The 138,040-nt window shown below is 37.5% G+C and overlaps 1 protein-coding gene and 2 long non-coding RNA genes across 3 annotated transcripts; 2 read left to right on the top strand and 1 right to left on the bottom strand.

Annotated features, from left to right (window-relative positions):
* The first annotated feature begins 34,059 nt into the window (after positions 1–34,059).
* LOC149797174 (uncharacterized) lies at positions 34,060–44,616 on the top strand. Its single transcript, XR_016421779.1, has 2 exons — positions 34,060–34,164; positions 44,222–44,616. It is a non-coding gene; the product is annotated as an uncharacterized LOC149797174 (long non-coding RNA).
* Positions 44,617–49,674: 5,058 nt separating this feature from the next.
* Positions 49,675–107,215, bottom strand: LOC149797173 (uncharacterized). Its single transcript, XR_016421778.1, has 4 exons — positions 106,958–107,215; positions 101,963–102,005; positions 96,189–96,307; positions 49,675–50,831 (listed from the first exon to the last, which is right to left on the bottom strand). It is a non-coding gene; the product is annotated as an uncharacterized LOC149797173 (long non-coding RNA).
* Positions 96,303–113,586, top strand: LOC149797172 (uncharacterized). The gene is made up of 2 exons (XM_089961858.1): positions 96,303–101,022; positions 111,889–113,586. Exons 1-2 carry the CDS (start codon positions 100,907–100,909, stop codon positions 112,604–112,606), a joined length of 834 nt encoding a protein of 277 aa, XP_089817984.1. The 5' UTR covers positions 96,303–100,906; the 3' UTR covers positions 112,607–113,586.
* Positions 113,587–138,040: the final 24,454 nt, after the last annotated feature.

The raw sequence follows: 138,040 nt of genomic DNA, 5'->3' as shown, positions 1-138,040 counted from the left end.
GATATACGCAGTAAGATAGTAATATAGTAATATAATTTAAGCATGCGGGCACATGCATTCTCTGTGCAGTTTTGAAGTATTTAAACTGATTACTGTTAACACTACCCTTATCCAACCATAAAATATCACAACTCCAGTCAGCATTTAGACTTAGATGAGGTAAAATTAGGCGACAAAACACCCTTTCAAAACAATTAGCAAGCTGTAGCCCACAAACTCAAAAATGCACACAGGGAATAGCTAGCCCCCCACCCCAACTACCATTAGTAGGATCACAAATTGTGAATCACAAACCCAACAGCAAGTAATTAAAACTACACTCAAATGTACAATCAGGACCACCCCCACCCACTCCCAAACAATACAAGCAAAATATCCGATTGCCATGAAACTGAAATCTTTTTTCAAAGACCCAAACAATCCTTACAAATCTGAAACATTAGATGACACAATACCAATGTCACCCAAATATGATACACCACTAACAAGCTCCCCCCTACCTGGACATAACCTAAATAAGGGAAAAACTCTACGAACACTAACAAGCCCGAGAGTGAATAGGCCCCAGGTAGACACGCACAAAGACAAAACTCAGTCCGAAAAGACAACACCAACCTCAGCCCCTCCCATACCTAGAGAAACACTAAACCAAGGACAAACCCCACTCCAACATAAAAACCAGATTGAAAAAAACCCCCACCAAACAACGAACAAACTACATAAAAAATTACGAAAGAAACCTTACATTGTAGCCAACAACCCGGTTCCTCTGGAACTAATGAAAACAACCGAATAACTGACTCAAAAAACCCAATACATATAAACAATGAGTCAATCATAACAAACTTAAAAACCAAACCACATAACAACCCAGATACGCCTACCTACCTAGGTAAAGGAAAAGGACCGATGAAAACTAAATCAACCCCATCCCCACCACAAACATCCATAAAAAGGGATCAATCAAGCAAAATAGGACAAAAAAAAAAAAACAACAAACAACCACAAGTACCATTCAAATGACCACACAATCTATCTCAGCAGTAAAAATAAACAAATACTCAGTACATCTACCATAATGTCAACTCTCATCAGAACACACCAGGGTCAATGTAGAATAATGAGACCCAAAACAAACTACATAGTAATCCAATGTAGCACTCTGCCACAAACACAAAAATATTTCGAAATTGAAAACATTGGACCACTCAAAGTCAAAATGGACAGACATTATCAAACCCTAAACAGGAACAAAAAATCAACCCCACCAAAGGTAGAAACAATAAAAAAAAACACAATTAGGCACAAATGCTGGACAACCAATAATAAACTCAACTACAACATACAAAAAAAGTTTTAACACTCAAGGGACATAATAAAGATATCCCAAATGAAACCTTATTGCAAAACATCCAGGCAAACGGCACCCAAATCACCAAAACGTATAGAATTAAAAACTATAAAGGACAGGAAACAACCAAAGCTGTTATTGAATCAACGGAGCCACTGCCCACTTTAATCAAACTTGGTCGATCAGGATCTAGACACCGTTCAGAACCCTTCAGAAACAAACCTCGTTTCTGCACGAAATGCCAAAACTGGGGACACTTCGCCCTCAGATGTAGATTTGACCATTGATGCCACCGATGTGGTGGTAAACATCAGGGCAAGTGCCACGCACATAAACAAAAATGCCCAAATTGCAGGGAAGAACACCACCCAAGATCACCAGAATGCAGATGTACCATCAAAGAAAAACTAGCCATTGAGATCATGGACACAAAACACCTACCCTACCGAGACGCAAAAACAATTGCAAATAAAAAAAATCAACCACCCAAACAAACTAATGTAAATTTATAAAAACAAACAAACAAACAAACAAACGACAAAGTCAACCAACCGAAACCCACTAACTCTATTTAAATAAACACCTCAGTTAAGAAATCAATAGCCATACAAACAGAAGTCACGCAAAGAAATATCCTAAACCCTATACCACCCGAGGGGGAAGAAAAATCAAACCATACAACTCAAGTAAATACCCAATTATTAAATAACCCTTTAGAAGGGAACAACAGCTACATGACATATACACTAAATGACATCATTAGGTCACTCAAGGACAGTCTAACCCACATAGAACAATGGGCAACCACTTTCTCTGAAAGGTTTAACAAAAACCATGGATAATACAACTAAAGACAAACTAACCATCTGGCAATGGAATAGTAGAGGACTATTCAAAAACCGCCCCGAATTACAACAAAAAGTCAACCAGGCAACCAATAAAACAGTTATAATATATATCCAGGAAACACGCCTTACCAGCAAACAAAACAAATTACCCAAAATGATAGGATACACACCTGGAATTTTTAAACACCGACACAATGGACAAAAGGGAGAAGGTCGAGCAGTCTTTACTATCGATACAATAACATATGTCGAAACATTACCAACTCCAATTACCACAAACAATATAAACAGTATCGAACATCAAACAATAATGGTTAGCACAGGTAACACCGATATCCAAATTATTAATCTATATGACCCAGGGGGCAATAATCCTACAATTAGCCCAAAAAGCTACCATCAAATTACCAAATCCAAAACCAGCAGCTTAATCATCTGTGTGGACTTTAATGCCCATAATGAACTATGGGGAGAGAATAAGAATGATATAAGGGGGAAAAACATGGAAGAGTGGATAACCAATCACAATCTAGTCATCCTCAACGATGGATCCAAAACTAGACTAAATCCTGAGAATGGGTCCCTCTCGGCCATAGATCTTACCATAAGCACCCCCAAATTAGCGCAAATCACTGACTTGGGTGTAGATCAAAAATATTCACTAGGAAGCGATTACTTCTTGATCATTATCACTATTCAGACTAAAACCCAACACATACCTATTGAAACCCCACCCAGATGGCAGTATAGTCAAGCTAACTGGAATCAATTCCAAATCCTGTTAGAGCGAATAGATACTGACAGCCTAGAACATCCACATATTGACAACCATCATGACAATATAATAACTACCATTTTAAAAGCAGCTAATCAGAGTATCCCAAAAGTAGCAAACAACAACCAACGAAAGCCAAAAGTACCATGGTGGGATGAACTATGTACAACAGCGCATAAGGCCAAAAAGAAAGCTCTAAATAAGTTCCAAAAAACTAAAACCACATTAGACTACCTTAACTATAAAGAAAAAGAAATGTTACTAAAGAATGCAATCAAAACAGCAACAAATAACACATGGCAAGCCTTCTGCTCTAAGCTCAACCTAAATACTAATTCAAAGCAAGTCTGGACAAAATTAAAGCAATTAGAGGAAAAACAACATATACAACCCCCAAACTTAAGGGCTCTAATAGCAATAAAGACAAGGCAAACATACTATCAAAACATTTCTCAGAAATGAGTAGCAATATCAACTATTCCCAAAATTTCCAAGACCATAGGCAAGAGATAGAGCTAACACATACTCATATTTTCCAAGACCTAGGAAATCCCGATTCGGACTTAAGCTGTGAGATTACATTGAGTGAATGGAACAAGGCACTTGCTTCCAAAAAAGAAACATCCCCAGGCAAGGATCAAATAGGTTATATAATATACAAAACTTTACCCAATAATATTACCAAAGCAATCCTCAAATTACTAAATAGAATCTGGGACACAGGACAACTACCACAAACTTGGAAGCAAGCCATAGTAATACCCATCCCCAAACCAGGCAAAGACCCCAATGACAAAAACTCATACAGACCATTATCCCTCACAAACAATGTATGTAAACTAATGGAAACCATCATATCAAACAGACTGAGACACCACCTCGAAAGTAATTCATTACTATCTGAAAAGCAATGTGGCTTTCGAAACAAACGTTCCGCCATTGACCAATTATTCCGACTAGAAGCGGATATAACAATAGCATTCAACTCAACAAGGAAAACAGATAGAAACCTTATAGCAGTTTTTCTCGACTTTGAGAAAACCTTTGACATGATCTCGGCCAAAGGTCTGATTGCTAAACTTAACCGATTCGGAATAACCGGGTGACTTTTTAACTGGATAAATAACTTCCTAACAGGTCGCAAAATTATAGTAAGAGTAGGAAACACCCTCTCATATGAATTTGCCCTAGAAAACGGCACCCCTCAAGGGAGTGTACTCAGCCCAATACTCTTCAACTTAATGATAAACGACCTAGTCCATAACCTGGCCTCCAACAAAATCAATCTATCTCAATTTGCCGACGATAGCGGCATCTGGAGAGCCGGAAACCGCGCTAGTAAACCAGTTATAAAAGAATTACAACTTAGCCTAGAGAACATAGGAAAATTGGCTGACAATTGGGGGTTCAAAATCTCGCATAAAAAAACAGTAGCAATAATATTTTCCCCAAAACGCAACTATAAACTAGTATACCCACACTTATATATCCAGGGAAAATCAATCAAATATGTTAAAGTGGCCAAATTCCTAGGCATGTATTTTGATAATCACCTAACTTGGAAACAACACATAGAATACATAATTAAAAACTGTAATAATGATCTAAATGTATTACGAAACCTAAAAGGAACATCTTGGGGAACAAACCATGACACTCTACTCAAGGTATATAAGTTATTAATCAGATCAAAACTGGACTTGGCTGCCAAGTCTATAACTCTGCTAAACTAACATGGTTAAAAAGCTAAACGCAATACAACGCAAAGCACTACTTGTGTGCACCGGAGCCCTCCCGTCAACTTCCCTTGACGAGCTCCAGATCCTAACCGGGGAATTACCATTATATCTGAGAAGGCAAGAAATGACACTCAGGTACACCATTAGGCTAAATAACCACCCCAACACTCATCATACCAAAATCGCAATTAATAAATGTAACATCACTTTTAAAAACAAACTAGTACCAAATATCCCAGGCGGAAAACTCGTCCTGGAGCTAAGGGAGAAATGACCTATCCTTAAGCAACAAGACGAATACGTACAACCACCCAACCAAACCACCTGGATGCAAACTACCACGAGGGTTAACACCATGGCCACTGAATACGGGAACAAACACGAACAAGAAAACAAACTTAAAACAATAATAGCAAATGACATCCGACAGTTATATTAAGGATTCACTAAAGTCTATACAGACGGATCCAAAACAGGTGAACCACCAAGAACGGCGGCTGCAATAGTTAACCCAGAATACAACATTCAAATGGAATCCGGGTTGCCAGATTATTGCTCAATCTTCACCACTGAATTCTGGGCAATCAGTGAAGCGCTCAAATGGATAAAAGATAATAACATACGAAACACGTTCGTAATAAACGATTTTCTTAGTGTAATCACATCAATCAAAAATCGCCACACTAGGACCAGAGAGCATTTCCTTGACAGGGCCTTCTGTATGCTCAAAGAACTATCCACAAGAAATCAGATAGTTGACTTCATGTGGATACCATCGCATATAGAAATCCCTGGAAACGAACAAGCCGACAAAATCGCAAAAACCAAATTAGGAGACCCCAACCCTATCCCATTAAAATATAGCACAACCGAAGCACAGAGCTTCGCTGTAAACTATATAAACCAAAAATGGCAGGAGCATTGGAATACCTCTACCAAAGGTAGGAAAATATACACTCTCCTTCCAGAAGTTGACCGATCCATCACACCACCCAAGGGCACCAGTGTAGACCAAAAACTCATTAACATAATTATGACAGGAAAAACTAGGTTAGCAGGAAGCTTTGGCATATTTATCGGACCCAAACCAGCTAACATAAACTGTTATATCTGTCACACTAGAAAGCCTAAACCATATATTCAATGAATGCACAAAATACAGGAAAGCAAGGAACAACTTCCAGAAAGCTCAAAAGGAAATCAGATTACCCTATAAATACCCAGACTTTCTATATACATCCAATCCAAATACGCACTTAACTACTCAAAATATATTAGGATTTCTAAGAATGACAGGACTCAGAAATAAGATATAATCAATAAACAACAGCTTAATTAAATAATCATTAAAACCCATATCAAACTCAGGTAAATAATTATGACGGCCGACTAGGTCTCGTGGGTTCACAAACCAACACCGCCGTTCACATCACACGGACAATGCTCTTCACATGGGTTTAATGACGAGCACTCCACTTCAAATGGGATCATTGAAATCGCCCACTCAAAACAATCTAGTGAAGAAAAAAAATCAAATTTAGGAAGAAGAAAATAAATAAATAAATAAATAAATAAAAATAAATAATTAAAAAAATAAAATAAAAAACCCCCCCAACAAATATTCTCTAATTCACACTCTCTTAACCCGATTATATACGTCTCCTAATTATTAATAAAAAAGCACAGGATATTATCCTTTCCATCTCTGGCAACAATAATTATCTAAATTCAAAATCTGACGCAATCATCAACCTGGAGGATCCAGTGGACACCGCCAAGGACAGCAGATGATAGCCTCCCTGCGCTTTTCCTTCCTTGCCACGTCCGGACACCAAAAATTAATTTCCGATATATTAACATAAAACTGAGTGATTGCAGGTAAATTCCCACTCAACCAAACAGGTAAGCAGAAATATTTTAGTAGTATCATGAGTGCGTGGGTCCATTCCCTCTCATGAATTAGCCTTCCAGTCAGACCTCAATGGGTCCAAACAAAGGTTCCGCGGCTGAACGCTAAACTTATCAGTGCACCTTGTGCACATAAACGCCTGGGGGATGAGGCTCTCATTCCTTCTCCCAGGAACAATTATCAGGTCGCCGTGGAAGAATGCAGCAGCAGAGGGAGCGTAATACATATATGCAGACCCAGCCAGCTAGCACCCAACCCACTAAAGTCACTAAAATGAAAAAACTACAGCAGCCGGATAGACCATCACTACCAGCAACTACCAGCAACAAGGGATAACTGCCCAGGCGAAGAAGGACCATGCTCCAGCCCCGCAAAAAATAAATAAAAATAAAATGAAAAGAGACATTTGCCAACATTGTCTCTAGACCTCCACCACCACAACCACAATCACCTCCGCCAGTGAAGAGCAGGACCACTCCTAGAACAAGCACTCCAATTGCAGTTTCTAGAATGCAACAGGTGCTAGAAGAACAAATTCTAAATCTAGTTGATATCAGAGAAATCCTGCTATCATCTCAGATCACATTTGACCCACCACCGGACAAAACCTTCAAAGTCACTGTACAGGAAGCAGAGGTAGCAACAACACAGGATGAAAGCGACACAAACATAAAGCGACTAAATAAATGCACTGGGACTTCAAATGGCTCCAGCTGACATCAGGTTAGCGCACGATTTTATGAAAGCATCTATATTTATAGGCTGGAGGTCAATTAAGGACAGAAAACCCACGTCGCAGCAACGGCACACAGAACGTCACATCCTCAAGAAAAGGTTCAACGTTGCCTACACTCAACATCCCGTGAATACACTGATAGAAGCAGCCGAAGGTTTAAGCGGGTTCCATAGATTCGAAGGTTTTCGAGCCAGAAATGAAGGGAAACACGGACAGCGGAAGCAATATGCGAGGAAGAAGTTAGCCAAGCACCTTCCCGCCTGGGGAGAAATAACAACCCTTCTTAGGGCTACAAATTGCCATTTATCTTAGGGGTCCAGTTTGGCTTGGTTTCCCATTTCGATAAAACCACACAAAACTGACTTGATCGTTTCGGTTGCCTGAACCAAATTTAAACCTAATTACCTAACAGTGACTAAACTTTTCTTTGTCGCTTAGACAATTAGAAAAGCAAAATTGTTAGGGCATCTCACTATGTACACTATGTACTAGTACTATCTCAATTATTAGGAGTTAGGAACATTATCAGACTCATTTGAATTTGACTGAATTGCACAGGTGGCTCACACAATATTGTTGTTAGGGTCCATTTACAAACAACTGGATATAATTTGGCTAAGTACGGGCGGGTTGTCTGATGCCCGAACTCCTCTACACTTCCCATGTTCGGACATTCGTACAAAGGGCGGAGACGTAAAACGATTTCCACCCGCCTAAAATTGGTGTCCCAGTATGACGTCATTGTCGCCAACCAGTCGCGACTGACGTTACAACTGCATTGGTCGACACCCCAGTGATTGGTAAACAGAAAATTTATTTTAGTATCATGAGTGCGTGGGTCCATTCCCACTCATGAAACAGCCCTCCAATCAGACCGCAATAGGAACCAAAAGAACCCGCGGTTGAAGGCTATAATTACCAGTGTACCTTGTACACACAAACGCCTGGGGGACGAGGCTCTTTTCCCTTACCCCAGGATCAATTATCAGGGCGCTGTGCGACCATTAACAGTGGTACATGCACAACGTGCGCACACCACTATAATCCAACTAATCAGTCAATCAACTTGATATAGGGATTGAAGTTTTCTGTGTTAGTCCTAAATCTCTCTCTAGTAATTCCTCTTTAGAGTGCGCATTTATGATGGCATACATATCAAGAGAGATATATTCTTTTGCTAGTTACAATTATGATTTAGCAAAGTTGTATAATTTTCTGGTGTATGTTTCAAGTCATTTCATAGTTACTTTTGAAATACCTTAGCATCCCAAAACGGATCGAAAATCTCTATCACACGGACGTGATAGAAAACATGTAGGTTGTATGTTTAAGTCTTTATTTCTGTTGTGGAAATACCTAAGCACTTCTGTAGGGATTGAAAATCAACATCACGCGAACTTGATTAAAACATCATATTTTATTCCAATTTGTATCATTGTTTTTTTGTCATTGAATAATATCATATCTATGTAAGAGGTTATATAAAGAGGGTTATTCATTCTAGTAAGGATGTTCTTTTTAAATTATTTGGAAGCTGAGCTTCATTCAATGCTGTTATGTGCAGAGTTTGGATACTATTTGTTTCGGCAAACTGAAAGTTATACATCGCTATAGTGAATTGAAAGTAAGTGTTGTTCTTTTAAGCAAACTACTAATTTCAAAATCTTGTATTCTTTAGATCAAGAAAAGGATTTGTTGGTATAGTTTCGGCAAATTGAAAACTACACCACAATATATATTTCTTTGTTTTGGTTTAAGTGTTGTAGTGTTATAGCATCATAATGCTTATAAAGTACCGAGCTTGAAAGAAAAACGGAACGAAATTTGTAAAGGAGCGGACGTGATTAAAAACATCATAATATTGGAAGTTTCAATATTGAGGTACCTTATCACCTCTTATATGTTTGTGATTTCAAACATGATGGAAAACATGTCTATTCAGTCACGCGCCTTTTTCTTGTTCTTATTATTAATAATTTTTAAGGAAAGGTTTTCTTTTATTGTGTTTCGGATTTTGTGTTGTACTTGTTGGATGCTTCAGATAAGTTTTCAAATACAATTACAAGGCTCTTTCTGTAATCTCCTTTTAAAGTGCACATCTTATCAATGGCTTAATCACCTAAAGAGCCCGGCTTCTGTTTCTTCTTTGTGATCATTTCCATGTTGGATGACTTAAATCTGGAATAGAGTACATTAGGAAAGTTCTATTACAGTAGAGTGTTATTTGAAGTTAAGGTGGCAAAGGTGTTTACTCATGGGTCCTTTTTAGATAGCCTAAGCTTTCCCATGAGTAAGGCTATAAAATTTCAGTTCTGGATTCTTTTTAGATAGCTCGTTTTTCAACGGCTTTCCCGTATTCTAGTTTTGAATATACAGTTATGGGTTCATATATATATATATATATATATATATATATATATATATATATATATATATATATATATATATATATATATATATATATATATATGATTCGAAGTTTGTCCACATCTTGTGACGAGAACAGGTGAAGGGAATGCAGTGAACTGCAGTTATTTATAGTGTAAGCGCGAATCTAAACGGATTGAGTTTATTCACCAATTCAAACACACGTTACCAAATTCAGTCACAACACGGAGTAGGTCTTCCAATCCGAAGAGAGCGGACTGAGACGTCACATTCCCTATACAGATGCGCTAGCGTCTGTGCGCAGTCAATCCATGCGACACACTTTTCAAACATGACGGAAACTAAGTGGATAAAAGAAAAGCATTCAGAAATTATGACCCTAAAAAGACCTCTAACAGAGTCAGAAAAAACAATAACCAAATAATGGGAGGAGATGGAAAAGGAAATCACACACGGGATTAAACTAAGGGCGGGGAAATACGAAAACCTATACAAAAAGGGAGGGGAATATATAGAAGATTAGAAATTAAAAGGGGAGAAAACAAAAAAAAAAAGATTCAATAGTAATTAATGATAAAATGTATAAAACTAAAACTGACCTATTAGAATGTATAAGACAGTACTTTGTTGAAATATATAAATCTCATTATATAAAGAGATAATAAACAATTACATAGGGAAAACAATGTATAAGCAGATATCACTAGATGACAAGAAGTTATGTGAAAATTGTATTACTAATAAAGAAATATTAGAGACAATTAATAGTCTACACAAAGGTAATTTGCCAGGCTCAGATGGCATAACCGCGGAATTTTATGAGGAATTTAAATATGAGTTAATAGATTTTTTTAGAACAATTATATAATAATATACTTTTTAAAGGGGAGATGCCCAAAACACTAAGGGAAGGAATTATTCCTCTAATATATAAAGAGAAGGGAGACAAAAAGATTTTTAAAAAAACTAGAGACCAATAACTTGGCTAAACAATGATTACAAAATCCTAAACAAAATAATAACTAATAGAATAAAGAAATGTATAAATAAAATTATTGACATAAATCAAAGCTGGGGGGGAGGGGAAATTATGAATAATGCTCTATCTATAAGTGCTATAATTGAATTATTAAACATTAAAGGAGAAAAAGGAGTCATGTATCTATTCGATCAAGAAAAAGCTTTTGATCGAATAGAACATGACTTCATTATTAAAACATTAGAAAAGTGCGGCTTTGGACCTAATTTGATAAACTGGGTAAAAGCCATGTACAATAATGTAAGTTCTAAAATAATAGTAAATGGATACCTCTCAAAAGAAATAAGTATACAAAGGTCAGTTAGGCAGGGCTGTCCCCTGTTTATGCTGCTATGTGTAATAGCTATAGAATCCATGAACATAAATATCAACCAAAAACATTCAGGGGATAAAACTACCAAATATGAAAAGAGATTTCAAAACTATATTACATGCAGATGACTGCACTTACTTCACTAGAGATGGATCGTCCTTCAAACATTTACAACACGAATTCACAAAGTTTGGAAAAGCCTCTGGTTCATCTATTAATCACGACAAGACAGATATTTTACTAATAGGCAACTAGAGGGGCAATCACCCAGGTGTCCCACCACCCCCCAACCTGATTAAGAAACAAGTAAAAGTACTAGGAATTACATATGGAATGAACTCTACTAAAATAATGACGGTGAGTTATTAATCAAGATTGAAACACAAATAGAAAGTTGGATGCATACGAAAATAAACCTCATGGACCGCATACAGGTAACTAAAACCTACATGTATAGCCAACTGAGCTATAAAATGAGCTCGATACAACTAACAGAAGCAATGATTAAGAACATTGAAAGGAAAATACTGAGCTTTAGTTGGGACAAGAAAATCCACCACCTAAAGAAACACAATATATGCAGACCTAAGGAGAAAGGAGGATTAGCCCTACCTATGCCGTTTTAATAACACAATATAACAAAACAATCTACTAACTAAACTATTAAAAAACCCTGGGAGATGTAAAAGAATAGGTGAAATATTATATAAATATAGAGATAACAAAAATATATGAGACAAACATAAGAAATATACAATATATTAAATGAGATAGCAAGTCAAGATAAACATCCAGTAGAATTCAAACATCCGAACCTAAACTGGCCAATAATATGAAAAACTACGCGGAAATTAAATCACCAGCTATACAAGGTAGAATATTTATATACCTACATGGAAGCTGGATGACCGATAAGACTGCTTTTAATAGACATATAATTAACATAATACCACGCTGCACGCTATGTAAGAACCATACTGACTCATAAGAGCATCTAATATTAAGATGCCCAAAGACGGATACAGGGAGACAATTATAAAAAAAAAACATAATTATAAGTAAATATGGAACTTTTAATGCTTTGCAGTTATTATTTACAAATAATATTGAGGAAAAGAATGTATACAATGACCAAATAGGGTATATTAACACTATTATGAAAATAAGAAGGGACGATTTTAAATCCTAATTCTAATTTCTAAAATATAATCAAACATGAATAAGAGATAAATGCATTGAAACTGTTTTTTTTTAAATAATTTTTTTCTCACCATAATAAGACAGATTTTTTTCTGTAAAATAGAGGTCCTTGTAAGACTGCACTATCTTTGAAAACAACTACACATACAGCACATACATAAACACATGCAACTGCTTCTAACCACACTATATTTCTAAAATACAATAAATACGACTAGCCTACATCCTATTACTTACCCACACTAAAATGCTTCTATACTATGAAAAAAAAAAATAAGAGCAACTCGAAAAGATTCGATTTAGTAAAGCCAGTCCGAACACAAACACAAGAATAAAAACAATCAAACAATATAGCACCATACGTATGGCATACACCGGACAATATCGATCCACTGGCCTGGATCACTTATGTAAATAACTCCAAAACCAGCCAGGGCAATGGAGCTTTGAGACACTAGAGTAGGGCGGTGTGTAAACCCTATCAAAATGTATCCAAATGAAATTTGAAAATAAAAATATATAAACAACATTCTTATTAAAAAAACAAAAACAAAAAATATAAGAAAAAAAAAAGAAAAAAATCCCAACTAATAACGGAAACTAAGAAATGTTGGCAATTACGCTCTTGGGATTACAAACTTGTGAGTGTTATTCAGACGTTCTCGGATTACCTGATATCAGCTCACGAATAGTGAATATTTATTCTGTTTCTTTGTAAATTTCTTACAAAGACCTCAGGTATAGCTTAATTTTTATTTCTTTTCTCTACTATACTTTAGATTGGATTCGTAGTGTACGGTTTGCTGCGTTTTTACATTTGTGTAAAATATTCGTTTTTATTTTGGAAATGGTAGGGTTTGAATCCCTACTAAAACCGTAGGTAGTTTGTCCCTAAGTCCAACATGGCGGAGTCAGTACACGCAAAACTAATTAAGATAAAGGACTATTTCCCGACAGACATGAGAAACACCGAAAACGGAAGGTTGCGACTGGCATACAGACCACCAGGATGTCAGGTTTTGGACTGCACACATTTTAGTGAACAGGAAAGGCCAAGGCCAGCCGAAGTATTACAGTATCTGGTGGCAAAGGGAATGAAAACGAGAGACATAAATGGACTGCAAAACGGAGGTAGGTTTATCTTCTTCTTGTTTGCCAAGGGAGACGTACCGCTATACAAGAATGGCCAAACAATGGAATTTAGGGGAAAAGTGGTAAAGATCTACGCCCCTCCGCCCCTGATCAAAAATATCGGAGAGAAAGCAGTGAAAGTGCAATTCTCAGGACTGCCAATAGATATACCAACTATAGAGCTGCACACTAAAATACAGAAGAAATATGGACTTAAGCCGATAAGATCATATATGGCTATCTACTGGGGATTCTCATCACTGTACACAGGAGTCAAAGTAATAAGACTTTCTCTAGAAGACGAAAAGAAGATGCCATCCTTCTTTTACCTCATGTTTTTTTTAAAATCAAAACCTGGTACAGGGGTTGCAAATACCATATGCAATGTTATAAATGCAGAACCACCGTCCAGCTTGGCAGTGAACGCCAACAAGCACCGCAACAGGCCACACATGAAGCGCCATCCAATACAAATACAAAATCTTATGCAGCAGTTGTAACAAATACAGCGCCCAAGATAATATCAATAGGGACTGAGAGCATGCTGTAAACCTTTCCCGAATCGGAACAGGAAATACAAACCACAAATTGCGAAACTAAATGGGAATCAGTTGACAAAACCAGCTCAACTGAGAGAAAAAGGGCAAAGGCAAGAGCACTGCCATCTCAACTCTGTCTGCGCTGGTTCGAGTCTCGGATTCAGCTAATGTGGGCATGTGAGAAAGCTTGCCAGTAGTTTCTTGTGGGTCGGTGGTTATTTCCGGGGTTTTCCCGGGTTCTTCCTCCACCATTAATACTGTACGCCATGTATAGCCTTTCGTGTGCTGCAAAATGGCGTTAAACCCCACAACTACAACAATACCGATCCACTGGCGATGGATCACTCATGTAAACAACTCCAAAACCAGCCATGGCAATGGAGATTTTGAAACTCTAGAATAGGGTGGTGTTGCAAATTCTATCAAAATTATATCCAAACGAAATTTCTAAAATAAAATACACATACAACACACCTATTGAAAATATTAAAAAAAACATACATTAAATCCTTTACTGTTTAGGAACTAGGGGTTCGCCAATAAAGAAACTAAGAAGACAATGAATTGGGGTTCATGGGCCGTGGAGACGAGAAGCGATGGTATAGAAGCGGCTACCAAAGTCAACGCCTTCCTACTTCCAGAAGAGGTCGATTTTAATTGGGATTTAGTCGACTTTATTTCTTCTTCTCAAGAATTCGTTCCGGTACCAGTACCATCGCCACCTTCTTCTTATTTGCCACACGTCGAGGTTTTTAAACAGAGACACAAAGAAGAATCGGAGAATTTTTTACAGCAGTAGAAAGAAGAACAAGCTTTTCTTCTTCAACAGCAACAGCAAGAAGAAGAGGCATGAAGGACACGACAAGAAGAAGAATCAGCAGAGAAGAAACAAGGTCTAGGAGAGAAGAATATTGAAACCCAAACGGTAACGGTACTCTTATACATTTTAGCAGAGTTAAGGAGTCTGAAACAAATGTATATGTAAAGGGTGTGTGTCATTCGTTCTAATATTCATGTCACTCTCACACTGAGCAGAACGATGGAGGAGCCCACACAGATCGAACTTCTGATCAGATCTGATCAAATGTATCAGACTTCTTTATTACGACCCAAGAGAAAATGACCTTCCCGAGCCAAACAACCCAGCCTTGTTATTACGCCTTTGATTCCACCCCTAGTGATTTCTACTAAATCATCATTGACAGGCGCCAATCCTGAAGTAGACATTGGCCGTGATTACGCCCCGTTCCTGAGCTTTTTATATATAAAATTATAAACAAATACCCAACGGTACTCTTCTGGTCCACCCACGTTTCTCGAAAAGAGATAGTATTTCAATTGCCAAAATCAATTAAAACTCAAAACCCCGTTTTACCCATGATGTACGTGTGTGAGAGAGCGCGTGAGTGTATGTTCATAATAAAAAACACGAAAACCAAGAGACAATTACGTTTTCTGCCTGGTCTATTCTGGAACAAATTTTACACTCTATTTCACAACACAACACAACACTTTAAAAAGCTCATAGACTTCTTCTGTATCTTTATTCACTCTCACTTTGTTTTATGAATGTTTTCATATTCACAGGTTTTTCCTCCTCTTCTTCCTCACTTTCTCCTCGTCTTCTTTTCTTCTCTCTTTTCTCTTTCTGTACGTGTCTGGATTCTTCCTTTGGGGAGGATACCTCTTCTACCTGTTCCGAACCCTTCTCTTATTCTTGCTCCTGTTGTTTCTTAGGGCATTGAGAAGACCAATGTCTTTTTTCTTGACAGTGATAACAGGTATCTTGACTTTTGTCTCTTCTGACACCTGTTTTACATTTTTGACGGTCTGGACACTCTGTAGTCCAATGCTCTTTCTTTTTACTGATGTAGAAAGTATCTTGACTTTTATCTCGAAAGGGGGGGGTGAATAGTCCGTCGGCTTGTCTGAAGAAAAGTTCCTTCTGACACCTAGCAAAGCTCTGATCAGAAGTTCGATCTGTGTGAGCTCCTCCATCGTTCTGTTCAGTGTGAGAGTGAAATGAATATTAGAAGGGAAGACACACACCCTTTATATATATGCTGGTCTGACATTACTATAAAGTGACCGATAGCGTTTAAGATGTAGTCATTTGACTTTTTGAAACGATCGCATCATGTCGTGGAAAAAGGAGAAGAAAGTAAGAGGCAGAAACGTGATTTATCGCCTCATACAGTAACTAAAGTCTTATCATGCCAGTGATTTTGAAGATGACATGAGTGAGCCAGAATCCAGACCCAGAGATTCTACACACAGCCAAAGTTCACCACCATTAAAGTACTGAAAAGTACTACCATATTCGAGAGACGGAAAAGCACTCCTCTAGAGAATTTAGAAAGACGGCTTACACTTACACGGTGAAGTTTAAAGATTTCAAGTCCGACCTACCGCTGGAGAAAGCAGAGGGCTTCGTCACTGAGGTGTGGGATTCTTTGGTAACCACTCTGAAACGACAATATCAAGCCAAAGAAGACGATAGTGTGAGACTTTCCATTCATCACGACAGTTTGAAGTCCCCCGTTTGGATTGAGTTTAGCAGCCGAGATGTGGGAACACGAGTACGATCACTGTTTGAAAACCGATCCTGAGTTTAAACGCAACTTGGAAAGTTACAATTTGGTGGACCCACTGAAACCGCGAGACAGTTTGTACGGAGGACGGACAAATGCCACCTGTTTGCTGTTCCAAGCCGACGAGGAGAAGAAATCAAATAGTTGGACGTGTGTTCGCTGTATCCTTATGTGTGCAAATATTCTCTCTTTTCTGCAGGACACCCGCAATTGCTGTCAGAACACATCGACCTGGACAACATTCGACAATACGAAGGATTGATCATGTGCAAAGTCCTGCCTCCCACGGACTTGTACCATCCCGTTTTACCTCACCATTGCCAAGGAAATTTGATGTTTCCCTTGTGCCAATCTTGTGCCGAAACACGAAACCAAGATCATCCTTGTCAGCACACCCAGGAAGAACGCGCCTTGAGTGGAACGTGGATCAGCGTGGAATTGTTCAAAGCTCTTGGCCTGGGAAACCAACTGTTAAAAGTGTACGTAATTTATCACTTTCTCAAAATGGAAAAATACCACAAGGGCGACAAGACTCTGAAAGGTATTTTCGCGGACTACATGGCTGCCTTTTTGAAACTAAAACAAGAAGCCAGCGGCTATCCTTCCTGGTGCCACACTCCTGAAGACCAAATGAAAATCAAAGACAAATAGTGGGAGCAGAAAGTCACCACTTTAGACCACGTGGAGAAAAACGAAGGCAGGCGATCGTTTGCCAAAGTGATGATAAATTTCTTGTGGGGAAAAATGGCACAACGACCGTGTTTCCCCAAGACAGAGTATTTGTCAGAACCTTCCCGGTACTTTCAGATGATTGACGACAAAACCAAGTACATGAAACACGTGGACATCGTTAGTGAGGACTTGATCTTAGTCAATTACGAAGAAGAACTGGACTTTGTACAATCTGACGAATTTAGAAATGTCATCATTGCGGCTTACGTGACAGCTCATGCTCGCTTAAAATTGTACGAAGCTTTAGAACAGTTAGATGATCGCGTCCTATACTTCGACACGGATGTTTGCATCTACATCAATCGCCCGGGTCAACGTCACCCTGACATTGAAGGAGACCGTTTAGGAGTCTAGAAAGACGAACACTCCGACGAGAAGATTTTAAATTATTTCTAATGTGGCGGTCCTAAAAATTACGGCTACGAATACCGGGACAAACAAGGAAAAGTGTACACCGAGTGTAAAGTGAAAGGATTGACTCCCGTATATCGCACCAGTCGAGTGGTGAACTTTGGGGTATTGAAAGAATCCATGCAGTCTGGACAGGATAGAAATTTTAGAGTGTCCACCTACGAACCCCACAAGATTGTACGTTTATCCACACACCAAATCGTTACTCGGCCTTTGGAAAAAGTGTATCAAATCGTGTACTAGAAGCGAGTGCAGCTTCCCAACCACTTCACTTTACCGTACGGTCACGTGGATATTGGTCAGCAATATAAAAAGGACAACGTTGAAGATCGATAGTTCATTGTCACTACCAAGACCTAGAGAGAAAAAAGCATCATTTTTAACAGACATCATTCAAGTTTTGGCATTCTCAAGTGGATTGCGATGCTGTGCCTTGCGATGTGAGCGATGCCGTACGCTGTGACCTTAGCGATGCAGTAAATCATCATGGGAACTTTGCTATAACTTTTACTACTATTACCACTACACCTGCCATGGGAAGGGATGCTGTCCGTGTCAAACGTGACGGATGAGAAAGCGATGCCACTCGTTATCGTAGGCTCTTTACTAGTTTTCATGGTCAATGTTATCCTCCACGTGAAACCATGCAGCTACCACCCTACTGATGTCATCCAAAACTGAGCAAACTCCTGCGGATTTCACCCTACCCTCATCGAAATTAACCTGTGAAATACGAATATTCCTTCCCTGTGCGTTTGCCTGAATACTGCAGCTTTGAAAGTAGATTCCAAACTTTCCAAGGAAGATGACCTAAATATATAGGAGGACCAACCCCCGAAGAATTAGCCAGAGCCGGATTTTTCTACTTGGGCGAATGCGATGAAGTCAAGTGCTCCAAATTTGGTGTGTCACTACACTAGTCGGAGCAGAAAGATTCGGCTTACCTGGAATATGCTCGATGGTCTCCGGATTGTCACTGCCTACATATAGTGGGGCTGAGTCATTGAAGTGGCATACCATGTCGCTTAAGAAACCAGCTTGGCTAGGAGTCAAACGTTGAACAACTCCTAGACAAGTATTTAAACCTCATTTAAAAAGTAATATTCAACGATTACCAAACTAACTGCAAGAGATCTACAAGGAAGTTTGGCAGGGACTTACCAGAGCAAAATCTCAACTGGTGACTGTAGAACTTTTGTGTCGTGAAATTCACAAAAGGAAAGTGAAAAAAGTCTACAAACGCATCAGATATTTTGGATCAAGTGTGCGTTCATCCGATTATTCTGCTTTAGACCGTTTACATTAGAAGGTTTTATTAACATTCATTACCGTTACCCTGAATGGCAGTGGTCTGAAAGTATTCACTATGTTCATTACTTTCGCTCTACGAGAAGATTTTAAATAAAATAATGCTGACTAACATGATCACGGACACTTTACAAGAGAACATTCGTGGTTTGCCTGTGGAGTTGAGAGAACGCATTTACCGAGAGCTGGTCAAAACACAAGTGAAACGCAAAGAACAATTGCATCTGTTACGTAACCGGTGTTTAAACCACTGGTACCTGAATGGTATAAGAGGACTGGTTCAGATGAAAGTGTTATAGCTGTCGGACGTTGATCAACTACCCATTGGCACGAAGGATTGGTTTGTTACTGCTGATTCTATTTGAATCAAGGTAGACGTACTGCAACGAATTCAATAAGAAGAGATAGAGGGTTACCAAAATCTTTCACACAATTGCATTCGTTACATCACCGGTGTTTAAACCACTGGTACCTGAATGCTATAAGAAGACTGATTCAGATGAAAGAGTTCCAGTTGTCAGTCATTGTTCAACTAGACACAAACCAGAAGACTTTGGTGTATACTCATCCTACTTGTTAGATGTTGGCCATACTACAACGAGTATCAGAGGAAGAGTTAGTGGATTACCAAAATCTTTTACGCTATAAAGTTTTGTCTCTAGAGGAAAATTCTGTGCGATGTGTAGTGTGTGAACTAGTGGCTAAACAATTTGGTTTCGCTATTGGAGTACGATCAGTTTTGGATCTGTCTCACACAGCGTCAATTACTGCAAGGCATCATTCACATTCCTCATCAAACCAAACACTTTTTTTGAGAGAATCAAAGCGTTGACACAACTGGTCGATCCCCTCATCGACACTGAAACCAAAAAGCAAATCATTTTGAAACCTGGAGGGAGCATTTCTCTAGGAGGTGTCATCATTCAGATTCTTGATAAACCATGTTGAAATAACAACACTAGTTGCTGTGGTAAATTGCATGTGAAAATCAGCATAAATGTTCCATTTGTGCTAATTCACATAATCTCAAACTCAGAAAATCCCAATTCGCAAACTAATCTTACACAGAAAAATATGTTAATAGTTTTTGAAATGTGTTCATAAGACGTACCGAAGTGGTAATGATTTTGTGCATCCAATCAAGGTCCGGAACCAGACCCGGATTTGTTTTTTATAGTCCAATGTTGAATATGTTAGAGGCACAGTCTGGAACCGGATGTTAATAATGTGTCGCGTTTTTTGGCTGAGACTCAGTTTGTCGTTTTGAGCGACACAGTCTGGAACCGGATGTCAGTAGTGTGTCGCGTGGGTTGGTTGCGACACAGTTTGTCGTTTGAGCGACACAGTCTTGAAACGGATTCAATAGTGTGTCGCTTGAGTTAAACTGAATGAAAACTGGATGAAGGTGCAGGAGAAATTTAGATCAATGGGACATCCTGACTGGATTCCAGAGGCGGAAAACAAGAAGGAATCATTGAAAAAGTGAGGAAATGGTTGAAGAACTTGAGAAAAAAGAAGAATCCAGAGGTCCTTTTCAGAGCCACTCATATGTCGCGAAAAGATTTGCTTTCTTCCCTACATTTTTTTTGTTCGGTTGTATAGTTGTTTATATGATGTCTGTTGTGTGTGTTATCTCTGTCTCTGTCCCGTTCCCGCCAAGCGTTCAAGGTTTTTTCCCGCTCTTTGGTCCCGATTTAGGTAAACCCTTTGCTACATTTTTACCCATCTTCAGTCCTGTGACGTTACCTTACCTGCAATGTATTTTCCCATTGTCCCTAGACAGACCCAATTCTTTTGACTCTCTATGGACCCACCCATGTTAAAATTCCCTGTATTAAATTCCCATTGTCCCTAGACTGGCCCACAATGATAAATTTCCCATTGTCCCCATAGTGCCGGGACCCTGGTTTTAATGGTAAGTCCAACTTTTTCCTTGAGTGCCCTACTATAATACTCCCGTACAGCATCCCATTACAACCCCCAACACAATTCAAATATGTTTGCGAGAGAGTGTCCGTGAACGTGTGTCGGATTGTATATTAATGCAGCTTACATACTATCAGAAACATGAACAGAGAAATCTATGGCTTGTACGCAAAATATAGCACACACACACCTACCCCCTACTCTTTCTCCCCTCCCCCCCCCAAGAAAAAGGACATACACATGTTTACCACACAGGGATTTCGTCCTGACCCACAAAAGCCCTCCTTTTAGATTGGTTTAATTTCCTACTCGAGATATTTTGACACCCAAATTAAGATATAAAAAAATAAATAAATCGAGAGCCTATTTAAGCCTACACAATTTGACGAACTTTTCGGAAACTGTAGGAACTGCACAGTATATGAAATCAAAGAACTAACACAAGATAGGAAAATTACCAACTCGCGAATACCGGACTCGAATATGACCATCACATGTTTGGCAATATGATAGGAACAGCCCGATAAAAATAGGAAACTGGGCATCGATTTGAAACATGTTACTCATAGGATAGGTCCCAAAAATTTGGATAGTTTCTATCAAAGGTAATATGACACCAGGGTTCCAAGGGTTGCTATCGCCGGGGGCGGATGTGGTAGATAAGCACCCACTTCCCTTAGAAATCCCCCAATGTCTTGCGTCTGATAAATCCTCTGACAACTACATTCAGCTCCAGGACCTCACAAGTGGCGGAACCTGTTTAAACGGACTGGAGACGGGATGACAAGCGAGTTCCGGGCGCCTCAAAACCAGATGCATAGGGCATATGGAGCTCATTAACCTTGGGTGGTCGCCCATTTAGGAGATTGTAAACTCCGATTTCAAACCTTCGCTGCCTTGCGACTATACCCTCTCATGGGAAAGGTTAAGATAAAATAAAAACAGAAAATCCGGAGACGGACTTCCTAAGGCGACCTAGCATTGCTTTCAGTGTCATCGCGGCGACTCCTGCTACGTAGCTGGTGCCATGACGTATCGGCTTGTCCTTTCCCTGGGGTCCATCAGCTGCATGAAGAGGGGGAGTCAGTTGTATGGGCAAGAGCTGATTCACCATATCACCCTGCCCAGGCTTGCGCATTGGAGAGGACACTCCAGCTTCGCTCAACAGCGTGGACACAACACAGAATTCAGCAGTTTACCGGTTGTAAGTCACCTCTCGATTGGCGTAGAGTCAGACGCCAAGGGTTGCTTCCGACGGTGAGAGAGACCAACATGTCTCACTGGACAGCTTCCGCCCGCCTCAAGCTGGGCAGAAACGAGACAATAATGTGCCGTCCCGCCACAGTTTGCCTACCTTGCTGGGTGGGTAAGGTTTAAGGTACGCGAATACCTAACAAGCGAACTGCAACTGCTGCACCTAGAAATAACAAAAGAAAACCAACAAGGAAACCTTCAATCCCCAAGCTAGGTACCTGGAATGTCCGGACCATTCTGTTTGGGCTCTCAGATGATCTCCAGACGATCAGCGATGTTCGAAAGACTTCAGTCATCAACGGCGAACTTGCGAGATTCCAGGTCGACATCGCCTCAATACAGGAGACACGGCTACCAGATTCCAGGTCCCTCAGAGAAAAGAACTACACGTTATTCTGACAAGGACAGAGCGCCGACGAAGCCAGATAGTTTAATCATGGATTCGCCGTTAGCAACACTCTGTTGGGGATGACAGAACCCTGCCAACAAGGAAACGGAAGACTGCTATCCCTCAGCCTCCACACTACAACCAGGTCTGTCAACCTAATCAGGGTTTACGTTCCCATACTAAGCGCCACGGCAGATACCAAGGATGAGTTCTACGAAGAGTTATGCTCTCTCATTGACACAATTCCCAAGGAAGAGAACTTGATACTACTGGGCGACTTCAACGCTAGAGTGGGTGCCGACCATGACTCTTGGCCTCCCTGTCTTGACAAGTTTGGCGTTGGGAAGATGAATGAGAACGGGCAGCGTCTCCAAGACCTCAGCATCACCAATTCATTCTTTCAGACAAAGCCATATCATAAAGTGTCTTGCAGGCATTCCCTGTCCAAACACTGGCACAATCTAGACTTGATCATTACGTGACGGCCTGCCATGAAGGGTGTGCTTCTTACCCGTACCTTCAACAGCGCTGACTGGTGTGATGCAAAATAAAGCTTCAGCCAAAGACGATCCACCACTCTAGCCAAGAGAGTAAACCACACATTGATGTGAGCATAACGTCATATTCAGACATGGATGAAGAATTCACCTATGCACTCTCCAAGACGTTTGATTCAGAACCTCCCAACTGCAGCATCAAAGAGAGACGGGATCTCATCAGAGAAACTGTGTACAGCACAGCTACATGGATCATTGGTAAGAAGCAGCAAAGAACAACGAATGGTTTGAGGCTAATTCCGTCACACTCATGCCAGCCATAGAAAAGCACCGCAGTGCTCACCAGGAATACAAATAATCCACCTGCCAGAAGACACTACAGGCATACAGGTCTACCAAAAGTAAGGTGCGGAGGTTAGCACGGCAGTGCGCCAACGAATACTTCTGTCAGCTCTGTCAGAGCAGCCAGTCAGTATCAGATATCGTAAAATCAGAAGCATGTACTATGGCATAAAGAAAGTAATTGGTCCCACGAAGAAAGCGACAGCATCACTAAAGTCTGCCACAGGCGATATCATTCACAACAAGGGCAAGCATATGGAGCGTTGTGTGGAGTACTACTCTGAACTATACTCCAGAGAGAACCACATGACCAACGATACCCTCAACGCTATTGGAAACCTCCCTCTCATGGCCGAACTTGACTAGAAACCTACTGCAGCCGAACTAAAGAAGGCCTTAGATAAACTGTCCTTAGGTAAATCCCCTGGGAAGGATGGCATCTCAACAGATGTCATCAAGTGCTGCTCACGCATCTGCGCAACCTCCTCTGCCAGTACTGGGATGTGGTTACAGTGCCTCAGAACATGAGAGACGCCAACATTATAACACTGCACAAGAACAATGGCGACAGAAGCGACTGCAACAACTACAGGGGCATATCCCTTCTCAGAATCGTGGGTAAAGTCTTCGCACGCGTCACCCTGAACAGGCTGCAGACATTTGCTGACAGAGTGTATCTAAGGTCGCAGTGCGGGTTCTGCGCAGAGAAGTCCAATTGACATGATTTCCTCCGTCAGGCAACTGCAGGAGAAATGCAGAGAAAAACACGAACCCCTCTCCCTGGCCTTCATAGACCTCACCAATGCGTTCGATCTGGTCAGCGGAGACGGACTCTTCACAATCCTGGCGAAGATTGGATGCCTCCAAAGCTGCTAAGCATGATTCAGTCCTTCCACGATGACAGGAAAGGCACATTGCAGTACGATGGCTCAACGTCCGACTCCTTAGACATCAGCAGCGGAGTGAAACAGGACTGCGTCTTTGCCCTCACGCTCTTCGGCATGTTCTTTACAGTCCTGCTTAAGCACGCCTTGGGACGTCCACGGAAGAGATCTACATGCACACGCGATCAGATAGCAGACAGTTCAACCTGGCACGACTGAAGGCAAAGAGCTAAGTGCGTGAAGCAGCCATCAGGAACATGCTCTTCTCAGACGATGCTGCTCTAGCCACTCATGCAGAAGCTGAGCTACAGCGCCTGACGAACCGCCTTGTTAAAGCATGCGATGGGTTTGGGCTGACCATCAACCTAAAGAAAACAAACCTGATGGCTCAGGACGTGGACACCCCAAGCATTATCAACAGCTACGAACTTGAGGTAGTCAGTCAGTTCAAGTACCTCGGCTGTACCGTCACCAACAACCTCTCGCTCGATGCTGAACTCAACAAGCAAACTGGAAAGGCATCAACAACTCTCTTCAGGTTGTCGCAGAGAGTGTGGAATAACAGCATGCTGACCCTGAACACTAAGGTCTCCATGTACCGTGCCTGCGTTCTTAGCACTCTACTGTACGCAAGTAAAATATGGACCCTATAGGCCTCACAAGAGAAAAGACTGAGCGCCTATCACATGCGATGCCTCCGACGCATACTCGGGATCACATGGAGCGATCGAGTAACAAACACCGAGGTGCTTGAACATGTAAAGATTCTCAGCATGGTCACACTCCTCCGCCAACGTCGCATCAGATGGCTAGTCCATGTCCGTCGGATGGATGACTGACGGATCCCCAAAGACATTCTTTATTCGAAACTTGCCTCTGGCAAAAGGTCTATCGGACGGCCACATCTCCACTTCAAGGATGTCTGCAAATGCGACATGTAAGCCCTTGAAATCGATGTCAACACCTGGGAAGAGCTAGCTCTATACAGGTCCAGCTGGCATCATGCTCTGATCACTGGTCCGAAAGCCGGTGAGGACAAGCTACGCTTGCTAGCTGATGAAAATCGATCGCAGAGGAAGAAAAAGCAGCTCCAACCCAAACCAGACTCAACCTTCAAGTGCAGCAAGGACCGCCACTCTCGTGTAGGGCTAAATAGCAACAGCAGACGCTGCACAACCACCAACCGGGACATCTCTCATGGGCGCACTTCCATCATCTCTCGAGACTAACGCATGCCAGCAACAATATTACATCCCAGCTCAATGTCCTTAGACTGTGAGCCTGATGAGATCTTCCAGGATGATGTGCATCATTGTATCCACCCGGTTATTAGTCTACAGAACGACTAAACATGCAATTGATGCAGTTGTTTGTGGCATAATAACGTGTATCGTTTGATATGCAGTTCAGTCTACTATAAAGGCCTATTACTTCATGATTTATTTTCCAGCCGCATATGAAAATTTTAATTAGTTTTATGAATAGTCCATATATATATATATTGTTACATCCCACATTGTAATTTGCCGGCCTCAAAGAATGAGGCATCTGCATTTTTTAAAAAAAATTCAGTGATTGTGAATTTTAAAATAAAAAACAAAATCACATAAAATTTTTAAAAATTCTAAAATGGTATACGCGTGAATTTATGGAAATAAAAAACATTTGCTAGGCCACCAATTTTACACATGACTTTCCTATACTGGAACACTCTTGTACCACATATGATTAACATGTTTTGTAGACTGAACTGAAAATTTAAAAAATCCGATGAGCGAACTTGAAATTTATTTTCCATGTGATGGTATCTAAATGAAACAAATTTTCAAAATGTTCATAAACATTAAATTTCGTACATATTGAAATCCAAATCACACTCCAATTAGACTCACTACACACACACACACACACACACACACAGATATATATATATATATATATATATATATATATATATATATATATATATATATATATATATATATATATATATATATATATATATATATATATATATATATATATATATATAAAGTTTATGTTGGCCAAGGAATGAGATCGCACATCACATGAGATTTCTTGCAATACCACTTTCCAGTATATGTAACATTTACTGTATATAGCTATTTGCAGGGCCATTCCAGGCTCCCCCCCCCCAAACGCGCGCGCGCGCGCACACACACACACACACACACACACATACAAACAGACACAGACACACTCACACATACAAACACAGACACATATACACACACATACACATGAGTAGGTAGCCATCATTAGGGCGACATATGTCACAGAACAGCATTAGGATGACGGAATGACTTCATGTTGTCGTAACTGTAGCACATATCTGTATATGAATTCCTCAGAATAAAATATATTTCTTATTATCAAACAGCGATATTCATGATTGAAGCAACCAACCTTATTTTTAAACGAAAACACTTTTTGTCGCCCTTGATACTGCGCCTCCATAATGGTTACATACAATTGTGACAGTCATAACATCCCTATGGCGACCAAATCGTCACATATATTCAGTCTAATCCAGTATTAAAGTGTCAATGTTTATAAGGCTCTTATTGCCATGTCAAACAAAACAGGAAAATCAAAGTATATATTTTAAGATGATGAGAATCATAAATATATATCTTTTTAAAATTGCGTTACAACGTCTGCACATCGATTGGCAAAAGTCTATATGTTTAACGGTTTTTAAGTGCCATAGGGAGCCGTGTAGATGGAAGACATAAGCTGCTCTCAGAGTTTTAAGCCATAATAATTATTTATCTCCTTCAGGAGACGTGTCATCATAGTATATTTATGAATAGATATATTAAATTTTGCCCTATTCCATTCCCCTTATTGAAGTGACCTAAATGTGATATTTGCTTGAAACGGGTGAATAACGGGTAAATGAAAATACTTAAGCGAAATGTATTCATTATTCTCTCTGCGCTAGCAAAATTTAATTTTATATTATGCTCAAACGAATTGTAAGCATTATGGATCACAGACTGAAATAGCAGGATTCTTACTGTATCCTGCACGATATTGACATGTTTACCGTTTAAATCCTGGTGTTTTTTCTTGGTGGAGGGGTGCTGTTTTTTATTTTTATATTCGCACAGAAAATATAAATGTAGCATGCTAATAAAGTAATCGAAGTTTATAAGATCCTGAAAATTTCATTAATCTAATTTAATTTTAATCAAAGTTATAATAAATGTTAGGCTTCTGATTTTGAGTTTGAGTTTAATTTTTCCTTAAACTACGGAGCCAGGAACTTAGGTGTGTAATACCTGCAATCATCCGTTAGCAAGGTAGTACTAGAGTAATCTCTAATATTTCCAGTTCAAAAGGTTATAAAACTGAGTTTGTTGATCAGTCTTATCATATTATTCCAATACAGATCAATTAACTATGTTTGATACTTTCCTCCTGTAACACCAAATCGGCAGTTGTAAGCGTAAGTGCAAGCCAAATAATTCATTTCAGTGCTCTGTCTGAAACTAAATTATGGCTGAGTCATATAGGCTGTACTATTTTCTCTACTAGTTCTACAGATTAATATGCGGAATATTCGTCTGTTCCACTAAATAAAGCTTCTTGCGGTGCAAGTTATAACATTATACATTACTGTGACCATATACATTAACAATTAAATATACAAATAACATTTAAGGTAAAGTCACGTATTCTTTCTTTTCTTTCATTTTTATTGTGCGAGCACCTTTATATACTAGGAACGATTTGCGTTGCACAAAGATCGACAGGAAGAGATAACATTGCTTCATGAACAAGTCACGCAGATTAGTAAATAGATAATTAGGTATTTTCATGATACCGATTTTAAAACTATACATGTGTTCAAAGGCTTAGGTTGTGTGTGTGTGTGTGTGTGTGTTGCCACGAAATTAAGGAATTAATATAATTAATTTCCACGTAGAGGACGAACACCAATATTTTCGACAATAGGAGACTTCAGAAGCCTCCGAGCTTCGTAATAAATCATATCAGCCATCAATACTATACAAAGTTTCAAGAGCACACAGTTTTTGATGTTACCAATGACTTTCTAATTTTTACAATGAAAGTCAACACAGTTGCATGTTGACTTCTTTGATTCATGCACCATATGTTACTCGTGTTTATTTCTTGTCTCTTTTTAACAGACAGAAACTTTGTTTGGTGCAACTTTATACCAGAAAAAGAATCAAAATAAATAATGTATTTGAAATTTAGTGAATAGTTTATGACGAGACAACATTAATGACAAATACATGGGAAAGAAGGAAAAACATCTATATCTTTTTTGATATTTAGAAAGAAGGAAAAACGTGTATATCTTCTTTGATATGTTCTAAACACACAGTTTCCATGGCAACACGCAAGTGAACACAAAACTTTATGTCAGATAATAAATCAATCCACCTCATACATTTAACACCCATTTTGGGGTGGGGGTAGAAAATGGCCTTTATTATATATAGTCCTTTCCACCTGTCAGAAAGTTGTCATTTCCCTATGAAGCCTCATCTCGTTGGCAGCCTCAGCAATATGGCTCCTTTGTCTTACTCACGCGACAGAGAAACCTAGCTGTGTTGCCATCCCCACTTTTCTTATCTCATTCTGGATGTCTTAGGTCGTATCAGTCACGATATTCTCGCGCTTGTATCTACTTCTTGAAAGAAGAAACCCTTGTTTTCTCCTGCTGTCTGGCGGAGTTGTTACAAAATCAAACAACACATATATAACAAAAATAAATTAAATTATAGAGCAACTTAAGGTCTCTCCAACTTTGATAACACACCATACAAGTCGAGAATATGTTCTTCTCGGATGTGATGCACAATGTTCCAATGTTCATCATTTTAAGTTGAAAATCAATCACTAGTATCTTTAATAACACTTTCTTAGCTGAGATAATCTGATATAGTTCCTAACTTTAACATTAGTGTGATTGTCACTATCATCAACCATAATTTGTCGAAAGAAATGTAAATCTATTTATGAACTACGTTTAGAATCAGCCAATTGTTCCAATTGTTTCGTGTTAAAGGTAGTCTGTATTTTAAACATGCATTATTAAAACTTCGTCGATGCGAGATTCAAACTACGACAGTACGGGTGTTCCAAGGCCCAATGTGCGAAATATATTTAATTTAGTAAATATTCATATCAAGACAAAGAATCCAGATGTGCAAAGAATTACTTGCCTTAAACAAAACCCAGATGTGCAAAGAATTACTTGCCTTAAACAAAACCCAGATGCCCCGACATGTACTACTATACCTCTGCAGGACTGATGTCGCGACTAACAATTTGAGAAATAAGAGTTAAATAAAAATTGTATACTACACAGAGTACTTTTTTACAAGCGCGAGTTTAAATTTGGGTGGTCTTTGTGAATTATTGTTCTCAAAGTGAACAAATTCGTAAAAATTTTGCCCGATTCCCGCATTTACGTCACCGATTAGTACACGTAGCATGTAAAGAACTACTACCCAGTCTCGTACTACTGGCGACAATGAATATCACAGAGAATTGTTTCGAGACCGTGACAGGAGTCTGTTGAAAATGGAATATAGATCGATGACTATTATATATATATATATATATATATATACTAGTACTAATATTAATACCCCATTTCCTACCTCGTGGAAGGGTACTAACATGAGCATATATGCGTCAATGGAGCCAGCCGGGTGGTATTCACACCCGGAGCTCTTTTAGCCTAATATCAACAATTGGAACATATTCCTTGCAAAAAATGAAATAAATTGAGTAGTCCTCTTATTTAATGGCGGAAGTATCGCAAATCATTTTAGAAATAGTTGCAAAATCTCTTTTCATTTTTTATCCGATATCTTCGTTTAGATAGTCCGCCATATTAGTTCAAATAATAATTACTTCCGTTCTTAGCCACGTATATTTGTGTGCCCTATAAGGACACTGAGGCCTTATTTGGAAACGTAAACAAATCGTAGTAAAAATATGGCGCGGTTTGAGTCAGAAATTATGCGCATTAAAAGTAAATACTGTTTATCGGCAACTTTGAAATTCCACCAAAAAGCCATTATTCGCCATTTGATTGATAATAGCATAGCGTAGAATATCCAAATATGGTCTAGCAAACCTTATATAGAAAAAGAGTCACGTCGAGAGACTCGCGTTATTTGTCATGGCGGACACGATAAGGTTAGTGCAACCATGCCAGTTTATTTTATCGTGCAAGGGCTTAATAAATTCAAAATAAGCGAAACTTCTCTCACAACATGGTTATATTCATTTAGTAGACTTCTACACTTTTTGTTTTTCTGACTTTATTGTTTATTTTTTTTGGACTCCATTACATGATATGGGATCAGTTCGTAGCTACGGCATCGTAGCTAACACACACACACACACACACACACACACACATACATACATACATATACAACCGATTGTGAGAAACTTATACTGGGTCAAAGCGTGTATTGGTCGAAAAATGATCGATTTCACATCATTTATTTTTCAGTCGTACATAGTTTGTTTAGAAACTATCCCACTCGCCTGAAAAGCTATAATGAACTTTATTTCCAATAATTAAGCCCAAATGTTCTAAAATAATGTATTCTCTATTATCGTCAACGTTAATGTCAACTATCCAAGAAATACCTCTGCGCACTGTATTATTCAATGCCCAGTCAGTTGGACCACCCGAAAAACGCACAGAAATAGTTAATTTTATCAACGACGAAAATGTTGACATATTATTCTTGACAGAAACATGGCTAAAAACATCAGGCGAGGAGCCCAAGTGTGTGGATCTAACACCCACTGGTTACTCCATCAAGTCGTTCCCCCGTAATTCTCGCGGAGGTGGAATTACTATCATCACAAAAAACTACATGATAAAACGTCTGAACTACACTACAACTTTCAATTTCGACCACACATCGTTTGAACTAGTCCAAGCCACACTCACACTGGAGCAAAGGTCAGTACATTTTTTCTGCCTATACCGCCCTCCTCCTAGTAGAAAAAAACAAGACGGCTGACTCTCTCTTTTTTGGAGCAGTTTCCGAATCTCCTGGACCATGGAAATTCGATAGGTGGCAACCTAATCTTTCTTGGAGATTTCAACTTTCACTTGGACTGTCCCGGAAACTCAAATACATCAAAACTACTAGATTCCATTAAAGTTTTCAACCTCAAACAGTCAGTTAACCAACCCACCCATAAACATGGTCACATTTTAGACTGGATTCTTCATAGACGTGATGATAACATTCTACGGTCCTACCTGGTATCCCATGACCTTGCATCAGATCACCTCTGCATTATATGCCATCTTGACGTATCAGTCCCTAACCCTCCACCTTTATCTGCTACTAAGAGAAACCTCCGTATGATAAATAGAACCAAATTCATGCACGACATCCAAGCTAACCTAACAACTTGCTTACCTCCTACCGCAGAACAACTCGATAACTGTCTGCGTTCATTACTTGACAAACATGCCCCAGCTACCAAGTGGAGAGTATCAATTAAAAAAGTGTTCTCCATGGTATAGCAGTGTTAGGGACCAAGTACAGAGTATCAATTAAAAAGTGTTCTCCATGGTATAGCAGTGTTAGGGACCAGCTTTGCACTGCTAAAAGAGACCGACGTAAAGCTGAGAGGCTCTGGCTTTCCACCAGACTCACTATTCATAAGCAAATCTATGAAGTCGCTAAGAATGTCACAGATATAGTCCATGCAGCGAAATCAGCCCACTACACTACTAAGATCATGGAAAGTTACAGCTACAAAGAGCTCTTCGAGATTACTAACAAGCTAATGTCAAGGAACAAATCAACACCACTTCCAACTACCTTCTTTCCAGTCGACCTTCCGGACATGTTTGCACATTTTGTTCGTGACAAAGTACAAACCATTAGAGATAAGTTTGACACCACAGTTTCAATTGACTCGTCGTCACCATACAGTTGGGATACAGAATTTGAGCGGCAACCATTAGCAGCATTTGAACCTGTCTCTGGATTTCGTACGTACAATCGTGACGAAGAGTGCACCAAAGTCATGTGAACTTGATCCAATTCCAACATCACTGCTGCTTGAGTGCTTAGATCCAGTATTGCCTTCACTAACTGATGTTATTAATACCTCTCTCTCATCTGCGGAATTCTTATCATTTGTCAAAACTGCCATTGTAAAGCATCTCCTCAAGAAACCAGCGCTAGACCATAACGATTTAAAGAACTACCGCCCAGTTTCTAATCTCTCATTCATTTCAAAAATCTTAGAAAAGGTTGTTATATCCCAGCTTGTATCTCATCTAAATTCAAACAGTCTTTTTAGCAATGTACAATCTGCATATCGCCCTTGCCAAAGTACTGAAACTACTCTTCTAAAAGTAGTTAATGACGTTCTCTCTGCATTGGATAGCGGAAAAATTACAGTCCCCACCCTCCTTGATTTGTCTGCAGCATTTGACACAATAGACCATGATATATTACTTCACCGTCTCCAGCATGTATTTGGCATTCATGATACAGCCTTACTGTGGTTCAAGTACTACTTGGTCAACAGGACACAAATTGTATCTGCAAATGGAATACACTCCAACCCAGTTGATCTATGTTGTGGTGTTCCACGTGAGTCTGTTCTTTGACCCGTTCTCTTCATTCTGTACACTCAGTCGCTCTCAAGTGTCATACATCATCATCCAGTGTCTCATCAACTGTACGCTGATGACACGCAAATATACAAAACTAGCCATCCAACTGAAGTTTATGCTACCATCCAAGGTGTAGAGAGGTGCATTTCCGATGTGAAATCATGGATGACTTGTAACAAGCTGCAGATGAATGATGATAAAACCGAGGCCATTCTGATCACAACACAAAGACTTTTTCATTCACATCCTTTACCTAAAACAATAAATATCAGCAACGCCAACATTAAATTCACACAATCAGTACGAAAACTAGGTGTTACTCTGGACAGTAATTTCACACTGCACCAACATGTCATGTCAAGCTCAATTTGCAAATATCTTTCAGTTGATGCCACGAAAACACTTGTGTGTTCATTAGTACTCTCAAGACTGGACTATTGTAACTCAATTCTGTCTGGTTCATCTCAATATCTACTCCAGAAACTTCAAAAAGTTCAAAACACAGCTGCTCGGATCATACTTAGAGTACCACGATCAGAGAACACCTCCCCGCTGCTCTGTACCCTAAACTGGCTATCCATTCGATCCAGAATCAAACACAAAATTTGTTCTCTGTGCTACAGTTCACTGTCGGACTCTAGTCCAACATACCTATCTGACCTCACCCATGTGTACAAACCAGCAAGATACTTACGCACCTCTTCTGACAATCGTATACTCAGTATTCCAAGTATGAAAACAAAGTCATATGGACAGCGTTCTTTTGCATACCAGGGCCCAGCAACGTGGAATGAATCGCCCACTGAAGTTAGACACAAAGACACAGTGATCACATTCAAGAGGGCTCTCAAAACTCATTTCGACAGGAAGAACAAACTTAAAGTCCTAATAATGTTTCCTACCTGAAAAATTCTCAGCATGTTTTTTTTAAAAAAATGTTTTTCTAATTTCATGTTGTTTGTTTTTGTAATAATATTATTATGTTTCTGATCTTATAGGTGTTGTCTAAAGTTGTAAAGCGTTTAGAGCTTCTAAAGATTAGGCGCTATACAAAGTCCTCATTATTATTATTATTATTATTATCATCATCTCTACCGACCATTTGGAAATTATCGTATTTATAAAAATGGAGGTCATCCAAGCAAGACGAAACCTGTTGAAGTCTGCTGCCCCAGAAAGGGGCCAAAGGGTCAGTACTACATATAGTACTCTTTACACCCCATATGCCTTACATTAGTTATTATGTTCGTGGCTACAATGCCGGTAGTTGTATTAGCTCTACAATGCAGGTGGACCCTGATTTTTACGCTTGGTTAAAACATACAATGTGCACACGGTTTGCTTCATCCTAAACAAATTTTGGTAGCACAACGCAGATTTCAGATAATTTGTGGACGCCGTAATTAGTTCTTTTTAAATAGTTACTGATCAATTGTGGAAACAATCACACATTTATCTGAGTAATACAATCTTCCCAATGGACACATGTAAATAATTCCAAAAGTTTAACAGATCTCGCAAAGTAATTTAAGTATACATGCATTATTAACTAAACGAGTGAGGTTCTATAAAGACATACAGACAAGCAGGCAGGTATACACAAAGAGTCAAATACATCATAGTATTATCGAGGAAAAAATATTTCTTTAGAACTGAATTGGTCAAAAGCATTTGTTGTCCTATAAACTAAATATGCATCAAGCTTGATTTTTAATGAAATGCGTGTGCATGGATCTCCTTTGCATTTTGTCATCCACATGTTACTGGAAATATGCGTTCAAGTTTTACCTTTACAAGATCATCTATTCAGCCATTGGCATATTTTGATCATTTAAAGAGTTTTGCTCCTTAATTTCTTACAAACTAACAACTTTCGAACGGTATAGGCGGTAACCATTGTTTTTGTTTGAAATTGAATCAAATTATCTGTCAAGTTCCTTCTTAAAATGGTTGAAAATCACTTAGAGATAATAATGTTGTTTTCAGAAATGGGTCATGATCGAACTGCCTTACACATACAATACTCCGACAGCCCCATTTTTTAATTATTATTATAATAAAATACTATGAAAATTTATTTAAATTTATGGGATGTCCGATCAGCGCGACAATTTTGTATTATTTTATACATAAATATGCTCATCACGGACTTAAAATACGTTCAATGCATCCTGAATATTTAAACAATCACATTTTTAATAATTCCATCCAAATTTACAATAAATTTGCAGTTTAACCTGATCTTAGATATATTGCTAGATTAAGCAGGATTTTGATACATTTTGCCGAGTTACTGCCCTTAAGTTACTTTTCGCATTCAGATTATGCAGTCAGTGAACATGTTAACAGAGGGAGCACCATCTAAATACATTGATGAAATGCAGATTGATATTTTGCTAACGTGTAGATGGAGATACAGATAGTTATGGTTCTGGCAATTTCATATTAACGAAGTAAAATGAATGCAAGCAATACTGAATTGCATGTAAAATATCAACGCATCCTGGTAGTTTGTACATTAAATGTATGATTTTTAATGTATGTATTTATTTGATTTACTTCCTTTGGCTGTGTCATTGTATCAGTGTAAGTGAACTTTCTTGTACTGTATTATCTCTTAAGTTATAATAGTTTGTTTCGTACGAGCCTTATGTTATTAGAAAGACAAATTTTGTTGAGACACTTAGCTCCTATTGCACATGACCTGGACGGATAAGCTGCTTATCACATCGAAACAAATTATAAGGGTTTCATTTTTGTTTCCTGTCTGAGGCGGTGTTGTGAATCAACTTAATAAAACTCGAGTGTAGAATAATATGCAAAACGGATGATGGCGATTGAAACATAATGTCGCATTGCACCTAATTTCAAGAGCAATTTGTACATGTCAACAATCACATCAGTAAAATACACGATAGCAAGAGATTTGTATAGCTTAAAAAACATTATATATATATATATATATATATATATATATATATATATATATATATATATATATATATATATATATATATATATATATATATATATATATAAACACCCACACTTTTATGTAACTTGTTTAGGCTCGAATAAACAATAACAAAGGAAAACAACAAGCTTTTAAAAATTTAACAAATAATTTATTTCCCTGGAAAAACGCTATAAAAATGAAAATAAAAATAAAGAACTTATGGTTTTAAGAATCAAATCCAAAAATAATCCAAGAATAATCCACGAATTAATATTTAGAAGTCCTAATAATAAAATGTTCTAATGAATTTAAGTTCGAGTCCCGGCAAAAAATCCAAAATGGAAGGCGATGATGTATACTGCAGTCAGTATGGTGTTGTATCGTCTACAGTTCTTTTGTATTCCACAGTCAACAATATTCGTTTGTTTGAATTTTAAAACAAAATTTAAATAAATGTCTTTGCCCAATAATTCTGTATGAGCACTCAAATATTTCCAGGAAAGAAATTAATCGTTTAGAATCCAAATAATTCGAATAAAAATTAAAATGTAATTCCCAAACTGGTCACAAACACACACTTTCCAGTGTAAATAAAAAGCCCCAGCTGACAAATTTCTCTATAAACAAAGATTATACAATAACTTGAAACGCAGAATAGAGTACCAAATTTCGAGAAGTATTTACGTCTAAAAGCACGTAGTCCCAGTTTATCCTTGACACAAACCGATAATTTTGCTCTAAGAATAAGATAAAAATAAAAAGACGATAAAAATAAAAAATTGTTTACTTCTCTCACTGTTTTCTAAATCAAGGTCGGGAACTATGTCAGCATAAGATACAAAATTCGGTGTTTACGATTAGAGTCAGGTCAAGCCGAATATTCTGGAAAATATCAAATTCCTAGTAAACAAATTTACATTATTTTGACATATAACGAGATTAAAAACAATTTTTAAATTTTTTTAGAAACAATTAAATCGAATATAAATTAAATCAAATACACATAAGAACAATCACATTTGTCTTTCTTTCTGTGTGTCCCATCCCTCTTGCCAAACAAAAGATCGCTTGTTCGAAATTGTATCTACAAACTTTCTTTTAAACTCGAGCATCTCATGTTTTTGCTCTTTTGTTTTTATGTTTATGTGATGTGATGTGATTTTGATTTTTAACGTAGCTTTAACAGTTTTTCAGTCAGATCGCTACGATGTCTGCAATGTGGCAGTTTATAGTGATGTCTAGCACTGGGGCATCATGCCGCAGACATGTAGCATGATGTCCCACCCAGACACATTATCCTGACACCAGGCCGACCAGTCCTAACACTAACCTCTTAATGCTGAACGCCAAGCGAGGCAGCTGTTAGTACCATTTTTTAAGTCTCTGGTATGACTCGGCCGGGGATCGAACCCACGACATCCCGCATCCGAGGCGGACGCTCTAACCACTAGGCCACCGGAGCGGTCTTTTATGTTTAAACAGTTTTTTGTGACTCCCGTCCAAAGACCAGCAATTACGCTTATAAAGATTTATACCGACCATTACAATGAACGATGACCAGCATTCTCTGAAAAATGTCCTTGATACTATCTAATATCATAGATGTAAACGGATACATATTTATGGAAAGAGATAAACGGGCAATTATAAAAGTTAAGAAGGAAATAAAACAAATATATCCTATGCGCTAAAGTTTAATAAAATGTATCAGATATTAACTCATAGATATATAAACAATTTATATACGCTTCTGTTAGGTCTTTTTATGTGTTATATTTTAAATTATTTGTTAAGTTTGTTTAGTTTAAGTGCTCTGTACAAAATCCAACTTTGAGAGAACACTATTATTAAGGACAGGTCGGTGTCTTCTACTCAGTTTCGAAGAGCTGCGCTTTTCTGTTTTGACAATAAATTTGATCTCAGAGAAAAGTTATAAAAAGGTGTGCATTTATATTCCAGATCAATTAAATTAAATATATCACCTTAAAACAGTTTTTAACAAAATTATAACTATCGCGCGCACCGATAGGTCTTATCGGCGTCCCGTTTCTCCCAGTGCCGTAGTGTTATATTTTTAGTGCGAATCTGTTGTTATTTTTATGTCACGTACCGTTTGAAACCCTTTCGCGTACCACGGTTGGTACGCGTACTACGCGTTTAGGATACATTGCCTTAAAATATTTATCAACTTTGAAAAACAGGATGCATTTTTGAAATGTCGCCTTAATGACTTTTCGTTGACAGAGGGAGAAAACACAACCCTAACACACGGTTAAATTTTTGCATAAAAGTATTTAATAAACACGTGCATATCTTGCATTAAAATTTGTAAATACTAGTATTCGGTAATATACAATATGTGCATGCAACTCTGTGTGAATCAATAAGGAAATCAATATACACAATGATAGCAAATATTAGGGTGACACATATGTTGTAACCCCAATGCCGCTGTCAACATAACGACTACCCAGTGACAATGAATTGTCGTCGTAATAATGGTTGCGTTGTAACACACACACACACGCACACACACACACAAACACACTGTTACTTCAAATTTGACATCGTTTTATTCTTATGTATACTTTGAGTAAATAGACACGTATACTTTAGCTTTGGTGCCCTTTCAAGGAAAGTCAGGGTCTCTGAAATTTTGGAACATATTCCACCCCATCAAACCCTGACCTGATCCGGCCCTGATTTGTGTTGCAATACATTTGAGACAAGGTAAAAATGATGAGTGGTGGCTGGTGTCATAAAAGGGCAAACATGTGCCGGGGACATCTTGCCAATGACATGCTGTCAGCAGAGTTTCGCTCTCTATATGCAAGGTCATATTAAGAAGAGGCTGATCAATGTGATTGCCTAAATAGGAACTTACAAGTTTCTTGCCATTAGATGCTCCCAAAATAAAGGGCTTATGCATTTGTTTTGACTGATCCCTCTTTTTCTTCCTCAAGTGTAAGATAGATATTTCTCTTTCAGAATCCCGTTTTTGTTTTCGTGTATGTGCCTTGAGAGTGTCTGGAGTGAACGAATATGTTTCTCACATATGACAATGTGATGTAAATTTAGAAGGTGACCTATTAGCTTTTGAAGAATCTCCTTTGATACGTACTCTGCGTACTGGTCTCCAGTCGTAGCTGACGTCTTTAACTTCACACCGGCAAATTCTACAACTGAAGGTTTCGTGTGTTCCTTTATGTTATGTGGAACAGCCTTGAAATCTGGCAGATCTTTCTTTTGCTCACTTGTAGTCCTAGTATCAGATATTTTATTTATCAACTCGAGAATAGCTCGTTTCACATCAAATGATTTATTGGTGGATGATTTGGTCCCATGTGGCTTAAAGACTGAATGGTAAGTATTCGCGGAAGAGCTTAGACAGTCCACAATCATTGTCATCTTCTTCATTGTCCTTTTTCGTTTCTCTTCTTTTCTCTTTTATGCTCCTGCATGATGTATTTTGTTGGTGTGCCTTTAGTTCTCTTGATTGTTGACTCATATACTATTTTTATTCTTTTAATGAGATGTTTTGGTCCGTTTATCAATTCAATGTTAGGCCAATAACTGTCATACTCAATAGACACTCTTTTGCTGCATATCCGTGAATCATACATTTTCTTTTCTCTTCTGTTCTTGAATCTAACATCTCTTGCCGCACTTGAGTATTCTCCTTGTGATATACATTTCTTAGAATGGGGTCAAAACTTAATGACATTCTCTTTCTTCGATGTATCAGACCAACTGTTCTTACAATATGGCCCAAGTCATTATCAGTGGCTTTTTCCCCATGTTCATTTGTTATATTTTGGATGCTATCTCTTTTGTCTTCTCTCCTGAGATGACAGACTGGATTACTGTATGCATTTGTCTCAGCTCGTCTGATGTGGACAACTTTATCATTACAGTGCTTAGTGTGGCCCACAGTCGAATACATTTCGTTGTGTCTCTAGGGTCAATCTCTCCTTCAGTGTCTAATCCAAAGCTAATTATGCTGTCGATGTTGGATGTACTGATTTGTAATGTTCTATCAAACGCCATGGGCGAAATCAATCATAACTGGAAGCTCCATTTAAGAATAAGATTGTAAGTGAAGAATTCAAACTGGACAGAAGTAAGCTGTATCCATCTTTTCCTCCTAGTCTTTCAGCAACGATGATGGCTACAATTTCGTCACAATGCATCATTATATCAGTATGCAGGGAAAATCATTTATTCTAAGTAGATGTTTTCTTAATGAATTCTTTTAACATTCGTCCCAATCTCACTTCATGCTGGCCGACATATAACTCCTGATCACACCATTTTTTTCCAGCTCCTCTGCATATGATTGTGATAACAAATCGATGAACGTGACTAGAACCGAGATACACAAAGCTGCTGAGAATTGCCAAACGTTTTGCGTTGCTGTCATGATATTATCATTAGTTACTGCAGCCTTTTTCATCATCATCATCTCTAATATATTTCAGTATATGAATGAGGCCTAATGTTTCATATGCTGATATTAAATTCATGACTTTGGACTTTCTCAAGTGCAGTACTGGATATTCTGGAATATTGCATAATTGTTGCTCCCAACTATAAGCTTAGATTTCTTGCAATCGTGTAGTCAGGTGCATACAAAACTTTTTCATTTGTTTCACCCAGTTCAACCTTCTCCAAAATATCACTTTCAATATAGTTATATCGTCATCTCTCCCAAAGAAAGGTGGATGATGGCGGCATAATAGTGGCAGTGATGGATGTTTTGTTTAGATCTTGATAATCTAGTATGCTACTATCAGAACGCAGACCAACGTTTCATCAAAGGCCTGGGTCTGCTGCTTTCTTGAGACGTCTGTATTCTTTTCGCTGACTTTGGCTTATACTGGCAGCTGATGTAACAAAACAACAGTTGTGATGTCAATGTCAATATAAAGAGGACAGTTTTGAGGTGTAGATATCATCTGATGATCGACGCCTGAGGCTGTTTTTATTCAGTAGTGTTTGTTCTAATAAACACTTGAATGGTAAAGGAATGTGCAAGCGCCATTCTCTCATTCTTTTATGGTGGTTCACATCTAAGCCCGCCGCAAGCCAATATTTCTCCTCTTTAAACAATGAAAGCTAAAGGAGTTAATAATTCTGCATTGCTCTATGAGATCTTGGCCATCTTGACAAGATGAAAGGGACACGTAATGTGGTCGGAGATTTCCAGATTTTACACGACCTCTTGCAAGAAAACGCTCGCCAGGCAGAAGACAGCCTTTGGGAATGAAGAGTATGACAGACACATATACAATGTGACATTGTTGAAAGAGGCACGAACCTTCAAAGATATATCAGCATATGTTTCAACATTATGTTGCAATTCCTGTAATTCGATACCAATGTGTATTCCTGCTTTATGTGCACATACACTTGTGCAATGAAATCATATGACTTTTTGTAACTAAGGAGCAGGTATGTTTCGAAGAGCATTTTTGGTCCTGGTTTCTACAAGCAACTTACATATTTCCTGGAATGGAAAGATGGTGATGGGAAATGATAGTATATTAAATGAGCTACTTTGTTTTGAGTGGGGGAAGTGGGGACAAAGACTGTGTACAAATCCAGGAATAACGAAACAAAACGCTTGAGACTAGCATGTTCCCATGTTTTGAGAATAGTTGGGAATGACTTTGTATTTAGAACATGTTATCTGGAACTGTAAGGTATTTTTGAACAGTATGGACAAGAGGTGACCTGTGAGGTGGGGATTACTTGAAAGCTTGTCTTCTTTGCTAAAATCTGTGGAAATTTAGTATCATATAGTAAATGAAATTACGAAAGACACTGATCTTAAATTTCCCTGCACTGGATTTAATACTGTTCTACTGCAGATGGACTGCAATTATGGTACAACATGTTAAGATGTTATAAGCCCATATAAAGTGCTGCTTTCCTGCAAATACTGGAAAAAAATCATCATACTGTTTATAATAAAAACTAATGAAAAACATTCTTTAATTAAGGACAATCAGACGCAATGAGCTTCAGTTAATTTATAGCTACTAATTACAACACATATAAAGAATTGAAATTAAGAAATGCAAGAATGGAGGTATACTATTATTTAAAGTATTATCGATGCAAACGTTTCTATCATAATTTATTGTTATGTGTATGAAAATCAACAGATACAAGAAATACATTTAATTATATATCGCTGTCACTGGTTTGAATCTATATTTGAATACCAAAGGTATTAAAAAGTAAATAATGGATGAGTGGGACGTGCAGTACATAATGAAGGTACTTCCCACTTGCCCAAGTTAATCATGACATGCATATATGTAATGACAGATTACACTGCTTTTACTGAGTAGAGTTGGTCACGACTTGATTGAATATTAAAAAATTTCAAAGTACCAAGTAGTGGTGATTCATAGTACTCTATTCAACATAATGTGATGTCTACTCACACTATTAAAAAAAGAATGATGTCATAGGTATGAAAATAATAGCTAGTATGTGTTCTTTATTTACATGTATTTGGGAATGAATGTGTTAACACGGGTAACTGGAAAACATATGTTGCATGTTAATTCATTTTATTGTTTAATAATGAAAGATATGGATATACTTGTGAATTAAGTATTTTTGGTCTGTGTTGTTCTTGAAATTGATGTTTGGCTTGTGCATCTTCTGTAGTTACATTGCAGTATATAAACAGTGAAATATCAATAGTTGGCAAGGAAAAAGAGCCACCCATTGATTCAAAGAAGTGGTCATATGGGCTCATGGAACGTTGACTATCTCAAAAACGGCTTGGATGGCAACTATGTTGAATTGCTTCAAACTGTTTAGTACACATTTTTTCACCTGGTGTCAAAAATGACCTTTGAACATGAAAAAATGCAGGCATAAACATGGAGCTGGTGTGCATAAACTTATTTTGCTATGATTTCTTTGGTCAAGTGAGTAATATTCTTATGCTTTGTTTTAATATGGCTATCCAGAAATATGGACCTTTTTGACCCCATATATGTATTTTATTTTGTATGATTTTTTATATACGAAGCAGGTGTATGCAGCATTTAACTCATACATAAAAACTGACCTTCCACCTTATAAATGTTGGGTATCTTAGACTAACCAGCCTGGTGGCAATCTGGTTCTGAGCTTCTCACACTCCGTGAGTTCACTCAGCTCTACATATGCACTCAGGTCACAATCATTACTTCCTGATTAGTACCCACAAATGTAGTCCCAGTCTGTTTTTAGAGCATGTTTCCTCTCATTGAGCTGGTGATTGAAAAATTAGATTTAGGCTGCTTGGTATTCATTTAAAGGTAATTCTTTTTTCTTTAGAATGTGTGCATTATGGTGTGGTTTTCTCTATGTATTTGGTGACAGTGCACAGAGAGTAATGAGGAATTGATACTGATCTTAAATTTAAATATGTGTCCCATTTCCTTGTTTACAGTTCAGCCTGTCAAAGAATGCCGGATAACCTCTGTCAAGAACTTCACCATGAAGATATTTAACATTACGATATTACTTAAAATATCTCAAACCATTATTTCCATGATGTCTATGCTTATATATATTAGTTTATTTTCAATTTGTACTTTGACAGAGTGCATTATTGTAACATCAGCTGATATCACATTCATATGAATCATTCTGCTTAACAGTTATTAACTGAGACTCTAAAAATATGCTAGAAATGTTATGTTAGCACTGTTGATCTTAATAAGTACATAGTACATGTTCCACATATGCAATGTTCATATACGATTTGGGATCAGAATTTCACATTTAGCTGATGATATAGGATCTCTTGGTACCTATAGTTGATCTGTGGAACACATACTTGATTGTATTCACTTGCAATATCTACAATTGTTATTTCCATCGTGAATTAACTTAATTATGGTAAAATCCTTCAATTTAGTACATTGTCACATAACTTCCTTGTATAATGGTATATACTGTACTAATTGCACCAACGATTAAACCTCATCAACCCAATATTGCCATCAACTTGGTGATATATAATGTATCTTATTAGTTATTTAGCTAATGTATCTTATTAGTTATTTAGCTAATGTATCTTATTAGTCATTTAGCTACTGCATCTTGTTAGTTATTTAGCTACTAAATGGCTGAACATAATCTGATAAACATACTTCGTGAAGGCTCATTTATATTTTTGGATGAATAGTCAATTTAATAGATACACATTGCACAGTTTAACTTATTTTACCTGCATCTTACTGATTTAAAAGATTAAGCGAAATATTGTATATCTTTTCAGGTCTAGCCTTGTTTCTGGAACAAGACGGAGTAATTGGAATAGTTTGGAAGCTCTCCAGTGGTCAAGTGGTGATGCCAATATCTCATTAATACATGTGCAATGTAACCAACTTAAGTTACCAGGATTAGGTCAACTGCCACACTGATATATAGCACCTCAAAAACATGGATTGGGACTTCATTAGAGAGATCAGCACCATTTTTTTTATAAAATAGATCCTACTTGGAGTTTTATTTTCCTATTACCTTGTAGCCTTTCGTGGTTAATGAAATTGAAATGCTATATATTTTTGCCATAAAATTTGGGACTAGTCCCATAAAAGTGGGACAGATGAGTGTGCTATTATTTATATTAACAACTGTCTGAGTACCTGAGACAATACATGTGGAATATAGCATTTGTCTTTGTTTGATTATTGTATAAACCTACATGCATTTGAACAAGCATATTGCAATATGCTACAAACATAACTGATTTATCTTGTTTCACTACCCTGGACAAAATGTTACAAAGTGTTCCGACCCAAGCTACAACTTGTTTTAAATACATTTCATTATTCAACTTTGCTGTCTAAAATTTGTCAGTTTGTATTTTAAAATTTGTATGAAAATTAAAATTTTCATTAAAATTTAGTTTTCAAACTTTAAATGTTTATTTAAATTTTTATAAATCTTTAATTTATCATTGCTTTTGTGTCTCAAAAATATTTTAAAATAGAGCTTATCCTATAATACATTTAAGTTTTTTACTGCATTGAAAAATTACTTAATTAAGAAAGATATAGCAAATTTAGTTTTGGTTTCTTAACTGCATTTGGCCCAAAACTTGCACCTTGTGAAACGCCAGCACTACACACTTTGTGATGGCTGTCACACACATTGCTTGCTATTAAATTCGAAAATCTTCTTGTTAAAAGTTGAAATGGGTGTGGCATGCAAATATAATTTTTTTTGACTGAAATTGACCATAAGTAAGTATGGTTAGACAGGACTTGGGTCACAATTATTACTTCCAGTTCAGTGCCCACATTTTAGTGTATTCCCAGAATATTTTTAGAGCATTTTCCCCCCTCTCATTTTGTTTGTGATACAGGAGTTAGATATAGGCATGCGTGATATTGATTTAAAGTAAACATTTATTCATTAGACATGTAGCATTATAGCGTAGTTTTCTGTATCTGTTTGTGGGTAATGAGACATTGAAGATGATCTGGAAGTCAAGAATGTGGCCCATTGCACATTGCCTTGTTTACAGTGCAGCTTGTCAAAGAAATGCCAGAAAACCTGTGGCAATAGCTTCAGTGTGAAGTCATATTTAATGGTATGTTAGATTACGACTTGGACATAGTGGAAGTTTATTATTGAGAAACACATTTAAAAACTATACAGGACAAATAATTTCAAGTGTCACACAACTCGTCAAATTAACAGTTTAGGTGAAACATGTTGCCAAGAGTGATCTCAGGTTATACTCACTGAGCTATACTGATATTTTGATTTGAAGTAAAACTGTGTTCCTACAAGATACCCATGCTGCATGGAAACAAGCTATCATTTTTGTTGAGTTCCAATGGTATGTAACGATAGAACTGTCTCATTAAGAGAGCTGAATAGAAGGACTTGAATCAGTTTATTTTTTTTTATTTCATTTATCATTATGAGAGATAGTGTTAGTGGAGATGTGTGAGTGTTTGCATTAGTAGTGTTATATATCAATAAATGTAATATTAGTTTTCACCGGTAGTTTGTGACAGTGACCCGGAGTCCAAATATCATATATCATAGTGCATTGCAGGAATCATACAACCCAGGGAACCAGACTAGCTTGGTTGACATGAATGTGTGTTAGTCCAATAGTTCCAAATACTAGTCTGCTTTCCTGACTACTGTTCACTTAGTTACTCTTCGCTACAAGAATAAAACTGGTACTTTAGTTAGGTTCCAAGAGAGGATGTAATGATAATAATAATAATAATAATAATAATAATAATAATAATAATAATCAAAATAATAATAATAATAATAGTAATAATAATAATAATGAGGACTTTGTATAGCGCCTCTACTTTAGAATCTCTCAGCGCTTTACAACATTAGACAACACCTATAACAAGAAAAACGTATATAATGATATGATTACAAAAAACAACCACTACGCAATTAGAAAATATAAAAAACATGCTGAGAATATTTACAGTAGGAAGCATTATTAGGTCTTTAAGTTTGTTCTTGGAGTCGAAATAAGTGAGTTTTAAGAGCACTACTGAATGGGATCACTGTGTCTTTGTGTCTAAGTTCAGTGGGCAATTCATTCCACGTTGCTGGGCCCTGGTATGCATATTACGTCGTTTACGTAGTAGGAATAATGGGTATACGATTGTCAGAAGAGGAGAGTAAGTATCTTGCTGGTGTGTACACATGGGTGAGGTCGGATAGGTATGTTGGACTGGAGTCCGTCAGTAAAATGTAGCACAGAGAACAAATTTTGTGTTTGATTCTGGATCGAATGGATAGCCAGTGTAGGGTACAAAACAGCGGGGATGTGTGCTCTGATCGTGGTACTCTAAGTATGATCCAATCAGCTATGTTTTGAACTTTTTGAAGGTTCTGGAGTAGATATTGAGATGAACCAAGACAGAATTGAATTACAATAGTCCACTCTTGAAAGCACTAATGAACACACAAGTATTTTAGTGGCATCAACCAACTGAAAGATATTTGCGAATGGAGCTTATGCGTCTCAGCTCAAGATATGCATCCTGGCATATGTTCACAACATGTTGGTGCAATGTGAGAGTACTGTCCAGATTAACACATAGGTTTCTTACTGACTGTGTGAATTTAATGTTGGTGTTGCTGATATTTATTGTTTTAAGTAAAGGATGTGAATGAAAAAGTCTTTGTGTTGTGATCAGAATGGCATCAGTTTTATCATCATTCATCTGCATCTTGTTACATGTCATCCATGATTTCACACCAGAAATGCACCTATCTATACCTTGGATGGTAGCATCAACTTCAGTTTGGTGGCCAGATTTGTATATTTGGGTGTCATTAGCGTACAATTGGTGAGACACTGGATGATGATCTATGACACTTGAGAGCAGCTGAGTATATAGAATGAAGAGAACAGACCCATGTGGAACACCACAACATAGATTAACTGAGTATTCGAAGACACAATTTGTGTTCTGTTGACCAAGTAGGACTTGAACCACAGTAAGGCTGTATCATGAATGCGAAATACGTGATGGAGACGGTGAAGTAATATATCATGGTCTAATGTGTCAAATGCTGCAGACAAATCAAGGAGGGCGAGGACTGTAATCTTTCCTCTATCCAAATCAGAGTGAATGTCATTAACTACCTTTAGAAGAGTAGTTTCAATACTGTGGCAGGGGCGATATACAGATTGTAAATTGTAAAAAGACTGTTTGAATTCAGGTGAGATACAAGCTGGGATAAAACAACCTTATCTAAGATTTTTTATACAATTGGGAAATTAGAAAATGGGCGGTAGTTCTTTAAATCGTTATGGTCTAGTGTTGGTTTCTCCAGCAGAGGCTTTCATAGGCAGATTTGAAAAATGATGGCAATATCCCGGATGAAAGAGAGGTATTAATAACATCAGTTAGTGAAGGCAACACTGGATCTAAGCAATCAAGCAGCAGTGATGTTGGAACTAGATCAAGTTCGCGTGCCTTTTACGCAATCTTCATTAGGATTGTACGTAAGAAATTCATAGAGACAGGTTCAAATGCGGTTAATGGTGTCTGCTCAAATTCTGTATCCCTAATGTATGGTGACGACGAGTGAATTGAATTTGTGGTGTCAAGCTTATCTCGAAGGGGTTGTACTTTGTCAAGGAAGAAATTTGCAAACATTTCCGGAAGGTTGACTGGAGAGAAGGTAGTCGGAAGTGGTGTAGATTTGTGTTTTGACATTAGTTTGTTAGTAATCTCGAAGAGCTCTTTGCAACTGGAACTTTCCATGATCTTAGTAGTGTAGTGGGCTGATTTCGCTGCATGGACTATATTTATGACATTCTTCTTAGCTCCTTCATAGATTTGCTTATGAATAGTGACTCTGGTGGAAATCCAAAGCCACTCAGTTTATAATCTCCCATTCATATCAAACCTTTGCAAACATAATTAAAAAAAACCACTGTGTTAATCTTGGTCTTATTTTATGTCTATTGTCAAGTGTTCGTATTGATTATTGTTTTTAAAATAAAAGTTTCATTACTTTAGGAGAAAGGATTATTTATTTCTTATCGCAGGTTTAGGTAGCCAGGCATTTAGAACAAGACCGAAAACATGGCTTGTGCGAGGAGTACTTCATTCTCTGTCTGTCTGTCTGTCTGTCTCTCTCTGTGAACTGTTATATGTTCTCAGTTTTTCAGCAAATTGTTTCATAGAGAGCCTCATATACACACAGTTCATCGAAATTTTAACTCGTTTTTGTACCCTGCTAGTGTGTTTATAATGGCATAGGATAAAACGTACACACAAGCAGCCATGGGCTATAACAAAAACAGGGCTACTTAACAATCTCCGTGCTGATTTCTCTCTCTCTCTCTCTGAGTGTATGGAAACTGAATGATTTCCTTCAATTTTGGCAAGTGAAACTTCATAGAATATCTTTTACAGTTAATATTGAATGACTTTGTTTGGTGGAAAAATATTTTTTAAAGACCCGTCATTCATTGTAATAGTCAGTGAAAGCTAACCAATGCGTGAAGGGCCAGCATAATTATTCAGTCTTTGTCAGAGTCCAATAATGAGTTCCATAAAAAAAGACAAGAGTGTAGTCTGAAAGTCATGGCATTTAAGTATATAAGGATACCTAGATAAAGCAATATAATATAAAGCAACTTATTGAAAAGGTTTAATTTACGCAAAAGAAAGAAACACTGGAATTGATATATTCTAATGAGAAAACTCAAGGAAAGTAATTTTCGTTCTGTATTACCTAAGTTTCATTTCACTGAAGTTTGTGTTTGATTTTAAATGTTAACGGGGTTTCTAGCACCATATAGCGTCTTAGATTTTTGGGTCATGTTGTTTCGCCTATTGCATATATGTATGCTGTGAAAAAAATTTTTCTCATAACCACCTTCTGACTTCTTGTTATGAGAAGGATATACTTAGAGCTTAAAAATGTCTTTGTCCATGGAGAGAGAGAGAGAGAGAGAGAGAGAGAGAGAGTTCGGACTATCTTAACAAGTGGTGAAACTCATAACTGTATAGATACGTCTACATTCTCGGGTAGGTTGAACGAGAGGTAACGGGAACGACTGTACGAAAGACAGAGCTCTCTTATTGTCGACTAATGAACAAACTTTATTTAATTAATATATATATATATATATATATATATATATATATATATATATATATATATATATATATATACTATAATATAATATAATATATATATATATATATTCTAGAGACACATCTACACAAACTTTATAATACAAGAAAAACATTCAAAATTGCAACTTTCCTTGGAGTTTACCAACTTCATACATTTGTATAATTTCTGGCTTTGGAACGTAATACAGATAATTAATTAAAGATCAACTAAATTCATGATAGCCAAAGTGTATAAAACTAAATAGTTGCGATTCATGTAACAATCATTTTTGAAGAAATGTATTTTACTAAACTTGCAATAGAATACTAATTTGGAATATGATATTAAAATGTTATTCTTTATTACTTAAAGGATATTCAATTTCTAAATTGAATGTTACTAAACATGAAGTTGGTAGCGAATTCAACATTTACAATAATAAATACTATAGTGCAAATGAATAAAAATTCTTTAAACAATTAAACATTCCAATATATTATAATGTGCAATAGAAAAGAACACACAAGCCTAGATTGAATCTTTGCCATTAAAATCTTGAACATTAGTCCCTATACCCTGAAGAAGTCTACGAACACAGACATTACTTTCCTGTAAGGAAGCCAGAGCTCTTTGATTCTCCATGAAGAGCAATAGAGAGGGTGAACAGATCTTTTTCTAGAACGTCATTTTTGATAAAATAAAGCTTCCTACGAAAACGAAAAATATGAAATAAATAAGGTCAATAACGCCAAACCAATGCTTCTAACTTACCGAGAGTTTCTCTAATTGGGTTAGTTTATTTTGTTACTTTATTTTTGTCGTTAGTGTTTTTTAAAAAGTATGTGCGTTTTGTTTACCCGCCGGACGTTTCAATGAGGTCGCACCCTCTCTGCTGTTATAATTAGATCAGTCTCTAAACCAAATAGTTTATCAAGACCTATACGATATCGTGATCTAGGATCATGTAAATTTATTGTTATAAGACCGTGCAGGGAATTAAAATCATCACTGATGAAATAATGGCACCTGCTATGATATCTTACACAGGTAGATTAGCTCGAGAGCGACTAGAAGCAAAGAATTTCTTCCTTTTCGTGATTCTGTCAAACAAAATCTACAAGAATGTCAAGAAGCACAAGTTGAATTTGCAGAAGGTATAGAACAGTTATTTAGATCTGTTACAAAAGTTACTGAAAGAGTTGCTTCTGCAACTGAAGGTCTTCTTCCACCAGTATGACAATCTGCTGAGCAAACTGAAAAAATGGCAAAAAGAACTATAAATTTATTTTTTTACGAACACTTCCAACTGATATAGCTTCCGCACAACCCACTCTGAAGATGAAGAAATACTTGAAGGTAATGGCAAAATTTCTACTGAAATAGCCGATGTAAAAAAAAGATCTTGCACCTAAACCTAAAGTGTGAAAAGAAAATGTTGAACTGACTAAAAGATTTAGAAAATGTGTTATTGAAGAACTTAAAGAAGTTAAAAAGAACGATTTTTCTCGTGTTGCATATGATAGTTATTCTCGAAGGTCTAAAATTTTAAAACCCGAGTAGGGTATCATAAATTGTGATATCTATTTTAAATGGCTATATCGTGTGTATTATAGCAAACCCCTGGCTCCAAATAATGATGAAGTATATAATAAATATATTAACGTCATAAATAGATTTTATTCAGAGGATACACAACAACAAGAACTACAACCTCTCCAGCAACAGCTTTCATATCAACTTCCTCCACCGCAATAACAAATAGGACGACAACAATCTTCTTCTCCGCAGCAAGAAATGGTGTTGGAACTTGAAAAGTCTAGAGAAGAAGGGAAACAGAGAGAAAAAGTAATGAAGCAAAGAAAAAAAAAAGAAACAAAGAGAAAAAGAATTGAGATTTAAAGAAACTAGACGACGGGATAAATTGCATTCTTCACTACGTAAAGAAGAAGGAGAAGAAACGACAAGTGAGGAAAGAGATCCAGGCAATGATTCTTTTGGCGCTACTGGAAGTGTGTTTTCTTCCTAAACCACACCAGGAGGAAGTGGTTTTATTGCTTGTCCAAATAATAATCTTGCCGACGTAGATAGATTAGAAATTCCGATGGGAGGAAAACGTGCTGAAAATAATTCTCCAGAAATCATTAATGAAATCTCTGACATTTGTCGACGATTATTTACAGATGGTATCATGGACATCAATGTTTATCAATCTCTCATCGATTAAATTGCTGACGATTGTTACAGTGAATAGACATATAAATAGCAAATAAGATGATTAAAATGTTCAACGTCGACTTATCATGGTCATAGTGATGAATTCGCGATTACCAGTCTATAGAGCGATTTAAGGTGATGGACTTGATGATGTTGTTGAAGTTTTTTTTTTTAAAGAACAGCTTCAAAAATAATACCATTTATAACAGAACAAGGTATGAAGGCTATTGATCTTGTTCGTAAAAAACGTCCTGCCACTATTGGTAGTGTTGCAGGTAAAGCGTTCTCGGTACTCAAGGACATACTAGCAGGGTTAGTACAACGAAAAACTCCGCCACGAGTGAAACTGGACAGCACTAAAGTTATGCCTGCAAATGTCAGTAAAATAATAAATCAGGCCGCAGATCAAAAGCTATCAGAGTTGGCTGTTGTACTGTTGTAACTGCTAGTTTAATAGCAGGAAGTGGTCTTCGTGGTAGGCAATAATAATTATAATAAAATGTTCAAGCGTATATCTGATCCAGTGTTGGACATGGACGCAACAATTCTCAAAGATGAGTCTGTGCGTGATTATCAGTATTATTCTTATGATGCATGTGTACCTAACGCACGTGGAAGAATCGAATTACAGATTCAGGATACAAGTATATATTTATCGAGATCGAATGTAGACTTTTGACAGCAGACGATACAGCGTACGAAATTGGTGCTTGAGTTGGTTTTGTTAATAACAGTGACATGGCGTTATTTAACATTGCTGTATACATGATTGACGGAAAAAATTTTGAATCATTCCTGGAAAACGTCGATTCCGCTACTATGATGTTTGGCCTTGCAAGATATAGCGATAATTACTGAAGATCAGCTGGTCCATCAATGATGTTTGCGGAAGATACAAATGATCATACAGAAAACAGAAACGTAACACTAAATGCAGCTGAAACTGAAGTTGCATCAGTGAACGAATATTTTAACTTAGGATTTGCCGCACGTCTGTCAATGTTGAACGGTGATGAAGAGTTTTCATGTGCAAATCCACTGTCTCATATTTTTGGATTTTGCAGAAATTGTAGGAAGGTTATATTTAGCGCTAAACACACCGTGGTATTTGTCAGAAAAGCCACCGACAATGATGCAATATGACTTGCTGCTAAAGTTGCTATTGGTAAATTAATACTAACAAAACTATGGATGCCAGTAATGACTCCCTCACTTGCTGAAGAATAAAAATTACTTTCCTTTATGAACTCAGGTGGTACATTAATTTTATCATGGTTGACAAAGACTACATATAGTATTCAAAATAATGCTTCTGGGGTATTCACAAGGCAAATAGAATAACAGCAGCAAGCGTCAGCACCGCGACATATATACATCGCATCTCAGGAAAATGCCAAAGTAGATTCGTAGGAAAGAAATCCAATGGTTTTTGACTCACTTGGAGTTTCCGAAGTTTCTTTGAGGATAAACGGATTATCAAGAACCTTCTGAAGTATTGCTAAATTTTGAACGCAATCATCTTGCACGTGTATATTATCGGTTGATGACATTTATGGGGCGTGATTAAAATGCTGACGCTGGTTTGCAGATATTATTACTTTTCGTTGGAACATTTAGATTTATACAGGCAGTCTGTCGTTGATATACATTTTCGAGCCCGTGTAGCTCGACTGCCTACTGGTGGTTAAAGAGCAATCGATGTTATCCTCAGCGATAAAACAATGTTGCTTGAAAGTGTTGGTGGACGAATGAGAGTTATCGAGGCCGCCGTAGAAAACATGTAATTAAATCGTTCATGATATTTATAAATGTCATATCATCATGTTTGTGTTAGTCTGACTCCAGGTCAGATTAAAAAGATTAAGTCAAGTTCAGCGAAGAACCGCGGGATAAAAACATCACTAAAACGATCAGATCACAGGTGGTCAAAATAAATTGTCACTAAACGAACGCCAGCTCAGACATTTCAATAGCGCCAAACAATCAAAAACAGGCGTTAAAGTCAATATTTCTTTTGGCGCGATTAAAGACTCGATTCAAACAGGCGGCATATTTCCACTTCTTGCCGCTATACCAGCGTTAATAGGCGCTGCAGCTCCAACTGTAGCATAAGCAGTTGCACTTGGTGCTTTGGAGCTGCTGGTGAATTAGCAGCACAAAAATAATAACAGGAAAAGGAATAAAAAAGAGGGAAAGGCCTAAAATTACTAGGAATATCTTATCGATATGGAAAAGGTCTGAGACTTCCAGAAACACTTCGTTAATCTTTCCAATGTCAAATTTTGATGTACTCGACGCTGCTAAAATTTAAATATAAAAAATATTAGAGGTGTGTTGTGCGTGATCAATTACCAGAACGACCAAACAATATTGAAACCGGTATCATCAATCTTGATAACGGTTCTGGTCCTGTTAATCATTGGGTTGCAAAGGCAATTTATCCACGTGGAATTATTTATTTTCAATTGTATGGGTTGTCTCCACCAAAAGAATTTATAAATTACGTGAAATCAATAAAACCTCCAGTTTGGTATCCAACATTACCAACACAGATACTGACAGCTCCACCAATATGCCCTCGTGAAGCAATTACTGTTCTTGATAATATTGTGAAATCTTCTAATGTTCCTCATAATGTGAAATCTTCTAACGCTCCTCATAATGTCGTGCATGCGTATACAATTAATTGCTTCTTTTTAAACAGATCTTAAAGGATAATTGTAGGTATTTACGGAAGATCTTGATTGATCAAAGACAAGACGGAAAAGATTATATCGATCAGTCGAATTACCGGACTAAAGATGAACTTGCCGATATTATGAATTTCTCTGGAGTTGAACGAGATGAAGTTGTAATTTTTCAGGATAAATACGAGTAATATCAAATGGAATGACATATTTCGTAGAGTTCTCGATGCTACTATGGATAATATCTCAGTATTCACTGACGGCGATAATCAGAGACTTAAATATATCAATCGCAACTATTAGAAATGAATTGAAAAAAAGTGTTGCTAATCGTTTACGATCTATCGGTGATACAATGACAGGTGAACTCAGCATGAATGGAAATAAAATAGTTGTTTTAAGCGATCCAACATCTGATGAAGATGTCGCAACAAAAATATGTAGGCACTAACTATAATACAGTAGATACTAAATTAACCACGCTGCGAGCTGAGAATGACGCTCATGTATGTATGTTTTTAAATCTTCGTAGACACTTTCAGAATGTCGATAAAATCGCAGATGATTTCTTTTTAAAACCGTTGACTGTTGACGTAAAACTCGTTGTTATTATTAACACAGTGTCATCAGGATTCTCAACATGGTCACAGCAAAATAACACTATCAAACATACTGCAGAAGTCACTGGTGTGTATAGGCTGTCCGTGTTCAGCGGGGCAAAATTTAGTATCTTCACTACGTATCCTTGGCTTCATTCAACCGATAATATTTCTGGAACCGTGCCTATTGTGTTAAAAAAGGGGGATGAAGAAATATTTGTGTTGGAATCATCTGATAAAAAATTAACCGCATCGTCTAATCGGTGGTGTCTGGAATTTGTCGCTGAAACACCTCGATTGATTACTAGATAAAATATAATGAACCTACCAATCAATGTTCAGAATTTTAGGTACAATCAAGCACGTGAATGGCAAAAAAAAACTAAAACATATCGTTGACGAGTATACAGTAAAAGTCAAAAATATCGTAGACGTATATTTGTTGCTGACATAATTGTTTAGTCAGTGTCTGCTGTATTATCAACAATAACAATGATGACGCCAGCAGTTATAACAATTTGTGTTTCAACCGTAACAACAGTCGCTGGTAATCTTAATATCATTGCAAAATATATGCATATGCACAAATGCAAAATTACACGATTATATAATACAAAATTCAGCGACGCTTGCATTCTCCAAATTATCGTCGTTATTATGAACAAGTCTTAGCGATGGGAAAATATCAGATTTTGAGTTCATGGACATGATTAAAAATTTACAAGGGAGTAATGACTTTGACAGAATCCACACCAGATTTAAATAATCGGGATTTACATAATAATGTGAACTCCGAACGAGTTACTGCAACAAATTGTCGTTAACAAAACTCCGTCAAAAGCTACGATAATATCGGAATGCTCAACTAATCCTGAATTTAGTGTTGACTTTCCAACTGCAATTTCAGTAAAAGAACTAGCGCTAGCACAATTACGAGTATATTATAGTTGGCCAAATATCAGATCAAAATCATTCGGTGGATTACCAGTAAATAATTCTCTTGTATTTGCAAATAAATATAAAGATGATCAAACTCCCGATTGGCCATTTGTCGATGTACCTACTGGTACTTATCAGATTGAACAAATCAATGATGAATTCCACCGAAGAATCAACTCTATGGTCAGAAAAGAATCAAAGATAGCCATAACAGTTCACGAACTAAATTTGCCAGCTGCGAGATAAATATATTCGGAATATTTATGTTGTAGATATTTATCAATCATCTGTTCGAAGCGTTTTAGGATGGCCCGAAATTCCACCACAGTATAGAGAAATACCAAAACCAGAGCTAAATGAATTCCTCACGGATATGAAAATATTTATAAATCTTCGAAAATATCGAACCATGGATTATGATAGGAACATGGAAGAGAGGTCATTCTGATCCCTGTATTTATTTTACCATATCTGATGGTAAAAACCTTCCTAGATTAGGTCGAACAATATTTAATTTAAATACAAAACTCTTCAGCCATTTATTGATTAAAGATTTGTTAATTCATTTTCTGAACATTAAAATTAAAATACGCATTCGTATTTAATAATCTACAAAATTTATTTTTCAGTATAATACAATACTATAATAGCGATGAATAACAACAAATCATCGAACAAATACAACATCTAAATCAAGTTGCATCAGATCTTGAATATGTGAACTGGAGATTTGTTGAAGAGGTGATGTTCTACGAAAAAATAAGTGAACAGACTTTTGAAGATACTGATAATACTACACTAAAGAATCATTTCTCGATCATTATAAAATAACCGAAGTAAGTTTGTTAAAATTTATAATACCAGGATTCGAAACTGACAAATTAAAGAAATCATTTAGCAATTGTATTACTGAAAACTTTCCTATAATTGTTGAGTCATGAAAATATAGCCTCACCAGCATCTTTTCTCAAACACAGCAATGATCCGTACGGTGGTGGCAGGCAAATTCCACCAGGAACTGTTAATATAACATCAACAATCGCAGTCAATCTTGTATGTGATACAATTGATGGCAGTTATCAAACAGAACGTGAAAAGTCTAATCAAGCTCAACAAGGATATATCTGATATACTTTTACACCTCAAGTACCTACTGGATATTTAATTTTGCAAGAGCCTATTAATCCGGTTTATCTACGATGTCATAATAATTTATTATCAAGAATACATTTCAAGCTTCCTGACAAACCCTTAAAGAATTAATTTACGTGGAAAATCTCTGAATATAAATCTCTACGTAAAATCTTAACGATTTCATGGGCAAAAAAGAAATTGTACAAGTGAAGTCAAATTATTTTTTATTTCTCAGTTAGAATAAAGTCATAGGATAACAGGGATTGTCAATACTTTCACTTTTAAAATCCTCTTTACTATTTTACTTTGACTTTCAAAATCCTCTTAACTATTTTCATTTTCACGATCTGACATAATTTGTTTTAACTGACCCAGGCGTGCTAATAATTTTTTTTTTCTTTTCGCGTTCGTAAGATAATTCTGATCTAATTTTTCGATCACGCATGAGATATATACGAATTTTTACTTTCCGTATCTTTCACAGTAACCAAAGATTGGAACATGGTATAGTGTCATAATAATGGTTCAGTTATGATAATGGTACGGTCTGACAATGGTTTAGTCAGGAATACCACATAGTGCCATAACAATAATTCAGTTATGAATACCACATAGTGTCAATGTGTATAATCTTAATTCTAAGAACGGCACAATACATGCACGGGAGCCTTCTCTACGTTCAACATATGTTTTTGAAGGGAATATTTTTTCCTGTTGAAGTTCGAGCTAGGGGTGGACCACCACTCTGATAATTATTGGTAATTTGTTTATGAAAAGTTGTGAAATATCGCCACCGTCAACATTATGTCAGTTACGAGATTCGAACATGGACCCTCAAGTATGAGAATCAGCCCCGCTAGCAATGTGCTGTGTTCCAAACTTGCTGATATATGTTTCAGAAATTATTAAAAAGTTACCTTTACTGCATCGCTACATTGTACTGAGTAAAATTAAAGCGTGTATTTATTTTCTGTTCTAAACACACTGTATAAAATAATCGTACATTAAATGTCTGCACTGACAAAGTCAAGGTTGAAATGCAGCTATTTACCTAGAGATCTAAAAATAGCTTAGTTGTATTGTACATGTAACGGCGCGTGTAACCACTGATTCTACCTTGATTTTGTCGATAAGTTAGAAACCGTAAATGTCATTCTACTAGTTTGAACTATTATACAATTATGTTACTTCATTGATATTAATTATTACATAGATGTTTAATTAATTAATTACGATGACAAAACAATTAAGCTCAACGGTGAAAGTTATACTACAGAGTTATGTCCCTTCTTTTAGGTCATTCGAAGTAACAAGCCAGGTAGCTGCTGATTTACATTGCGGGAGAGAGAGAAAGTTACAGAGTTATCTCACTTCAAAAATAGAAGATTCAGAATGATTGGATACTTGTTCTATCACGATTATACATCAGAACAAAAATACCTACACACTACAGCACTGTGGAAAGTCCGACAATTACAATATTATATATGATTTTCGGACTTTCCACGTTAATAATAGAAGTATCAGATTTATAAAATAACAGTTGTATCATGATATTTCAGACACAAAAACAACCCTTACACTTTATGACTGTGGAACCACCACAAATTACTATATATATATATATATATATATATATATATATATATATATATATATATATATATATATATATATATATATATATATATATATATATATATTATTGTGGTGTTCCTCAGACGCAAAGTAGGATATTATATAGTAATTTGGACACTTTCGCCATCATATAAGGCGCAGAATGATAAAATAACTGTTCTAACAATGAGCATAATGACACAAAAAATTAAATAAAAAATTAAATAAATAAATAAATAAATAGTAATATAGTATTAGCAGCAACACGACCAGAGATATCTTAGCTTCAAAGAGTTATTTTCCTTCAACAATAATGAAAAGAATTTTTTGTTTATATTTTTACGTTAAAGGAGATATGGTAATATTATCTGCTACGCACCGAACCAAAGGCATGCAAAAATCAAAATATTTGCCAGCTTCATTCATTAATTGAAATATTATTCCTTCACCAATTTTTGTATTTACGGATTTAATAATTCTTGCAATTTGTGAATGCTTACCAGTATGACCAAATTTACAATTTTCACTCTGTGTGATTACTCTTAAATTATCTAAAGAGATATTGACTTTTCCTCCATCAATATCATCGATCACAAGACCGTCTTCAATTATCCCGTGAAAACAATCGTAGATAAATTTATGACAAAGATAATTTTTCTTCCTCCTGGTTTGAATCTGAGATAACCAAATTTATTAACATAACCAACTGATTTTTTTCAGTCGATAGTGCCTGATGATACCATCACGAGATGCCTCGTAATCCTTGATGATAGACTGTCTCACAAGTTATTTTTGTTTCATTTATATATAATTTTATTTCTTTAAATGATTTTTTGTCTAAATTATTGCTTTCAAAAATCTAGCAAGTCTAAAGCGTTTCTTATAACTTTATCATTATTATTGTTGTTATTTTTTTTATAATACTCTCTTTTGAGCTCTCTGTATTTTTTATCAGCGCATGCACGCACAGCTGCGTTTCTCTTCTAACTCCAACGCCAAAACTCAAACATTGTTTTGGTCCTAAAGTCTCTCTCGGTGCACTTTGTACATGATATCCGCAGTATTGATTCACACCAGATTTGTCACATTTAATTGTAGAGCCTATCATAAGCCATTTGCATTCTTTCTTTGAATTATTATTATTATTATTATTATTATTATTATTATTATTATTATTATTATATATGAAATATCAATATAAATATATATTTGTCTTAATTATAATAAGAACGAATTAACAGAGATTAAGATAAAGCCTTCTAAAGATAAATTTAATCTTGACACAATATCCCCTGATGATTTACCGGTGCAAGTTCTGGTTGATCCGACGAATAAAAATTTGATTAATACTATTCATCACTCCAAGAAAGAATGTAGTAAAGATGGCGCATCTCAGGTGTGGTCGACGTTCAAATCGAACGCAACACCAATGGTGTCGACGATGTTATCAATGCTACAATGAACGACAAACGAGCAGCAACGATTATCAATGATCTCGAGAATCGAAGATATTTTTCAGAGTAAAGTTTATGGTATTAGCAGGAACAAACAATAATACTTGGATTATCAGTGACAAACATGACCCTGTCCTTCATGATGAAAAAATTCCGTTTTAAGTAAACATTCCACATCAGGAATGTTACTGGCATTGACAAACCGTATTATGAAAGAACGTATCCTGTAACCGCGATTATTTATGGAATTCATCCGATAAATGGTATACCCAACGTGAATAACCTAAAACCGATGAATTTTGAAACTAAATTACGTAGCGGAACTAGTTAGGGAACATTTTACAAACGTGATACGTGGAAATGGTTTAACGGATAAAAGATGTTAAATAATAAACGAGTGGGGAGAAATAGTTAAAGATACTGGAGCATCTCTAAAAGACGTCGCTGAATTAGGAAAGAAATTAAAATTCCCGATAAAAGTAAGAACAAAAACCGGAGAGGTTTTATACGAATCGATGTATATATCTAAAGAAGCTTCGATTGAAATTATTGATCATAATGCGCATGTGTGGACTAATGCAGTAATAATATTTCCTCGAAATTGAGCTGTTAAATTTTACCAAGGAGATATATTTAATTTTTGTTAATGAAATAAATAAGAATGATCCTGTATCCGTGTGGCTGTTCAAAGTTCAGGTAATGGAAATTATGAACAGTTTCTACTGCCTAATGGAGATATTTATCGCATAGAATCTCTCCATGAAGGAATGAAGAATCTTGCGTTGAAATATACCCATGACGATGCCGAATAATTTCTGAGTAATTCTTTTACCGTTCCTTCAGTTGCTTCTGATTTTGCTAGAGAAAACATTTCGTGGAAACCAACACGATTGGATTTACTTGAAGAAATACAACGTTGTTGTGTCGAATACGGACATTGTGGATTATGGAATACTAAATACGATTATAGTGATGTTATTTCGGTTGATATGGTTGCATGTTATCCGGAGTTTTCTTGATATATGAGAGTGTTCTAAGTATTTTTAGCCACTTGGACAACCAAGACACGAGATGACCAGAGTACCGATAAACGGACCTCTACCAGATTTTGACTTGACCGGATTTGCTTGGATAGAGTCATTTAAGATTTTTTATGTCTGGTTTGGCAAACTCGTTTCAGAAAAAATGTGAGCACCAATAAGTTTATTACGATATATGCTTGATTCAAAAATATTGATTAAGTTGATTGTAAGTGAAGCAATTGTATCATATAGTTCTCAAAAGCAAGTTTGATTTCCCACAGCAAAAGAAATATTCTGATGATGAAAATCCTGATACGACCGATTTTGAGAATAAAATCGCAAAAGATCTTGACAGAAAAATAATTGGTAAATTTAACCACGGAGGATCATATGATGATAAACGACATTGCACAAGATTGATTATAGATGATGCTGAACTAGATTTTATAATTGCTCATACAACGAAGAAAAATAGGTTAAGTGATGTTAACTTATCGGATGGAACTAAATTAAGTACTATTGTTAGTTATATTGATGGTGAGTCACCGCAGTTTACTCATTTAAGATCTTCGATGCTGGCTTATGATTCGATAAATCAGTTAGTCCGCAGTTAGATTCGCCACGGATTTATTTTATGTCAGCAAGAATACATGATTGCCTTAACAACTATATATATGCGCTTTTGCATCATGGGGTGAATGGAGAATTAAAAAATGAGAAGATATTCGGTTATTCAGAATCTGCAAATGTTCCGATTAAGGATAATTATTAAACTAAACATACTATATCAAAATTGCCATCTGCACCATCTGTGTATGATCCTATAGTTAGGCATAAAACAGTTTATCTTAATGAACAAGGTGGTTGTTGTAAAACAACACGTGAGCAGCAGGGAAGTTCTACAGACCAGACGTTCCAGACCAAATAAAGCTTCCTACGAGAACTTTCTCCGTAGAAGCCTCAGATTTCAAAAATAAGCCTTCCTACGAAAATTAATTTGCGTAAATTCACTCCCGACTGCAATTTTTTGTGTGCAAATTCAATGATTCCAAACAAGTATTTTGGGGGGGGGGGGAATTTATTCTGGTGTCGACGAAGTTTGCGAAGTTTGGCTGCTGATCCTAATTTTACCTCGCATTAAAACAATATAGTTGAAAATAATATGAGTCGGAAAGCTAGTAGAGTTGGAGAGCCTCATTCTGCAAGATTAGCGCGAGAGCAATTAGCGGCAGTAAGGAAACTTATCCCGGCAAGACAATTATTTAAGAAAAAAATTCGTGATTACGAAGATTCTCAATATGGAATTACTGAGATTTCGTCAAAGTTGTTGAGTCCAGTCACTGGAGCAATCGAGCAAGTCGCATACGGCGATGAAAAGAAAGATAAGGAACTTAGGAAGAAGGGGCTTATTCCCATGACGAGAGACATTGAGGAACACACTCGATTATTACCGGAGCGAATAGTACAAACACAAACACGAGCACAAGCACGAGTACAAGCACAAGCACAAGCACGAGCACAAGCACAAGCACGAGCGCAACAAGAACAAGCACAAGCACAAGCACGAGCGCAACAAGAACAAGCACAAGCACAAGCACGAGCGCAACAAGAACAAGCACAAGCACAAGCACGAGCGCAACAAGAACAAGCACAAGCACAAGCACAAGCGCAACGAGAACAAGAGCAAGCACAAGCACAACTAGAACAAGAACAACTAGAACAAGAACAAGCACAAGCACAACAAGAAGGTAAGATGGAGCGGATTTTGAAGGAATTAAGGGAAGAAGAACTAAAAGAAGATGAGGAAGAAGAACAACTAAGGGAGGAAGATGAAAAACAACTAAAAAAGGAAGAAAAGGAAACGAGGAAAACCGATCCTATCGCGAATATAAAGGATAAATTTAAGGACGTTGGTTTTTTAAACATTAAAATGGAATTAGACAAAATAAAATGGAGCGAAGATGAAGATCTCGCTTATTTTGCAAAAACAAGCTTTGATAAAAGAGGTGGATATTTGACTAGCGAAGGGCGAGATTTTTATAATTCACGAGACAAATGGTATAAGGCAATATACCGAATAAAGAAAAATGTGTCCCAGGCAAGGGGGGGGGGGGAATATTATCGATTTGAAAAATATGTGAAGGAGAAAATTACGGGAGAAATGGGGGAAACTTCTAGAATTTTTGGAAAACCCACCGAGGGAGATTTTACACTACCGGGACTTAAAAAATTAAATGAAGGCGACCTGGCTGAAATTGCCAGGTTCGATTATAATGAAAGAGGTAAATATTTAGCTCCCAGAGCCGAAGATAAATATACCGCCGAGGAATGGGTTCCAGCTGTGTTTTTTGCTGTGAGGGGGGATAATGTTGATCCTTATCTTCCAAGTTACCAGAAATTCAAAGTGGCTGTGAGAAACTTAAGAGAAAGAAAAAAAGTATCCGAGGAAGAAGAAGAGGAATTCGAGGACGCGCCATCGTCATTTTCAAAACCAAAGACAGGAAGCGGATATACCGTTTGTCCTGACAGTGTTGTCAACGACGTATCTCGCCTCGAGGTATTAATCGGAGGAAAACGAGCTGGAAATAACTCTCGCGAAGTAATCAACGAAGCCTCGGATATTTGTCAGCGATTATTCCGCGGTGGTGTCATTGATTCTCACATTTACAAGGAACTTGTCGATGAGCTCATCGATTAAAACAACACAATTGAAATAACATGATTGTTCACAAACATCAGCGCAGACCCAAACAGGTCCGCGTAGTAAACTCTAGATTGCCCGTATACAGATATATACACGGTAATGGATTCGGTGATATCATTGGAAGTCTCGTTACGCGAGTAATACCTAAAATCGGACCCATGATCAAACAGCTCGGGTTAAAAGCAATACGAAAGATCGGCGAGACTGCCGTTTCTGGTATCGGTAATTTGGCCAGTAAAGGCTTCAATATTGTCAAAAGTAAAATATTAAATTTAGTGCGTAAAAAACAACCCGTCAAATTGCCTATCACCAGAGAAATGCCACCCGAAATCAGCAAAGTCATAAACGACGCGGCAAATAAAAAAATAAACGATCTAGCGCAGGAAGTCGCTAAGACAAATTTAGCGCAGGAAGTCGCTAAGACAAATTTAGCGCAGGAAGTCGCTAACACAAATCTAGCAAAGGAAATTGCTAAGACAAATCTAGCAAATACAAGCTTCATTTCAGGTAGCGGTCTTCGTTTTAGATGATATTCTTAATAATAAATGTTCGCACAAGTGTCAAATGAAGTGTTTGACATGGACGAGCCTGTAGGCAGGGATACATCCGTGCGAGATTTCCAGTATTTCTCGTACGATGCAGTTGACCCAAATACAAATAATCGCTTGGAAATTCAAGTCCACGATACAACAAGATATTTTCTTCCATCTGAGGCATATATCGAGGTTGTTGGGAGAATTATTAGGACAAACGATACCAACTTTGGCGAACATTTTAAAGTCGGATTTGTCAATAACGGCATCATGGCTTTATTCAAGAGCGCCACTTACATGATCGATGGAAGAGAGATCGAATCAATTACGGACAACGTTGATATAGCAACGACGATTATAGGCCTAGCGAGATACTCGGATGATTTTACCAGGTCAGCTGGCCCTAGCATGATGTTCGCCAAGGATAATTCTGATCACGCTGATCATGTCCAGTATGACGTCAGGAGACCGCAAAATAACGCCAAAACTGCTGCTGCTGACGTCGAAGATATGATTATTAACGCAAATTCCAATTATAACCTTGGATTTGCCACGAGAAGAGCTATGCTAAAGGGAGATGAACGAAGATTTTCCTGTGCAATTCCGTTATCTCACATTTTTGGATTTTGCAGGCATTTCAGAAAAGTTATTTACGGAGCAAAACACACGATAACTTTCGTTCGAGACGCTGCTGGCAGTGACAAAGCCATCTGGCGAGAAGTGAGCGTGGATGCCGCTAATGTCGGTAAAGTTGTCCTAAACAAATTTACCTTGTGGATGCCAGCGATAGTTCCATCGATGCTCGAGGAAGAAAAATTATTATCATTCATGAATCAAGGCGGAAAATCCGTCATGTCCTGGTTGACAACGATGACCGACTCCTGCGATGTTAATATCAACGGAATATTTACCTGGCGAATTGCGTCACAACAAGGTGTTTCGGCACCTAGACACATCTTTGTTGCTCTTCAAGCCGCAAACAGATACGATCAACTTCACAGTCATATGATATTCGATCGATTCGCGGCAACAAACGTTTCACTGAGAATAAACGGCCAGCAAGAGCCATCCGAGGAAATAGCCATCGATTTTGAAAATTTTTCGACGGCCCGCGCATATCATCGCTTGCTAAGTTTCATGGGTCGCGATCAAAATATCGATACAGGATTGCAAATATCACAGCTAGATTTTAATACTCGCTATCCTATCTATTACTTTTCCCTGGAGCATCTCGATTTGGTAAAACAATCCGTTGTTGATATCCATTTCAAAGCTAGAATTAACACAGCCGGAGCAGCAAGAGCCATCGCGGTAATCCTCAGCGATAGAACAATGATCTTGGAAGGAATCAGCGGCAGAATGCGAGTCATCGATGCTCCTGTCGAGAATATGTGATAAATTCCAAATTTAGATTAAGCGATTATTAATATGCCATACGAACACGTCAGTGTAACTCTGACCCCGGGTCAGATGAAAAAACTCCAAACAGCGATATCAAAGCGATGCGGTATGAAATTAACACTGAAAAACGATCAGATTCACGGTGGACCTAACAAACTGTCGCTAACTAGAGGTCAACGTGAACGATTTACCAAGGCCAAATCAGCAAATTCCGGTGTTCATGTGAGCCTTTCTATAGGCGCCATCAGAGACATGGTCAAAACAGGCGGATTTCGTCCTTTTCTCCCTCTGATAAAAATGGCCCTTCCGATTATTGGAAAGACATTAGGATTAGGCGCGCTCTCGGGTATAGGTTCCAAATTAGGAGAAAAAGTGGTGGGAGGACGATACGGTAAAAAAAAGGGAGGGTTACTTCCCGTCCTCTCTCTCCTGTTGCAAAAACAACAAAAAGGATCCGGCCTTTATCTAAGACGGCCCCCATACGGATCCGGCCTAAGATTAGCACGGCCTATTCAAATTTAGATTTACTTAGCGAAGCAAAGAAAAAAAAATAAAATTTTTCAGAGGCGTATTTATGCGGGATCAACTACCGAACAAACCAAACCTTACCGAGACGGGAATAATAAATCTCGATAAAAATACCGGCCCTGGAACACACTGGGTTGCCTACGCGATTAATCCTCGCGAAGTTATTTACTTTGACTCATATGGATTAGCACCGCCAAATGAATTTATCAGCTATGTGTCAAAACTAAATCTTCCGATTTGGTATTCGACTCTTCCAACACAAACATTAGCTGATCCACCAATATGCGGTCCAGAGTCAATTAATGTTCTTGACGCAATTTCAAAATCATCCGGTCCGTATCACAAAATTGTATTTGAATACGCCGTAGATAAATATCATGGTTGATATTTACGGTAGATTTATCTACAGGAAGGAAAAAGCAGAAGTGACTGACGTCGATCTATCAAAGTTCGCAACCAAGAGCGATATTAACAATCTTCTATCGCTGTCAGAGGTGGACCCTGGCGAAGTTGCTGTTGTTCAAAATACCGAAGGAAGATTACAAACCAGCAACGTGAAAATAACTGATATAATCAAGCGAGACGAATACCGCGATCATATCAGTCAGTTTACTCGCCAATCGGAGATGGTATTAAAATCTATTGCTGATATTACCGATATTATCGCGGTATTGCCACTAAAGGCTAATATCGCGGATGTAGAAAAATCCGACAAAGAGCTATCAGCAACGTTGCTTCTGAAGGCTGATAAAGCATTACACGACGATCTTCAGGATAGAGTGACAAAAAGATTTACCAAGCTAACTAACGATCTTAAAAAACTAGACGATACATCAAAAAATCTCAGTAAAAAACTCGACGAGGATATAAAAAAATTCATCGAAACCTCCTCAACTACACATAACGACCTCAACGAGAAAACAAAGAAAATAAACGAAGATATCGCCCAAATCAACAGAGAGATTGAATCGGCACGTGCATTAATATTTCAAAAAGCCGATAGAACATCACATAACGATCTCAGCGAGAAAGTAAAATCCATCAACGAGGAAATTACCAAAATAAATACCGCGATGGGTCAGAAAATCGATAGAACATCACACAGCGATCTTACCGAGAAAACAAAGAAAATAAACGAAGATATCGCCCAAATCAACAAAGATATTGAATCGGCACGTGCATTAATATTTCAAAAAGCCGATAGAACATCACATAACGACCTCAGCGAGAAAATAAAATCCATCAACGAAGATATCGCCCAAATCAACAAAGATATTGAATCGGCACGTGCACTAATATTTCAAAAAGCCGATAGAACATCACACAGCGATCTCATCGAGAGAGTAAAATCCATTAACGAGGAAATTACCAAAATAAATATCTCGTTAGGTCAGAGAGCAACAATCGACGATCTCAACAAAAAAATCAGCGAGGAAATTAATAAACTCAACGATCTTGTTGTTCCCGAATTTACCAAGGGGTTTAACGCGATACGTGAATCGACAGATGAGAAAACAAGAAAAATCGACGAGGATATTACTAAAATTAACGATGAAATTAACGCGGTACGTGAATTAGCGCGTCAAAAGGTTGATACATCAGCGAACGATGGAAAAATTCAAGAAATCAACGCGAAACTTCTCGCCGTAACAACAAGCGTCGACGAAATCAAAGTAGAAATGTCACCGTTGGATATTACTGCGTTGGGGCTTATTACGGTACCACCGGAGGTATATACAACAAATCTTCTTCTCAATATACCATTTGTGCTGAGGTCAGAATATTTTACCTGGACACCCGATAATGATTCTTTTAACTTTACCGCGCCAATTCAAGGTGTATATCGAGTATATATTATTTCGAAGTCATTAATAAAATTTAACGTGACGGCTCTTCTTCGTGAAATTTATGAATACCATCCTGGATTTTTCGTTATTTCCATAGATGAAAATAAAACTGAAACTTTTAAATTAACGCCATCGGATAGAACCAACATGGGACCAGTGCATTATTTTGTAATTTTCGAATATTTATTTGGTTGGGGTGCGACCAATCCCCCCAAGACGGTCAGTGTTGCCGAAGAGGAGGATCCCGAGCCATTTAAAGTTGCCGAGATAGAGAATCCCCAATCAATTGGCTAGATAAATAATTAATAAATGACCGCATCGGATTATCGTTATAATCAGGCGCGATCATGGCAGGATTCGCTAAAAAAACTACTAGACGAATATCAAACAAAAATAAAGAAATACCAGCGTAGATTAGTTATCATTGACGTCGCCGTGTACACGGTATCCGCGGTAGTCGCTGGTGCTGGAATAATTTTATCCGCGGTAACAACAATCGCGCCGATCGTTGCAACAATAATAATCTCGTCAACAACGACAATCGCTGGTGTTCTCAATATCGTAGCGAAAAAGATATCCTCGTGCACGAGTGAGAAATTATCGTTGTACAAAAACAAACTAACCAAGATCAACGACGCGTATTCGAAATTATCATCGCTGCTTTCGGAGAGTCTCAACGACGGCGTTATCTCCGATCTAGAATTTTCGGCAATGATCGGTATTTACTCCGAGATTGAACAAATGAATATTAATAATGTCCGAACTAGCCCAGATCGTGACAAACACGACGCCGCCGACAACGACGTTAATATCGTTAAGCTCAACCAAGCCAGAATTTAGCATCAATTTTCCAACACCAATCAGCGTCAAGGAAATTGCGTTAACACAATTGCGTGTCTACAACAGCTGGCCTAATGTTAGATCGACGTCGTTCGGTAAATTATCATCGAATAATTCGCTTGTTTTTGCCAACAAAACCAAACCCGATGGAACACCTGATTGGATACATGTTGGTATACCAACAGGCAGTTACGAAATTGATCAGCTGGATAAGGAATTTACCACCAGAATATCAAATATAACCGGCGATGCTACTCCGGGAATAAAAATATCTGCGCACGAACCAACGCTATCATCGATGATAGAAGTGAAATCACCATATATGGTAGATATTTACCAATCATCGATTAGGACCATATTAGGTTGGCCCGAAATTCCTCCTGTGGAAATATCGGATGATACAACTCCCGGGTTTACCTCGTTGGATTTACCAAGGCAACCCGAACCAAAAAAATCCGACTTTGTCACCGACGAGGCTTCGGGATTATTCCCTACACCCGATTTTGATATAATCAATAATGCCGTTGATCTCATTGAGCAGCATAAACACGATCGTATTGTGTTTTCTTTTAATTTTAAGGGGTGGGGATATATTTCATGGTTGGCTATTCCCAAAATTCTACCTGAAAAAATCACAGTAACCCCAATAAACGGCGATCATGTAAAAAAAACCATCAGCGAATTTAATAGAGTACATAAGATGTTTCTTTCTCAATTTCGATCATTTTTCAATGAATGTATCGAAAATAAATCAATATTGTGTGAATTTCTCCCAGGGGTCGTGAGAAGTTTGAATAAAATTGCGAATGATCTTGAATATTATCATAAAATGCTCATTCAGGCAATCATCGATGATGTATCAATCGGTGATTATGTTCTTCCTATTACCAAATTTACATTGATCAAAGATTCAGGAAATAAGAAAAAATTCATGGAATTACATAAATTAACCGAGGAAACGCTACCAAATTTCAAATTTCCCGGTTATGACGTTGATAAAATGAGAAAATCCGTCACTGATACCATTGATGAGTTATTTCCGAAATTACACGCCGCATGGGCAGAGAAAAGACAATTGGCGTTGTTACTCAGACACGATAATGATCCGACCAAAGGCGGGCGGCATATCTCGCCAGGTATCGTCAATATAACGGAAGTTATCGCGATTTATCTTCACGCGGATGTTGTCGAGGGCAGCTACAATGTTGATTCGTCAGAGTCAAATCAAGCACAACAGGGATTTATCTTGTATTCGTTTTCACCTAGCGCCTCTCCGGGTTATTTGATAATAAAGGAGCCGGTGAATCCGTTTTATCTGCGATGTCATAATCGATTGTTGTCAAGGATAAATTTCAAACTGACGGACCAGAAGGGAAATTTGCTTGATATCCGCGGGGAAACTGTTAGTATCAATCTGCTGGTGAAATCGTAAATTTGTACACCAAGGAAAAATGGGCCAAAAAAATAAATAAAATCCAGGGAAATTTTCAAAATTAGTATTTTTTTTAATTTTTGATGGGGGTAAATACCCGTCAAATCGAGTAATTTATATAATTTCGTGAATTTGATGGGGTAAATTACCCGTCAAATCGAGTAATTTATATAATTTTATGTTTTTGATGGGGTAAATACCCGTAAAAACAAAGAAAATTGGATAATTTCAGTAAAATAAAATTATTTGGTAAATAACAAAAAAAAATAAATAAAAATCAGAAAAATTAGGAAATTTGCGTAATTTTATGTTTTTTATGGGGTTAATACCCGTCAAATCGAGTAATTTATATAATTTCGTGAATTTGCTGGGGTAAATACCCATCAAAATTATGTAATTTATATAATTTCGTGAATCTGCTGGGGTAAATACCCGTCAAAATTACAAAAAAATAAATAAAATCCAGGGAAATTTTCAAAATTAATATATTTTTATTTTTTTTTGTTATTTGTGGAATTTTTCAGGAGGATATTTCCTTGGTTTTGTTCTCATCGACAAGTTTTTTCAGCTGTCTGATGCGCGAACTTGTAATTTTTCTTGATTCATATTCGTCGGATAAAATCAATCTAGCTTTTTCTACCAGCGTAGATAATTTAACAAAATCCTCGATGCGATCATCGCTGACAGTCGCAAGCGATTGATACATCGCAATTTGGATTTTCTTTATTAATTTGTATTCTGACGGCAGCGTGTATTTGTATTCAAGTTTCCCCTGAACAATCGTCTCGAATTCGGATCGAATTTTATTCGTGTCCAACTCCGAGGGAAGATTTATTTTTTTCCTTAGATCATCGATAGCTTCGATAATATTGCTTATGGTTTGTTCATTCATGTTATATTAATTTTGTAATATTCAATTATTCTTCGTCGCTTTCCGAATCAAATATTATCGGAATATAATAAAACTCAATCCATTCACCGAGATTATATGAAAATGTTGCTTTATATTTTTTTTCTGCTGCAAATTTCACCGATTGTGAGTTAATTTCATAATATTTCGCAGCGGCAGTCATCGATTCGAATATCATCTCCTCGCCCGTTGCTTGATTTATCGATTTGACGGCCTTGGCGTATTTAGGGTGCCTGCCAGAATTACCGGATCTACAGTTTACGCTTTGTGTAACCGCGCGAAGATTGGATAGTTTGTTGTTAAGTTTATTTCCATCGATATGGTCGATAACAAGACCGATTTTTATTAGTCCATAATAACACTCGTATACAAACCTATGATTGGAATACGCAATTCTTCTCTTTGCTGGACCAAAAGTAAATATGAGATAACCTGAATTACAAACGAAACCAACATTTTTCTTTGTTTTGATATTTCTGACGGTACCATCCGATGATGCTTCGTAACCCTCGATAGTTGGATGAGATCTATACTCGTGCGTGATTTTCATTGCAGGAATCGTCGATTTCATTTCCATTATATAATAATTATCTGTCTAAATCATAATTTGCCTTGAATCGATTAATATAATCCTCTTCGCAGGTTATCACCGAGGAAGATTTCTTTTTGTAATATCTGAGCAATTCCCGATAATTTTTCCCTCCGCAGGATAAACACAATCGAGTCTTTCCTCGAGTGCCAACTTGACAAACTAAGCACCGCTGTGGTCCTTTACTGCCTCGTCGAATCGCATATATGTGAGCGCCACAATAATCGCCTCTGCAGGATTTGTCGCATGATTTTGTTGATCCGATTGGTATCCACGAACATTTATTCATTATAATTTAGATATTTGTCTAAAATATAATAATGGATACATTTGATCTTGATGAGGCAGAATATATCATTCCTGAGGTCGATCGTGCCAAGAGAGAATTCCTCGATGATGGGGGGATTCATGTTTGGTCGACATGGAAAACTAACTCTGTTGACGCTACGATGAATCTAGAGCGGGCCAAGAAGATAATCGAGCATATAAAATCCGAACACAAGGAAGAACGATTTATCTTTGGGATAAAATTCATCGCACAAATGCCTGACGACACTTGGATTATTCGCGATAAACGAGATCCCGTGCGTGGCGGTAAGAAAAATGTTGTTCTTGATAAAAATTCGAAGCCAGGATTATTATTGGGAATCGATGGTCCTTATTATGCTAGGGCGTATCCCTCTAGTGCTGTTGTTTATGGAATTTATCGGCTGAATAACAACCCGGATATGAAAAATCTACCTGCGATGAAAGAATCACCGATGATAAATTGCGTTGCCGAGCACGTTATCGAGCACATGAAAAACGCCCGTCGTGGATCTGGATTGACTCAGTTGAGGTTGAATAAAATTAACGCGTGGGCGAAGACAGTTGTTGATGGCGCATCGATTGACGATGTTGCTGTGTTGAGCAAGAAACTTAAATTTCCTATCACGGTGAAAACGCTATCGGGAGAAATATTATACTCGTCGCCATATAAATCTCGAGGAGTACCAATCGAGATTGTTGATCATAATTCACATGCGTGGTCGCAGTCGGTAATGATATTCCCGAGAAATCGCGCTGTTAAATTTTATCCCGTTGAAAATTCTACGGAATTTTCTGCGAAGGACAATTCCGATGCTATGTTCCGATATATCAAAATATTAGCCGCATCTGATCCGATATCGGTTTGGTTATTCTCGAGCGAAGAAAAATACGATCAGTTTATATTGCCACGCGGAGATATTTACCGAGATGAAAAATTGCATGAATCGATGAAAAATATCGCTGTGAAATATTCGTCAAATCCTGATCAGTTACTGACGAATTGTTTTACTGTTCCGTCTGTTGCTGCTCACGCTGCCAGAGAGAGAAATTCGTGGAAACCCTACAAGGAACGAATACCTCGCTGATATTCAACTTAGCTGCATCGAATACGGCCATGGCGGATTGTGGAATACCAAATATTATTTCGAAGATATGATATCCGTTGACATGAGCGCGTGCTATCCTGGAAGTTTCCTCGGATATGGCGATTGTGCGGATTATTTTGCTAAATTTGGTCATCCCACCAGCGAGATGACGAGAGTGGCAATTAACGGACCGTTACCTGATTTTGTCATGACCGGATTCGCTTGTGTCACTTCATTCGAGTTTGCTGAAAATTTACATAAAATTTGTTATATTTGGTTCGGTCGGCATTTCTCTCAACGTCGTTGGGTCCCTATAGTGTTATTGAGGTATATGCTGGATTCATCAATGTTAATATCGTTGACGGTTAGCGAGGCGATTATATCGTATAGAAAACAAACTAAAGTTTGGCTACCAACGGATTGTGAAAACGCGAAAGATATCGGAAGAAAAATAATTGGCAAATTTACTCAAGGGGGGTCCGTTGATCATAAACACCGACACGCTAGATTGTTTATCAATGATGTCGAGATGGATTTTATTATTGCCGATACGGTATCGCGAGGAATATTCTGCAACAGAGAAAATATTATCATTGACGGAGAAAAATTGGGTACCGTAATTAGCTATCTCGACGGAGAATCAGCGCAGTATACGCATTTGAGATCTTCGATGCTAGCTTATGTGAGCATAAATTTACTGTCGATGATAAACAAATTTTCTGATATCGCGGTAAGGGTCGCAACGGACTCGTTTTATATCGATAAGAAATACCAGTATAGGCTGGATAATTTAATCTCCGATGGTTCTTGGGGCACTTGGAGGATAAAAAACGAGGATATCCTAGATTACTGTGAGGACGCCGATGTCGAAGATTGCGATAAATTTCATCGGGATAAATTTGAGGAAATATCGACGGCTGCATCTGCATTTGACCCGATCTCACGTAACAAATTCGTTTACATGAATGGTCCTGGTGGTAGCGGTAAAACAACGCGAGCGATAAATTTATTTGCGAAATCTGATATGATAGTGTTGACTCCAACTCACAGATTAGCGCGAGAAATAAGGCAACGCGGCGTTGATTCTTGTACTTATCACAGTTATTTCAAATACAGCGGTGGATTATGGGATTCGGCTCGTATGGGAAACAAATACATCAACAAAATTATAATATTTGATGAAATTTGCACAGTAAATTTAGTTGTATTACAATCGTTCCTGACATGGCTGGAGGAGAAAAATACAGCCGTGGTAATGTGCGGAGATCATGGCCAGCCTGATCCGATTGATGGTGAATCTCCTCACGAATGGCTCAGGGACTTCGTTGACTATTATGAGGAAATCGACGCTGATTATAGATCCGATGATATTTTACTGACTGAATTTAAGAAAATAATTCGATTACAACCGAATAAAATTCAATGCGATGTGATGAGAAGAATAATCGACGAGACTCCGATGGATATTTTTCTAAATTTGTGGCGTCCCGATCATTTGATCGTTGCTAGCAGAAAAATTGTTCGAGATATTATTCAGGAGATGTTATTCAAGCTGCATTGCGAGAAATTTCCAACATTGCAGGTACCGTTATGTTACAGGCCCGCTGATACCAGGAAACAAAATATCAGTGTTACTTTACCCTGCGGAGAGGAAAAGATCTTGGTACTGAACGATATTATTCTTGTTGATATTAATCTTGTTAATGACGCGATAAACGCAGAAAGATCGCCATGGAAATTAGGATATGCAACAACGATACACTCGTCGCAGGGATTAACCGTAGATGGCCAAGTTTGGATTGTCGATGATAGAATTTCCTGGTCAAATTTGGTATATTTGGCCGTATCGAGAGTAAGAAAATTATCTCAGCTAGGACGAATTCGAGTAAACTACATAAGTGACGCTGGCGGTAGTTGAGTATCTTCTGGTACTATTTGCAATTCTTCTTTGGTAAATCCGCGTTGTGGCGCTAACGAATCTAGGATATAAATCGCTGGTCTTCCTGACGATCTTGTCACGGCAGATATTTTGTGCGTTGTAACGCTCCAGGTCGGGTCGGTTGCTCTTTTTCTTCCTCCTTCAGCCTCGCCTTCTTTATATAAATACCTGACTGTGACGCTACCTAGTACAGGCTGAATTGTGGAATCTCGCTTTAGGGGTATATTCGATTTTGTAATTGCAATTGCGGGTTTCATTGCTATTGTTCGAGTCGTCTCGTTATTTAGCGCGTTAATTACATGAGGCAATCTTGATACCCAATCGTGAGATCGATTATCTTGAATAAATTCACGCGCGTATTGGTATCCAAATAATCGTTCTGCGAGCGTTTTGTTGAATCTTTCGACGATAGCTTGATTGTGATGAACACCTACAATACCGCGTCGGATTTTCACATTATTCTTCTTCATCAATGAAGTAACCGCGCCAAGAAATTCTCGACCCGGATCAACCTGGAGAAGATTCGGCCATGTTAACGGGGATCGTGAATAAATTTCGTTAAATGCCTTTGCAATTTCCGTTGCTGTTTTATTCGATAACGGCTCTGCTTCTTTATACCTACTAGCGATATCAACGATTGTCAGTACATATTTGTACGTGACGCCGTCAACGGTATCGTGAGGAAGAAACATAAGATCCGCTTGATGGACCTCATTAGGGACACTGACAGTGAAACTTGCGTATGGTATTTTCTTAGGCGGAGGAAGATATATTTGCCAAATTGCCTGTTTCGATAGCCACGATTCAGCGACGGATTGTTTTACTTTAGCGGCTTTAGCGAGTTTGGCAATCGCTGATTTTCCTCGCCAGAATCCTCGCGGAGAATAATATATCTGCTCCATTATTATTTACCAGCACCGAATACTAATTTACCTTTCATTGCGCCTTTTATCAACCAAGTTGCCAATTTTTCTTTGAAATTTTTGTCAGGAATCGCGTCTATTGCATGAATTAGCCTAATATCAGCGAGATGTCTTTGTTGTAAATCCCCACTACGATACGCAAGATCGTGATAGTAACACGCGTTATCGATGGCGTTTACTGGATCTTCGCCGGGATTTGGTTGATTTTTATCGTTGAGTCTTATATCGAGCCTTGTGCCGGGTCCGCAGTAATTGTATCCTGGCAGATGCTTTTCTCCGGGATATTTTGCCCAAGGCAGCCCAGGTAGATTTTTCATGGAGGCGGTAATGTCTCCTCCGGTTCTTCTATTTTTTTTTTTACAAATTTGAACTTGCGCGTCTTACAAACTTCGCATTCTCCTGCAATTGCGTTCCTGTTGTTGCGTGTGACGATTTCGGTTGGATTTATCGTAGCTGTGCGCGTGCGACACTTAACACAATATAGATCCATAATATTCTAGTAACATGAATGTAATTGATTTTTCGGCCACGAAGAAACGCGAGCAAGCGAAACACAACGCGGTATTACCGAATTCGATAAGGATGATAATTATTGGCCCGTCTGGTTCTGGAAAGACGCAGCTGTTGCTAAATTTGATAATGCGATGGCTAAAATGGGATAAATTGTATTTGGTTGCACCGTCCGTTGATGATCAGCGTTGCTATCAAGTACTAAAGGAATTTAGCGACAATACCGACGAAGGCACAATCGAATTCATCACAGACATCAATGAAACTCCATCAGTGGAAAATTTAGATGGTGATGTTAATAATCTTGTCGTTTTCGATGATGTTATGCTGGATAAGCAAACTAATCCGGCTAGGATATTCTCACGTGGCCGACACAAGAACACCGATGTGATTTACGTGACGCAGCGATATACGCAAATTCCAAAGGTAATTAGGGACAATTGTAATATCTTATCGGTATTCAATGGCGTCGATACTCACACGCTGAGAAATATTCATCAGACTTGGTGCAACGGCGATATGGACATAAACAAATTTAAAATTTTCTTCGGCCGCGCTCAGGCAATACCGCATGGTTTTATCACGATAAATCTTCATGATCCACGAAGTCGGTATCGAATCGGTCTTGATCAATTTTATTCATGAGACTTGCAGCCAAACTTTGCAAACTTCATCGACACCAGAATAAATCCCCCCCCCCCTAAAATCGTTGTCTAGAATCATTGAATTTGCACACAAAAAATTGCAGTCGGGAGTGAATTTACGCAAATTAATTTTCGTAGGAAGGCTTATTTTTGAAATCTGAGGCTTCTACGGAGAAAGTTCTCGTAGGAAGCTTTATTTGGTCTGGAACGTCTGGTCTGTAGAACTTCCCTGCTGCTACACGTGTGATTGAATTATTTCGACGCAGTACTTTGTATTGTGTTGATATGATTGTTTTAACACCTACACATAGACTCGTCAGAGAAATGAGTGAGCGAGGAGTGAATACTTGGACTTATCACAGCCTTTTTCAATGGAAAGGAGATAAATGGACTCCTAAATGAAAAGGTGAAAAATATATCCAAGGATTATTATTTGGGATGAAATATGCACAGTATCACTAAAAATATTTCTTGACTGGCTTTTGTTGAAGAATACTGCTGTAATAATGTGTGGCGATCATGCCCAACCACCACCTTTTGTTGGATTGTCTCTGCATGAATGGTTAAGGAGTTTTGTTGATTATTATGACGAAATAACCGATGATCAAAGAGCACTTCATCAAGAATTAAAAAAAATGAAAAAAATGAACCAGACTACAACCATATAAAATTCAATGTAAAATGATGCGTATAATAATTTTAGAAACTCCTATTAACAAATTTTGGAATTAATAGAGACCAGATGATTTGATAGTTGCAAGTAGAAAGATTGTTCGTGATACACTTCAACAACAATTATTTATGTTACATAAAATAAATTTTTTTGAAATTGACCTCTACCATTGTGCTATCGCCCAGCAGATAATCGACAGCAAAATGTTGAAGATGAAATTCCAGGATCGCCAGAAAAACAACCTCTTGTGTTAAATGATATTGTTTTAGTTCCTGTCAGTGTTGTTGAGAACGCGTTAACGCCTGACGGAGTCAGGGACAAATCTCCATGGACGCTAGGATAAGCTATAATGATTCATTCATCGCAAGGATTAACTATTGCTGATACTAATATTTGAATTATTGATGACCGTATCGAATGGTCAAATTTAGTTTATCTTGCAGTTTCTAGAGTTAGGAGATTATGTCAGTTACCTAGAGTTATCATAAAATTTACATAAAATATCGAAGAAAACAACGAAGTTGCTGTTGATGATATAATAAGAAAGAAATAGTTATAAAAAGTGTGATAAAAAATAAATAAACTCAATTTTGATCTCGATGTTAAATTTATCATAGCTTTAAAACAACAACAGAATAATCATTGTACAAGCTGTAACACGGCAATGTTGTGGAACAATATTCTTAATAATTCAGGACAATTTACCGTAGATAGAATTAATAGCAGACTCTGTTACACACACGAACATGTGATGCTGACCTATCTTGAGTGTAATCGAACAAATCCACGTTAAAGAGCAGTTGAATCTAATATGTATACTGCAGGTCTAACCGTGGATCTTGCCACGTTATAAATATTATGTGTCGTAATGCTCCAAAAAGGATCAGTTGCTATTTTTAATTACCACCTTCAAGTTCACTAGGTTCATATAAATATCTTACAGCAACATTACCGAATACTGGCTGTTTTAAAAATACATGTCACCGTATTGGTATTTTATTTTCAATTGCATTAATAGGTTTCATGGCAGTTGTTCGAGTAATTTAATTATTTAACGCAGCTATTACACTTGGTAATCTTTCTACCCATTCGCGGGATCTTATATCTTTCTGAATTATTTCCGTTGCATATTGATATCCAAATAGCCGCTCAGCAAGCGTTCGATTAAATCGTTCAACAATTGCCTGATCACGATGAATTGCAGTATGTCCTCTTCTGATTTTGACTTATGTTGTTTCATCAACAACAGTACTGAGCCTAGAAATTCTTTGCCAGGATCAACATGTAGTAAATGTGGCCGTCGCAAGGGTCCTCGTTCAGAACTTCGCTCAAAAGCAGAAGAAACATCAGTCGCTGTTTTAGTTGATAATGGTTCTGCTTCTTTCTACGTACGTGCAACGCTATTGACAGTTAATGCGTATTTGTACGTTGATTGGCGTCTACCAGTTTTGATAGTATCGTGTGGTAAAAATAAAATATCTGCTTGATGAACTTCATTGGAGGTGCTGATATCAAAATGTGCGTACTGAATTCATTTCTGTGGTGGTATATAAATTTGCCATATTGCCTGTCGTGTTGACCACGCTGTAGCAACAGAACGTGTATCATTTGCTGCATCAGCGAGTTTTTTCCTGCTGCTCTACCTTTCTAATATCCTCTTTTGGGCTATAATAAATCAATACCATTATTTCAATAATGGGTTGATTAATTACCAGTTCCGAATAATAACTTACCTTTCATCGCGGATTTTATCAACCCGTTAGATAATGATTCTTTTAAATATGTATTTTTAATGGAATTTAATGCATGAATCAACTTCACGTCTGCTATATGTCTTTGTTGTTAATCTTTATTTGTATAAGCTACATCGTGAATATGACATGCTCGATCAGTATCATTTATAGGATATTCTACATCTCTTGGTTGAACTTGTTCATCAAGTCGGACATCAAGTCGGGTACCAGGACCGCAAAAATTATATCCAGGAAGGTGTTTCTCTCCAGGGTATTTCGCCCATGGAGTTCCTGGTAATTTCCCGAATGAATTAGCTATATCACCACCACCAGTAAAATTACTGCTAGAAATATATATATATATATATATATATATATATATATATATATATATATATATATATATATATATATATATATATATATATATATATATATATATATATATATATATATATTTAATTGTACCACATCGCACACATTTACCCAGAAGTGCACGATTTTAAGTTTTTGTTATTATTGTTGGTAGGCTAAGCGTGGTTATAAATGCTCTACATCGAACACAATATAGATTCATATTGTTTATTATATTTCTACAACATGGATGTCATTGATTTCTCAGCGACACGAAAGCAAGAGCCCTTCAAACATCGTCCAGTGCTACCAAATTCTATTAGAATGATAAAAATAGATCCAACTGGAAGTAGTAAGACTCAGTTATTACTTAATATGATAATGAGATGGCTAAAATGGGATAAGTTGTATTTAGTAGTTCCGTCAGCTGATGATCAGCAATGTTACGATGTACATAAAGATTTTAAAGAAAATGCAAAATACTTGGACGAAGATGGCGATGACATTATTAATTTTATAACTGATATTGATGAAGCACCATCCTTTGACGACCTTGACGAATTTATTAATAATTTAGTTGCATACAATGATGTGATGCTGGACAAACAATAAAATCCAGCTCGGATATTTTCTCGAGGCAGACACGAACGTGATTTATGTTACTCAGCGATACACACAAATACCTGAAGTGGGCAGAGATAACTGCACTATTTTAGTTGTGTTTAATGGAGTCGATACACATACTCTGTTAAATATTTATCAGAATTGGATTAGTGGGGCATGGATATGATTGAATTTAAAAACATCTTTTCAAAAGCACAATCTACGTCACAGGGATTTATAACAATGAATATACTTGATCCTCGATCACGATATCGTATAAGTCTCGATAAAATCTTTGGTTGAGAGAATGATTTAATTACAGCAGCAGGGAGGGTGCGACCACCGAGTTGGTACAATTTCGTAACATACGAGTACACATTTATAGTTCAGTTCGGGGAAAAGCAAAATAATAAAATGAACTAACCTAGTTAAGGAAGCCTCCAGTGGTGATTAGAAGGCTTAATTTTAGAGTTATTTACGTTATTTAATCGTCTTTTTTGGCAAAGGTTTATTTCAATTTTGGACCCTTCAAAAAGTGGTCTGTTCACTCTCCCTGCTGCTGCTTACGATATGCACATTGTCAATGACTTGCATATAAATAGCAGTCAGCAAATCCATTTAAAAGTTGTTTCAAGTCGTTTTTATTAAACAACATTGTTTCGGTTATTGTATTCCGTGTACACATTTATACAGTTTGGTAAATGCTGCAGTCTCAACCACCCACCCTCCTTGTGTCTGAAATGGATTGGACATTACTTAATACTAAAATATATAAACGCCAAATTTATATCATGCCTATATTATATCAAAATTAAATTTCTGACTCGTGGTATGGCATTTCTGTGGCTCAACTAATGCTAACAAACCCATGAAGCTGCATATCAGAGCATTCATAATTGAATATCAAGGTAGCCAAATTACACGAGAAACTGCTGACAAGGACAAATACATGGACTCTTCATGTAAACATATGTAGGCATAATAGCTGTTGAGACCAGAAAGATTTTAGATAGCATTTCGTATTAAATACTTGCACGATCTTTTAAATTAACTGACTGCAAATATTCCATAGGTGATGAAAACATGGAAGAAATACCAAGATCAGTAGCAGCCACAAGTGGTAAAAACAGCTTAAATGTTCAGCAACATCATTGTTATGATAGTCGCTCCCAAAACACAACAGCTACTTATTTTAATGCTCTAAGAAATGTTTTGTTTTTCTTGACATGTGCATAATATTGCATTTAATTTTTATTTTTCAATCACATTCCCTAGTATTGTGCTTACCAATTTAGTTACTCAGTTCAATATTGTTGAAGAACTTAATGACTGGGATTATCATTCAAAGTCATTGTATTCTCAATGGTACTGCTCGCTCTTAGCTTAATGAAATTGAACCATAACAAAGGAAAAAATACTACAATCTGGTAAAAGTACTAATAGCTGGAGTTGGAACTCTAAATAAAGCTGAAATATACAGGACTCAGCTTAAATCTAGAGTTCGAGAGAAGGGAGAATCAGTTTCTGAATTGGCGCAAAACATCAAGAAATTGACCAAACAGGCATATCTTGATAAAAATGGGGAAATTATTGACATTTTAGCCAGGAACTATTTTATTGATGCCTTTCTGGACTCTGAAACTAGACTAAGACTAAGAGAAGGTAGTCCTAAAACACTAAACGAGGCTGAGACAATGGCTGTTAAAATGGAAGCTCACAAACTAGCTGATAAACAGAGACAGACAAATGTGAACTCGCTGTCTGAAATAGAAACTGTACCTAATGAATGCCAGTTAGATAAAATTGTACAAAGGCTTAAACATTTGTCTGAAAAATAGAACAATTGCAGTCAGAAACAAACAAAAAGAGAATACAAAAACTGGAAAAGAAAACAAGATGATAGGAATGACAATGTCAGAAGAAAAGTTCGCCAAAGAGATTACAATGGGAAATGGTTTCAAACCTTTCTAAACAGTACTAACAGAAAATGAATTCTTGAAAAGAGATATAGAAATCAAAATCAAGATCCAAAATACAAGATAAACCATAGTTTTAGAAACAAATGGGAAACTACTGATAGATCAGAGGTCATGGAAACATTAATGGGTCAAGTTTGGGGACCGAAGCGCGACTGTAAAGAACGAAAGGTCCAATTGATCAAACTAAACAATCTAGTGACTGATACAGGATATTTTGTAAATGTTAAAGTAAATCGAAATTTCATTTCTTAGTTGTGTGACGCTGGTGCAAATGTTACAGTTCTGAGTAGTAAGGTAGTAAAATCTCGGTCAGAAAACTCACAACCGCAGGTGACTCCAGTAAAAAGTATGTTTTTATCTGTAACAGGAGAAAGCTAACCTATTGATAGTCAAGCAGAAGTAGAAATCATGTTATGAACTCATAGTGTCACACATGAAGTAATGTTAGCAGACATACAACAAGATGGAATACTTGGTATTGACTTTTTAAAGAAACACCAGTGTGACCCTATTAATAGTAAAGATTATTTAAATGTAAAAGGAGAAAAATTACCATACTATATAAAATCAGATGAAAAAAAAATTATGTGCTGTAGAACTGATTGAACTCAAAATGTTGTGATACTGCCTGAATCTGAAGTAATTGTAAATGGCAGACCAATTGACCTGTATGATAAGGATGCAATGGGCTTAACTGAATCATTCTCAAAATTTGTGGAGAAAACTGGTCTACTAGTAGCAAAAGGTTAAGTACATCCTACAATTGGATAAATTCCTCTCAGAAAAGCAAATTTAGGAGACAAACCAGTTCATGTGTATAAATTAATGTTACCTCAGAATTATAATCAGTGCAAGTTGTACACAGTATTCCTGGTGGTGCAATAAACCGGAAAGGGGATAATGTTCAACAATTACCAGAACATTTAGCAGAAATGTTTGCAAGGCCTTCTAAAACATCTCGATAAAGAACTAACGGAACAGTCATTGCTTAGAATAGATAATAGTTTAGAAGCTTTAGCAGGATCATAATGGTGGTCTTGTCTGGATATGAAATCATGATATTGCCAAGCTGAAATTGATTAAAATGATGGACATAATAAAGGTCATTCCGTACGTTGATGATATCATCCACTATTCCAAAACCTTTGAAGAACACTTCACTTATTTGGAGATGAAGAAATGAAACTTGTTTCAAAACGAGGTCACATTTTTAGGTCATACTCTAATTGTAACTGGTGTGTGAACAAGTGCAGATAAAACCAGAGCGGTAAGAGATTGGCCAACCGCTAACAATGTAAAAGAAGCTAGAAACGTCATTTGTTTGGCAAGTTAATACAGATCATATGTGTATCAGTTTGTTACTTTGGCCAAACCTATACATGAATTGCCTGAAAAACGTAGAAAATTGGTATGCACTGAGAAATGTGAGCAGTCCTTCAAGGATATAAAACATGCACTGATACATGTACCAATCTTGGCATTCCTGACTGAAAATGATATTTTTTTTAGATTGTGATGCCTCAAATGTGGGTCAAGGAGCAGTACTATTCCAGATTCAAAACGGAGAATAAAAGGTAATTAGCTACTTTAAATTAGCAAATGTTTCTCGAAAACTGAAAGAAAATAATGTGTCACAAGACAAGAACGTTTTGCAGTGGAAATGCGGTCAAACATTTTCATCACTGTCGTTATGGACAGAAGTTCATAGTGAGGACTGATCATGGCAGTCTGAAATGGCTGAGAAATTCTTAAATGGTAGAATGTCAATTAGCTAGCCGCTTGACCTTTCTGACTACCTATGATTTTGAGATTATACACAGCTGGCAGATTGCACTCTAATGCGGGAGCTTTATCAAAACGTACATGTGCTAAAAGAACTGTACCTATTGTGAAAAGGTTAAACTTTATGCTGAAATTGAATCAGAGAAAGAATTGGTTGCTTGTATTTCGAAGCTACCAAATCAAATAGGTTCCGTGGCTATTCTATCTCACGTAAACTCAAAGAGCAAATAGATGAATATAGATTTATATAAAAGTGATATTCACAATATTTTTACTATGCATAGTCCCCATAGAACCAACGTCTACTATTTACTTCATTGGACTATGTGTTCTGTGGTAATTGGATACTCTTTTAATGTCAATACTCTAGTGAGAAATCTGTCGGAGATTCCACACGGTGAAAAAAAAACAAGAGTGTTGAGTGAAAAATGTAATCACTTAAAGGGTGTAAGTGACAAACTCTATGTTACAAAAGAGGATACGAGGAAACTCTCAATCTCCTGACAGTAGCATAAGTACAGAGATAACTATCCCGTCTCAGTCAAAAGATGATATGGACAACTTGGACATGTCCAAAGTATTCCATTTACAAAATGATGATACAGTGCTGGAACTAGTAAGGGGGGTGGTGACAAGTGAAAAGAAATATGAATGGTCAGATATTTTACATTACTATCCTGAAATAAAATACTAAAGGAAACAGGTTGATTCATGTGTAGTAGAAAATGAGATTTTGTATAGGAAATGGAAAAATGCTGCTGTAATGACAGTCACCATGCATATTGCTGTCCCAGAATGCTTAAAAAGCTGTATACTTACACAGTTGCATAATAGTGTCACAGCTGTACACTTAGAAGTAGCACAGACTGTACAAAACGTGTGACAGAGATTGTTTTGGTATGGGCTGAATAAAGATGTTGAAAACTGGTGCAAGAATTGTGATGTGTGTACCAGTAGAAGATCTTCCCTTTGGAAACCAAAAGCACCCATGACAACCTACAATGTAGGTGCTCATATAGAACGGGTGGCTATTGATATTATAGGTCCACTCCCCAGGACCAAACAGGGAAATAAATACATAATGGTCAAATATGTTAATTTTACCAAGTGGGCCGAGGCATACCCAGTAGAAGAGATTGATGCTAAAAGAACAAAGAAAGAATTGATTGATAATTATATTCCAAGATTTGGAATACCTCTTCCTATTCACACAGATCAGGGAAACAACTTCGAGTCACATTTCAAAGAGATATTTATAATATTAGGAATTGGGAAAAAAACGAACTTCTATTGCCAGACCCCAACGTGATGGCATGACGGAGAGAGCTAATCGAACCATTTATAACATGCTTTCAGCATCTGTGCCCTCACATTAATATAAATGGGATGAAATCTAACCTTTGGTCATAATGGCGTAAAGATCAGCAGTACATGAATCAACTGGAATAATTCCCAGCATGATGACATTTGGAAGAGAAATAGTTCTTCCCATTGACATGGTACTAGGAAAACCTGAAATAAATGAGAATGATAATGAACAAAGATACAAAACAGAGTATGCAAATAATCTTGAATATAAAATTAAGAAAGTACACGAGTCTGCAAGAAAAAGAATGAATTTGTCTAGCTAATGTATGAAAAGAAACTAGGACACAAAAATAAATAAATATCAAGAAGGTTATGCTGTTTGGTATCATATTCCAGTCGGAAAAATTGGGTTACATCAAAAGTTACAAAGACAGTGGAAAGGTCCATATCAAATCCTGAAGAAAGTTATGATGTACTGTATAGAATAAAAGGAGGGCCTCAGCAAAAACCGAAATTAAGGTTATATGAAAGTGCAAACTTACCACAATGGTTTACCAATATAAAATTATAAAAAGGACCAGAACAATTATTTTGTCACTTGAGTATTCTTTAAGTATTCTTTGCAAATATTTTTTGGTTTTTGTTTTATATACAGATAATATCCTACCAGTGTGGTATTTGCGAGGACTTACATTTCAGTTTAAGTCACGCTGTATAACGCATCTGAGAGAACAACATTCTGGAGTGGAGTATAATTGTACCAGATGTCTGAAAATATTCAGACGAAACGACAATCCGCATAGTTGTAGGGCCCAAAAGGGGGATTTTTATATCTTTTCACATTCAACTGGGTTAAAAGATCGGAAGCAGAAGCAGAACAATAGACTTTCATGAAGAATGCAATAGAAAAGTTTATTAAAGAAACTATCCTCATACAAGTCCTTCCTTGCAACCAGTACGAAAGAAAAAGAACATTACCAATGCCTGTTAATCCAGTAAAGATTAGAAGCAGCAGTGTCTCGCCCTTTATGAAATATATATCTTCTATATCCGTATCAACCTCCTCAAGTTAATTGCTCGACAATTGGACCTCATCATCTGAACATGAACAATATTTACGGGAAATAAGAGAACAAGTAAAATTACAAAGAAAACAGCAACAACGACAGACTCAAGAAATTCCTTTCAAAGATCCAGAAGAAAACAATAATACCTTGAATAACCATTCATGAATTTAACCAACAGAATCCATAACAAAGTATGAAAAGTGAAAAAAGATGAAAATAAAATCATTTGGAAAATGTAAACATGGAAAAGGAAAGAAAGAAAATGGAAAATTGGAAAAGGAAAGACAAACACAAATGGACAAGATTAAATACCAAATATAGAAAAAGATAAGTCACTATTAAGGGTAGATATTAGAGAAGTGGAGAAAGAGAATGGTAAATCCTAACATTCAACAAACAAACAGAGAAAGGATGATAGAAATATCCAGAAAAAGTATAGAATGAAATATTGGGTACAGACGAAGCAGGAATGAATGGGCTGGATTTAACATAAAAAAAGGGAAAGGGAAAGAAAAAAGAACAGAGAAGACACTAGAAATTGTATCAAATGAGAAATTGGAGAAAGAAAAAAGTGAAAAGGAAAATCAAGAATTAACATTGAATAAAGAGAAAAGATAAAGGAAAATGAAAGTCACTGGCAAACTAGGACAGAAAGAAAATGGTAAATGGAAGAAAGAAAAGCAAATTTTCTAACGTATGTGCGTGATATTTAAAATAGTTGGAAATAGTGATGAGAATAATATTTATTTTAAGTGCCGGTTTAGTCTTACTACTTGCTGCACATTGATATTCCAGTACGAATCAGGTGGGTTTTATGCAGTCATGGACTGTATAGCTCTGAAAACTGATAAAAAGTTTCATCTGAATTGCTTCCAAAGAAAGGATTTGTAGGATAGCATTTGAAACTGAATTAAGGATTGAGGTATAACATTTCCTATGAAATATCTATTGCTATGAAAATGATGACATGAAAACAGATATTATAAAGAAAATGAATCAAATGCCAGTCTCATGAAATATTGATTGCATGCACTGCTTACCCTTTTGCGCATGAGATTCTCACGTGACATCTAACTCAGGTTATTCTCATGTTCATTTTAACATGCAAGCGAGGTAGCACTCACATTAGTAAATGTATTCTAACAAGAAAATAACACGTGCAGGAATTTTTAAAATGGCAAGATCTCGCTCACGTGAGAAAATCTGCTCATATGAAACTTGCATACTCATGAGCATTTCTTGCTAACATTAGCAAGATTTCGTTCACTTGAGCGAATAATGATAAAAAAGCTATAGTATTTACCTTTTATCTAAAACATACATTTGTTTTACTAGAATTAAACAGAATATTCAAATCTAGGAATCATAAGCATATATGAGTTCTATTATTTGATCTATTAATAAGGTTTCTTCCAAGAGAAAAAAGACAACAAATGTATGTATGTATGTATCTATGTATCTATTATATTTAATACATCACATACCTTCTTTGAAAGTTCTTAAATGTCATAATTAAAGATACTGCAACGAATTAGCTTCACGTGAAGATCATTCTTTACTGTTCCAGAAAATTCAAAATAAAAATAAAACATTGTATTAATATTACTGCTTCTGAATTTCATCATGCATACGTATTCATATCCAAGTCTGCAAGAATATTTTCACTTGGAGATTGTTCTCTCTGAATCGAAACACTTCACTTCCTGTTAACCACTGAATTTAAGTTAGCAGGCTCTGTTAAAGTAATTATAATGCTAATAAAATCACCATCTGGTAATGGAACTGCAAAGGAATCTTTAAAAACCAGAACTGTGGAACAAACTGAATAATACGGCTGTAAAACCAGATGTAATCTGCCTACAGGAAACCCTCATAACACAAGAACACAAACGCCTGCCCAAACTACAAGGCTATACAAAGGGAATCTTTAAAAACAGACCCATGGGGCAGAAAGCCATAATCAAACTCTTTAATAGGATATGGGATAAAGGCCAACTACCCACCAAATGGAAACAGGCCATAGTAATACTAATCTCCAAGCTAGGTCAAGATCCCATCAACATAAATTCGTACCGACCCATCTCCCTTACAAACAATATTTGCAAAATACTGAAGACAATAATCGCAAATAAGTTAAAACACCACCTAGAAACCAATAACCTACTCGCCATAAATCGATGTGGCTTTCGGAACAAACGGTCCACCACTGACCAACTTCTCAGATTGGAAACAGACATCAAACTCGCTTTTAACGCACATAGGAAAACCTATCGCAACCGCATAGCGGTTTTTCTAGACCTAGAAAAAGCGTTCGACCTAGTATGGACCAATGGACTAATAGCCAAATTAAACCAATTTGGAATAACTGGACGCTTGTTCAACTGGATTGGCGATTTCCTCACAGGTCGGAGAATTACCACAACAATAGACAACACCCATTCGGAAGAATTTTCACTTGAAAATGGAACACCGCAAGGCAGTGTAATAAGTCCCCTACTATTTAACCTAATGGTATACGACCTTGACCTCAATGCAGCCTCCATAACAATAAACTTGTCACATTTTGCAGATGATAGTGGCATATGGAGGAATGAAAATCCTACCAATAACACAGTAGTTAAAGAAATCCAGCAGATCCTAGATAACATAGGGAGATGGGCGGCCAAATGGGGTTTCAAAATATCTCATGAAAAAACTGTGGCAATCATATTCACCCCCAAACGAAATAACAGCCTAGTCTATCTAAACTTCTATATACAAAATCAATTAATCAAATACGTAACAGTAGTAAAATTCCTAGGAATGTTCTTTGACAACCACCTCAAATGGAAACCGTACATTGAACAACTCACCCAGAATTGTAACAAAGATCTCAGTTTACTCAGGAACATCACAGGGACTGACTGGGGATCCAACCAGGAAACCCTCCTCACGATATATAAAACCCTAGTCAGATCAAAACTGGATTACAGTTGCCAAGCATATAACTCGGCTAAGCAACCTGTACTACAAAAACTTGACACTGTCCAGAGAAAAGCCTTACTATTATGCACAGGAACACTCCCCTCAACATCTTTAGAAGAACTACAAACACTAAAAGGAGAACTACCCTTAAAATTACGTAGGCAAGAACTGCTCCTCCGATACTCCATTCGATTAAATTATCACGCAGACAACCATGCCACCAAAATAGCTATAGACAAGTGTAAAGTTGTCTTCAAATCCAAAATCATACCCACCACAACTAATCCTTGAACTAAGAGAAAAGATACCTCTACTAAATAAAACAGGTACCAAACAATACAGACCAGAACAAATCACCATGGCTACAAAAACCACCAAGTATTAACATTGAAGCTACCAAATTAGGCAATAAAGAAGGAAAAGAAAACTTACAAAAACCTTTACTGGCAAACGAAATCAACCAGAAATGGTTATCCATGAATTCAATATACAAACGGGATCCAGATTACCTGACTATTGCACCATCTACACCACTGAATTCTGGTCTATACTTAAATCACTACAATGGATCAAAGACAACCAAATACCTAAAGCAGTCATTATAAGCGATTCCCTAAGCGTTACCAAATCGATCCAAAGTCTAAATACACACTCTAGGGAACACTTCCTCGACAGGGCATGCCAATTGCTAGACGATATCACCACAGCACATCAATTGGTCGAGCTCATGTGGATACCGTCGCACATTGGAATCTCTGGCAACAAAACAGCAGACAAAGTTGCACAAAAAACTAGGAGATCAAAACTCTATCAAGCTTAACTATAGCTCTACAGAAGCACTAAGCTTCGCACAATCATATATAGACCAAACATGGCAATATTTTTGGAACTCCTCCACAAAAGGTAAAAAGCACTATGAAACCCCAAAAACCGTACATAGGAACATACAGCTACCTAAGGGTACCTATTTAAAACAGAAAACCATAAACAGGATAATAACTGGAAAAATTGAACTGGCAAGCAGTTTTGTAAGGTTTATAGGACCCAAACCAGCAACCATTAACTGCTTTAACTGCCACACCACCGAAGATCTACACCACGTATTCAATATATGCCCAAAATATCAACCCGCTCGGAAAATATTTATCAAAAACCAAAAAGAGATTGGATCACCACACACATCCCCAGAGATACTTATGGATTCTAATGAAAATAAACAATCAGCATATAAAAATATAAATAAATTCATAGACTCAGCAGGACTTAGGAACAAAATGTAATTAATATACCCACAAAAACAAAAGACGCAATAAATAGCTAAATAAATTTAGAAGCCACCACATAAAAACCCATAACATATCATTCAATTTTATAAAAATATTAATAAATAATTCACTTACGAAGCACCTGTCAAAAACTAAGGAAACCGCAAAATCGGATGTCCTAGATGTCCTTAACGAACCGAGTAATCAGCTAGGACTCCGGTCCTAGATGTCCTTAACGAACTGCGTAATCGGCTAGACTCCGGTCTCTTACTAAATAAAGTATAAATAACATTCAATCTCTAAAAACATTAATAAATCAATAACTTAAAGAGGCAATATCTAAAAACTTATAAATAACATAACGTAGGAAGCACAACCTAAACACCTGTACTAGTAATACTATAATAACCTTGAAAATCTCTCTTCATACATGATTTATACTAACAACCTCTATAAACAGCATAGAAACCCCTCCCCCCCCCTTTTTAGAACATTTTGAAAAAGAAAAAAATATCGCAAGAAACACCAGGCAAATGCAACAAGAAACCAGCGATATAAAGCAACCAGGACCGTTCCCGAGCTCTCCTTCCCACTAATGACAGCCAGCTATTCAACTGTCAGGGACTTTTATGGACCCACAGATTGAGGCCAAACTATCAGAGTTCCTTAAACCCATAAAAGCCTGGGGAGGTGGCACCATTCCCTTACCCAGGACACATTCACAATTGTGCTCACGCCACTATAAATAAACTCAACAACAACAAAAGGCTCTGTTTTGAACTGTTGAAAAATGAAACCTCAAATAGAAATGATAAAGTTGGTACATTTTTTATGTCTCTGATCACGGCATTTGAGATATTCTGTAAAGTGGATTTTTGTAGATTCATTTGACAAGGTAATTAGATTAACACTATAGTGCCTATCTCACATTGAGAAAATAGGAACCAACCGTCTTCCCAGGGATACACTTAGGCAGCCGACCCACCATGAAAATGCATCTCTTGGACTATGAGTCTAATTGCTGTACCAATTGAGCAACCATTGTTCAGTAGCAAACTTATAAACTGCACTATTGATGAGTTACCTGCAAGTCACATCGCATATTCCAAATTTCACTACTACTGGAACATTCCTCAAGGAAAATTATCTTATGCTTTTAGGATACCTTTTTCCAAAATATGTACATTTGCAATATATAAAGAAATGCGCAAACTGGTTTCCAATTTTTATGTTTCTAACAAAACCTATTGGGGGTCAAATTTTGGAACCTGAATCGCAAATGGTTCATGTGGATTACATGAACAATGTTAAACATGTTATATTTATTGGAGTCAGAATTTCCTCTGGGAATGGGGGTTTGTCTGACTTCTTCCTGTTGCTGTCGATGTGTTGCGATTCTTTCGTATGATTGCTAACTTTGTTGTGTTGATACAAATTGGATGACCTTCAATACGTTTAATCTGTAAAATGAACATCAGTGATTAGCATAATTGATCATTATTTTATCTATGCAGGACAGAAAGAATGCACTTAGATGGGAATACGATGTGGTTGGCAAAGAGTCCTGGTATATCAAAGCATTAAGAAAAGATGTAATCCTTATCCAATTAATTATTTATTTTAAGACTACCAGTCAAGAGACTTGACCGAAAGGGAAAAGGTCATAAAGTAAATCAGAAGTATATAAAGCTATATACCCAAAGCAATCACCGCTCTTCAGCATTATCAACTCTCTACCCAATGATGGCAATGGTTCAACAATAAAATATAATGCACAACTTTCGTATGTCAATATGTTGTACTAATTTAGTTTCAAGCAATACACTTTATGGAAAACAGTAGTTACACTCGCTAAATTCTGTCATACACTAATATATCTAATGAGCTACACAACACAAAGGAACGCTCTTAAGAAATCAAGAGGTATGTGTATCAGTATCAGTATGTGCAGCAGCAGCAGAGGAGGCGAACAGGCCTTTTGCTGAAACGTAACTTTGAAAACTATAAACCTGATACGAAAAAATTAAATAATTAAGGTCACCGACGCTAAACCAAAGCCTCTAACTTTAAAGAAAGTTTCTCTCATAGATTCTCTCTTAGGGGTTTGTTTTTTTTGGTTACTTTATTTGTGTCAAAAAATGTTTTTTTTAAAAAAAGTATATATGTTGTCCTTCACCCGCGTGACGTCTCAATGAGGTCGCGCCTCCTCTGCTACATTAAGTAGATCACTATTATATCAACAACAAATATTTCAAAGCCTATACGATACTGTGATCGAGGATCGTGTACATTTATTGTTATAAATCCGTGTGGAGTAGTTTGTGCTTTTGAAAATAAATTTCTAAATCTAATTATGTCCATATCTCCACTGCACCAAGTTTGGTTAAACACAACTAAAATACTACAGTTATCTCGGATCACTTTTATGTATTTGTGTATATCGTTGAGTAACATAAATCACATCAGTATTTGTATGCCTACCTCGTGAAAATATTCTAGCTGGATTTGATTACTTGTCCATCATCACGTCATCGTATACTACGAGATTATTAATAAACCCGTCGAGTTCATCTACAGACCGTGCTTCATTAATATCGGTTATAAAATTAAGAATGTCGTCACAATCTTCATTTAACAATATTGCATTTTCATTAAAATCTTAAGTTAATCGTAGCATCTATCATCATCATCTGATGGTGCAACTAAATATAACTTTCCCACTTTAACCATATCGTTATCAAATTAAGTAATAATTGTGTTTTACCTGATCCGGAAGGACCTATTATAATCATTCTGATGGAATTCGGTAATGCTGAAATATGTTTAACCAGCTCTTGTTTTCGTGTCGCCGAAAAATCAGTGAGATCCATGTTGTACAAATATAATAAATAATATGAACCTATATTGTGCTAGATGTAGAGCACATACTCCTACAAGTGTCATGACAACAATAACAACAGAAAATAAAAGACGCGCACTTGCAGGTAAATGTGTAAAATGTGGTATAAGTGAATATAATTTATTTCAACCAGTAAATGTTTTGGTGATATCGCTACTTCATTAGGAAAATGATCAGGAACACCATGGGCTAAAAACCCAGGAGAAATACACCTTCCTGGATATAAGTGTTGTGGTCCTGGATCTCGACTTGATATTCGACTTGATATTCGATTTGACGAACGAGATCAACCAAAACCTGGAGAGCATCCTATGATATTGATAAAGTATGTCACGCTCATGATGTAGCTTATAAAAGTAAAGATTTACAACAACGACATATAGCAGATGTGAAGTTGATTCATTCGTTAAATTCCATAAAATATAAAAATATCAGAGAATCATTAGCTAATTGGTTGGTAAGATCTGCAATGAAAGGTAAATTATTATTCGATGCCGGTAATTAATCAACAAATTATTAAAATGATGTAATCGATTTATTATAGCCCAAGAGGATATTGGAAAGGTAGAGCAGCAATTAGCATATTTGCTGATGCAGCAATTTTTAACCGTTCTGCCGCCGCAAATTGATTAACACGACAGACAATATGGCAAATTTACCTACCACCACCTAAACGAATTCAGCACGCACATTTTGATGTCAGCACTCCTAATGAAGTTCATCAGGCTGATATTTTATTCATAAAAAAGCAGAACCATTATCAACTAAAACAGCTGTTGATGTTGTATCTGCTTTTGAACGAATTATCAACGAGGACCCTTTCGATGGCCACAACTATTGCAAGTTAATCCTGGTAAAGACTGTCTTGGTGTAGTATCATCTCTAATGAAAAAACATAATGTCGGAATTAGACGCGAACATACAGCAATTCATCGTGATCCGGCAATTGGTGAACTATTTAATCGAACATTTGCTAAGCGGTTATTTTTATATTAGTATGCAAAGGAAATGATTCAGAAAGACAAAAGATCCCGCGAAAGGGTTGCAAGATTACCAAGTGTAATATCTGCATTAAATAATAAAATTACTCGAACAACTGTCATTAAACCCATTAATTCGATTACAAAGAAACAAATACAAATAAAATGACATGATTTTTCGAAACAACCAGTATTAGGTAATATTACTGTAAGATATTTATATGAACCCGGTGAACTTGAAGTCGGTAAAAAAGAGAGACTGATCCTATCTGGAGCATTACAACACATACAATTTCTAGCGTGGTAAGATCTACTGATAGACCTGCTATCTACAGACTAGATTCAACTGCTCCTCAACGTGGATTACCTGTAATTCCCGAAGACACACAATTACCACCGCATTCACTTTTGTAAACTAGCACCTCGACAACGATTACATTCAAGACAGTTCAGCATTACATTTTTGCGTGTATGGGATCAGTTTCATTTTCAGTAAATGTATTACGTAAAGCTTCGACTATATCTTTATCAGTTTTTGTCTCTTTAGTAATAGGTTTGCTAGCTGAGGCATTCGACCAGGAAGATCTTGTAAAGGTGTTGATGTTTCTTCAGTTTTTTGAGCTATTTTTTCAAGTTGAGAAAGATGGGGCTTAGATGTTTCAGTAACAGGTTTGAATAATTGCTGAGAATTTTCTGCTAATTCTACCTGAGATTCTTGACGTTCTTGAAGATTTCGTTTAGTAGAATCACGAACAGAAAGACATTTTTGATTGCTTCATTATCTAGCTATATAAGATTCAGCACCAGGTGTCATTATTGATATAATAATGATTTAATTATAGCAGTAGAGGAGGTGCGACCTCAATGAAACGTGCAGTATTGTTCAGCACAAAGGAAGTTTTGTTGTATTCGATGATCGAGTGGTGTATATATCATTTTTAGCAGCAAGAGGTTGAATTATATCATATTTAGCAACAAGAGGTTGAATTATATCTTGAAGTAACGTCTGTAGTAAAACCATGGCTTATTTTTAAACGACTGAATTAATTTATGCTTATACTTATAACGTCGATGATTCATGCTATCCACTTTGATCATTACATATGCGGAAATTGTAAAAAGAAATGAGTAAATGAAACTTACCTATTTCGCGTCAAAGAACCAAACCTTCGTAATCCTGGAATCTTCTTATATGTGTCCCTAACTCTCGTCAATTTTTTGTTTTGTACTGGACATTAACATCAGTAACGACGTGGACATCACTAAATGAAAATATGAACACAAATATAAAATCGAGAAAAGATTGTAACAAGTCAACGTAAGAAAAGAAGAAAAAGATGAAATAAAATATCTTTTTTGACCACTGCTACACAAATGAAATTTAGAAAGTATTAATTTGGTTGCCTGTAATTTCTACTCTGGTAATATTTTGCAGGCTTAAATTCCGCAAAATAATCACATTCTAATACAAAATGCAAATGTACATAAAATCATTAAAATATTTCCACGTTGTTCAAGATCGAACTATTAATAGGTTTTTCATTTTCGGGGCAGCTTTCTTCAAGCAGATGATATAATGACAATTTTTTTTTCAGCAGGGGAAACATAAAACCAATTTGCAAATAAATCTGTAGAAAACATTAATGAGACAGGCTTCGATCTCCAGTTAACAAGATTTGTAACTATAGGTGATGTTTTCACTTTTGCTCTGCTTTTAAAAGGGTACCAAGAATTCACAAAATAATGTAAGCTAGTATTGTTGTAAGAACACGACAGCACTATCTAACGTGCATTTAGAATGTGTCCATGATGTTTTTAGAGAGACACTGGAATGATCACGTGAGCCTAAAATATTGATTGCAATTTTTGTTATAAATGGTACAACATTTACAAAATTATTGGGTTGGAAAAAGGTCTTAAGGGACATATATATGACACGAGACAAAAACGAGAGCGGATCTTATTTTTTTTAGAAAGTCTGAAAGAAGACCGCTGTAATATACTCAGTCTAACAATGCAACATTATATCATTTGATATCAATATATTGTAATGTCGAGGACTCAGACGGTATAGATAGTCAAAACTCAGACCCAATACCGACCTCCACTTCTCAACCAATACCCTTTCGTCGCCTCACCATGCAACACACATATATAGATACATAGGTACATACATACATAAGCACATACATACGTACGTACATGCATACATACATACATACATACATACATACATACATACATACATACATACTATGTGGCAATATAGGATACATTAGACCGCCATCTTGAAATGTGACCAACACTCATGGACTGATCATCATTCATCTACTGACCACCACCTACACATACTAATCAACAATAAGAGTACGATGTTTTACATCTATTCATATACATACTATCAAGGGACAATGGAAATATAATGTGAAACATACACCTAATAACCATCACGCTGTCTGACTGACCAGCATACACACATCTACTTGCCAACACCTAGCATTACTAACAGACGAAATCAGGGGACTGCGTACACTATATACAAACATACTATCAGTCCTGAAAAGGGCAGGAATATTCATATACATACTAACATACTGTGTTACATATATACGAACCAAAACGCCAGTCTGATTGACCAGCATTCATTCATGTACCGATAAATACTTAGACCTACTAAAGAATGAAAGAGTTTAATGCTTTAGCATACGCACATACTATCCCATAGTCAATGCAGGATATGCCTGGTACCGTAAATAACCGTATGTGACATGTGACTGTTGACCCAGAGTGGACAGCTAATTCCAGTTTCTTCTGCAAAGTAGTTTCCTGATGAATCAGACGGTCGAGCGGGAATGCGCGACCCAACTACACCACCTTCATCCGTTTTGAATGCAGATCGTAAGAGCTGTGTGGACAGCGTAGGGTTTCAGTTCAGATGCACTAGGACCTGATGGCCATCCACTGCATTATTACTCTCTCTAGATGTCATGATATTTTGATGCCACTGGATTCAAAAAAGGCCTGAACAAGAAGGTGATTCTGAGCAACTTTCCCTCAATGTAAATACACTCACACTTAAATCATGACGTTATCCCTTTTCCCACCAGACACCCTCAAGTTCTGTAATGCTGCTACTGGCTGGCTACTGGCCCCCATCTTCATCAGTATCATGTTTTCTGCCGTACGGACGGATGGTCTCCATGAGTACGACACTGCGATTGACATCAGATACCTAATTGTTGGTATCCTCAAAACTGAAGAGATCATGGGCCGCAGATTATATGCCATTTCACTTCATGATATAAGAATTTTGGCTTAAAAATTAATATAAGCTTACAGTGGTGATGCGCCAAATCGCATCTGGAGGCCTTGTGTGCACCCTACTATGACAGTGAGAGATCAACCCTCCAGGCAGTAGACAAATCAACATACATCGGCAGTACAGTATCACATGCAGTTCACATAGATTATGAATCCAATGCTAGGATAAGCGCGGAATTCGGTTGGCGATGCTAAGATGTGGGGAGGGTGTAGGATTGTCGCAGAGGCATTATTCTGCAAAAAAAAAACTGAGAGTGTACAAGCCACTGCGTCGCCCACCCACCACATGCATACAAAAACTGTTTGGTGCAGAGAAATTATACTGAAACGCTGAACATTCTATCACGGGATGCTTGGGGCCACTGATGGTGATAAAATGGCAGGACAAAGCATCCACACTTTGCTGGTGAAATCACAGTGGCGATGAGTAGGCTACGTCACCACAATGTCAGTGAAGCTACTACGAAAGAAGATCTTCTGATGCGAGCGGAATAGGATAAATGAACTCAGGTAGATCAGAAGAAACGATTCAATGACCCCGTTAAGTCATCGATGAAGCACTTCAACACTACTCTGAGTCTTAGGAAGATCTGGCAAAGGATCGTTCGATCTGCGGTAGTATCAGCCACACTGGAGCTACAGACGATGAGCTGATGAGAATTGCAGATGAAGTGAAGAAGTTGATAACTGCATCACGCAGTCCCCTACTGGACAAGCAACCACAAGTGGAATCTCCTATCTAGTGTTCCACAGACTTTCTAGAACCCAAATTGGCCTGTTGAGTCACTCACGTACTCACATAAATCAAACCAGTTAGTGATGTTGTTGTCACCTTCGAACTCAAAGGACAAACAACATAAGCCTGAGAAGCAGGGAAATGTTCACAGACATACGTCTTGATCATCGCGCTTTTTGTCTCACCAATGCCAGCACATATGAACAATCACGCCGTTTGACTGACCAGCACCCACACATCTACCGAACATAACCCACTAACAATGCAAAGAGTTTGAGCTCTTACACATACTCAAATATACTTTCAGCCCTGCAAATAGGCGGAAGTAAAACATGCATGTTACTCACAAACATACTTATACAACATCATAGATGAAGCTGGCGGAGAGAGAGAAAAGATAGAAGTGCTCACAAATACACAAACATATTATCGCCTCTGAAAACTGTGATATTCACAGGCTTGCATTTAATAAATGCTAATATACTATCACACACAAGACAGAAGATAGTAGTATTGACCAGCACACACCTCGCTAACCATTAGCTATACTGACTCACAGTAAGGGTATAATGTTAAAAAAAAAAAAGATTATGAAATAGAAGTGAAGTCCTAATATGCAAAATTGATATTTCTTCTACTACCTTTATACCTATATAACTCCCCTTCCAGCCCCTTATAAACAATATTCAAAGAAATCCTCATTCCACCCCTCAAGCCCAGGATATGAAATGTAAGGGAGGAAACGGATATGAATATTTACACATACACACAAAAATACTTATTTATTCTCACTCATGGCGTGGAAGGGAAAAAGCAATATGAATTATCACATGCACAAATATACTATAATACTTACATATTATCACCTATTAAGCAGATATAAAAATAGAGGGGTTTTATGTTTAAGTTGAGGGAGATAAACGTGGCTGGGACATTGGAACTAGCACAGAACTGTTTCAATATCTATGTAACAAGGAAAACCTTCTGCCAACTGATGATTAAGGTACAATTTTCTTATTTATATCGTCAGTTAATAGTATCCATGCTTAAAAAAGCAAAAGAACTATATAAATAAATAAATGAAAATAAATTCAGCGATTTAGCACCAGGGTAATCTGTTTTTAGTCGGACTCAACTTCAAAATTGAATCTGATATTTCGTCGGACATATTTATATTATGCAGCAAACTTTTAAGGAAAAGTAAGTCTTTCACATTTAAATAACCTTTTCTGTTCACAATTGTTGCTAAGTTATTTTTACAGAGTCAGTCAGCTCATTACACATTCCTGGTCATTAACATGCCAGCAGTTAAATGTCCTGCTGATTTGCCTTTTGTCTGACTGTTTATTTTAAGATAAGATATATCATGTTACAGATTGGCAGGCAATTAAAATTAATGTCGTAGTAACTATCACCAAGTGGAAACATACTAAAATAATTGCTTTAATATATGAATGACTACTCAAGTCATATATGACTCATTGTTATGTTATATCCTGTTTTTATTGGACTTTCACTTTCACTTTACAATCTCTCGCAATGACACAAAACAATAAGCAGAAATCTCCCTTGCGGAAATGAGCTGTGTATGATAGTTTCGGCAGTGTACCACAAGGGTAAATTACAAACAGTTCGTTGATATTTGGTCAAGAAAATATAACACAACTTTCTTGCGAATAGACCATAACATGAACAGAACACAGATCAATAGTCTCAAGTTCTTTTTCCGCTCGTTTTTTTTCTTCTATGTAAACTTATCAGACATGGCTGCTGGCTTGAGAACAAACTTCACGAGACAGAATAAATGCTGAAGGATCTGTTCCGGACAAAATCTAGTCTTCAGGTCGATCCCTACTACCGGATAATTAATACAAAGAAGTGTGACAACCCTTTAAATCCAGACGGAGAAGTATATGGAGGGTAATCACCGCTATAATTCTATGTATATAATTTCTTTTAGAATATGTACATTCAATTTTGCGTTATTCTTTGTACATATTATGAGTCATGAATGTAAAATCTGAGTTGCATCGTTAAAATGGTCAATATTCCTTACTGAATTTGTTTAATATTACTGCTTTTGCTGCAATTTCATATCCTTAGATTCCATGTTATTTCTAGTGCATATCTTTTTATTATGTATTTCCATCTTTGCAACAGACAGATTTCATTTCATAACACACTTTAAGGTATTATGCTGATAAAACCGTTTACCCTCTTGGTAGCTGCCCAAATGGACCACTTTGAACGATGCACGTAAGCTGTTAGCACCACATTTAATGAATTGGTTATCATAAATATTTTCAAAAACTGCAATATTTCGATCGATAATGGTGAAAATGAGTCAGTATGTGAGCTAACAGTGATGCCTAAAGTATATTTGCGACTAACTGAGAGAGAGAGAGAGAGAGAGAGAGAGAGAGAGAGGGTGGAGGGGGTCCTTAGACAGTTGCGATATGGAGATGGTATAAGGAATTGTCAAAAATATCAGCTAAACATAACACAAATTTTCACTTACGATCGCGGTTTATACGATATGTATCTAACAACGAAAATAATAAAACTAAATAAAGATATCAGTTAGTTTTAAGTCGTCTTATGTGTCCGTAGGCAAATAAATAGTAACAGTTGTAGCTTCGTTATGCTTTTATAGGAAATACATATATACTCAGCTTATTAAACATTTCCTTGATTAAAACAGTAAAAGTTTAGACCCTAAAGTCAATGCCCTTCCTCTCCACCCACTGACCACGATTCATAGATATTAACCCAAATTAGGTTTTCATATACAGTGTCCCTGCAAAGAATTTATTACAGAGGAAATGGGAAGAGAGACACTTTTATGCAAAGGTGTACTTACATTGAAGGAAGAGGCACTTTTGTAACAAAGGGCATTTCTTTTGCTGTAAATAAATGTATTAAAAAAGAAACCTCCGTTAGTGTATCCTACACTAAACAATGAGAAAGATAATTGGAAGGAATAGAACACAATGAAGATATAAGAATGTGTATTGGTGATGCGGATATAGACAGACAGAAAGGAAGGATCTTAGAAGGCAGTACGTATTCTCGAAGGGTACTGAGGGCAGTGTGTGTATCAGTCAATTAGTGTCAATTCCTTTAGACCTTTCCTACATTCAGCATCTTATTTTCGGTCTTAAGTCCTAATAATGACATGCAAACACTATTCTGTAACTTTAGAACATGATTCATAACTGTGAAATATGGCTACGTGCAGCTATAATAACAGTCCCTGGACAGACCCTTTACCTTAAAATCTATAATTAGTATGTTCGTGTCCACCTCCACCCCCACCCCAAACAAAATATACGAACATCAATAAACGATTTCGATTAGTGATCGTATCAGTGAAAAATGGCTTCTAGGGTTAATAAACAGTCTTTCTAGACCACTGCATCGTAAGTTTACATTTTCACAAAAAACACCCAAAACCCGGAAAAACCCCACCAAAAACCAAGCAAGAAAAAACCAAAATATTACACGCAAAGATCATGCACCAACTTGGAATAGACTCAATTCCACTCCAGGTGAAAATTATTTTTCAATGACTGTGTTGTAAACTGACATGCACCGTTGCATTAGCACATGCTTTAGTGAAGAATCTGGCTTTTGCTGTCCTACCTTTTAATCGTTTTTCATGCTACTTTTAAGGACATAGTAATTCAAGTCCTAACAAGCATTTACGCACAATATACCATGTACGTATGTATAACTTTTCAATGAAACAGAAAATATCAGAATTTACAGTAAACCTTAGCTTTACAACAAATTTTTATCTGGTTTTGCAAAATGTTGTCAATTTGCCTCTCGTCCCAATAACTCGTCACTCATCGTACTATAACAATGTGTAACAAAATGAAATAAAAGTAGATAAGGTCAGCTAAATGTATTAAATCTAGGACGCCCAAACGTAAATTCTGTAACAAAGAGATGAAACAAAATCTGCTTCAAATTGCACTGACAATGAAACACACTTTCTGCCATAAGGTTAGCAAGCCAAACGTTTTATGGAGAGAATTAAATTGGGTCGGCAAAAACGAAAAAATTAACTAAACTAAATACGAATCCCCATGCAGAATTTACAACGGAAATATTTTGTGTTTATATTGCAAGATTAAGCTAATGCCGATCCTTAAGTTTGTGTCTTGTTCCACCCTGTTGAATGTCTGTCGAAGGTTACTTTTGTTCATGTGTGTCAAAGGTGCTAGTCATTTATGTTCTTTCACTCCATGTATGATTGCGTATAAGTATGATTGCGTATAAGTATAGTTGCTTATAAGTATGAATGCGTATAAGTATGATAACGTATATGTATGATTGCGTATAAGCATGGTTGCTTATAAGTATGAATGCATATAAGTATGATAACGTATATGTATGATTGCGTATAAGCATGATTGCGTATAAGTATGATTGCGTATATGTATGATAATTTATAAGTACGCTTGCCCATATGCTGGCAATCACTCTTTTGTCTTTTTTTTACCCCATGTGTGAAGGTATAACAGGGATTAGGTGGTATGGGACGGTAGTTTTGTTTAAAAGTTGTGCAACGGTTTGTTTGTGCTTTTTAAAATATTTTCAATATACCTTTAACAATTTTAATCATATGAGTTAGTTTTGCATGTAAGGGTTTTAAATTCTAAGTTATACTCATTCTTTTACATCTTACAGTGTGTAGTCAATATATAACTGGTTCTTGGTAATTCTTACCGGTGTGTTGGATAGTAAATATGGGTGTTGGTCAGGCCTAACTGTGTGTTATGTAGTAGGTGTAGTTTCAATATTACATTTATCATTTGTCCCTAGAGGGTTCCATCATGTTAAACCTATGGACTTTTTTAACATTAACTTTCCCATTGACTGACAACATTTATAGCGTGAAAGGGTAATGTCATGTTTTGAAAGACCAATGCTAATTCCCCTTGACGCCATATTTATCCCCACTCTTTTCACTGCATATTTCATCCCTCCCACCCCCGTTCCTCTCGGTATTTAATTTCAGCCCCATTTAAGGAATCGCGGTTAACAATGCAACATGACTGATATATGATGTATATTACTGTTAAAACTCTAAGTTAAGTTAATTATTTCAAATGTTATTCTTTTGGTTACGTAAAGCATAAATATTAAAAGATTATTGATGATTATCATTATTCTCCAACGTTGTTTGACTAATAAAGAAATTGTCAACATTTTCATCCCTTTTTCCTCTTTTCTTCCCTCGTGTGTTGTGCTGCTACCATATATGATGTCCTACTTACAGCGAAAGTATGGAACGCCACAGCTGTCTTAAGATGAGCCTCAGTTATATATATATATATATATATATATATATATATATATATATATATATATATATATATATATATATATATATATATATATATATATATATAATTGTAGAAATTACATTGCTTTATACCACAGTAAATTTTTTTCTGTTTATAGTATCAGTTAAGTTTAAGTTCAATAACAGTTCAATAGCAATAAGTTAAAAAACAATGCTCTCTTCAAAATCAATTTTGACAATTTGTTTTATTTACATATCATCAATAGGAAAATAAATATCAAATTCGTTAATTGGATGGGGAGGTAACATAAATGCGTAAGCCAAGTCGGCAGCTCATTTGTAGCCCAAGTTACGCATTTGATCTCCAGTGCTCATCTGTGACAGGCAGTCACCAACATGCCAACCTGCTTTCAAGCCTAGTTCAAAGTAAATCTAAATCACATTATAGATTTAGCTTATGTATGAATTAATAAATGCTAGGCTTGTGATAATTAGGTTCATGCTTTCTACCTTACAAATATGGGGGGGGGGGGTCAAAATACGAAACCATCCAGTGAAACCTTGAGCTAACTCAAACATACTAACTATGTAAGGCTGCATCTGATTGGAGGTTGAATTCTTTGGCTGGATTTGCAACTTGCAAGGTTCGATATATTAACTTAAATTTGACTGGTAGTTTAATACTCTTGTAGCAATTTAATTTGTAATATGCAACCAAGATTGAATAAATGTAATTGAGGGCTGAATTCACAATAACTTAATTCTTTTAGCTGGGAATATTTGGTGCTTACTATTATTGGAAATGCTAATTGAATTTAATAAAACACTCTTATTAGTTGGCAGATTGGAAATTGTTTGTTTGGTTTTGAGGGTCTATCCCAAATTTATTTCCACTTTTGCCTCGTCCAGACAGACAAATTAAGAAGTGTGACACTCAAACATAAACACGGAACTGTAGTGGTACCATTCATACAGTTCAGAATCTCGACATTCGAGACTTAACCAGTCGCAAATGCATCCGATGCATAGGCGACTTTAATTTATTTTTATCATTCATTCAATTCCATTAACTAGCAGTAATAACAAGATTTCAAGATGCCTGCTGTGGTAGCCATATTAAATGCGTAACACCATTTTCGTTTACAACCGAGTAGACCATAGAATGAACATGTGTGCATAAAGTGTCATGATAATCCTCCAAATTAGATTACGATAAGTGGTGATAAGAACTATACTAATGGACAGACAACATGCCATCCCAAAAGTTCATCTTTTCTTTAATAACTTATGCACATATAATAAATCTTTTGAAGACAAAAAAATCATTGCTCTCAATTAAAGTTTGAAAATATGCATAAGTAGTATTCCTTTACCAGTTTGATTGCAGATCAGCAATATATATATATATATATATATATATATATATATATATATATATATATATATATATATATATCAAACTGAGGCTCACATTAGTATGTGTAGGTATGTGATACACTGAATATGTGATATTACAAAATACTGAATACAAATAATATAGAATTCTTATCATTTCTTTCTCTTGGAATTCTTGATTATATTTCAAGATAAAGCTAAGTATTCTTGTAAAAAAAATCACAACACTATTCAGACAATGTGTTTGGAGTGCCTGTCAATCAAACGCATCACAATAACAGTCAGCTAATCTTATTTTGGTACAAAGTATCACCTACAATCTATTATGCACAATACAATATAGAAATCCCATATTTAAAGCTAGCGTTCAAACACAGGGAACTGAAATAGGGGCAGTCTATCTGGACAGTTAGCTGGGAGTCTAAAAGCAATTAATTTTGACATGAATGAAATTCACACTTGCTAATAACAAGTTGATGACAGATTCATGTTACTTTGATGTTGTATTCTGGCGGCAGCTATCGGACATCTCATTATGATAAAGTTTCATATAAAGAAGTTTGCACATCATATAAGGAAGAAAGCACAACATATAATGAAGTTTGCACACATCATATAAGTACAAAAGCACAGCATATAATGAAGTTTGCACATCATATAAGTACAAAAGCACAGCATATAATAAAGTTTGCACATCATATAAGTACAAATGCATAGCATATAATGAAGTTTGCACATCATATAAGTACAAAAGCGCAGCATATAATGAAGTTTGCACATCATATAAGTACAAAAGCACAGCATATAATGAAGTTTGCACATCATATAAGTACAAATGCACAGCATATAATGAAGTTTGCACATCATACAAGTACAAAAGCCAGCATATAATGAAGTTTGCACATCATATAAGTACAAAAGCACAGCATATAATGAAGTTTGCACATCATACAAGTACAAAAGCACAGCATATAATAAATATTCTCATCTTAAGACAGCTCTGGCATTCCATACTAAAGGCCATATTACTTTGCAAAATGTTGTCCTAAAATGAATCTCGAAAATGAAAGCGATGAGCCAATGATATCTCTTCCGTAGGATAATTTCAAAGATTACTTACAATTACTTATAAATGTAAATACTAACCTAAGTTATGATTGCCTCGTCCTATTGTTTCTAACTTTCACGATCTCGATAAGGTAGTCAGTTTGTAGAAACGTGTGTTTGGTACAATGTGTCGTGCAGAATTCATCCGGCCTTGCAACATAATAATTAGATCCATTTCATTTCGGTATGTCTATTTCTACTTTCATTTTATCCTTTCTTTCTGATTAGTCAGTCAATTCGTACCAAACGTGATTTTGGGAAAACAAATTTGTGCTGAATCGATTGGATATTGCGACATCTAAATTAGAGCCAGCTCATCACGTTGTTTCCATTTCTTCTTTCGTTTGTGTTCTGTTTCAGATTGTTCAGACAATTCGTAGAAACTCTTTTTTGAAAAATATATTGTGCTGAATCGAGTGAGTATTGCCACATAAGAATTGGAAACATCGCATATCATCGTATTATATTTTCTACTTTCAATATGCATGAAATAGTTACGTTTTATTATGCTTCTCTTTGCGTACTCAAATGGATGTCATTCAATAGTTACAAAGGTTTATTGTCGATTACTTATTTCATACATGTGTGATGTGATGTGATTTGGATTTTTAACTAGTTTAACAATTTTTCAGTCATATGCCTACGATGTCTGCAATGTGGCAGTTTATAGTGATGCCTAGAACTGGGGCATCATGCCACAGGAATGTAGCATGATGTCCTACCCACTCACATTATCCTGACACCAGGCCGACCAGTCCTAACACTAACCTCTTAATGCTGAACGCCAAGCGAGGCAGCTGTTTGTACCATTTTAGACAAATAAACTAACACGTATATATTTCAAAGACAGAAGTTTTGGCTAGAATGAGATAATATGTTTTTGAGGTATGGGAATGGCCCTGAAAAGATTCGTTTGGGGATTTTGTTAACCAAATCAAGTCAACATAATCGGCATCTCACCGATCTTCTCTTCCTCAAACTTAGTCTCACAACTGGGCCGTACAGCAAAACTCTCTTCAGGCAACCTTGCGTATCCACATAAATCCTTCTCTTCCAAATAACCGTGTCCGTCAGCTGGATGATAGCCCATGTGGGTTGAACAGCATCATCGATATGAGTGTGGATGCCTCGAAGCCTGGTGACATGATATACGGCTTGGACTCTATGATGCTCAACATTCTCGGCCTCTTAATCCAGTTTAAGATCACGTAAAACCGTGATTCATTCTCTGGATTATAGTCGCAAATCGCGCTATGGCATGGGCGACTCGTTATTTGTACATGTTTGTGTACTTCTTAATTTATGCGATTAACCACTAAACCATGAGTCGATGCACTAGTATTTATAGTAAAACAATCGGATTGAAACGGTTTCACAGCTTTACCAATCCAAATGGATGTTACAAATTTAGGCACATCCCAGAGTCGATTTCAATCAGAAAAGAGCGCCCCTGACGTCACATGCGTTATATAGTCGCGCCTGCGTCTTTTGTCATTCAACAACAACTGTAAGAGGAGGAAAGTAGAAAACGAGAAAAAGAAAAGAGAAAGTACGAAGAGGAGAAGAATGACGGTGAAAGTCAAACGTTGATTGTACTACTATACATTTTGGCAGAATTAAGCTATCTGTGACAAACGTATCGGAATTCTTTAATTCAACCCAAGAGAAAGAGACAACCCCGTGCCAAACATTCCAACCCAGCTGTCTCTACCTCTACACTCACTGCCACTGATAGGTCATCTGCAGTAACAATTATCAAATCATCCACAGTTGCAGGAGAAGAAGTAGGACTTGGCCGTGGCAAGGGAATAAGCTCATTGTATCAAGTCCATGAGTTTGTTAAAATAAAATACTTCGAACGGTCCTTTTCAGAGCCACCTGAATCTGTAGTAAAGAGATACCACTCAAACATTGCTAAATCAAGAAAAATATAAATCCCTGTCCCGATAATATTTGAAAGGCGTCCGTGTGTGAGTGCGTGTATGTTTATTAATAATCTATAAAAGTAACGACAAAAATACACTTACTTTTTCTTTCGGTATATTCTCTATTTTGAAATCAAAATGAAAATTTCACAGCAGATCATAATGGGCATTACTTTTTGGCTGAATTTAATGAATTTCTTCACCGGCACGGGTTCATCATGGTCTTCACTTTCTTCTTGTCATCTTTTCTTGCCTTTCTTGACGAGAATGGGTTCTTCTTCATTTCTGGAAGACCTTTCATCTTTCTCCTCTTGCTTCTTTTGTTTGTTAAAGATTCATACAGATGATGGTCGTGTATATCGCAAAAATAGAAAGCATATATTTGCTACAAATGGACATGTCATAGACCTGATAGTCAAGACGTACATACATCACCTGATGAATCTCGAACCAGAAACAGAAATTCACGTACCACCAGAATCTGAAAACTTTAATAGTTGTACAAAGATTACATCTCAGAACAAGACTGGAAGCCAGGCACCCGAACCAAATCTTAGCGGACAACAACAGTTAGATGATAATGGTGAATCTCCAGACATATGTCAGACATCAGGAGGGAGATACGTAAAGAAAACTGTATTTGAAAGACTTCATATTGTAAAGTGAATGCTTGTTAATTACTAGTTTAGTAATGGAGACTTGAACTAGAGCAGATTGAATCGATTTAGAACACACATAACTTTCAGTAATTAATTTTAGTTAATTATTTGCTTTCGATACCTAGTCAAAATGACTGTTCCTGTTTTAAAGGCTACGTTGATTTTTCTCACTATTGTGTCTAAAGGCATAACTGGTGAAAATTCTAGTCAGATTTATTTATAGCAAGTTTAGGACCTTTAAAAGAATAAACGTATTCAAAATATGACCAAGAACTTGTATGTTTATTTTATGTGTAAGCAACTTCGATGTAGAAAATCTATTTTAAGAAGGGAGATGTAAAGTAATGCGTATGTACATTATTAGTATATTTCACAGTAAGATCACAAGAGTTATTCCCCTTGTGCAATTATAAAGGATTTGGTTTTGCGTATGGAAAGGTGAATGAGTGTAAACATGTGCTGGCTGTAGTGTGCTTAATGGCATTGAACTTAGTTCTATCTTACGTAACGAATTGGTCCCAAGAGAATGATACAGAACGTTTATCTAATGATGCCACATCAGTTATACATATTATGCATATTAAGTACGTAAGATCTGTATTTTCTCCATTAATGAAGCATTAATATTGGATCATGGATAAATATTCATTTGCAGGCTCTAATATTCACGTGTTTAAGACCAAATTCAGCTTTTTACTAATACTTTAATTAGCAGGCTTTTAGGTTGTGAAAGTCCTAACGAATTAATACAATAATGAAATGAATAGTAATGTAGAAGCCTGCTGCTACCAAAACGTTTCGACCATAATATCCATATTATACTTGACTCTGACTTTGGGAATTGAGGAAGGGTGGGGCGGCAGTCATTTATAAAAGCAGCATAATACTCTTTTAAATTGTGGTGGTTCAGAAATTACAAAAAACAATAATAATGTCCACTTAACGTCAGATGGATTTATCGCCTCTTATTTAATGAACTTACACTTTAGACTGGTATTTAAATTTGACAAAAGAAAATTAATATAATACTCTGACATAAAAAACAACTGGATTATTTTGTTACCTTATGCTTTAGAATTTGTCAAAATGTATTAGAACTTCGCCAATTTAAAACTACAACATATATTAGCATATACATTTTAAAGCTATATATATATATATATATATATATATATATATATATATATATATATATATATATATATATATATATATATATATATATATATATATATATATATATATATATATATGTGTGTGTGTGTGTGTGTGTGTGTGTGTGTGTGTGTGTGTGTTATTTGTTGGCTTTTCTTAATGACTGTATGATATGTATATCTGTATTTCGTACATGACTTTGTCCAAAATCAAGTTAACGGTCTACTTGATCAGTGACATTTATTTTGTAAGCAACATACTATTTAGCTAATATTTCTCTATGAGTGTGGATTAAATTTTCAGATCATTATCAATACAGGTAAAAATGTTCATTCGGGTTATTGCCGTAACGTCTAAAGCATAACTATTCTTATTGTTGTGTTCAATTTTTGATTTGTGTTGATTAATTTATTCAAATTATTATTCACTAGAATTTCAAAGTGCTCAATATTATTATTGGACATAATCAAAAGACTAGACTGTTAACACATCTGCGCAGTCCAGGTCATTGGCACTTTAACACATTCGAAACTATAGGCACATCAACACACTCACTATTCAAATTTAATTGGAACACCACTGGAATTCAGTTGTAACTTGTATAATTTGACGTGTAACAGAACTTTTAGGGCTATTTTATGATTTAATGCACAATACTGAAGATCTTTTCACATTTTCACTTTGTATTCAAGGGAAATAAATAATTTGTTGAATTTTACAAAACTTGTTTGTTTTAGCTCTTTTCTGTTACTTAGTTTAAGACCATAGAGTCCGCCATAAACAGATGTTTGCGTCCCCTACTACTCTGGAAAATAAGTGGTTAACATTCAGGTGTTATGAGTAGCATTTAGTATCGTTTTATCAGCTTAACTTGAGTCTTGATTTTAAGTGTAGAGCGAGCAACAGTAAAGGACATTTTCCGACACAGCGATACTTTCATTGGTGATTAAAGGATTCAAAAGAATTATGCAGCATGGAATTATTTTCTCAAGAACTGGATTATGTTAAATTATTATGCAAATTGTATATGTTTTATGAGTTATCGGATGGAAGTTTACATCCAAGTTGTTTTCTATTTATTCTGAATCGCTGTCTTTTAACAAACAAGTTTTGAAATGTTTTCATAAAAGCGTAAATTGTTATTACTGGAAGAGCTGTATGGTATAAAAAAATCAAAGAGTTGTCCAAAACGGTACAACCAAACATCCGATTTTTATGCTGCTACTTACAGAACTTACAAGAGCTTTCTGGAGCCAATAAAGCCCGTTACTAACCAGCCAGCAGGAGACATAGTTACAGTCCACGAAAGTACTAACCAGCCAGCAGGAGACATAGTTACAGTCCACGAAAGTACTAACCAGCCAGCAGGAGACATAGTTACAGTCCACGAAAGTACTAACCAGCCAGCAGGAGACATAGTTACAGTCCACGAAAGTACTAACCAGCCAGCAGGAGACATAGTAACAGTCCACGAAAGTACTAACCAGCCATCAGGAGACATAGTTACAGTCCACGAAAGTACTAACCAGCCAGCAGGAGACATAGTTACAGTCCACGCAAGTACTAACCAGCCAGCAGGAGACATAGTTACAGTCCACGCAAGTACTAACCAGCCATCAGGAGACATAGTTACAGTCCACGAAAGTACTAACCAGCCAGCAGGAGACATAGTTACAGTCCACGCAAGTACTAACCAGCCAGCAGGAGACATAGTTACAGTCCACGCAAGTACTAACCAGCCATCAGGAGACATAGTTACAGTCCACGAAAGTACTAACCAGCCAGCAGGAGACATAGTTACAGTCCACGCAAGTACTAACCAGCCAGCAGGAGACATAGTTACAGTCCACGCAAGTACTAACCAGCCAGCAGGAGACATAGTTACAGTCCACGAAAGTACTAACCAGCCAGCAGGAGACATAGTAACAGTCCACGAAAGAACCAAATGATTATCAGCCATTAGCCTGGAAATTTCATCACTCAGCGGATATTCAAACATGCTTATGTAACCAACTAAGACGTTGTATTTCTTTTTTAAATCCGTAACTTTATAACAAAAGAAATTATGGACAAATAAATACAATTACAGTTCGTGTAAATGCTAAGTAATAAGTGAACTTAAACACATATAAACAAATAAATACTTAAATTGTTTATTAAATATGCTAATAATTTTATATACATTTACCTGGTCATTTTGTTTAACTTATTTAACGACCGATGATTATTACACTTACTGGCCTTCTCCTAGTGTTGTGGTATTAATAGGTTTTGATAAGAGCTGATACGTTTTTGTCACATAACTGTAACCGAACGCTCTTCGTCATAACGGAAGTTATTTCCCTTGCAACCTTGAATTGACTACTTTTCTATAACTCGTCACAAATCGCTAGATATTCGCAGTTTTTCTTTGTTTGCTCGTTTTTGTTGTTGTTGAAATTTAAAGACTTAAAGTAGTCTGATGGGGTGTTTTGTGAGACCCCTGGCTATATATTCGTCCTTGGCCTTAGCGCTGAATATATCTACTGTTGTAACATTAGCATAGGAGATATATATGCCTCGCAGCGCTTAGCACGGGATATACTAGACCGACAGGTTGTTCGTGTTCTTTCTTCAAACATTACAGGCGGGAAAATGCTGAAAACAACATGTTGGTCTATTGGCATAATACCATTCTGACATTAGCAGCAGACATTATCGACCTTTGTGAACTTGGAACCGGATATATATATAGTTCTTACCTTGGCACACTACATATCTTCCACCACTATTAGTAATGGATAGTACATCTCTGACATCAGCAAGAGACATATCTATCGTCTAATGGGCCGCCGCTTTTACATATTCAGTTCAATCTTTATATAGGTCCCTAGCTGAATTAGAGACCTCTACAATTTAATTAGCTCTATATATCAAATATAGACCAAAGGATGAGAGAGAGAGAGAGAGAGAGAGAGAGAGAGAGAGAGAGAGAGAAATTTATGGTTGGTGGTACTGTTACTAAAGCATGATAATGACTTAGATCAGCTGTAAATATATTAAAATATTTCAATTACTTCTTGTTGTTTCGTCATTTCGCTCAGTTTCTATTCCGCTTTAATTTCCATACGCCGGTACCTGAATGGTTAAGCAATCATGTGAATAGTGTAGATAACCATGTGTTTGTAGTCCTCTACTTTCAACATTAAAATCATCTTTCATGTTTAAATCAAAAAGTGTGTATTATATTGATTTAATCAATGTGAAGAGAAATAGAAACTAAAATAAAAGAAAACGAATTTATCAGTATGGAAATGTGATTGTGAATAGCCACGAAAGGCATAGAACTACATATTGTAAAGGACACACCAAGGCATGTGAGGAGTTCATTCACTCGGTCAACACAGAGCTGCCTGTGGTAAATCTTAACTGCGTTCAAAGGGCATATATATGTATTTGTATGCAAGCCTCGTTTCCTTTTAATGAAAAATTTATACATCTCGAGGTATATCATTGATATAGCGTACATACTATATATATATATTTAATTTAAATATATTCAATCAAGACAAGATGGGATTTATTTAAAGCATACACTTTTCGGATATACATTAAAGCCCATGATATTATTATTATTATTATTATTAACAGGCTTATATGAGTTTTCCCAATCGGTGGTTGGGTAATTTGTCTCTTGAACGTTTCTTCTTTTACTCATTTTGTGCCAGCTGAAATTCTGAAAGGATAAACTGATTCGGAGTCCAACAGTTCAACCTTTGATTTTCAATAGCACAAATAACATCCGCTCCTGCCATGTAGGGAATGTTCTATAAAACAATTGATAGCCCCGCCTGCCACCAAGGGAATGTTCTATAACACAAAAGATAGCCACGCCTGCCTCCTAGGGAATACTCTGCAACACAAATAATCCCGTGCTTGCCAACTAGTGAATATTAAAGGTACAACTAGGGGTAAAAAAAATCTCCATTTTCACAATAATCAAGCTTAAGCATGTAATAGGGACTATCGACAACTGATTTGGAGTCGAATGAACACGATTTTGTAAGTCTTATACGGCATCCGAGCTACCACAGAACGATTTAGATAGTCATACAACTAGAAAAACATTATGTCAATTTGTGATTGAGGTGAAATTTTCTTAGTTATAACGTCAGTTAATATTTTCTTGCTTAAAATAGAAAAATATAAATAAATAAATAAATTGAAAGATTTAGCGTCATAATAATCTGAATTTTAGTCGGACTCAATTTAAGAACTGATTCTGATATTTCGTCGGACATGTTTATTTTGTGTAGCAAAGTTTTAGGTAAAGAAACTCGTTCACATTTAAATATCCTTTTCTGTTCACGCGTGTGGTTCCTGAATCCTGTTATCACGCATACATCAAATAGTTCAGGGGGCGTAAAAGTCGTTCAAGTCTTGATTGCACCCAACATAAGATTAATAAATACTTCGGAACAATAACACATTTCACAGTCCTGGACAGTTATCTTTAGAGCGTCAGTCAGTTCATTACACATTCCTGATAACTAATATGTCGGCACTTAATTGTCCATCTGTTTTGTGTTTTGTCTGAAATTTATTTTAACACCATGAATGCAAGATATATTTATTAACAGATTGCTAGACAGTTAAAATAAATGTCGAAGTAATTTTCACAAAGTGGAAACATACTAAAATAATTACTTTAATACATGAATGCCTATCCAAGTCATAGATTAGTCTGGTTCCCTGCTTAGTATGCTCCCTGCCTTTGCACTCCGTTATACTTAGTATAGCGGAGTGCAACGCAGGGAGCATACTAAGCAGGGAACCATACTAGTCAAAGATGAATATTTGTTATAGTATATCCTGCTCTTATTATACTTACATTTTCGCTTTCACATTTTCTCGCAATTGCGCAAACAATAACTAGTAATCTGTTTTTCGTAAATGTATTGTGCAGAATAGTTCTGGTAGTGTACCACAAGAGTAAAGTAAAAACAGTTCGTTGATATTTGGTCAAGAAGACATAAAGAAACTTTCCTGCGAATAGGCCAAAACATGAACAGAACAGAGATCAATAGTCTCAAGTTCTTTTTCCGCTCCTTTTTTTTTTTTTTTTTTTTTTTGTTTTATGTAAATTTATCAGACCTGACTGTTGGCTGGATAACAAACTTCACGAGACAGAATAAATGCTGGAGGATCTGATCCGGACAAAATCTAGTCTTCAGGTTGATCCCTACTAATTAATACAAATTAGTTTTTACAAACCTTTAAGTCCAGACGGGGAATTATATACAAAATAATCACCGCTATAATTCTACGCATATGTTGCACATTCCATTTCGCGTTATGTTTATAATTAGAGCCACCCAATCTCGTTGTTTCTGTTTCTTCTTTCGTTTTATCTTCTGTTTCAGATCATTAAGACAATTCGCAGAAACTTGTTTTTGGAAAAACTATTTTGAGGTGAATAGAGTGAGTTAGAATTAGAACCATCTCATCTCGTCGTATTATATTTTCTACTTTCAATATGCATGAAATAGTTATGTTTTAGTGTGCTTTTCTTTGTGTATTCAACAGGATGCCAATCAACATTTAGAAAGGTTTATTGTCGATTACATATTTCATATCCTGTACTGAATCCAAAGATATTTTTTTGGCATTTGCAGTCAAGCGCGTACTATTTAGCAGCATCATACCAAATGGCACGACCATTCATAACTCACCGGGTACCTGTATCGCAAGGTAAAAATAATGCTTCTGGGTGCCTTCATGTAATCACTGCCTACCTATCTAGGTAATGTTATACAGAATAGAAATGTAGGTGTATTATTTATGTTGCTTAATCTCTCTCTCTCTCTCTCTCTCTCTCTCTCTCTCTCTCTCTCTCTGTATATATACATATATATATATATATATATATATATATATATATATATATATATATATATATATATATATATATATATATATATATATATATATATATATATATATATATATATAAGCCTCCAGTACCAAAATAAACAGGTCACCAAATATTACACCACCCAAGTCCGAATGTGGGATCTCGCCTCTATCCTTGATCATATTGGCATCACTTTGAACTCTCGTCCCTTTCATCCTCCCCCACCCCCACCCCCGCCAACTTCGGCCCCTGTGCAGACCGTATATGCTGCTGCAGCTTGAATTATTTTTATTTCTTTTTCCTTTGCCAATACTTCCTTGAAAGCAGCGGAGAACAGCGTTGTGATCTAGCTATGCTTAAAGTAATTGTTGCTACTATCACATTTTAATTAATTTATGTCACGAACGAAGATCATTAGTAGAAATATGCGCCGATTCAGACAAAAAGCGCTTCTATGAGGCAATACGGGAAATCCTATGTTCAATGTCTCCATAGGGTTAACATGGGAATGGGTCTATATGGCAGACATGCTTATAAAGCAGACATTTTATGGGGCAGAAACTTTTATGGGACAGAAAGGTTTATGGTGCGGAAGAGTTTATGGGGCAAAAGAGTTTATGGGGCATAAGAAGTTAATGGGCAAGAATTTTTTCGAGTCAAATGGTTATAGGTAAGGGTTTTAAGCTTTTTGAATTTTAAAGCATAGACAAATAAACTAACACATATACATTACAAAGACACAAAGTTTGGCAAGAGTGAAATATTATATTTTCGATGTTGGGAATGGCCCTGAAAAGGGTAATTTGGGGTGGGGCGGTGAACTAAATCAACTTAACATAATCGGCATCTCACCGATCTTCTCTTCCTCAAACTTAGTCTCACAACTGGGCCGTACAGGTCTCTTCAAGCAACCTTGCCTCTCCACACATATCCTTCTCTTCCAAATAGTTGTGTCCGTCATCAGATAGTGTGGGTTGAACATCATCCCCGATATGAGTGTGGATGCCTCTGTGCAAGATACCATGATATACGACTTGGGCTCTGTGATGCTCTTCTATGCTTCTTAATCGTGGATGAAGACAAGGCACTAGTATTTAAAGTCTAAAATCGGATCCAAACGGATTGACAGCTTTAGCCATCCAAATTGACGTTACAAAATTTAGGCACTTCCCAGAGCCGCTTACAATCAGAGGAGAGCGCCTTGACTTCACATTGATTATATAGTCGTGCTGAAATCACAATGTAAAGTTCACAGCATATCACAAAGGGCGTTTTTGTTCTTTTATTGTTTGTCTCTCCTTTTGAATTTCTCCATTGGTAATGTTAATTCGCAGGCAAATCTTTTGCTTTTACTCTGTGTCTGAATGTCTTGAATATCTTCATCGGCAGGTGCTTTTGCTTGTTTTCACTTTCTTCTTGTCGTCTTTTCTTGATGAGAATGGGTTCTTATTCATTTTCGGAAGATATTTTCCTCTTCCTCCTCTTGGTTCTTTTGCTTGTTCGCTTTTGTCTTAGGATACTCAAAAGACCAATGTTCTTTCTCTTGACAATGATAACAGGTATTTTTTTTAAACCTCTGTCTCTTTCTCTTTCTCACGTCTTTCCTTTGCTTCGACGATGTGGGCATTCTGGAGCCCAATGTCCTTTTTCTTGACAGGTACAACAAGTATCGTGACTTTTATCTCGTGAGGCGGAGTAGTCCGTCGCTTCCTCTGAAGTATGACGACACACACACACACACACACACACACACACACACACAGATATATATATATATATATATATATATATATATATATATATATATATATATATATATATATATATATATATATATATATATATATATATATATATATATATATATACTAAGTGACTAAAGTACTGGGCAAATGCACAAATCAATTTCCGAATTTTAAAATAAAATTTTAAATACATTTTTAAAATAGTTTTATTAGCATGTGGGGGAAAAGTGCTAGGGTCGCCAACAAAAAACGTTTACTGTCGTCCGATCGGAAACGTGTACATTTTTTCCTAATTATCAGAATATAGCATAAGGTTTGACAATATAGCCATAGTTACTCTCCGCGTAATCACTAAATTAGTAAGGATATTAATTACATGTAAAAATGTCTAACTGTGTTAAGAATTTAAGGGTTCCTAAACCAGACTAAGCTTTGACAGGCAGTTACCAAACAAGCGAACTCATTTTCAAGCCTAAATGAAAACCATATTACAGAGTTGGTTTATATGTGAATGTATAAAGACAAGGCTCATATATCTTAGGCGTATGCCCGCTAAATTAAGTCAAAATACCAAACTATCCAATAAAACTCAATGTATAGGAATATTGTATTCATTTCCGGTTGAAACTTGTGTAAGCCCATTTATAACCCTCTTTTGACTTTCAACTGTAAGTAGTAAATGGGGCCACATTAGGGACAATGGGACTTAGCATTAAAAACACCCCTGGGCCACTTTAGGGACAATGGAAATTTAACATGGAGAAAAACGCTGGGCCACTTTAGGGACAATGGGAATTTAACATAGAGTTTGGGTCTGTCTAGGGACAAGGGAAATTAACATGGGAATAGAGTTTGGGTTTGTCTAGGGACAAGGGGAATTGAATATGGGATTTTTTTTTTTTTTTAAAAGTTTTTTTAAATTTAAATTTAAATTTAAATTTAAATTTAAAAAAGGGTAGGCAATGGAAAGGCTATCTCTTTTCGAGAAATATGGCTGGCCCTGAAAAGGGCCTTTGGGTTTTCTTCTTCTTCTTCTTCTGCTTCTAATTTCTTCTTTTTCTCCACCAAGTTCTTATTTTATCTCCTACACTCTTTCTCTTCTTCTCTTTCTTTTTTTTTCTCCTGCTCTTCTTTCTTCTTCTCTTCCTCCTCTTCTTTCTTCCTCTTCTCATTTTCTTCTTTTTCAATTTTTTCGTTCCATTTGCTTATTCTTATTCTTTCCTCTTCATCCTCCTTCTCCTCCTTTATCTCTTTCATGACACCACTAATCTTGTCCTTTACCTTTTTTAAGTTATTAATTTCCATCTTTACACGATGGGGACTATAGGAATAATGGTCTTCAACGAGTCTTATTAACATCTGTTCCATCATTCCTAAGTTGTCTAAAACGTCTTGCAATGTTTGTATTTTGTCCATTTGGTTAGAAGCCATCTTCTTTGTAGAATGGTTTGAACGACGAATACTGTGGGTTCTTATAGTGAAAGCGCGGACGTGAAGGAAAACATCCCCCTACTTTTCTCATTTCATATAATAAAACCCAAACTATACTCTCCACATACGCTAAGAAACGATAAACAAAATCCATAATCTACTATCCACACAATCGTACGTGAGCGGTTACAAAACCCAAACTATACTCTCCACATACGCTAAGAAACAATAAACAAAATCCATAATCTACTATCCACACAATCGTACGTGAGCGGTTACAAAACCCTAACTATACTCTTCACATACGCTAAGAAACAATAAAGAAACCCATAATCTACTATTCACACAAACATACCTTAGCTCTTACAAGCACCAACACACAAACACATACCCTCACACTATCTTAGAAAAGAGTTAGTGTTTATATTCACACTACTCTACCTACACATTGGCAAATTGATGGTTATTTCTTTTCTAGAGTATTGGGTAGCCCTGAAAAGGGCTGTTTTTTTGGAACTTCATGGACACCTGGTTAATGGTGGCACCTTCCAGGCCTAGCGCCGCATACACATCTTATCCCCCAGTTACTTTTTACCTTTTGTGGGGAGAGAGCAGAGGCAGGATATGTGGCTTCAGAATCCCAATTTTCGGTTTCTGGAATTCTGAAATTTCTTCTTCTTCTCTCCTTTTCCTCCTCCTCCTCCTCTTCTTTGTATCTTCTCTCCTCCTCTTTGTATCTTCTTTCCTCTTCTTCTTTATATCTTCTCTCCTCCTCTTCTTTGTTTCTTCTTTCCTCCTCCTCTCTTATCCTTCCCTCCTCCACAATGGCTTCCGCGGCCAGTTCATTTAATATGCGCCTGGCATATTCCAGATGCACATGAAGTTCCAACAGTTTCTCCAGTCTCGTGTTCATTTTTGGTGTTGATCAATCAACAAGGGTAGTTGGACTGCCGAACGAGTTTCAATTTATAGTGAAAGCGCGGACGTGAAGGAAAACATCCCCTAAAAACATAAAATTGATCTTACCTACATCATGACCTAAAAACAACAACGCGCGGACCTAAAAGAAACACTCACTCACTTTTTATGCTACCCATCACTATTTTAAATTTTTTAATAAATCACTTCAATAGACTATCCACATACGCAAAGCAATCCAATCTAACCCCAAATTTACACCTCAAACACCAAAAAAAAGACATCATTTTAACCTACTATCCATACCAACTTACTTAACCACTTACAAACACAAACACACAAACACATACCCTCACATTTTTTTAAAAAAGAGTTAGTGTTTATTTTCACACTACTCTACCTACACACATTGGAAAATGGATTGTTATTTCTTTTTTGGAATATTGGGTAGCCCTGAAAAGGGCTGTTTTTTTTTTGTTTGCTATGGCATTCTTTTTTAGTTTCTAAGAATGCGATGTCCTCTGAGGATAGACTTTCTGGCGATAGGTCTGCTTCTTCGAAAAGAGAAGAAGAACTCTTTGGTGTCGATACGACAATCGACAAAGCCTCTGTCAGCTTCAGGTTGCTGCTGCTGTTGTTGTTGTTGCTGCTGTTGCTGCTGTCTCTGAAGTCTGTACTTCTCTGTCCATTCTTCTTTTTCCCTGTTCATTTCTTCTCTGAAGAGCTCTTCTATCAGGTCTTCAGTGATTTTTAACATTCTCACATTCTCTATTTCTTCTGGCTTCGGTATCAGACTGTGTCTGACCCTATGCAAATTCACGTAGGCTTCGTTGAGCTTAGCTAGTTTGGAGCACATCTTCGTAGGAGGATGAGTCGACAATGGATGGTTAGACTGGAAACAACCCCGGTTCTTAAAGTCAAAGCGCGGACGTGAAGGAAAACATCCCCCACACGGTTTTTGAGTCGCAACGTTTAGTGAGTGTCATGAGAGGGATAGTAAGAAATGAAAGAGCATCAATCCAACATTCTTATAGCTAAACAAAAGACAAAGGCATTTTTTTCAAAACACAACATTTTTTATTCAAAAATCACTTAACACTAAACAACAACTAACATTTTTAACAATAATCCAACAATATAACATCAAACAATTTTTTCAAAACACAGCATTTTTTATTCAAAAATCACTTAACACTAAACAACAACAACTCTAACATTTTTTAACAATAATCCAACACTAAAAGTTTCTCCACTAGGTAAAGAGGGATAACCGTCTTCCATGGTTTCTAGTAATCTAGGATGACTTCTCTCAAACTGTTGATTTCTATGGTATTATCGAATTCTGCATACAGGATGACGTTCACCGTTTCATCAGGGTCTCGGTCTTTAAACTGAATTTCCACACGAATCTGGCCAGATTTTATAGGGTGGAAATGTCCCTCGTCGCTGCCTTGGTCTGGAGTGAAATCGAAAGCCCACAAAGCGTAGCCTCCTGCATAATCTTCGTACGTAATACCGTGACTGGTATTGGTTCCTAACTGTCCGGTGGCTTCGTACAGGGACAAGTACGATCTCAAGTAATTCTTCTTGGTAAAGTCAGGTTCGAAAGGTTGGGTACACAAGGTCTTGCCATCGCGACTGACTTCGATTTTGGACACGCCAAAGTGTTAAAAGTAGAAAGGATTTTTTTCGGCAGCTCCGTTGAAGGCTGTATTCTCGACGATACCAACGATCAAACGTTTGGGTAACTGTCCTTGGAACAGATGATCTTCGATCATGGATCGCTGTCCCTTGGGAATGGTGAAGGTTTTCACTTCCACGCGTCGTATGGGATACTTGGCGGTCGTTCTGCTCAACGTCTGACTGATGTCGTTTCCCACTTTAGGTAACACTTCCACACGGCGTACGTAGAGTCTGGCTTCTAGGATTTTGGTTTTGTAACCGTCACTATCAGCCATCAAATGGAAAGCGGCACCGCTACGATTCAGTCTCAGGCGGACATCCACCCCGTTCAGCAAATACTTTTCTTGCAACCACATGTCCAAATGCAAACGATCCATCAGTTCTAAACTTGTGTCGGCTCCCGTGATTCTCTTTCTTCGTTCTAGAAATCCATCATTGTTGTCTTTCTTTTCATCAGTTTCCAATATTTCAAACTTGGTAGGTTCGTCAGCTTCCCATACCACACAGGCATTGAGATGAGTGTTCTCAGCATCTATTCCGTACGTCAAGAGATTTTCCAGGTAGGCACGATAAGGGTAAGTATCCATGCTGCTACTGACCAGTTTGTTATTCAAGTACAAGTCTACTCCACTGAACAAGGAATGCATGAAATTGTTGACGGGAGCTACTGCTTCATCGTCTATAGCACCTCCAGTCTTATCTAGAATTTTGACTTTCAGGTACAAGTAACTGCTATTCAGATCGATGTAATCTTCGGGCTGTCCTTTGATTTCAAACTCGATGGGAGCGGAATCGGTCAGTGAGGAGACGGGGTGAAATTCCACCCACTGGGATTCTTGCATCGTCATCATCGTGGGGGGCATGGCAAACAGATCCAGTTCCGTCTTGGAACAAGCGCAAGATTGTCGGTGCATCATTGTTTTGTCTCTTTTCTCAATAATCGAAAACGTCTAAGTCTCGAACGGTTCTTCTTTTCTTGGCCTTTCTCGCTTGAAGTCTGGTGAAAGGGTGTTTTCTTCGTCGTCTCTTTCTGCCTTGTCCTTGCTGAATGCCTGACTCGGTAGCGTGCAGGGCATTTATAGGTTTTTCTCGTTGGCCTAAAATGTCTTTGCCCGTTTGCAGCAAGACATTTTTGCCTGCCCTCATGAAGGCTTCTTTAGGGTTTTGTTTGTCGATGATGACATTTTGGAGAAATTCTTTGCCTTGCGTCAGTGCCGCATCTTTCAAGGCGTGCAATCCGCGTGTCACCATCGGTTTCAACACCGGGGCCACCGAACGAAAGGCCGATTTTAACATATCTCCTAAGCCGTGTCCTCGCTGTCGAGCAACCCCTCGGTACACTGGATACATGACTTACGAATCGTGAGAGAACCGTTTTCGAAAATGGAGTTTCACCGTGACTTTTCCTTTGGTGAATGGAATATTTTGTCCCAGATCTCCTTTTATAGCAATGTAGACCGTGTCCAAATGCGACTTACTGACAGGCAAATAGTGAGGATGGACAAATTCGCGGTGGACGTGGTAAGTGTTTCCACCTTCCTCGTCAGTGTTCGTGGCAGAATCCACTTTGAAAGGAATGACACGCAGTAACGGTACGGAGGTGTGTCCCACCACGTTGTACTCCACCACATCGGAATACACGAACATCAAATTCAGTCCTTGGTTCAGTTCTACCGGGGCACGAAATAACTTGCTAAAAGACTCGTTGTCGTAAACGATGGGTAATTCGTTTTTCTTGAGCATGGCCTTTCTCATGTCCATGTCTCCGCCCAACATGTCAAACAATTCAGGACAAAATAAAATGGACATGATTTTAGTTCGTTCAAATTTCATCAAGAAGCGACGAGCTGCTTTGTGGTACTCCATGGTGACACTTTTGTTGACATGCTCCAAAGCTTTCAGAAACACGACATTAAACCTGGAGGCTATGGTGCTGACCAAATGTTGACCACTAAAATAATAGCCTGGGGGAATGAACAAGTGATAGGTGGTGTACTTTTGTGTACGGTTTTTCTTGTCATATTTGACATTGCTATCCATCCACTGTTGCATTTGCTCGTCATGAACTTCCACATCAAAAAAATTTTGATTGGGAAGGACATTGAGGACTTGGGTCGGGTGAATGATTTCTACTAAAGCCACTTCCCAATGGGCTTCGTGATCTAACTGGATGGCCTGAGGTAATTTGGCCGTGTAACAGCACAACGTGTTCTTGGGAAACACCTCCATGGAACTGTCACTGGGTAAAGTTAAGTAAAATTGGCTTTGGTGACTCATAATTCCAGAGTTCTGTGGCTGTCCGAGGGGTTAGTGGACGTCAGAGGCGTGTCTCCGTCTAAAATGGGGTTCTGGTTGTGGTTGAAGTGGTGACTGGCACTGGCACTGGACACAAGGTTCCCGGGGTTCCCGTTCGAGGTGAATTTCAGGGAGGGATTAGGAAGCAGGTAACCGATGCAACTGCTCAATAAAATGGTCCACAATTGTTTGTCTCCTTGTTGCAAACTCAAATTGGCGATGGCTGCCCCGATGACACAATACACCACGAAGATTTGGCAGAAAAAGACGATTTGCGTTTTAGGCACACGTTCTCCACGCCACACCCACAAGGGTTGTTTTTGTAAATCTTGCACAGAAGAACTAGGTGAAGGAGGAGTGGTCGACGTAGCTGCGTCTGTGTGAAAAGGCATGATGGTCACTTCTTTTTATAGTCGATGACTTGCGAAGCGTCGATCCAAGAATCAAAACTGGGTGGATATCCTTTCCAACGTACTTTGACTTCTTTGACACGTCGTTTACCCACTTTACGGGTTCTGCGTCCGAGAATGCTTTCGATGTCGTACACGTCGTCTTCTTTTTTGGTGACACGTTGTAACTCGGGCAAATAAAACGTTCCTTTGAGCACTTCTCCGTTCATGTCTTCCAATTTATAGACGGCAGGATGACGGCCATGCACTCGTCCAGTGACGCGAAACAATTCGGTCGTCCAGTTAGGTAAGTAACCTTTGTCGAAAGTGCGTTTGCTTTTGCCAATGCGCACCCAATCTCCTACGGCCAACAATCCACTTTTCTTGGGGACAGCCCTCGTCGGGGACGTACCAAACAGGCGCTCAAACACCAACACTTCGTTGTCGGGAGTCACGTCTTGCGGGGCACGTCCGATGCTTCGATGGTAAGATTGGTTGTACGCTTGCACCAGGTGCGGTAAGATGTCGATGTACTTCAGAGTGTGGTGATGCGTAAAATATTTCCACATGCGTTCTTTCAAAGTGCGTTGAAAACGTTCCACGATGCTGGCTTTGGTTTCGGGATTCTCGGTGGTAAAAAAATGAATGTCACGTTTCTTTAATTCTTTTTGGAAAGCTTGGTTCAGAAATTCGGTGCCTTTGTCCGTTTGCCATCGAAGAGGGTGACGACCGCTTTGTTTCAACACTCGTTGCAGGCCTCGCACTAACTCGCTGCTCGATTTGGAAGTCAAGGGCACGACCCAGGCAAATTTGGAAAAGACGTCGATGACACAAAAGAAATATTTGTAGCCACGATTGTAGCTGGCCAAATGAGAGACATCGGCTAAATCGGCTTGCCATTGATGATCGATGCCTTCCACTCGGGTGCGACTTCTGGCAAACTTGCGTCGAATGGGTTTGTGTAAAGTGTAGGTAGCTTGTTCTTCTAACCATCGTTGCACTTGAGGTAAACGGAGACTTTTCAGTCGCGTTTTGGCAGCACGATACAATTTTTGAACTCCTGCGTAACCTGCAGGATGGGAGGGATCGTAGTAAATGCTGGCTAAGACTTTTTCCATTTTTTTGTGTTGGTTGGTGTGTTAATAAGGCACCCACTCTTGGAGGATGCTACTCTTTTTCTCTTGGGGTATTTTCTTGGATTGCAATGCTTTGCGTGTGCGACCGGCAATAGGTGTTGAAGAGGAGCAGGATGTCTGAGCGGGGGATATCGGTTCTTGTTTCACTTCTGTCTTCACTTCTGTCTTCACTTTCTTTTTCTCTTGTGAGGAAGAAGGGGTGGCCATCATCTTTTTAATCCATCCAATTCTGGAGGTAGGTGGTGTTGTTAACTTGCGTACTTTTTCCTGTGGAGTTTGAAACCCTTCTTCTTTTCCTTTTTCTGTCTTGGTCACTGGTACTGGTACTGGTACTGGTGATGGTGCTGGACTTTTCATCAAGGTCTTAAAATCTTTCAGAGTGGGTAGAGCTGTTTCGTCTAAAGCTTTCCGGTGAAAGAGTTGCAGTCGTTGCAAGAGTTGACCGTACTTTTGCGATTTTTCTGTTTCGGACAAATCTTGGCGATCCATCAAGGACTGCAATTCGTGTTGTAACTGGGACATCTCGCTCAAATTGGGATTGGGAGGTAAATGCGGGGTGTGTTGTTCTTGCCACCGATGGTATTCCATCCATCGTTTGTAAGGCACTAAAGCTAGTTTTCGTCCTTCCATGGGGTTGTCAGGGGTCGATTCTGAGATCTTGGAACTTCCGAGGCCTTTTTATCTTGCTCCCACCAGTCCTCCCAACATGGTTCCCAAGACTCCTTTCAGTATGGGGCCTAACAAGAGAGGTAAAATACCTCCACGTTGCACTAACATCTTCTTTTTTTGACGAATGGGAATTTTCTTTTGAACCATTTGGCGAAGAACGTGACGATGTTTGCCTAAGCATTGTTTCTGGTGTTTGGACAAAGGGATCGTGCCTTTCAAAACGTTCAAACAACATTCGCACACGGTATCGATGACCTCTTTGGAGGCCGTTTGAATGAGTTTTTCTCGTAGGGGTGGAGAAGCTTTGGACAGGACAGATAACATGTCCCCATGATTGGCTAAACGTGGTGGCAGTCCTTTCCTTTTCTTTCCTTGGGGTTTTCTGGAGGGTGACATCTTTGAGTCTTCAGGAGCACCAAAAAACACCGATACCCCGACTTGGTCACAGGCCTTTTTTATACTGGAACGCGTCGCCACTGATTGTCTTGACGTCGTATTAGTTTGAGGACAGGCATGACACGTCGTGCAGGGGTACGTAACGGACTAAATCGAGCCAGTTCTTGCTTGGACAAATCCAGTAAACTTTGTAACATGCCCGATCTTTCTTGAACTTTGATTTTGGGAGAAGGTACTTTGTGAGCAGCAGCCACTGCCACTAAATTGGAAGGTCCTGCCACTGGGGAAGTTCTTTTGGGGGTCATCAACGGAGAAGTTCTTGGTGTGATCAACGTCTCCAAGTACTCTTCAGTTCTGGGTGTCATTAACGGAGAAGTGGACAAACGTGAGGCTGCCGGAGACGCAGTCACCGCCGTGGCAGGTCGTGGTTTGCGAGTGTAAGGTTGTGTCCTGGCCGAAGTGCCTATCTTGCGACTAGTTTTCTGTGCACTTTTCTTTTTCTGGGGACTTTTTCTCTGTTTCTTTTTCTGGGGGCTTCTTTTCTTTTTCCGGGGTGGTGGTGTCTGGTCAGAGGAGGGTCCTGCCACTGGAGAAGTTCTCCTTGGGGACCTGGTCTTTTTTTTTCTTGGGGCTTCGTTGGACTTTTGTCTTTGGTATAACTTTGGGGGCATTAGGATCCCATCTTAAGAGTGAGCGAATGATGACCCCTCCTAGAGTACCGCTCCCTCCAGGTTTCAAAATGATTTGTTTTTTGGTTTGAGTGTCGATGCGGGGATCGGCCAGTTGGACCAAAGCGACTTTGTTTCGATCGAAAAAGCGTTTGGTTTGATGAGGAATCTGAATGATTCCTTGGAGTATTTGACGTGCCGTCACCGTGAACCATCGTAAGACTTCTTTGAGACTAGCTTCTAAGACACGAGCTCGTGTTTGTGGATCTTTTTCTCGACTGATGCCATACAAGGCACGAATCAATTTGACGGGAAGATGCGACTGAAGGGACGTCATGTTCGCACTGAGAGTGAGACAGACGAAAAAGGGTCTGAGGTTTTAATAGATTTTTTTATGTGGAGTGAAATGAAGTCGAGGACGGAGACGTGTACAGGACAGGCCCTCCGTCTTGGCACCAGTGGTGAAACAAGTGGGTACGAAATCGCAGATCCTCGGGAGTCGTAGGTTTCAAATCGACGAGTAAATAAGCGTGTGGAGTTTGAGTGGCATCATCGTACGCCTGAGTCAGCCAAGGCGTTCCTAACTGTTTGGCTAAGACTTGCACTTGCGATTTATCTCGAGGGCTTTTAAACAAGACCACGTAATGCGCATTGAGACTGATGGTGCGATGGGCTTTACTTTGTTGAAACAAATTTTGGGTGATGTAAACGACACTGGCATTACGGTGATGCCCTTTGCGCGTGAACCACAGTTTAATTTCTTCTTCGTCTTCTCCTAACATGTCGTCAAAAATGACCAAATGGGTTTGACGGGAGTCAGAGACGATGCCGTCGTCTTCTTTAGGAATGCCTTCCACAAACACGATGGAATCGCCTTGACTTTCTCGCAAGAGGCTGTACGCCGATTGCCACTCTTTGTAACACCACACGATTAGTTGAGGGGGTCGATCGATCAGATGATGTTTATGTTCGATCAAACGTTTGACGAATTCGGTTTTGCCTGAACCGCTAGGTCCAGCAATGAGCATGTTAAAGGGATGGCGAAGATACAAAGCCTCCCAACTGGCACGATCTAAGTGTTCGTCGATGACTTTGACAGTAGAGGAAGAGGGAGCAGAGATAGCAGAGGTAGCCATAGTGTGAGAAATGTCACTTGTGACACGAAAACAAACAAGACAAGAGTTTATATGCTTTTTTTCAGAACACGTTTATTGAATGTTTTTTTTTCAAACATGAATACGAAAGACAAAAATACATAAAAGCCAAAGGCTTAAGTACAAGAATAAAAGGCACATGATAACCATGAACGTGGAATAAACACAAGTGTCTGTACAACATGTTTTGGGTAAAGTTCTAACCAGTTCTATAGTAGGGGGTAAGGTCACACAAGTGTCCTCCCGAAAGGGTCTTTCAGGCCTGTCCACGACAGTCCCGTCCTGGGTGACGGGTTCTTCTGGCACCGTCACTAACACGGGTTGAAAAGTAACTTTTTCCTTGAATAACTCTCGTTCATACTGGGCCACCTCTTGGGTCCAAGCCAAACCAATCTGGTTTCTTCTTCGTCAACGACATGGTAAGTTACTTCAATGAACAATGAACTATCGATCTTGCCTAGGGTTCCTTTTATATACAGACCAATACCGACGTGACCGTACGGCAACGTAAAGTGATTGGGAAGTCGCACTCGCTTCTGGTATACAATTTGATAGACTTTTTCCAAGGGTCGACTGACGATGTGGTGAGTGGGTAAACGTACAATCTTGTTCGGTTGATAGGTGGTCACTTTAAAGTTTCCATCCTCTCCCGATTGCAAGGCTTCTTTCAATACCCCAAAGTTGACCACTCGACTGGTACGATGATTCAGAGTCAGTCCTTTCACTTTGCACGTCGTGTGCACTTCTCCTTGTTTGTCCCGGTATTCGTAGCCGTAATTTTTGGGGCCGCCACTGACGAAACTTAGAATCTTGTCGTCGGGATGCTCGTCTGTCCAGGCTCCTAAACGGTCTCCTTCGATGTCAGGGTGATGTTGAATCGGGTGATGGATGTAAATGCAACTGTCCGTGTCAAAGTACAGGACGCGTTCTTCTAACAGTTCTAAAGCTTCGTACAATTTTAAGCGAGCATGAGCTGTCACGTAAGCCGCAATGATGACATTTCCAAAAGGGTCGTCTTGTACAAAGTCCAGATCTTCTTCGTAATTGACCAAGATCAAATCCTCTCGAACGACGTCCACGTGTTTCATGTATTTGGTTTTGTCGTGAATCATCTGGAAGTAGCGGGAAGGTTCTGTCAAATATTCCGTCTTGGGTAAACACGGTCGTTGTGCCATTTTACCCCACAAGCAATTTAACATCACTTTGGCAAACGATCGCCTGCCTTCGTTTTTTTCGATGTGGTCTAAAGAGATGCCTTCTTGTTCGTAGTATTTCTCTTTGAATTGTATTTGGTCTTCGGGAGTGTGACACCAGGAAGGATAGCCGCTGGCTTCTTGTTTCAGTTTCAAAAAGGCATCAGCGTAGTCGGCGAAAATGCCTTTCTGAGTAGGGTCACCCTTGTGGTACCGTTGTGTCTTGGGAAAGTGGCAAATTTCGTACACTTCTAACAGTTGGTATCCCATGTCCAGAGCTTTGAACAATTCCACGCTGACCCAGGTTCCCGTCAAGGCACGTTCTTCCTGGCTGTGATGGCAAGGTTGGTCCTGGTTGCACGTTTCGGCACAAGTACGGCACAAGGGAAACATCAGTTTGCCTTGACAATGGTGAGGTAAGACGGGATGGTATAGGTTCGTGGGAGGCAAAACTTTACACTTGATCAAGCCTTCGTATTGTCGAATGTTTTTCAGGTCGATGTGTTCCGTCAGCAATTGCGGGTGCCCTACAGGAAAGCGACAATATTTGCACACGTAGGGATACAGCGAACACACGTCCAAGTATTTGATTTCTTCTCCTTTCTCTTCGTCGGCTTGGTACAGCAAACAGGTGGCATTGGTCCTTCCTCCGTACAAACTATCCCTCGGGTTCAGGGGGTCCATGAACTGGTAACTTTCCACGAGGCGTTTAAACTCGGGATCGATTTTCAAACGGTGATCGTACTCTTGTTCCCACATTTCCACCACTTGGTATCCTTGCTGTTCTAACTTTAGGCGTCGCTGACAAGTGTCCTGGTACAAGTCTTCCATGGTTCGTTGCAAAAACTGATTTTTAGTGTCACGGTCAGGGTAACAGACGGGACATCCATGAAATAAGCAACCGTTAAACTCGTACACGATCTTGGGGTTTTCTAAGTCCCAGCCATCGACCGAATACGTTCCGATGGTCTTTTCGCCTCCTCCGTTGCGGGCATGCTGAATCCATTTGTCTTTCTTGTCGCACAAGTAATGTAACCAGCGTAGGGCTTTGACCGAGTATTGACGTTTGACAAAGTGGGTCGTTTGAGGACTGATGACAGCCACGGTGTTTTCAGGCATGAATCGTTGGCGGTACACTAAGGAACACGCTTTGGCAATGGTGCAAGCTTCTTTCAAAGGATCGACCCCTCCGTGTTCCATGAACAGTTCTCGAAATTTTCCACAGCAACGTCGTAAAATGTCCACGTCGGAACGACAATACTTTAACATTTCTTCCTGAAAGTCGAAGGGGTCAGAGGCATGAGCCTGGTACCAAGCGTAGAAAGCTTCTAGTTGTTCGGTACGCATGTTGTCGGGGTCGTAATAATGAGCCTCAGGTAAATGGGATAGAACGGCATGTTGATTGGCTTCCGTATTGAAAAAGTGTGGAAAGTACCCTTTAGCCATTTCTATCATTCCAAACGTTTTAGGCATTCGACTCAAAGGCATGGCCAAGTAACTCATCGAATCTTTAAACTGTACTTGTCCCACTTGCATGAAAATGATTTTGGCTCCGTTCAAAGTGACTTTAGGACGTTCGGTGCCTTGTTCCGTATAGTATCTGAGAAGAAACTGTCCATCGTATCCGGAGAAATTGTGAGCCATCACCGTGGCATGACGATGACAATCTCCGTAACGTTCGATGTCCTCTTGGCTCCACGTCTTGTCGATGGGGTCTAAGACCCATCGAGCAAAATCGGCTAACGTGTTCGGTCCCCGAAAGATTTTTTCACGTCCTCCAGGAATCTTGCTGCAGTGAGGGCAATGACTGAAGATAGGTTCTTGAACCACGCAGAAATTAGGAATGTGAATGCCAGTCTCTTGCATGCATTCGAAATCGAAAAACATGAAATTGCTTTTCTTCTTGTGACCGTTCTCTTTCTCTGGTGGGGGTTGGTATTTTTGCACGTAGCATTGGTGTTCCAAGTCGAGGATGTGGTGACAAATGTGACATTTTTTCTTTCCTCGACATACGTGTGCCTTGGTACTGTTGGTACGTATGCCTTGTCTACACGTAGGGCACAATCTCAGGAGTTGACAAGCACATTTCTTCTGTGAACCTTGTGTTTTCAAATGTTGTTGGTAACAGGTAGGGCTGACAAACGTGCGCAGACAAGTCGAACAAGGCACTGGTTCTTCGCTCAGACAGGGTGGAGAGGCCAAACATCCTGGGCATTTCCATCCACAATGCTTGTGTTGCTCTCGATTGTTATAACCATAATCACATTTCTCACAGTAATATCTGTATCCCAGGAATCCTGTGATAGTGGTAATGGTATCGAAATGGTCATCGTGATAATAAACATGAATGTATTTTCCGTCCTTAAAGTCTTGGCCTCGAAACAACAGAGGTCCGCGCATTTCTTGAGGGTGCACTTTCAAGGTGTAGCGTGGAGCTAGGGCATCTTGCAATTTTTGCATCTCAGGAATGCCACAGGGTGTGTCTTTGGACAGGCCAGCTTGTTGCAACAGGAGTTCTGCTTCGTTTCGTTGTTTGGTTCGGTTCGATTTTCGAATGTTCTCCCAGGTTCTTTTCCATTCTACCGTGTCGTTCTTGTTGGCATAGGTTCGTCCCACCACGATGGCACGGGCTAAGCACATCTGGTCTTGAGGGTTGTTAATTCGGACGAGACTCTTTTTGGTGTTGCGAAGGTCGTCCACCAATAACATCTTTTTGCGTCCTGTCCCTTGAGGAAGAGAGACGTGAGCCATTTTCAGTGTGGCTTTACCATCGGTGATGTCAAAATGGTCATTAGATTGTTGTACGTGTTGAATCTTGTCCATGACTTTGGAAGGGGTTAGTTCTGCGGGTCTGCTAAACTCGATCCAAACAGGGGATTTCAAACCGTCGTGATCTGTGGATAGTGTCAAGCGATCGTCTTCTTTGGGTTGACATTGTCGCTTGAGTGAGGTGAGCAAAGAATCCCACATCTCGGTGATAAACCCTTCTGCTTTCTCCAAGGGTACGTCGGCCTTGAAATCTTTAAACTTCACCGTGTAGGTGTAAGCCGTGGTTCTAAATTTTCTAGAGGAGCGCTTTTCTGTCTCTCGAATGGAATAGTACTTTTCAGGGTTGACTAAGGGTGGTGAACTTGGTTTAGAGGGTTCGGATTCTGGTTCACTCATGTCCTCTTCAAAATCACTGGCATGAATTTGTGCCAAGATTTCAGCCCTGGTACGAGGCGATAGATCACGTTTCTGCCTCTTACTTTCTTCTTCTTCTTCTTTCTTCTCGAATGAATAGGATCGTTTCATCTTGAGTGCAAAACGTCAAATGACTCAAGTTTAAACACCATAGACTAATTTATAGTCATGACAAACCAGCGTATATAAAAGGGTGTGTGTCTTGTCCTTTCACTATTCATTTCACTCTCAAGCCGAGCAGAACGATGGAAGAGACTAACCAGATGGAACGTTTCGTCAGAGCTTTGCGAGGGGTCATTAGAAAATTCTCTTCAGACCAGCCCACGGACTACTCTCCTTCCTTTCGAGATAAAAGTCAAGATACTTGCTATATCTGTAAGAAGAAAGGGCATTGGTCTTCAGAGTGTCCAGACCGTCAAAAAAGAAAAAAAAACAGGGGCTAAAAAAGACAAAAGTCAAGATACCTGTTATTATTGTAAAGAAAAAGGACATTGGTCTCCAGATTGCCCAAAAAAGAAACAAGAGGAGTCAGAAGAAAAGAAGGATTCTTCAGAAGAAGAGAGGGATTCTTCGGAAGAAGAGAGGGATTCTTCGAAAGAAGAGAGGGATTCTTGAGAGGAAGAAAGAAGACAATTCTATTTAAAAGAAGCAAAGAAACAGGAGAAGAAAAGAAGAAGGGAAGAAAATGAAGAAAAAACGGTGAAGAAATTCAAAAAACAGAGAGACTAAACAAGGAGAAAGAAGAAGTCAATGAACTTTTAATTAAAGTGTTCTGTGGTGAATTGTGAATTGGATTGTAAAAAATGGAGAAAAGAATACATGAATGATATAAGGTAAGTGTCTTTGAGTTTTGATTTTAAAATAAGAAGCTACACTCACGCACTCATACACAGACACGTACTATAAGGGTAAAAATGGGTTGTTGATTTGGTTTTTTTTGAGTTATTGGCAATTGAAATTGTATTTCTTTTCGAGAAATGTGGGTGGCCCTGAAAAGGGCCTTTTTATTTTGGTGTAGGGGTGAGATTAACCAATCAACTTTAACTGCCTTAAGCCTTTGCCACGGCCGAGGCCTACTTCTGATGATTGGGTTGAAATCACTAAGGGTGGTACGATAGGCTTGGTCACAGGGTTGGCGTGTTTAGCTCGGGAAGGTCGTATTCTCTTCGGTCGTGATAAAGAAGTCCGATACATTTGTTTCAGACTTCTTAACTCCGCTAAAATGTCCAACAGTACCGTAGCCGTTTGATTTTCACCCTCTTGTTTCTTTGCTGCTACTTCTTCTTGCTGTTGTTGCTCTTGTTTTTTTCTTACCTCTTCTTGTTGCTGTTGCTGTTGCTGTAGGAGAAAAGCTTGTTCTGCTTCCTTTTGTCGTTGCATAAATTTCTCCAATTCTTCTTTCTGTCTCTGTCTAAAATTCTCCACTTGCGGTAATGAAGAAGGTAACGAAGGTTCTGGAACAAATTCTTGCGAGGTAAGAAAATCCACAAAATCCCAATGTACCTCTTCTGAAAGTAAGTCCGGGTTCCCTTGGGCAGTCTCCCCTGCTGGTGCACCCCAATGGATCGTTTTCTGAGTTTCCGTCATGTTGAATGACTGTCGCATAGACTGACTGCACACAAGCGCTAACGAATCTATATAGACCACGTGATGTCACAGACTGCTTTCTTCGGATTGGATGCGAGCTGACTGAATTTTGTAACGCGTGTTCGGATTGGTGAATGAATTCAATCCGTTTCAATCCTTCCTGTACCTATAAATAAGCACAGTTCACTGCATTGATTCACCTATTCTCGTCGCTTCAAGATGTGGACCACAGTTGAGTCATCCACCCTTGTGTCTTCCATGATGTTTAGGACGGACATGCTCATGTATGTCAGGTCCAAGTGGACTGTTGTTGATAGGACAGATACTAGTCAATGGATGAGGAGAGTTTACATAGAAAGACAAGGATGTCTCAAGAGGGTACTTGTGTATGGACCAGCAGTTAGAAGGAGTTTAAGAAGAAGAAGAAGAAGATGTGACAGATGCCATCTATGTTAATATTAATATTAACATAAACCCAAAGGCCCTTTTCAGGGCCAGCCATATTTCTCGAAAAGAGATAGCCTTTCCATTGCCTACCCTTTTTTAAATTTAAATTTAAATTTAAATTTAAAAAAAACTTTAAAAAAAAAATAAAAATCCCATATTCAATTCCCCTTGTCCCTAGACAAACCCAAACTCTATTCCCATGTTAATTTCCCTTGTCCCTAGACAGACCCAAACTCTATGTTAAATTCCCATTGTCCCTAAAGTGGTCCAGCGTTTTTCTCCATGTTAAATTTCCATTGTCCCTAAAGTGGCCCAGGGGTGTTTTTAATGCTAAGTCCCATTATCCCTAATGTGGCCCCATTTACTACTACTGTATTTATTTCTGTCCAACTTTTTCTTTTGGAATTTCTTCAAGGAAGACCAAACATTTCTGAGCAGTAACCCCACTGGTCACATATTGCCCATTCCTTCCATACAAACCTACACTATTCTTCAAAATGTGGGTCTCATTGTAGGAATCTAGTACAGTATATGGTCATATTAACATTTTAATGGAAGGCTTCAGTCCAGTATTCTGGTAAAGGTGAACTTTATCATCTCATATGTGACAGCGTCTTCATCACTGATACCACATTTCAGTGACTGATGCTCTCTGGCACATATATAAGCCTGTATGTTAGGTTCTCATTTTATCAATACTTAATTTTTAATAATATAATCGCATGCAAGTTAATTCACATTTGCATGAACTAATTATATATTACATGGATAATATGGCACAGGGACTTAGAATACTTCACTTCAGTAATTTCAATGAGTTCTCTCCGTTTCACAGTGCATGACATTGCATGATTAATAAAATCCCACACGTTTATTGCTTGTTTATGAAAATAATGAGACGATTTAATGTGAAATATTACATAAGCCCTCAAACATTATGCAAATCAAGTACAACTGATTTAATAGTTTTCTGCAGCAAAGCGTAAAAGCTTAAAAATCAATACAGGTCATATTTTCTTTTCGTGCTTAAGTGAAGCTAATTATTTTGAATTTTATGTGAAAGATCCATGTCAAGTACATGCATCTCTATGATTTAAATTGTTTACCCTTATATTTAAGATGATAATGCACACTGCTTCACCAAAGTTTGTAAGTATATTACAGTTTAGTACTGATGCCTTGGGACCGTCCTTGGACCAATGGGAGACTGTCTCTGCTTATTTGTCTAAGGTAGGGCAATCAGATTTTATTTTTATCATTTTCTCTTTGTTGCTGCTGTCTGTTTTGATTCTTCTGTTACAAGCTACATATTCCTTTTAAGGTGCTTTATTCCGTTGTTAACTCTCTTTGACTTGCTATGCTTACTGTTTATTTCCTTTGCATTTTCTGTATTATGTTCCCATTAATCCCAGAAATCCGAAATAAGTGCTTAGAAGCTGTCTTTTATTATATTTGGTGATAGACTAGCTTACTGCAGACATTTTATTCACTACGCGAAGTTGGCAAGCTTTCTATGTTACAGAGAGGATGGGTAGGCTAACTTTTGTGCATTGACTGGCAGTTAGTGATCTCATTTATCTACAGTCAGTTTAAAGTGTTGAAAGCTTATACTTTTTAAGATTGGGTAATGTCCACCTGACACTGATATCATGTCCTGCATCTGCTCTGACTAGGTAACTCTTATCCCAGTCTATTTCTAGCAAAGGTATGTCTCTTAAGTATAGTGGAATGTATGATTCTATTCATATCATATTGAAACTCTAACATTGCTGGCACACATGTTGAAGTAGGATAGAATGTATATTCATTTCACCAAATGTTAGATTGGAGATATGTGGGGAAACAATCGGGGCCATGGTACCGTGTTTTTAAAAAAAATAAAATAGTTTATAACACATTTTCTGCCTGGTTTCCTGGTTGCCCACTCTGTCACTCTTCATCGTGAAGGTCAGGCAACACGCTCTGACGTGTTGTAATTGAAAAATATATATGGAGAGCAAACATGCATTTTGATCAGCTTGTCTTACAACATGAAATAAATGCACATATGTGTTAACAAGTGTCCTGTGTTGGGAAATGATGCACAAGGATGTATACATGTCAATATTTTTAAATGCTACGCTATGCCCTTATAAAACGTTAGACAGCAGTTTAATTTATGATGCATGAGTATGTGGGTAGGGTGTGAATACCATTTTACTTGACCCTGTACTTAACCTGGTGAGACTTTGTCTTTTAAAATCAATATTTTATTTGCAACAATGATGATTGATTGATTGAAATAAGTACAGACATTAAGACATCCGTGATTCATACATTATTATCAAGTTTTTGATAAGCATGAGAAAATCAAGTAAAATTGTGATAAATACGTGATTGCTATATTGTTGTGTCAAAGAGAATGACGTTGAGATTTAAAGATGTATAAGAAGAATACAAATTAAAATAGATTTGTGAGCTTCTCATTAATATTTACAGCATATATTTTGCAGACTGCATTTTCTGGTTTTCAACCCTCATCCCCATTTACAGGGTGGAATTGTGACATGTTAGCCGTTATATGTTCTTCAGGGTTTTTGTCTGCAAACTGCATGCT

This window comes from Sinohyriopsis cumingii, chromosome 6 (assembly GCF_028554795.1).
Source record: "Sinohyriopsis cumingii isolate HCF-2022 chromosome 6, ASM2855479v2, whole genome shotgun sequence".
Taxonomy (NCBI): domain Eukaryota; kingdom Metazoa; phylum Mollusca; class Bivalvia; order Unionida; family Unionidae; genus Sinohyriopsis; species Sinohyriopsis cumingii.
This window is presented reverse-complemented; position numbering and strand designations above follow the sequence as displayed.

Bases quoted from the DNA above. Each gene is read 5' to 3' on its own strand.
- LOC149797172 (XM_089961858.1), top strand. From the start codon at position 100,907: ATGCTGAAGGATCTGTTCCGGACAAAATCTAGTCTTCAGGTCGATCCC. The intron at 101,023-111,888 runs GTAATCACCGCT...TGCTACTTACAG, and splicing joins GACGGAGAAGTATATGGAGG to AACTTACAAGAGCTTTCTGG.